The sequence below is a fragment of the Seriola dumerili genome, unplaced genomic scaffold, assembly GCF_002260705.1.
Source record: "Seriola dumerili isolate Sdu_G_001 unplaced genomic scaffold, Sdu_1.0 BDQW01000052.1, whole genome shotgun sequence".
Lineage (NCBI taxonomy): Eukaryota > Metazoa > Chordata > Actinopteri > Carangiformes > Carangidae > Seriola > Seriola dumerili.
Window position 1 is genome coordinate 7415513 of NW_019174307.1, and position 144179 is coordinate 7559691.

Below are 144179 nucleotides of genomic sequence, written 5' to 3' on the forward strand. Positions count from 1 at the left end.
TGCAACATTAAACGGATCTGCAAATCCCCTCAGAAACTCCAGCGGGCCAACTCTTCACACATTAGAGCAGCAGACATCATGCCTGCCGCATCAGCCATCACGGTCTGTTATAGTTATACAGCTTTGATTATCAAGTACAGTATAAACAGCTCCGTCCGTACAGCGGACCATCTGAAATGCAACAGTTGCTTTGACCAATCTTTAATAAGCATACTCAGCCCTAAGGCACGCATTAAACATTAACACTGGGTCTATACAGGCCTGTAATCCAGCACTCTATTCCTTCATGTGAGCCAAGAGGACGATTCATTCAGCCCCAAACAGAGAGATCAGCAACACACATCTGAGTACGTCAGCCCCACAATGTGCCCTTCAGTGAAAATACAAAAGGCATCTGTTCATTTTGAACATTTTTGTCGACTGCTCTAACAAAGTGTTTGCTGATAAAGTAGAGGTTAGTTCAAGATAATGCATTTACTAAACAAAAACTAACAAATGGCTGCTCTTTGTCTGGTTGGAGAAGGTGAAAATTCCACATTGAGCTTATACTCGGCTTCTATTGCTGCTCTGAAGCAGCACATTTAGTCTGTGTGTCTGATACACTGCAACCTACTGAGCATATGGATGAACATACGGACACTTTTTTCATACTATCCTGATCCGTTTTGACAAGCTGAAATTAAAAATCAAGACCAAAATATGTACAGTATGTCACATGTAAACATAAACAGGAATGTCAAGTACTTTGTTCAAGTTGTGATCGCTGCTTCATCGTTTAAATGGTGCCTTCATTTCCATTCATTTGTCTCCGTTATATTTTGTAGAAGGGGGTGTATTCGATGATGTTTTCATTTTAAACCCATTAATCACGCCATTTCCACTTCAATACAGTGTCTTTCAGTGATGTATTTGGAAATGACTGGTTGGCAAGACGCTGTGACACAACTCGTGGTGCTGAATGCTACTGAGATCATGGGATTCATCAGTTAACCACACTTCCCCTGCCTTTTCAACAGACAATGATTGCGATGTAACCTCTGCTGTGGAAGCTTCCTGGAGACGGGTGATGATTAGCCTATCCTTTCAGTGTGCGATGAGTATATGTGTGTGTGTGTGTGTGTGTGTGTGTGTGTGTGTGTGTGTGAGAGAGTGACAGTGACACAGAGAGAGAGTGTGTGTCGCTGTGTGTCTGTGCATCTCCTGATGAGTGTGCCGACTGTTTGGGTCTGGATTCAGGATATTATGACTTTTATACTATTCTACCCTGACGACAGAATTTCAACATGGCAGCAAAAGAAAGACTTTCAACAAACCCAAAACACACACACACACACACACACACACACACACACACACGCACGCACACACACACACACACACACACGCACACACACACACACACACACACTCCATGCCTGGTCCTGTTTAGAGTAAGGAATTAGGCTGAACTGCTCAGTGGTTTGCAGTTCAACTCTGGCATTAATTGAAAGCTGGATAATCTGCTTTATCAGGAGCAGATTGCAGAGTTCATGTGATGTAAACTTTCTTTTATACGCTTCCAAACTGGCCTTCGACTGACTCTGTAAAAAGAAGTACAGGATGTTGTTACAATCTTGTGAGTTTTTCAGACTTTAAATTAAGGTGTTGACTCTGCAGTCCTGTGTGTGGCTTGCACTGCTTACCAGTAGCATGAAGTTCTTTTATTGTCACATAATATCTCAGACCGGAAGTCAGAGTGAATGATTGGGTCAAGGCTTTGGCTTTGACACTGGAGACAGTGTTTCACGTCTGGTCTCACACTCACAGTCAACAGTAGATTCTTTTAACCTTTAACGATGATGTTTTCCTTTACCCATAACCGGCCTAACCTTAAGTATGTATTAGTCGCCTCAACTTCACCACACTTTCACTTAGAAGCGCTCAGAAAATATTTCTACTGCATGACTTGTTTTTGTAATGATTCCTTCCTTCAATCCTTCTGCCTCCCTTCCCACACTGCCCTCTTCTCTTTTTGTCTATGGTAGCAGTTTGTGTGAGACAAATAAACCAAAAAGTCCTCCAACGAGTGGTCATATCCGTCGTTTAATCCCTACTCTCAAATATGACTCATAACAGCGTCCCAGCGGCAGCCGTACCAGACCTTCATCGTCATGGTTACAATAATAAACGTGTTTTGTCGACTCCTAGTGTGAAATTGTCTCTCTTTATACTGCATCACCTGACTTCCTCCTTTGCTCCCGTAATAATCACTATGGCCGCTGCTTGCACAGGCGACTATGGACTGAACAGTCTCATATTAACTGCAAAATGCTGACCTATTTGGTTCTGGGTTATGTATCTTTTCTAATCTGAATTCTATTAAAATACCACATTATGCTTTCAATTTAATGCTTGTGTATAACAACACCACTGGAAGTACTTACACTGTTACGCCCTCAGGCCAGTGTCAAACTTGAGACAGTCACTCTGAAGGGAACCAGACATGCCACTGCAGCTGGTCGGCAGTTCTTTGGGTTCAAGATGAATAGCATAAAAAAAAATATTAAAAAAACAAAGTTGTCCACAGCTTCGCCTGGAAAAGCTTTAAGTACTGAAAGATACAGTATACAACAATAAAAAGTGGGATTATGAAAAATAAATAATGCCTGAAAGCGAGTATACAAAGGCATGCAAACAAATGAGGGTAGGTAAAGTTAAAACAAAAGGAACCAATTTATCTCACTTCAGAACACAATTAAAACAGTATGTTAATCAATACCCAAACCCCAAGAGGTCAAGAACGACACAGTTTAAATAATGAATTGAGTCAAAATAATAATGGAAAAACAGTAGCAGTAAGACGTCAATAATTTACAAGGGTATCAATCAATTTTTTAAACTAAAAGTTATTAATATTATTATTACATAATTATTAATACTATTGATATTAATAAAATTTTATATAGATATAAATTATATTATATATAAATTTGTTATAAAAAAAAGAAGTTTGTTAAAAAAAAGTAAATTTAAGAGGTGACCGTGAAAATGCCGGGGGGTATGGACGTGGGGACATTTCTGTTGCAGTTGAAAGTCATTCTAAAAATTGTACAGTATTGAATAAGGATAGATTACTTCAAGTTCATCTTTTTAATTTTAAACAACATGACACCTAATCTGACTAAGAGAAACCAACACTTAATTTATCACATATTTGCAATATCTTGAAAAGAAAAGCATGTGGATTTTCTTGGTTTGGTGTTGGAGAAGGTGATGCTTTAGGATCGATATTTAGTCAGGTTGTAAATATAGTTGAGATAAAGATAAAATTTGAAGAGTTCTTTTTTTTGTTTTGCTAACAACTTAGTTAAAGGAGGAAAACACATGCAGTCAGAAAGGGAATATACACAAGTAAATATACCGATAATTAAATAACAACCACTCATCTCCTAATTTGTAAAGGTAATATAAGTTGATTAAAATGTAATAAGTTGTTATGTAGGCCAAAGCAAACATCCAGTCTACATGTGACTGAGGAAGTGGGGATGTTTAGGACAGATGCTGCTGAAATGTACCACATTTGTCACTGAATTCGTCGTAAAATTAACTGACAATGAAACCGAACATTTGGTGACGGTTAATCCACCAGAAAATCCACTGAACTGTAACACCCAAATGACCAGTACACAGTGAAAGCTTGACTGGAAATATAGTAGATATAGGGATGGATTTTTATTTTCCATAAAGTGTGCGGTTTAAAAAAAAAATATCTATCTGAGAGTGGAGAAAGAGTGATAGAGCACAAGCCTGCCTCTGATTGTAATTCAAGCCCACATTATGTGTGATACATTGGGAGGCCAAATATGCTTGATGGCATAGTAATTAGGAGCCATATATTTTCCCGAGCAATGTGACGCCAGAATCATTACCGCCTATCGCAGTGATGAATGTTTCATGAGACTTAGTGGTTATGAATATATTTGTTCACATTTTGTATGTACATATTAAAATTATGGAAAGTTCCACTGAGAGGTTGTTTGAGAGCATTTAAATTTGTCTGTCTGTCCGGCCATTGCTAACAGCTGTAGCTTGGATGCAGCCAAAACAAACAAAGAAACAAGGAAATTAATAAATAGATCAATTAAGGTATCTTTTTCAAATAATATGTTTTCGATTATATGATTTACCATTACTATTATTTTTGCTCTTGCTTTTTCATTCTGTCAGGAGTGAAGTTATGGAAACTACACTGAATTCCTGAGTCATTTTCTAGTATTAATAATATTGGCACACAGTGTGAACTATTGGCAGGGCCATTCCCAACATTCCCTTGTTTGTATGGGCCTTCAATATACGAGCCTATATCAGTGTTTAGATCAGTGAAAGCAGCGTGGAAACAGCGTCTTCAGGCCGAGTGGGAGGAAATTTAAAGTACAATAATCCTCATGCAACAGATGTAAACTCAGCACAAAGAAATATAAATACAGGCTACTCCAAGAGTGTGTTTCCAAAAGTGTAACTTATCTCACACACAAATGTGTCCACACACACTTAAACAGTGACACATGCCAGCGTATGTACAGTACATGTCTCACTCTCACAGTCACACACAAACGCTGGTGCAGGTGCAGCTCTTTTGACTGATGAGTCTCTAAGTGTTTCCAAGGAGCGAGCTGCTCTCTGACAGCTGTCTCACTGTTAGCATGAAACTCTCCATCCTGCTCTCCGTTCCCTTTGTTCTTCCCCTCTTCTCTCCAACCCACGTTTGCTGGCATTTCTGTCTCTCTCTGTCCATGTCTCTCTCTCTCTCTCTCTCTCTCTCTTTCCACTGTGGCTGAGCCACGCTGGAGTCAGTCTTTCATCCCGGGGAGTGAAGTGCCAACTCTCAAGGTACGGTAACACGAATAAAACTCCAAGTCATCTAGAAGAACTTAACTCTGCTCCATAGTCCAGTGCAGGGCAGAGTGAAAAGCAATCTGTAGTGGTTTGGGGGGTTCAGACCAGAAAAGGGAAGCAGCTGCAGCTATGCCAGTGCCAGGATTGCATTTCTATCTCCACACATTGACAGAAAGTTCAACAATTACCCCAGAGCACAGCCTCAAAATATGATTAGCATGGACCCAGATGATAATGGCTTTTACATGCAATTACGCCAAAGGGGGAATTACCCAGTGTATGGGAATAATGTAGCTGGGGAATGAGACAATTGCTTGCTAATGTCTGTTGTTGTTGGCTGACCCACTGGAAATTTGTTTAATATAAGGTTTTCTATTCAGACAGGCAGCATCTGCAGTAAATGATGTGTTGGATATTCATGAACAAAGTTATGTCTTTTAACTCAATTAGTAACATGGAAGGTCTGAAGTTTTTTTTGGAGAGGAGGAATACAGACGAGAGATGACAGACGTGTGCTGCACTCAACCAAGAGCTTTTCATAAGTGTAAATATAAAAGCAAGTTAATGCTGGGATCTATACATTTCCACACGTTGTTTTCATCTCCAACGGTGAGGGATAGATGAAGTTTGGTTGATATCTCGCGGAGACGGCAGAGCGGTTGTGGAAGGTTGATTTCTGAGCCTGTTGTTTATTTTAGATCAGCCTCTTGGAAGACGCACCGGCTAGTGAAGTGTGATACTGCTGCTGTTGCGTCTGCTGTTGATTTCGGTGCATCAGGATGTAAACATGGTCTCAAACTCATCACTTTCAGTTGCTCTGCTTGAAGTAAATTTATACGGAAAAAAAATAATCCAGGATACAGATACTGAGCGCAGCAGGTGCATTCACTAATTGAGAAAAACAATTCAACATAAACTGCAAACTTTTGAAACAAGCACCGTCAATGCATGTGCAATCCGACAAACTGAGCAACTTTACTTTGTTTCAGCGTCACAGCATATAATGAGAAATAATACTTCTTAAAAACTAACAAAAATAAATTACAGATACCATCTTCTGAAGCCGTGTTATCTGCCACTTGGTAATTAGAAATTGATAGGAGAAACACATATTTTCATGTTATGACAATAAAATCTGATCAGAGATAAGCACAAATAAAGACAAATATATTTATTTCATCAGCCAGTTTCAGTGACCTTCCTTTAATTAGGATTTTTTAAAGCAGATAAAACTTGTCAACTGAGAAAGTTTAAAAAAAAAAAAAAAGAAAAAAAAAAGAAAAAGAGAGACACTGTTATTTGGTGGTGCCAAGACAAAAAAAAGAACTGCTATTTCAAACAATACACTCCAGGAACATCTTTCTTTGTGACTTAACTCGATTTCCAGAATTTCCTGAAGCACCTTTGGGTGAGACCCAACAACAAAGAGAACAATAACTCTTTCTACCAGACATAAATGTTTGACTGTGGCGATATTTCCAGCTGAGTTGCACACAGTTACAATATCGTAGCTATAAGAGCTTTCCTACTGGGTGTTCTACACACCCTCCTACAACAAGACACACACAAACTAAAAAAAAAAAATGTCCTGTGCTCACAAGCTCTCTTGATTTATTCTCATCTCATCTCTTGTACTCCTGTCATATGGATATTTATATATATTTTTAAAGTATATTATTAATATGGTGTATCGTCTAAAAAGCTGTAGCGTTAGATTTTCATAAAAATTTATTACAGCTATAAAATGGAAACTGCTGAGTGAGTGAGATCTGATTTTGGCAGTTTAACCTTATTCATTCCAAGGTACTCCGGTCCATTCCTATTGTTTAGACTATCACAGATCAGAACGGTCATGAAGAGCCGAGGCTGCTACCCCACAAGGCCTGCTTTTTCACTGGGAGTCAGCTGCCTCGTCTGGCGGTGTTGGGTAACCCTGAGTCAGAGCTCTGCGGCTTGTCTTGGTGTAAACAGATGGTCTCGGCTCTGATGACTAGTTCCTGATCTCACCCAGATAGGGATCCAGACTGTCAGATGGGATTTCCAAGCTCTGCGGAGGTGAGACCACTGAAATGGTTTGAAATATGTGGAGTGTAAATAAAGGGCCAGGTCCGATTTCCTGGGAGAACTTCTATTTAGATAATCACAATTGAACTGTGTAAAGAGTGACAAGCTCTAATGCAGAGAACCAGACTGCGCATGTGTCGTGGACTATGTATGCTGACACTTTGTATCTACTATGTATCTTCAGATTAAAGATATCCAACTTGACAAACAACAGGAAGACGGATCACAGAGAAAAGAGTCTGAAAGCTTTTTTGGTTGGTCATTGGCTCTTCATAAAACAATAACTGTTCAAAGAATTGCTCAATTTTTTTTTTTTTTTTTTTTTTAAACCAAAACTGGAAATTGTGAACAGAAATCACTGGTGGGTTTAATGGAGTAAAAGAAATCATATGATATTAAAACAAACTGTACAGTCAACATTACACTGACAAAATAATTCAGTCCCCCCCAATAAAAGCCACAAAAAGATGCAATATCAAATATAAATAATAAATATAGAGGGTATATAATACATAATACAACCTTTTATGTTTAAGTGTGCTTTTTTGTCTTCACATTTTTGGATATTGCTTTCTAATGTGTTAACAACTAACTATTATATAGACAATTAATTTCACGTCTAGCTTTAAACACCAAGTGAAAATTTTGAGCCTGCACTAACATGTGGATGTCTGGTTTATATAAAAATATATTTTATTTTGTTTCAAGTATCCCAATCTTTATGCTAGCCGATATTAGCCACTGGGGCTTAGTTATCCCTCATTTTACTAACATCACATATTACTGAATTTTTAACAGACCTGGCTACTTAGCTATTTGTCAGAAGTCGACCGAACTGTAACTCCCCAGGTTATAAACGGGGCTCAGTTTTGGCCTGAATGTCTTTTCTGTGTCTCTGTGTCTTTATTTAATATATCATTTCAAAGCAGCCAGCTTTGTCATCACTATTTGAATATTAGGTCATTACTGATTTATATTCAACCTATAAAACTTTCAAATAAATCATATTTTAAGTTAAAGCATTTCCAAGCATTCTCCTCTTTGTAGCTACTGTGAGCTGACACAGAGAGCAGGGCCTGGTCTCAATGAGAACCAAATATCCTTGACCTTTACTCACGCTGTCCACCATCCCTCACATTCCTCACACACTGACGATATTCTTCCATCTCATGATGTCAGTTTGAGAACAGTCATATTCTCTGGACAAGGGATGAGGGAGGAAGAAGACTTTCCAAGTGGGATGAAGTGATCATCCCTTTAGATATTTTGCTCTTAGAGCTTACCAGCTTGACGAGGACCAGGGCATCCTAATGAAGCTGCTTAATACAATGAAAATATTCCTCCCGATCGCTCCACCTTGCTATTCAGAAGGGAGACGGGAAGGAGGGGTGGGGTGGGGGGCTGGAAGGTTGGTGTGGATTGTATTTGATCAAACTGGACCTTTACTAGGATCTCTCCTCACATTTTCCATCCAAAGAGGCTGAGGCGCTAGCAGACCATCACATCATTACAAGGGCTTTGATAGCCATACCTCTGTTATAAGGGAAAGTAGGCAAGGTGCCCTGTGTGTGTGTGTGTGTGTGTGTGTGTGTGTGTGTGTGTGTGTGTGTGTGTGTGTGTGTGTGTGTCTGTCTGTGTGAGTGCGTCTGTCTGGGTTTCATCGGCCAGTTTGTAGCATTTCAGTTTGCCAAGTTGTGGTCCAAGCTGAAATATAAGATTTTGTCATCATCTAACATTTGTCTTGCATTTATGTTTTCATGCTGCTCTCTTGCTCCCTCACTTAAACACTTTCTCTGGCTCTTCCTCAGTGGAATAATCCAAAGCACACCGTTTGTATTTTGTGTGTTTTGTTTGAACTCTAAATTTATTCTATTTCGTCACCTTGACACTATTCTTACTGTTTAATATCTTGGTTGGTCATTTCTAAATTCTAATCCACAAAGTCCAATTAAATGAAAAAAAATGCTGAATCTTTGCACAGCAACAAGTGTGTTAAAACAAAATTAAATTAGACAAAAAATATACACACTTATATTGAAAGCTACTTTTCAGTAAAATGAACTCAGACAGACACTAGCTCCCAATAAGTGTTGCTCTATATAACTCCAAAAATGTTTTGGTTATACAAAAATACTGAATATGAGCATAACTCATAGGGGATAAGGTGAATTCAAGTTGTGCGCGATTGTTCCCACATTTTACATGTTTTCTCACTTTTACTCAACACTATTCTTCACTACTTTCACCTCAGTTTTCACATGATCATCTGTGATGTCACTGTCGCTTTCTTTCCTGTGGCGTCTCTTTGAAGGAGGGGTGGTGATATTACATTAGGTAGAATGTGCTAACAGAAAGTTGCCACTTTGAATCCTTTTCCTGATGAAATCCTTAAACACTGCTGTGAATCCTCAAGATACGTCTTCTCAAGCAAAACCTCTGGAGTTGCTCATCGACTGATAGTAAAATTGTGGTTATGCATAAATGTTAAACAAAGCTGGATGTACCTCACTATAAAAAGCAATGGTAACACTGTGTGGGATTCCAGATCTGATTTTCATTATCATCATCTGTTTCATCCAGGCCACAGTGTTTTTTTTGTTTTTTGTATTTGTCAGTTCCAAAACCTCCCTATATTTTAAATCACTGCAAAACATATTTCATAACTTCAATACTCCCTACATACAGAATGTATGTATGTATACATGTAGTCAGACGTGATCAATAAAGCAAAAAGGCTTTTATTGCCTCTAAATGTTCGTTCCTCCAGTGGCCTGCCATGATATTGTATTAACAGCATAATGCCTCCATTAGGACAAAGTGTCATCTTACGAAATCAATACCGACATGTCTGACAGTCCCCACAAGTCTGTCTGTCTGTCCGTCTGTCCCCTGCTAACTGTTCATGTCATTAGTGAATTACTGCAGCCACTTCCCTGAACTGTTTGGACGGCTGTAACTGGAGAGGAAGTCAGAATCAGAGAGCATGAAAACCCAGCTGATACTGCCTGGCTTGTTAATGTCGTTTTCCCTCTTATGACAATCATCGGAAGTGGAAAGGTTTTATCATTTCTCATTGTAGCAATAAGCTCCATCCGGTTCCTGAAGGCCCTCACTGGGCCCGCAAAAGTCTCTCTCTAGATGTACACAGGTGCACATGTTGACGCGAACAGAGGCAGTCCCACAGAAACGTCCCATTCATGCCAGCCCGAGCTTTGGCACGCTCACCTTTGCACACGCTCACATTAATTTTGAAATGTACAAAAGAAAAGGCACATGTGGGAGCAAGGATTTCCACACACATGCTGTACCTCCCCTCCTCAGCACACACTTACACATTCACACACAAACAATAAGGTCCCCATGAAAGCAGGGCTGAGATCTAAAGAGACTTAACCGAGTTTGACAGTCAACAGCCCCATTAAAGCAGGCCCCGCTGCAACCAAACACAGCGGTAATTGTAAATGTCAGGCAGAATTAACACAAAAATAAATAGCTTAACTTTCCTTATGTGTATATACGAGAAAGAAGAAACATTACAGCAGAGGCCTAAGACACAGCCTTACACAAGTCAGTCATCAGCTAGCTACATAGCAAGTATTCTATATAATTTTGATCTTAAAGGGAATACGATCCATGCTCAAAAGCATCAAATTATACATTCTGACTATATAAACAGATTACACATATGTGAACCATGTAACATTTATGGCTTTTCAACAGGACACATTAACCATGCCATTACATTCATATGCATTTTTCCACATTCTCCTCTTCAGCGCGATCACATTGCAAATGAAACGACTGACGATGAAAGGACGAACCCGGCGCTGGACTCTTCCTCTACATTCCTGCAGGACTAGTGTGGTATGACTGACTGACTGGTTGGATGTCTGACAGACGGACTGTGGTAAAAATCTGAACTGGAATACTTGGGGGGAAAGGCCGGAAAGAACTTGTCATGTCTCCTCGGCTGACATGGAAACACACAAGAGGACAGAGGAACAAAGGAAGGGAGAGAGAGACAGAGCGAGAGAGAGAGAGAGAGAAAGAGAGAGAGAGAGAGAGAAAAAAACAGACAGAAAATGTGAGAGAGATAGAAATCTAGCTTTATGCACTATGTGGAGCCGTTCATGCATGTATGCCTTATGGCTTCAGCAGTACGTCGGCTTGTGTCATTTGCTGTGTTTTGTCCCAGTTGCCCAGTGCTCTGTATTTATGTGTGCAAGCGCAGATCTGTTGTTGTGTTCACTAGTTATGTCATGGTTCCTGGCCTGAGTCCTCCTGGAGTGGGTATGGATTATGATTGTTCTGGGAAGAGCTGCCCACACAGCAGCTCCATCTGCGACATTCAGAAAACAAGAATTTCTACACACTGCGCTCGGAGCCTTGTCATCAGTTCAGTTTGAGAACAAAAATATCAACCATGAACTGAAAAATATCAACTGAAGATTAGCATGAAACTCAGGATGAGATTAAAGGAGATCACTCGGCCCTACACGACCTCTTTGACCTCATTAAGCTAACGTGGTCAGGAATGTATTTAAGATTATCCATCCACCAAGTTTGATTTTACTCCAGAAGCCTTTAGACTTTTGAACAGACATAGTATAAGAAATGGTCGGCTTGCCTTGTGTATTGGCTTCAATTTTAACTGCTGCTTTTTAACATATGTGCCTTATGGTATTGGACATTGTTGGCCAGCTGTGCACTGGCTGCTGTTATAAATCATTGTATATGTAAATACTTCCTCCCTTTCTAATATTTATAGGAGAGTAAATGACTACGTATACTTTTCTTTGCAAACTCACTTGCCTCATATTACCCCTTGAGAGACGAAAGAAGTATTTTGAATTGAACTGAACTGAATTACACTGTATTGGTGTACAACTGAAATGGGGGGGAATGAGGCTAGAGCAGAAGGACCTGAAGATACAATACAAAAAAAATCCTCTGCAGAAAACTTACTTTAAAACATCCATTAAAGAGTTTAACCAAACATGTTTTATATAAGGCTGGAGATATATGGCTCATAATATGTCTTGTAAATACTCCTCTTACAAGTTCTAATGTTATGTAAGAAGCAATATGAAAGAAATTCTTCTTGAATGTTGAGAGTTGCTAGTTCTCGGAAGAATTGCAGAGGCAGTGTGATGAATCAAATCTCTTTAATCCATGCAGCATGGAGAGAAGGCCCTAACATGGCTGCTCTCTACAGACTTCCAGGGTGTCTTGATTTATATACTGTGAGGCAAACGAATGAACAACAGTTGCTGACTCATGACAAGGTGGGCTCAGTAAGTCAAATGTTCAGGTGTTAATCATGCCTTTCTCAATGAGTACAATGAGCCTTTGGTGTTAACTTCTCAGCTGTGACACCCCCACATTCAAACCCATAAAACGACACCAAATCAAAACATTAATTCCTCAATTCAAAATGTTCTGAAATTTCCCACAGCAACCACATTCGTTTTTACGCGTCATTGCCGTGAGGTGCGGCATTTTTTTCTTTTTAAAAGAGTACACTCTGATTTCAGTCACACCATACATCACTCAGTCACCAGTGATTTTAGATGAAGTTGGCCACTCCAGCCAAAAAGTGGTGCAGACCTTTTCGCAAAAAATATGTCAACCCACCCGAGAATAAATACGGCCGCTCCTTAACCACTGCAGCAGCTGCTGAGCGCTGGCTGCGACATCTTCTGGAACTCAGCTGTTTAAGTCAAAAGTGGCATTAACATGTGGCCTTGCAATTCACAGAGGTCAAGCTGAGCGAGGAGGCTTGAAAAAAAAGCAAGAAACACCAGTAGTCAAAGAGAGACCTTGTCAGAAATGTATCCCTGTGCCCATGGCCCTCGACCCCAATCATAAAACTCACAGACACAGAGGAAACCCACCAGTAAATCAGCTTGTCACTGGCTCTGACACACTGGGTTTGATCCTGGTGATATATGACTTTAATATGTGGATGGAAAGATGGGGCAATGGAGAGAGAGAGAGAGAGAGAGAGAGAAAGACAAAAAGAGAGGGAGAGAGAAGGAGAGGGATAAAAGAGAGAGAGAGAGAGAGAGAGAGAGAGAGAGAGAGAGAGAGAGAGAGAGAGAGAGAGAGAGGAGAGTAACTTTTTGGGTGTGTGAAAATTAGTTTCATGAAATAACAGTAACAAAAGAATTCTATGGGATGATATGTTTGATTATAAATCAAATTATCAGCGGTGTAGACTGGGTGGAAATGATCAAAACAATGTGAGCAATATGAGATTAAAACTTAAAAGATCTGTGAGGATTTTTTTTTCCCCAACAGAAAACGGTAATGAGATACAGCAAATACAGATAAAATACAAAAAAGTTAAAATTAAGTAAAGCATGTGTAGAGAAAACAGAGGTATTTCGATCTTCAGGAGACCACAGTGAGTTTAAATGTAAGTGTACATACATGTATATATAGTACATACTACTGTACTACTAGAGCATTGTGAGAGGTTGTATCAATCTGGTGATGACAGCTACAATAAATAATAAAAATGTTTCATGGTGTCATACAATAATCCTTCAGCTGATCAGCACTAGTCATAGTTTTTTGACCATTACATTATTGTTTATTTGTTAGAGCTAATTTTGTGTGGAACTTTACATGATTAAAGACAATTGTGTTGTGGTGAATTGCAATTTACAGAAAAGATGTAACAAAGTCCTGCATGTGAATCAAGTCAGCTTTAAGAGGGTCTTTAAAGTCATTGCATTAAACATCAATTTGAGTATTTCATATGTAATCTTGAACACATTTACCTGACTGTAGTAGGCTATCAGGAAAAAGAAATGTCATTATTAATACTTTGACCACACTATATCAGTATTAGAAATTTCCCATGAGTCATCCTAATTAATGTAAAGTATCTTTGAAGACCCTGAAAAGGAGCTCTACAAATAAATTGTCTTACTATTGTTATTATTACTATTATTATGATCTGCATATCAAGAAACTGACACAAAATCACAAATGCTGATGTTCCACTGCAACAACAAATGCATTTCCTATTGCCATCAGTGTGTCAGCGCACACACAACAGGCCTTTTCCTGTTTACATATATTAGTTGAGAAATACGACACGAACAGGAGAGGGTCTGTAGATTTACTTGCTGTAATTCCCACACTCATCTCCAAATCCCATCCTACATCCGCAAAATTCTGTAAGAGCTGGATATGAAGTAAACAAAAGCCATGTTGTTCCAAAATAAAGATTATCACACTCAACTGTGTGAAATTCACTCATGCGAATGATGCAAAGAGTGTGACAGCAGTGGAAATCTCTTAGCTCTTATTTAGCATCATGACCTCATCATGCGATCATCGTGCCTGCTGCTTGTAGAAGGAGAGAGACAGGGAGAAGGAGAGCAAGGAATGCATATTTACCTCTGTTTGATTAATACTAATAAGCTGCAAATGAATATAAAATTATCTTAATGAATATGTGTTGCCAATGAAGCAGAGCTGACTTGAAGGAGGGAGACAAGAAGATGAGAGAAGGAGGAGCTTGAAAGAGAAGAGAGAGGGCAGAAAGGTGAGGAGCAAGGGAAAAATCAAGAAGTAAAAAGAAAGTGAGGAAGAAAATGAAAATGAGGAAAGAGGAGGAGGAGGAAGAGAAAAAAAAACTAGAGACAAAAGAGAATGGAGAGTGAGAGAGATGATGTAGGCAGAAAAAGACAGAGAGAGAGGACAGAGTGCTGCATCAGAGGGCCAGCAGTCCCTCCACATCACTTTGCTTTCATGGAAAATCAATTCTCTCTGGTATGTCCATGGTATGGACGACGGTGTCAACAGCAAGGCAGAACCAGCAGCTCTATAGCCTCGCCTCAGGCATTAACATTAAGAGACAGAGCAGTAATAGCGCTGCCTCTTCAGGTATCATTACAGTCACTCTCATCTTCATACAGTGTTCTGGGCTGTGCGCCAAGCTGGGTTTTTATAGGGTTCGTGGCAACTTAGAATGAAATGAACTTTTTAGAGGTGGGTCTTACACATTTAATGGAAAAAACAAAATGCAATCAAATTTACTATAAGTGAATATAACAAAAATACCATCAGGTGTTTTAGTTAAAGCATTAAAGCTATATTTGTTGCATGGCCAGAAACAATGTATGTGAAACTTACTGTACTAATGTGTTTAATGCACAATAAATAAGATTTGGCAGAGTTATATTTGGCAACTGTGGAGGTTCTGTATGTAAAATTCTTTTGTTTTATAGGAAATGTGAGGGGACCAACTCATGAAATCCATTTTTTTTAGGATTTCCCACAACTGTATCAACCATCCCAGTGTTTACAACCACAACAAGTTTGGCTAAATACTGTAATTATAATGCCTTAGAATCAGGGCTGCTGGAAGATGTTTTAAGTTGGAGGTTCTGTAGTGGGAGGACCATTTAACCCCAACCCATACAATACAACCCATACAAATACAACATAGGCCTACAACTTTAACAATACACACACACCAAAACAGCAGCAGCAGTAACAACAACATTGCGCACGGCACACAAGAACATATCCAAATACGCACATTTTTCTCAACAAAAGGTATATCAGTGTGGTGTTAAAAGTAATTGAGAGCTCAATACTAAACTGCTCGGCGACAGCTTACAATACCACACCATCAAATGTAAACCTCTATTGTAACCAACAGGTCCAAAAGCTCATTGCGCACGGCACACAAGAACATATCCAAATACGCACATTTTTCTCAACAAAAGGTATATCAGTGTGATGTTAAAAGTAATTGACAATTGAATATTGAACTGCTCGGCGGCAGCTTAAACCAAATAACTTACCTTGAGCTGCAGGCCAGGTGCTCCAGTAGTTATAATAATCCAAATATGGCATCGCGCTCAGGTGTTGTGGAAAGTCTCTCATCAGGGCATGGATGTCCAATGAGTTCAAAATGTCAGTGTGGACATGCATGCAGGGAGAGGTGAGTTTGTCTCTTCTGGGTCGTGGTATTGCGTAGCCATGTTTTCACCAGATGCAAGGTGGACAAGGTCCAAGGTCACAGAGATGAGCATGCACAGACATAACTGAGTTTTTCAGCTTCTGTAAACAGAGAGCTTGTGTGTGGATGGAGCTTCTCGCTCCTCGGGAAGGTGTCCTAGCCGGACAACAGAAGCAGCAGGCTCCTCAACGGTGGCGGTGTGAACGCTGATACTCTGAGGAAAAAAATACATCCAAAAGGAAACGATAGAGTGCTGGTGGAGCTGCTCTCCTGGAAAGGCTGAACTCCACCTGTGCTCTCTTTAGCTGGTGGTTTGTCCAAAAAAAATATGCAACACGTTTTTCCTCCATTGTGATTTTATCCTTCCATTAGCTATCAATGCTACCGCAGCAGGAAGTAAACTTACGAATTCAAACTTATATGACCTGCCCTGCGCTGCCTCTGATTGGCTAATGGTGATTGCCTTCGCTGGTTGGATTGGTTAGTTTTAGGCATGAGGAGTGAGAACGGTAAGGGACAAGGTAAGAAGTCATTCTGAGGGAGAGTAGAAGTGGTTATATTTACACTACGAAAACATGGTTAGAATCCCTCCTCTAACATCCCCATCAAATTAAAGGCAAAACCTGCCCAAATAAAATAACTTAAAAAAAAAAAACACTACGAAAACATTATGCTCTTGCCACTAGGGGGTGCACCCTAATTCCTGCAGCCATGATTTGGTTGGGATGTTGTCAACTTGCTTGTCTTGTTTAGCTTCAAAGAACCTTATACACCCTTGTAAGATTTTTGTTTCCATGTTCCCACATGGTTCAAACTTTAACGAAAAAAAACAAAAACTAATCCAACATGTGAAACTGCTACTGTGAACCAACTATTTAAAAAATAAAATAAAAAGTGACTCAGAGAAATATACTGCTAATCTACTGCAGATATGAAAAGACCCTCAGGGAGATTTTACTCTTCTGATGAACTTGTGGCACAAACAGTAACAACACAGTTTTCTTTGCACGTTCATCTCACTTGAGACACCTGAGTGACAGCGATTTCATCTGGCCTCTATAGCTTGATCAACCCTGTTCCTCTTAAAAGAAATAAATCCTCTGTTTGTCTCTTCAGCATATCACCACTGGTGAGGAGGAGGCAGCAGTGTTAGCTTCACTTCCCTTTGTGATGGCATCATTTGTCAAAGTGACAGAAGTGGTCTGAGCACTCGCAGTCCTGGGACCTGTGTGTGTGTGTGTGTGTGTGTGTGTGTGTGTGTGTGTGTGTGTGTGTGTGTGTGTGTGTGTGTGTGTGTGTGTGTGTGCCGTGATGATAACATTGCATGTTACTTTGGTAATAAAATGATTGAAGAGTCAGTGTGTGCTTAGGTTCCATAGAGAGCACAGACAGTACAAAGCCAACAACTAACATCCATCTATCTTTTTCTGTGTACATGTGTGTGGTAGAGACAGTACTCTGACATAGTGCTGTTTAAGTGTTACTTTCCCTCTGTGTATACTGGGTGCAGACCTTTCCACTTTTCTGGTGGTGCACACTTTTGATGCCACAAAAGTGAAGGAACACACTAACACGATTTGCCGTCATCCAGTGCAAGTCAAACCATATGCTTCATTATCCTCCCCAAATATTAAGCTGCAGGCGACATAAAACGGAAAAGTTGTGATAATGTGATAATTATGTTGATGGGACGTGTATTTTTACATTTGATAAATAAAACTCCACCAACTTGTATCATAGTTGCAGAAATAAGAAGTGACCTGAAGATGCAAAGCAATTTTTAACCCTAACAGGTGCAAAAAGTTGTGTAACTTAACCAAACTGCAGCAGGAATCAGGAGTAATATCCACAGGCTACGCAGCACTGAGTCTACTGTCTGACTGAGGTACATGAATGAATCTGATCCCAGACGGTCTCCATGGCGTTTTTTTTTGGCATATGGGCTGTAGTTTGTCATGTACGGGAATCGTCGTGGGAGAGCCAGTATGTACAAGAGCTGGTATCAGCCGTAGCCACGTTGAACATATGGGGTGGTTTGTAATAATGAACAGTCTCAGCGGAGGGAAAACATGTCAGTCACAACTTGCACTGCTTAAAGCTACAAAATTTGTCACACAGTACTCAAGTGAGTTTGAAACACTATTTAAGATTGCAGTGCTGCCATTTACATAACTGACAGTTAAGTAACATAAAAGTCAAACACATGCGAGAAGGCAAAAGCTTATGTCACGTCAGACTTTAGAGTGAGGGCATATGCTACTTCCTGAAGGCAGTGCACACCAGTGTTAACTCACTTTTGGCCGGTGCTGTTGTGACAGCTTAGTGCTCCCTGCAATGTAATGCAATGTGTACATACAACATCCTCTTACTGTCAGCACTGCCTTGCTTTATGTGTGTTCATGCACATTCTGTACACTGGACACACTGGAGGGGTAATGCCTTAATTCCTCCACAGTCTACTGCTGCACACAGATAAACATGGTGCGCAACAAAGATAATTAACACATGACATCCTGGTCTTTTGTCAGTGAACTATGAACCCGGTAAGTGGGCTTACGAGTATAACATCCTCACAACAGACCGCAGGAGTGGGGCTGAACAGAGCATTATGAGTTTGCAACATGGCGTCGGGTCCTTCACAGCAGCTGCACACAGCTGGAGGCCAGTTTTTTTTAGCAAGAACCGAGAGAGAGATGAGGCTACAGGACTGGCATCAAAGGGAGGAGATACAAGGGGGAGGGTGAGATATGGGCCGTAGTCCATCAGGTGCATTTCCATCAGTTCTATTTAAGTGACTAGACATGCTTTTGAAAATACAGACAGCAGAAAACATAAAGTGTTTTTCAAGAACTGAGGAATTCTGAGAGTTCTTTGGTGAGCACCAATGATGACTCCATTTCCTGCTGTCGAACCATGAAAACAAATGAACGCGCAGGTCAAAATACAAATATGCCAACTATGGATGTACAATCATCGTAGAGGGAATGGTTGACACACAATTCAAAGGAAAACACAAAATGAAGAAAAAACAATATCAAACAAAACACTGGTTAATTAGCATAAAATGTTTACGTGTGAATACTTTAAACGTGTGCTTGTGTCTTTTCTTTTGTGTGTACACATACAGGGGATTAAGGCGATGGTTCGGCCCGTGAGGAAAAGGACGTTAAGCACGCAAATAAAATTAAAGTTGAAGTCCAACGTCAGCGATGGTTCTGTGACATCCAAGCCCACACAGAAACAGTGTTGGTTGTCAGAAATCTGGCAAAAGGAGCAATGTCTTACTGCAGAGCTGTATTTTTCATGATTGCACATTACCAATGTTCAAAGTGGGAAATCAATTTTACACATGGAGACTTTGTTTTCTCATTATCATTACTCTCCAAGTGGAACTGTGCCTTCTTTATCTGCAGCAGCTAGGGGAGCGCATTTCACCAGCGCGCTGACAAGCAGGATGATGAATGGTGCTGGTTAATCTTCTCCTGCGTTATTGTGTTATCGTATGCCATTGTTGGCAAAGTTCTTATCTACTTGGACAGAACTGACAGGCTTCGCACTTCCACCTGCCTTCTACCCTCCTCTATATAGTTTCATCTCCCCCCAACTTTCTGTCACTTTCCCTCCCCCACTTCCACCCTCCCTGCTGTCTTTCCCATCACCCCATTGGGTTCAGGACCCTGGAGGTTTTATAGACAAAAGAAACAAGGCTGAATTGGTGGCGTTGTCAAGCATACTGTGTTCATTGTTTCCTGACTTGGGGAGGGCAATGTCCTGTTTTCTCTCTGTGCACATCTGCCTCGGAGCATCTGGATAGTGTCAGCCTTTCAATGTTGAGCAGAGCGACCATCACTCTTTCCCCTCTCTGACACATCCCATCTCCTCCCAGTCAGCAAATAGAGAGAAAAAGCAGAACTTCCACGTTAAAATCATACAACAAATCGGGTCTAACCATGCGTGATCGGAAACAAGATGCTTTATTAGATGTGGCCAAGGAAATTCGGAGCTGGCAGCATGGTGGACAGGATTAGAAACAGAGGTGAGGTGGATAAGTTGGAGGCTGGTTAACAGATGTGGGAGCGTTTGTGGACAGAGTGTAGCACATCCAAACATATGGAGTGAAAGGTGGTGAAGAATGCATCATGTGATAATCCAATAACCTGACTGAACGTTGGGGGGGCAGTAATGCACAACCCCAAATTGCATTGATAATGTTTTTAAATGTGTAAATACCAATATTTCAAATTAGTTGTATTGTAGTGGGCACAAATAGCAACTATGGGTACGGTACGTTAATAGTTAGAAAAAGATTGGGGCTATGGCAAATAGAATATATTATACTAAAGTGGCTAGGGAAATTAAGAACTGGAGTAAATATGCACACCTAATTATATCAAAATAAAATAATTTTGTCGAATTATAATTTCCTTTCCATCTTCCATTTGTGTGTGCATGACATATACTTTAAATCCAGGCTTAAATATCCACTTTTCATTTTCTTGTTGTCTAATGACCTCTGAATATGAATTTGAAGCATGTACACATTTTTATGCTATTTCTAAAAATAAGACATAAATGTCATGTTACCTTTCATGTTTTTTTTTCCCATAAGGGAAGGACTCTCCCAGGCCTCGAAGCCATCCATCAAAACCACTGTTCAGGGTTGAAGTATCCAAGTAGTGAAAGTTGCTTGAAAATTAAGATGCAGTAGTCTAGATAGTACAATAGTCTATTCAAATTTGACCACACTAAACGTTATTGGGTAATTTTGGTGTGTAACATTTGATATTATACAGGTATTTTTGCACTGGGTTAAGAGATGTCGAGAATATCGTATACATTGTTCTCTAGACTTAACTTTAGTTTGTATTCGCTGTTTCTTAGAGTGCATTGATGGAGAAGACCTTTCTTGGCAATAAATGACCTTTCTATGGACTCCTCAGTTATTTAAAACACCTGTCCTGTACACTCTACATGTCCGTTTTTTTCTTCCTCTTTTATCCTGAAGGCAAGATGTGCCAACAGGCTGATCTATGGAATTTAAAATAAAAAAGATGACATCTGAGTTATGAGTGTTTCACTTCCACTTGTGATCTCATAAACATATGGGAATACGGTTACAGTTAAAAGAAAAGCCAAAATTTTGTGTTGGGTCTGTGACATCATCGGGTGATAAAATAAAAACACAGGAGCAGGTCTATCATCATCCATTTTTTGGAAAATATTTTGCGAATATTTATTATAAAAATATAAATGTTTCCACTACAAATCATTTTACAATTAGTAGACAAGGCCATCTACATTTGCACACGTAAACTCTCACACAGACACACGGGTCAGTCTTGAGACAGAAAATGAGGGATCTGGATATAGGGTGCATAACAGTATTGCTCTCTCAGATGTCCCAGGTTTATAAAGTAAGTCAAAAACCAAAACACAGATAGCACTGACACATAATTTACTGTATGCTACAAAAAAGACATCAACATTGCGCTGTATAATGTTAACAAATAAATAATAACGTAATCATAATTGTCTTTTTATTGTAGAAAAAAAACAAACAAAGCTGACAATTATAATTCAAAATAAGATAAAATATAATACAGATGATTTTTGTCTCTTTTTTTTTTAATTAAAATGTTGCACAATTTTTTTTATTTGTTCTTTTATACATACAAACATTTTTACAAAGAGGGATGGCCATGTACATATAGTGGGATCTGTAGCGCTAGTTGCTATCATTACGATGGTTTACATTATGTACATGCTAACTAGAACACATAGCAGCAACAGCAGCATCCACAGGTAGACCAAGTAACAGAGGACCAACTGATACACTGAACAGGGCTGGGTTTCCCAAAAGCACCAAGAATCGCCCCTGTCCATTAGTCTATAGCCAAGGCAATAACATTTCCATTCAAAGTGCTCAAATACTGTGTACTAAGTGCTGAGAACAAGCTTTAAGATAAGCATCCTCGTGGTTAAATATTACCCATCCAACAGCACAAAGTACCAAAGTGCCAGTTTAGAAATACTGGGTATGTGTTGCACTGAGGGATTGACTGGGTGACATCAAAGCAGAAGAGTGGCATCTGTCTATCTCAAGTATGTACTTCATTGTACAAAGGTCATCTAAGTTCTAAGGTGCCTTTAGGAAATCCCATCCTGGACACATGATGTATTAGGATACTATCTCGGAAAGCAATTATCTCTTGGAAGTGTTGCATCTCTCTCAGGGCATTTCCACACCTTTCTAGTTTAGGGCGGTGATGGTAAACCCCATCCCCCTATGAGAACATGGAGAAAAAAAAAAAAAAAAAAAGACCAAGGTTGCATTGAAAACAAATTAAAACTTGAGCGTTTTGCTTGATGATCCCACCATGAACCAACCCGACACACAGTTACAGGAGGCACTCTACGTTTTGCATTTAACACACCAGGATTCATGGATTAAGAGCTCATTTTAAACTAGATCAAAGTCCTTTTTTTTTTTTTTTTTTTTTTTTTTTTTTACAGCAAATTTCTGATCAAAGAAGAACATGACAGATCCCAGGTGGCTTTTGTTAATAAGTTATGGATTCAGACCAAAAGCAAACAGATTATAGGTTTACAAAACTTTTCAGAGAAGCAGTGTGATCTAAACTGGCTGAACGGAGAATATATCTCACAGCTTGGAAAAGGAAATTATACCTGTTGTTGTGTGGGTTTGATGATGCTAACCTGTTTTAACTGAAGAAGAAACTCAAGTACAAACTCACTTCTGGTTGAAAACACTTCCGCAACACAACATCTGAAGCTGAGGCCTGGATGACACTGCTTCATCTTATTTAAGTTCTCTTTCCCCTCTCATAAATTCCCCCCCCCCCCCGTTTCTCTCTCCTGTCTATCTTAACGTGCACTCTCAGTTCCTGGCTCTGCTCCATCTCTCAATCTGTTTCCCCTTGTTAGAGAAAATAGAACGAAGAACGTATACATCCTGAGATTTCACACGGAGGGCATTGGGTTGAGGGAACAGCACTACAACTGTACAATATCTGCTCATATGCACATAGAAACATAGATTTCACCGTAAAAGAAAACTCTGTGTGTGTGAAGTGCGTTATGGCCCCTGTACCTTCAAAGCACAGCGTTCAATACATTATACATGTGACAGACTCATGGCTTCCATACTACAGACTATTGAACTGATTATCATAATTATTGCTTTTATGTGACATGTCTACTGAATGCAAATGCTATAGGTTAGAGCTACAGAGTAAAATGGCTCGGTTATTGTCTCGGTGTGTCCATACCAGCTCAGCTCTCTCATGGATAGAGACAGGAAATGCAGGTAGTTACAAGAAAATCTCACGCCTCAGACTTCATTAGTCCAGGAAGGGTCCACATCCAGGTGAGCTGCTGTTGTCTGCCATGTTCGTCTACACAAGGCATCTCAGCCGTTTCACCGCCTCGTTCCACAGGCAGGTGGGAGGAGACTGTGAGCATGCCCGTCCCCTCTTGGCTGTAAAGGGAAGGCTATGCTATCCAGCTTAGCCAATGTTGGAGAGCTCCGGCTTTTATGTTAGTCCAGTCCAGTCCTTGCCCCGTATCCCAGTCCAGTCCCAGTTTGAATCGCTGACCAGGTCTCACTGACCTCATTGGCTCTCCTCTGCTCTCTCTACCCTCCTATTAGTCTGTAAGGCATCTCAACTTGGGCATGGAGGGATGGAGGTTTGAAGAGTCAGCCAGTCAACCGGCTTGGCAGATCTGCACTGAACTCTTCCTGTTTCACTCTCTCAGGACTTGATATCGTCTTTCAACGAAACAATGAAAGCCCTCATCTGAATCATATATACCCCCCTCCCCCCCATTTCCATCTGTTTCTAGCTTGGATACGCAGCCACTGTGTTAGAGTGCAATTAGCAACCACAGTCTGTTAACACAGACGGAAAGACAGGTTCATTTTTTTAAACAGGTACTGGGCCATTCTTGGTGTGGGAATCTAGGGCTTTGAGGCTGCTCACGATCTTCTTCTGCGGTCCTACGATAGTCACTCCAACCTTTTTCAGATCCCTAGTTGGTGAAAGAGAGAGAGCAGGAGAGAGAGAGATGAAGAGGAGAGGATTGAAAATGAGACGCAGTCGGAGAGAGAGGGAGAGAGAGAGAGAGAGAGAGAGAGAGAGAGAGAAAGACATGACAAAGGGGAAAATGGGAAGAGAAAAAATGTGCATTAGTGATGGAGGACGTGACACCCACGTGGCATTTAATGACGCGCTTCTAGTGCTGCTCCTTTCACATTCCCATGCAGCTGTCATTCACACAGGACTGCATTTCCCAGAAGGCCACTGGGCTGCCACATCTCGGAAGGAGACGTGTGTGTGTGTGTGTGTGTGTGTGTGTGTGTGTGTGTGGGAAGTGTATTGCCTCCAATCTCCATCACTAACAAACATGGAGGTGGGCCTGTGGGGCTACACTGACAGCTGCTATTATGACCCTGTCAGTGGAGGAAACAATTGCATGCAAGGGCCACAGTGGCACAAAAGACCTAGTTTCCTGCATTGAACTGGATTTCTTTGACAGGGCAGGTATATGTGGAGAGGAGCAGCACTGGATCCGGTGCAGAATATAACGCTGTATATAGAACTCTGATTCAGATGAACTTGTTAATAGTCTGAAAAAGCTCTTAAAAGATTAGTTACTGTACATGCATTCAGGTGTAAGAAAAGACCATTTGTGTATAAGACTAGTTTAAATCATTTAGAGCTACAGTGTCAGTTCCACACGTTAAGTATCATACACATCAAATACACAGAGTAGTTAGTCAACTTAATTCAAATATCAAGCCACATTTGCAACATACAGGAACAACAACCTTAAATACATAGTATATCCAGAGCAATACACACAGCATCGTTGATATTAGAGTACACAAGAAGTCAAAGCACATGTAAAGATTCGTCTCTTTTGCTCATCTAGTGATAATATTGCATTAGTAGAGGCAGTGGAGTTGCAGTTGGAGTGGTGGCATTTCTACAACAAACACTTTCAAGATATTATACGTGTTATTGAAAAATATCACAGTTAGGTTTTTATTATTTGCAAGCGTAAGATTAAGTTTGCCAGAGCAGCCAAAGTACATGTAGAAAAGACATTTAGAAACTTTTCAAGCACCCAGATAATCACAGACTTTCACTTTGTGTTACAATATAAAGGGATAGTTCACTCAAATCAAGTAATGCGTTTTTAATGTAAACTGTTGAATTTATTGTGTATTTCCCTAAAGTTTAAAATGTACAAAATAAAGAGCAACAGCTCAGTTTGCATCCACACATTAACAATGCTAATTTGTATGTACAATAAGTGTACAATAATAGTAAAAAGAAAATTTTTCTTAATAATTTGACAGACATCATAATACATGCAAATGCCACTCATCAGCAGTATTCCTAGGAATATATACTGGTAATACTCTGTCATGCTAGGTTGTAAATCAGAAAATTTCCAAATATTCAAAATGTTCTTTTGTATTTTGGCAGCATGAAATATTAGGACTTGTAGTATTTTGTTTTACTTTTGTTTATCTACAGCTCATGGTGGCATGGAAACATAGATGTCGAGTTGTCTATTGACGTAACTATCCCTTTACAAGCCAAGTGAAAGCCCATCAGTGGTTCTGGAGGTAGGTTACTGCTCCCGGGTGTGGGGCCTTGGCCCTCACCCTCCACCCACCATCCAGAGCCTGAGGAGGCGGAGAGGAGCTGGGCGTTAGAGAGTGGTGATCCCCATGGACGGCTCCCATTCTGGGCAAGTGGCGGGTGTGACGTGGACCTCCGTCAGAACCACTCTACTGAGACACAGCCAGGCCCGGCAACATTAGCACATGAAACTGGAAATCACCAAAGCTCCTTTTCTCTAGGAGGGTATCTAAAGCACATTTGTAGTTATAATAAATCAGGCTAAATCATGTGGATTTACTTATACAGTATAAATTCATCATTTAGGAAGGAAGATACTCATAACTCATTAAAAAAAGTAAAAACTGTTATGACCTTGAAATATACAGAAAATCCTTGTAGACAGTCCTTTGCAGAAAAACCAAACCAAACTCTCAGCCAAAATCTACCATAAATCTGACAATGATATATAATAAATAAAGTAATAAAACTCATAAGATTGCAAAGATGATCCTACGCTTTTTGGGATATAATCATTAATCACTCAGAGACAAAATATGACACACCACAACATCAGTGTTGAGGTGAGAAGCAATATAATATAATAGGAACTTGAGGTCACATTTAGTGAGGATGTTCTTTAACTCAGCCAAAAAGCGTGCAACACACTGTTCTAGCTTCATTTTAGCTACATTTATAGCATTGAAGCTACATCTGAAACACTGACATACAAATAATTCATCTCTGTTGAGCCGTAGCGCTGCTCTACTGAGAGTCACAGCAGTTGTGATGTCATCTTTTCAATATATATATCATATACAATTTTAAAGCCACTAAACTCTCCTCATGACATGGGTAGTGATGAGTGTAGATGAGTGTTTTCCACATCTTAATCAGACGGGACTTTTTTATGTCAGGAGAGCTTCAAGAATCATCTCAAAAACAGACAGTGAAGATGAAATAACAACAGGCTACAATAAACGACTACAACACGGAACACATGAGACGTGATTATAAATCACAACCAGAGATAGGTATTCAGCATATAGAAATACACACACATCATCGCATGAGACAGATTAGCAGTTGAAAGTTTCCTTCCACAGTATGTCACAGTATTGACTCAACAATTCCCATCATCCCACAGCAATACCTCTGCTGGGTATTCTTTTTATGCAGTTTGGTTTGCAGTGAACCCTCCTGTAAATCAGTTTGCCATGGACAGAAACCCAACAAACATAACCACTGTATCAGCTTACGAATACACACGGGCACAAGTAATTGTCTCATTTGTGGTGTCACTTTTTGAGTTGCTGAGAGGAAGTGGATGCTGGGTAATGTTTGGGTATGACAGTGCTTTCGCAGCCTGTACCACAGAAGGGTTGATGGTCTCGCCCCCTGATTTGCAGAGGAGCGCAAATCCCTTGTATAGACTGAATACGTACATACCACCCGCTTCAAATTTTATCACCCCATTAAATGGCTGTTATCAGTTGCCATCGGTAGCATAAACATGTGAGTTATTAGGGCCCTAGTGCACCTCCTAGTCGGCTCAGTGGGCTGTTATGTGCCAAACCATCGTCATCATGGTTACAATAATAAATGTGGAGCGGACCAGGTTTAAGCACAAAATAAATTAAAATAGCTCCTTAGTATTACGAGCTGTTTGCCATTTTTTTAAAGTCAGATGATGTCACCAACAGCAGCTTGTATGGACAACCTGAAAAGTCCCTTTTTACTGGAGAACAGGGGCAATGCTTGTATGCACCCTCTGGGCGTCTGAGCATAATTATGGGAGTGGTGACAACTGATATCAGCCATTTGATAACATTTGATGTGGGTGTACTGCAGCGTATTTGGTAATGCTAGAAATTGTTTGGTCACTTGTTGTTGGTGTCACAGATTGCTTTCCTTTGTCCAGCAGATTAGGTCAAGTTCATCACTTCCTCAATCATATACATGGAGTGAACTTTGCATGCACTATATCCAGATGAAGAAAATAGTCCAAATGATGGGGTATTTCCTCGTCAGTCTATCCTGTCCTGTCTTGAAAAAGAACTTCAATTACTCCAGCAGATGAGTCAGCACACTGCAGCCAAGTATGATTACTGTTCCTCAGAGGTCACAGCATTGCCAAGCCTTGTGCTGAATATCAAGAACTAGATTAAGACTGTACAAATCAATAGAGCAATCTATATTGAGGAATGCATAGACTCAGCCAAGGCTGCTAGCGTCGTAGCTGAGTTAGCTTTGGATGCCTGAGTCTTCAGTGGATTAATACTGCAGTGATCCAATTTAGCACCTAACCATAGAAAAAGCATTGTAGACCAATATGATTTCTTCAGTACGAGCTTAGACTGCTGCACTTACTGCATGTACTGTGATGTAATTTGCAAATACACAATGTGGATTTCCACCTGATCTGCAGTGTGAGCTTTTTTGTTTTGTAACATGTTGACTGAAGAGAGCTTTTCATTGATTACAGGTATTTGTTGATTAAATTGCATGAGAAATGCCTGGAGAAAAAGTATGCAGCTCTTGTGCTGTACCCCGGAGAGAAGAGACAGAGATGTAGAATGGAACGAGAAGAGGGAAAATAAGCCGAGGAAGAATGAGAAAGAAATGAACACTTTAAAGCCTGGAATCCAAACAATGTGTCCTCCACAGAGCTACATTCTTTCAAACACCTTCAGCCCGACGCTGTTAATGACTGCTGCTTTGATAAGTTATAGACAGCAGTTAGAGCTATGGCTGCGGCAGCACTGACCACCCTTTCCCAACTGCCCCAGCTGCTGCCATCACCACAGTGAATGGCTGCCTTTGATCACATTAATTAGAAATGTCCAATTATTTACCCGGTCACATTCCACATCAATTAAAACAGCAGCGGGCCAACAGTGCAAGAGAGGCATGAAGAGACAGAGAGAGGGACAGAGAGAGAGAGAGAGAGAGAGAGAGAGAGATTGAGAGAGAGAGACAGAGAGAGGGAGACTGAGAGAGAGAGCATTTCTTCACTTTAAATTGACAAAAAAGAAAAACAACAAAAAGATTAAAAAAAAAAAACTTGTCAGTTGTCTTTGATTTTCTCAGGTAGCTGCACTCTGAACTGTATGTCTGAAGGATTGTTCATCGTTGTAATCTCTCAGTCTATTACAACTGTGCTTGGGATTCATAATTCCTTTCAGCCTGCCAGTACAGGACTCCGGCCAGAACCTGATCCACTATGTCGGAACCTTTTTTTTTTTTTTTCAGTCTGAGGATCGTGTCAGCAGGGTCAGACATATCTCTGTCTCTGCTACTATCTCTCCTTCACTGAGGGACATTCATTCACTAAACCCTATGCTGTGACAAATACCCTGCATATATATTATCTCCCACCACAACATTTATGCCCAACCTCTAACAAAAAAAAAAAGTATTTGTATAGAAATAATTTGCTTTACAAAATATGCTTTGGAAGTATACATACATTGTCAACAATTATGCCATCCAGGATGTGTGAACAAGCCTCACCTCGTGCTTAAAATCGGTGTTGACATGACACAAAAACCATCACATTGTTATGTTTAGGAAACCAGAGTTGCTTAAATCTTAAGCATGAAAATATCAACCATGCTTTAGCTGACAGGAGCAGATGTTCTAGGGAGAACAGTGGACACGGCAGATATCTTAAGTATCTGTAATGCCTCATATTATGTAAAAAAAAAAAAAACGTGGTGTATGAACATATATTTTAGAAGATATTCTAAAGTGAGCACACATCAGTGTGACCCAGGTCAATATACTCATCCTGGAGAGAACATAAGGTAGGTCTTGCAGTGTGAGCTCTCCAAATGTGATTTCTGGAGAGTGACATATCTTTGCATACCTGTTTGACAGCTCTGCCCTTATTTTTCTCTCAAAGGTCTCTCTCTCTCTCTCTCCACTCTTTTATCTTGTCAAACCTTGCCTCTCATTCCCACCCTCAATAGTTTCTCCCTTGTTCTCTCACGGAACTCACAGCTCACTCTCTCCCTCTATTTCTGTTTTCTGTCTCTCTATTTATCTCTCTTTCTTTTCATGCTCTCACCTTCTCCCACTGTGGTCATACTTGCAACACTGAGAGCGTGGCGAAAGGCCTGTCATTATGAGTTACCATGAGTCTCATCTGGACACTTTTAGCAATGGCTCTATAGCTTTCTTTACTTGCTGAGAACAAGAGTATATGTGTGTGTGTGTGTGTGTGTGCGCTTCACCAAGAGCCTCTTCAAATTCCTGGGCCTTGCCACGAGTACTGGGTCCCTGTAGTGACATGAATAGGCAGAGAAACCTAATGTGTGCGTCTGCGCGTGTTGTTGCCTTACTCTGTGGAGGTCTTGGCCAGGGTGTCACAGGAGCTGTAGCTGACCCCGGAGAAGGCCTCCTTGCAGGGTAAGGTCCTCATTCCATCCATCCAGTCACCCATCGTGCCCATGGAGGGAGCCTCTGAACTGCTCCTGTCCAGCAACAAGTTGGCCGGCCTGAAGAAGAGAGAGAGAGAGAGAGAGAGAGAGGGAGGAGTAACATCAATTAATGGTAAAGGAAGAGACTAATTTCTTTGAGTAATGACCTGTAACGTTGTCGTGTAGTAAAACAACGTACGCATAGTTTTCAGGAACACAAGGCCATTAGCGCCACCCAGATCTCCAGCTGACAGTTTAATCTTATTGCTACTGCAGCTGCCATCTGCTCTTCAGTCAACCACAACTTGTGGAGGGGAAACATTGCTACGGCTACGTGAATCAAGAGTATGTACAGAGTTGATATTTAGTGTCAGGGCACTGACCTCGTGCCCTCAAGCATACACCAATTGAGCACAGAGCAGAATGGGGAGTGACAAAAATAACCCCCCCCCCCTCCACCCCCCCAGTGTGATTCAGAGCCTACAGGTGGACACTAGGATGGAAACAGGGTTTATGTAATGCAATGTGAGTAGTAGTAGCAGCAGCAGCAACAGCGTTACACTTGATAAAAATTACCTTGGCAGAGGACGTAGCAGTGAAAGTAAAGAAACTGTGGCAATGGGAATGAGGAGTAATTATATTTGCTTCTATTCTAATGATGAATGATAATGGTCTGTGCATTTTAATAAACATAGTGTGCTATGAGCTAAGTGAAAAAAACATCTGACAGAGCAGCACTCAGACACACACACACACAAACACACACACACACACACACACACACACACACACACACACACACACACACACACACACACTGGCCTTCTGTGTCTGTTGCATAACAGTAAACCTGCACAGTGCCTTTGGGCTTTGAGTCCAGGGGGGGGATCAAACCGTCACACAAAACATTTCCATAATATTTTTAACATATTCAAGAACAAGATTACCAACAAAAGCGGCATCAGTTTCTGTCTAATTTCATTACTGTTTCCTGCAGTACATGTACCATGCGGCAAAATGCTATATTAGATTTGATTAGACTTGATGGTTTCAATTGGATCAAATCAAATTAAATGCACTGCGTTGGGCTTCAGAGTGCTCAGTCAACAGTAGAGGGTGAAGGAAAGGCTGCAGGCACCGCTCTGACTAGCTCTGATTGATGTTTGCCGAAAAGGGGGGTGGGGGGCGAGAGTCAGAAAGACATACACAGAGCAAGAGAGGAACATTAGAGTTGTAGGAGAGTGCAGGCCTACGGGAAGCAGAAGACTATTTTATGTGTCTTATCTCTGATGTCACCGCTGATGCTGCGTTTTACACATATGTGGTTGATTCTCTTGTTGGGAAACCTGATCACATCAAGGCAGGAAATGGAAAACTAGGTCAAAGCACATTAGGTCAAACTGGAACTCAAAACACAATGATCAATCAAACAATACCCAAATAACGGGATGGCTAGATCACTTTGTGTGTTTATTGCTTTGTGAGTTTGTGAGCGGCATTCAAAACTGGGTTGCAAAGACACTCTGGTTTTTATAAGGACACGCTGCACCTGTCTTGCAGATTAGACAAAGGCACCTGCGTCAAGAGAAGCACAAACACACATGCATATACACAGGGGAATAGAGCCTTGAGAAGAAGGCAGGACAGGACAGGACAGGACAGAAAAAAGCGTAGTTCTCCCCTGAGGGAATACTATTCATAGCTTTGTAAATAAATTCGCAAGAGTACCAGGAAGTCCACCTCCGCCTGACTGATTTAGATTGGCAGGGAGATTTGGAGCCACTGTGTGTGTTTGTGTGTGTGAAAATCTGGGAAATATTACCTTGGGTTAGGATACCTTCAGGGACTAAGGGATGTGTAATTCCATAAGGCGGGTGAAAAAACGAAAAAAGTTTTGCATATATCTGGAATCTTGTTATATTTTCTTTAAGAAGCCTTTGGTAAAAGTGTTTTCTTTCCTAAATTTTTTAATGATGATCATCTGTGAAGCCGGAGATGGGATGCACGTTGTTGCACTGGTACACTACAATTATTCTCTTTTCATGCTGATATGATTTATTTTGATTTAAAGAAGCAAAATACAATCAAAAGAAGCTTCAATAGATCGTCAAGCTTCCGTCAAGCAACAATGTCAAAAACAGCACACTGAGCCAACAAAAGTGAGATGACATCTCCAACAGAGACAGGAAAAAAGGAAGAAAAAATGGGAAGAAAAAAGATGCATTTGAGGCGGTGGAGTGGGTGTTGTTACAAAGATTGAGTCTTTTCCTGCCAGATCAGAGGCCTGTCAAAATGCTGAGGGTCCCCCAGGACCCCCTGGAGAGACTGGCTTGTAGGAAAAGGAGGGGAAGTGAGGGCTTGACGGTGGGGGTGGTTTGCATGAGGGGAAAAGAAGGAAGTCTGTAAATCTCCCTTAGAGGACATTAATATTATTTTAATGAGAAACAAAATGCAGAAATTCTAGTTACTATTATATTCTGTTAATGTAGCGTAAAAGAGTGATTATGAAGGGTGTGACTGATTTACATTTGCTGCAAATCAAATTTAGATATGTCCAAAAGTCTGAGATTTTAACTTCTGGGCTGTCAGGATACGGATGTTCAGATTTTTTTAGGATTATTGATCCTCTCCTCTTCTCTACCCCTTCTCTTCTTTTTCTTCTCTGATCTCCTCTCCCTCTTCATCCTCTTATTTCTTTCCCCTTCTCCTGTCTCCTCCGAGAGGTAAACTGCAAATGACCTTGTTTCCCCTCCCTTATCATTTTTCTTTGCTTCCTTTGTTGTTACATTTTCAGCAACATCTCACGGCAGCTCAGGAGACAAGATGATTGGAGAGGAAACAGAGAAACAGAGGGATGTGATGAAGGGGAAAATAAAGAGAAAAGAAAGCATCTGTCTGACGGCAGAAGAGGGGGTTTCAAAACCCCTCGTGGACTTAACACCGTATAGCATCGCAGAAAAGACCCGCTCGAACAGAAGGAAGCAGAAGCACACCGGAGAGAGAGAGAGAGTAAAGTCCCTCCCCCCCACGTTTTCATTTCCCTTCCCCTCTTTTGCTCAATCTCTCATTCTTTTGACCTCTAAATAACCAGGGCTGTGTAGTCTCTTGTTTTAGAGCTCTCAAGGGAGGAGCGAGGTGGATGAGGAGTCGAGCATGAACAGATTCATGTGGGTAGGACAGTGTGGGAGGAATTCACCTTTCACTGTGTTACTGGGACAATTCCCAGGGTGTCGCTAGGAGAGGTTAGACCAATGCACAGGGTCAGTGTCAGCCCTTTTAATTGAAATTTTGATACGTGGTCATGAGGTTTCTTCTGTCTCTGCTGGATATGATGAATACGATGTAGTTTTAATCAATGCTTCACAGGTGGGCCACTTGATTTATATCATAGCCAGAGTTTCACTGTAGAGTGTTAGTGTTGTTCAAGAGAGTATCTGACTTTGTGTAATGGGAGCGTTACTTGAATATAAAACGCAGAGAACATATATGGCTAATTTAATTCAGAAGTACATGTCTTCAATGCGCTGTATGTGCAATGCCTGGTGTCAACCTTGTGTCCCCCACCCAGTTTCCAATACTGCACAACTTACCCAGCAAATATTTCCTTATAATGTGCCTTTTTATATCCTCATATCTTTGCATAAATATCTGTGCTCTTTAGTACCCTTAACTGGTTTCCTTTCACTAACAGAAACCTTGTTTCCATTTCCAGTCCCAACCTTACCTACAGGCCAAGATACATAGATTTAAGCTTAGTTCCATGTGCAGCCATGGCCCCCGCCCCAGTCCCTGTTACTGTCTCCCAAGCCCTTTACCAGGAAGCTGGTTAGCTCTTATTTCAGCTGCAACCTCATTTCCCGCCCTGCCCTAACTACTAAAAATGAACCAAAGCTCCTTTTTCCCTGGACAGAGGTTGTTTAAAAATAAGGTACAATGAGGAGTAATATTATAAATTTGATTTGTTGTTACATGTTTATAGAGGCTTGTCATCATTCATTTTATCTTGCATGGAGCGAAAGTTAATTATGTAAGAGGCCCAAACCAGCTACATCTGTAGCAGTGCATTACTGACCACTGCACATTAATGATGGTTGACATATATTTAGAATGAGCACTAGGCCTAGTTGTATTTTAGCACTGTGATTGCCACCATGTCTGTGCTTTGTTGAACATAAAGGAAGACACCTTTTCAGTCTGAAGACAGCTTTACCTTTGATCTTATATGTTTTAGACACACTGTAAAGCCAATGGGATAGACGGTGGCCTCTAACCCTGACTTGACTCCTGTTGGCCCCATAATTAGTCTCTGGTGACCAACCTTGGTCCACTGACTCCAGTCCCTCTTCATCCACATGCAGGGACACTAAACTCTGACCAGGTCCCACCCCCAAAGTCTCTAGATGCTCTACTCCAATCCCAGGCTTTGGTCTGGGCTTTGTGGAGGAGGGGGTGCTCCATTAGCCAGCCAGGGCAGCCCCGAGACAAACGAGGTGTGTGGAGCTGAGAGCAGCTGCTCCCGCTGTGCAACTGCCGCCGCCACCACACACACACACACACGCAGATACACACATGCACACACCGTTCTCATAAATCACTACAGCCGCCTCCGTCGGCCAGCCTGTGCTCGCCCAGTGTTAAAAGCCAATCAGGAAAATTACATGCAAACTCCAAGGGACCTATTTTCACTTTCTTAAGAAATCATTAGTCAATGTTATGAGCTTTGACGTCTCCATAATGCCACGACTGTCTGCTACAGACCCAGCGCCTGCCCCTCCCTGCCCAGAATTGACGACTGTACATGGGCTGCCCTGGTCCCCCGTGGTTGCCTGGGATATAATGATGGTCCCAACAAAGGACAGGAGCGCAAGGGAGGGGAAAAAGGAGGGAAAAAGTAAACAAAAAAGTAGGGGGGAATATGTCATTAGACTGCACGGGAAAGATAAATATTCATTGAAGTTGTTTAAGGTAAATAGAAGCAGAGGAGGGTGGTGATAAGTGGAGCTAATTTTCGCATAACACCCTGCAAACACAAGAAGCAGGAAGGTAATGTTTATGTCGAGCTCCTGTGCTGACTGGTTCCAAAAACAAACAGCCGCGCACCAAGGGAGAGAGAAATGTAAATGTAATATCCCTTTTCTGTATCCCTTTGTCTTTTTAGTGTCCATTACATTAATTATGGGTGCTCCATTTTTGGAAATTAAAACTGCAACAGTCATTACTATCCCTTTGCATTATGATGACAGGGCAGAGAGTGCTATGTACTGCAATAACACTGTGCGTGAAAGGTATAATAATGCAAACTTTTTCTAGTACTGGGTTTCCTGGAGCCAGGTGTCTGTTAGCCAGGTACACGGGAGCCCAAGCAGAGAAAGGCAGCCAGGAAAACAGTAAAGATTCGAAAAATACCGAACATCACAAACACCAGAGGGCAAACCAAATAAAAGTCAGAGTATATGCGTGAGGTTTACCTGGATGTGGTGTTGGCCGTGATTTTGAGGCTACCGGGGTTGCGGATGAGTTTATCCAGGATGCTGACTATCTGTTCAAACTTAGGTCGGTTGTTCCTCTCCTTCTGCCAGCAGTCCAACATCAGCTGGTAGAGCGTAGCTGGGCAGTCCATGGGCGGGGGCAGGCGGTAACCCTCATCTACAGCTTTTATTACCTGGAATTATCAAGGAAATAATAATAATAATACAGATGAGATATATTCAGAATCAAAACGACACCTAACATAGTCTATTAGAGCAGTTGCTGTTTTTTTTTGTCATCAAGTTTTTACATATAATGAAGTACTCTGGAAATGCCATTCTTATCAATCATTATGCTCTTGGTAGTGGTGCATTACACATATTGAACATCTATGATAGCTGATACTTAAGATACTGTATTTTTGAATGTATAACTGACTTAACTGACTTACTAGTGCTGACAGTATTTTCTGTCTAGAGAGTCTAGTGTGCTCGACTTCACCTGTGAGCATGGGGTTCCCACTTATGTGCCGTAAGTCCATTGACACGACTCTGAACTAAACATCTCATCTGAGGCAGTGGGAGCTGCTGGTGCCTTCACTTACGTCCCAAGAAGGAAGCTTTGTCACATGTGCCAAGCTGGCAGCATTGTTGCAGCGGTGGGTGCGCCACACAAACGTCCCTACTGAAAGAAGTTAACTTGGCAACTTGGCAGTACTTACATCCTGATTGGACATCTCCCAGTATGGCCGTTCCCCATATGACATCACTTCCCAGAGCACAATGCCATAACTCCAGGCATCACTGGCTGATGTAAACTTCCTGTAGGCAATAGCCTCTGGCGCTGTCCACCGAATAGGGATCTTACCTCCCTAAGAGACGGTAAGAGAAAAATGAATCAATCAGTCAGTTAGTTAGTCAATTAGTCAATCAAAAAAATCAATATTCTTGAGCAGGACAGTCTTGCTACCTGATTTTTACTATGATCAGGTTAACTTTTGTACATGAAATTCGTGAAAGACCACAGATATGAGACAACACAATCATATACTCTAATATACTAACTCTCAGCACACTGGCTGACAACAATGTGCTAAAATCAGTTTTGTGGTATTGATGGTATAAATATTACAGTAGGGGCTGCGAGTGTACACTGCGTGATGCATATATGTAATATTGGGTGTAGCTGTATTCCAGCATAATGAAATATAAAGGCAGATGTTCGTGTCACATGCAAAGCGTCCTGAAAGATTCAGTGAAAATGTACGAGCTGTTCTGAAAGCTGACAACTCTTAGGGGCTCTGTGGTTTGGACTGAGCGCGGTGATCTTAACCTCACATCCAGAACTGAAACAGTTATCTGAAGGATTATTGTTATTATTTCCAGTGCGGTGTGGAGGACCTGCAGTGAAACTTGCTTCACGTTGCCTACAGGAGCCTCAGTGAAGTATTTGTTGAGTTTGACTTGCAGTTGAAAACTTTAGTGTCCCATTCATTAATGTTCTTTCCCACACTGTCAAATACAAACATTTCAACAAAAATATATGTCACTGAAATATTTTCATTCATTTCATTTTGTCATATAAAGGAACACTAACCTTACTGTAACAAAAATATTAGTCATGCTCATTGTTAATCAAAAAGCATTGATATCAACCTTTTAGAAAACACTATTAATCAAACAGTAATCCAACATTTCCTGCATAACCTCTACCTGTAGTGTCGGCTGCATTTGTCATTCTAACAGAGGAGCGGGACAAGTGAAGAAAATGGACCTGAGGAAAGGAGGCCGATGGCAGCCAAAGCTAACACAGACATCGGCCAAGTCACTCGGCTCTTGCCTGGTGCTGTGCAGTCATAGACACACACAGTGATCCCCAAAAAAACACATGCATAGAAGCCTATTGCCTGTCCCCTAACACCCATGCTGTGCCCACCTGCTCCACTAAGAGGTTAAAGTGTTAAGATGTGTGAACACGGCTCACACAGGGGACACACATGCACATCGACACACAGACATGACCCGCAATTATTTTGCCTGAAAAGGAAGTGAGAAATAGAAAAAAAAGAAAGAGAGATGAGAATCTGCGAGCATGTGTCAGTTACTGTAACATGCCAGAGTTTATTATTCTTCCTTATTATTTTAGATTATGTATTTCTGGGAGAAAGGCAAAAGGCCCACTGACTGTTTATTTGACAAGCAATTCTCAGCCAGCAAATTATACTGTGTTTAAAGGGGCTGCACGCATGGTCTAGACCATGGCGTCCTATGATGAAAATGACCACACACACACACACACACACACACATGAGTGGCGTGGCGTGCCTGCTGGGTGTGTTTCATTTTGTGACATGAGCATCAAGATGTGAAAAAAAAAAAAAACTGAATGATATAATTTAAAGTATTTACATTAAAAATCTCTTTAACTCACATGTCAACTGTCACCTTACATCATCTCACATCACTAGCTGACAATCTCTGAGGTATTTTTTGTTTGTTTGTTTCTTGTCTATTGTGTTGTAAGCGTTGTAAAAGTTGTTGTAACCTTTAACAAATTCTACAGAGCCTCAAAATGCAATGTGGAATAAAATCTAAGTATTGATGCAGATGTCGCGGGTCAACAAAGCACTTGACTTCACCAGACACACACAACTTCTTATCGATGTAATGCATTCCTTCAGGGCAGATGGTGCTCGGATTGGTCCTCTCCACAACCTCCCAGTCGGTGTATGTTGTCGTATCTGTGCAGTGATCCAGGGAGGCGAAGCTTTTCCTTTCATGTTTGTCTTATCACAACTCTTAATCATGACTCTTGCCATGGCAGAGTGAGTGTGCTTTGATTACTTCAGTTTACAATATGTGTGTGTGTGTGTGTGTGTGTGTGTGTGTGTGTGTGTGTGAGTGTGTGAGAGAGAGGAGGAGACAATGGAGGTGAAATGTGCCGTCCATTTTTGTCCACATTATATGAAGCCAGTTTTCATAATGGCAGTAAAATTAGACAGTGTTGATTGGTTTTCTGATTTTGCTGGTGAGAAAAACTATTTATTCTGATTTAAAGAGGAAACAGAAGATGCTGTAATCAGTTTTAGTGCTGCGGTAAAGGGAAAAGTTATGTATTGAGTACCACATTGCATTTTTCCTAGTACATTCCTGAAAAAAAAAAAAAAAAAGCAAACAAAAAAAAAAACTGCGACCTCCAGGACTTTACCACACATCTTTGTTCATGCTGTCATTTATGTATTAAGTGTGTGTTTGTGCGCCAGCTCACCCTGGTGGTGTAAGCAGCCTCCGGGTCGTCCTCCAGCACTCGCGACAGGCCGAAGTCTGACACTTTACACACCAAGTTGCTGTTGACCAGGATGTTTCGAGCCGCCAGGTCTCGGTGAACGTAGCCCATGTCTGACAGGTACTTCATGCCCGAGGCGATGCCACGCAGCATGCCCACCAGCTGGATTCCTGTGAACTGGGCGTCGTGTTTCTATAAGAAAGAGAGGAAGGAAAGATGAAATGAAGGAGGACATGGACTATTAATGCCACACTTTTTTTTTAATGTACAGTACATTCTGTAGAGCACAAAGGGAGTCTGACCTTTCTCACTATTTGCATAAAATGAAACCTTTCCACATTAGTATCCACAGCATTTTCATTAACCTTTAAAAACCACCTCTGACATTCTGCACTTCATCTTCAGCTCAACTGTGAAATCCCAAAGAGAGACACATTAATGTATGGAAATTAGGATCAGACCAATACATAACTGAACAGGTCTTTCTTTTACAATGAGTACGGTTACTGCTTTGCACTATGACCCTATCTTATTACATAATTATTGTGTAATGGTCAACGTGATGACCAATGACAGCCCTTTTATCTTGAGTTTACTGACCTGATTTCTGTGACATTTTGTTTGGATTCTTCCCAAGTATCCATGAATTGATATGTCTTTACTATAATTTTAGATTTTAAAGTCTTAGAGTTTTTCAATGCTACTCACAGGGGATACACCTACTGAAGGTGCTTAAATTAATACATGTAACACATAATACATACATCAAAACTGTTACATGCAAAGGTATAAAGTATGAGCACAATGGCATTTAAAAGCTTACATTTCATTTTTCATTAAAACTTGAAATACAATGCCACTCGGTATTGATGTTTTGTCTTTCCATGATACTGTATCAAATTGCTGAGAAATCTGTTTATGCTTCAAATCCTGACGACCTCATTTACATTATCCGTTGTATTTTGATAACTCTACACAGTGTTTGCAAAGTGGTAAGATGATTCTGGACGAGATATAAACATAAAACACTTTTCTTTTTTTTTTCTGTTTGTAATGGGGAGCAGTAGTGTTTACACTGCTGTACACTGGGAAGTGTTTATGAGTATGAGCCTATATGCTCTGTGATGCTCTGCTGATGTCTGGATGTTGAAGAAATATAAACAGAGGAGCTGAGCAGGAGCTTAGGATGATGAAATACTTGTTCCTGTCTATATCTACCATAGATATTTTTTGCTCAGGGTTCGCGCTAGGCATTTAGCATGTGGATGAGTACAGTTTGTCTGCAGCTATTTGCATTTACCTTTGCTGTTCACATGCCACGTCGTTTGCTAGACGATTTTAAGATGAGTGTTTTTTTCCTTTGAAAACCGACCGAGTCCACCTCACCTCCCATTTCGTTCCGAGCAATTAGTGTCCAGACCACCTGGCTTAGTCACTTCAAAGCTTTGCAGATTCAGAACACGGACGCAGGCTACAATGCATATGCTATGAATTTGCTCAAGTGTGTTTGCACATATCACACATTCTCAATGATAAAGTGCAGGCCTCTGGGAAAATGTCAGGAAACAAGAGCTACTCCTCCTGTATGTGTCTGGATGCTGTGCAGACACGTGGAAAAGGGCTAAAACAGGCATCAGTACACATGCTTTCATGCTAGTGTTGCGGCTTGGCTGTTCTGGTGCTTTGGCTAAATTCAGTGAGGCAGGTCTTTTCCTCTTTAAGAGACAGAGGCATGGTAAGAATCAAATTCACCCCTGGCTGGAAGAGGAGTGAGGATACAGTTCATAAAATGTTATAATTTGATAAGTCCTGTATGGAGAGCACAGAAACAGTCAGAATCAGCCCCTCTCAGGTACAAGGTATTATTACTATTACTGTTATTTTTGGCCATGTCTGCTATTTGATAGAACGCAGAGAGATACATAGGTTTATTTGATGATGTGACAGAGACAGTCTGAAAGCAGGAGACGGCATTTAAATATCTTAAATCTACATTCATCGGTAGAGCTATTTCATTCCCACTCTCCTCCTCCGACTTTCTTCCCCCATGTTTTCATAGACTACTGCACTTTCATGGTGAATAGTTGGACTTTCCAGCCATTTGAACCAAATGTCACTGCTGAACATTTGACAAATGAAATCTTCACAGACAGATGACATTTTTAAAATGTGAAAGCAAAGATTTACTGTACTGCTCTACGGACAGAGTGACCTGATGTGTGATGTTTGAACTCAACAATGGACTGAGTGTTGCACAGGTGCAAGACATTTTCTTTGCCACACGAAGGTGGTTCCCTTGTGTGTGTTCCCTAATCCTCAGATAGCCATCAAGTGTGTGCTCCCCCAGCTGCCTCAGGGTGTGTACTTGTATGATGCATTATAATCCATTATAAAAGTTTGTGTGTGTGTGTGTGTGTGTTTGTCTGTGCTATTACATACTCTCAAGAAGCTGTCCAGGGATCCATTCTCCATGTATTCTGTGACGATCATAACGGGTTTACCTGTGACAGAACAGAATATTTTTAATATATGGTCACGTTATATCAGTAGTTTTACTCACAGATGATTGTAATGACTTCTATTTGCTGTACAACAGAACTATAGCGCAAAGATTCTCATGCCCACATATCACAATGATCCTCTGAAAGTCTGAGGGAGTAAACAGGGAGGGCTGGAAATTGACTTAAAGCAGATCTACACGTTCATGGGCCCTGATGGGGACCAGGTTGAACTTATTCTCTTTTCTGTCTGTCACACACACACACACACACACACACACACACACACACACACACACACACACACATGCGCACAGAAGAATGAAATGATCTTAGTCATAGTTTAAGGCCCCAGCAGGTCAGCTGTCAAAGTGTGACATCTTTATTTCTGTGGAAGATCTGGCTGTAAATCCACGCTGCCTGCTATCATCTGTACCTGATCAGACTCTGGCCAACACAAGGTTTATTACTGGGGAAGAAAAGAAAAAAAATATCTCTTTAAGAAACCTTTAAATCAGCCATTGTTAAATGAACAGCGCCGGTGTCATGGCTTGTTTGTGTCCCAGATGGGTTTGTTCTCCCTGCCTCACTCTTGACTTACCCCCGGCCGTATGCTTCTTCTCCGTTTTATTCTGATTAATGTGTCCTCCCATCTCCTCCCTACCTCCCCCTGCCTACTTTCATTCTCTACCTACCTTTTCTCTATCACCCTTACCTCTCTTTCCCCATCACCCCACCCGTCCCTTTTCCTTTTATTCCGCTTGCATGCACTGTGAACCCTCCCCACATCTGGTGAGAGAGACTTTTTTTTTTTTTCAGGGAATGAGTGGAGAGGGTGATGGGATTGGTTGTTAAAAGAAACAAGTCTATTACTCTCATCGGAAAAAAAATAAACTTTCCATTAACAATGATGGAAGTTGGCTGACTCAGTATCGTTGATGAAAGCAGATCTGGTGTGAATTACGATTCAAAATGTCCTTATGAGACAATCAGACAAACAGCTTAAAGTAAATGAGTCAAAACAGAAGGCATGTTTAAGTTAAGTCAGGGTTAAAAAAATAAACGATCAACAAAAACTGAATTTTTTTTCCTTTTCAATTTTCGCCTGAAAAATGTTTCTAATGAAGGTTTTTCTGCTTTTCATCACTGTCAAAAGAGAGATTTCACTCATTTCCAGGAGCATAGATTGTCTTAATACTTTCTCTGACAATTACAATATAAATTCCCTCATCATTTAAACACAGTCACAGATCCAGTTGGCTGTGATGGATCACCCCGTTTACCAGCGGACGGCTTTTATAGTCGCAGACGGAAACTCACACACACACGGTCCTCCCTGCTGTCCTCTGTCCACTTCCCTTCCCTCTTTCTCTCTATTCCCAACATTGGCAGCAAAGATAAAGGCCCCCAAGCCCCTTTATTCTGTGAACGCGAACGTGTGTGTGTGTGTGTGTGTGTGTGTGTATGGGTGTGAGAGAAAAGAGTACATGCCTATTTGTGTGTGTGTGAGTGTGTATGCTCACAAATATGCAGCCTGTGGATCAGCCAAAAGCAGCAGCAAGGTAAATGGGGTGTGAAAGTCTCAGGATTATTAAGAATTAACAGGAGCAGCTTAATAAATCACCCTACAGCAGTGTGTGCGTGTGTGTGTGTGTGTGTGTGTGTGTGAGAGAGCATATCAAATGGTGCTCCTAAAATTATGTCCTGCACTTATACTACTGCAACTCACGCACATGTGTTCAGGGTATCCCTCCAAATGTCATGTACACACGCACACATGCACACACGCACGCACACACACACACACACACACACACACACACACACACACTCAAAGTACAGAATACAGAGCTTCGCCTATTAGTCTAAAAGCAGCAGTCCTGTGTTATTGCCGCATTTCTCACTGGCTGGACATTAATAGGAAGAGTGGTGTAAGATGTATTAGACAAACAGTCTTGTGGATGAAGGATTACATACACATACAAACAGCTCTTTCACTTTCAAGATGTACTGGTGTTCAAGGCTGAATAACAAAGAGCTCGGCACAAGGCTCAGACCTGCGACTGAATTTGCTTTCTTTACAAAATCTTTTTAAAAGGGATTTTTACTTCTTGTGTCCTTTGCAAAGGTTTTGGTTTATTTATATAAAAAGTGGTTCATTAGCAAATTAAAAAATTTAACTTTCTAATGCAAAAGCTCTGCTAAAGAAGACTCAACTGAGGACCAGTAGCTATGTATTTCACTGTATTCACTTTTACCATTCGCTAAGAAAAAGTAGGAAATACATTCAAAAAATTCCATTGCATGTTGGGTGACTTTTTTTATGATAAAAGTACCATAATACAATGTTTTACCTTTACAAATTAGAGGGTAGATAAATAAATTGCTCTTACACAACTACACAACAGTGAAAGAAAGACTATTGATTAATTAAAACAATATGGTTGGAATCTCCATCTGTGGCCACTTGGACAGCATACTTTGAAATCTTACTTTGGCAATAGTGTTTGTGATTAAAAGAAGTCATGCCAATAAGTCAGTGAATGTGAATTTAAGAGGCAGGAAGCAATTTAGTCTCCGAGATTAAACTAGAGAAGGGCAGATGAAAAAAAACAACAAATGAAACAAAATAAGAGGAACCAAAAATCGAGGACAATCAAATGAGGCAAAGTTCTCCAGGTATTTTATTCTACTCTTTAGAATAACCATACTGGCAGAACTACTTAACAAGCCTGGTGCCGCAGGGAGAGATAGAGGCCAGGCCCGTTTCTCAGCGACAAAGTTCAGACTCATTATTTCCCTTTTTTCTGCAGTCATTCCTTTTTAAAGAGGCCTTCTGTGTGCTAATGATAGTCTTATAAAGAGGCCCGGAGGGGAGAGAGTCAGAGATATGGATTTATGGATTTATGCCCGCTTTGGACACAGGCTTTGATCAGAGCACATTGATCTGCAGAGATTTACACCACGGCAACTCAATAAAACTCCTGCGCTCTTTCACAGAAGTGTCAGCCACTTTAGAGCCATTTGTCAAAGACAATAGCAAATCCGGAATCGGTAAAAAGAACCTCTCGAGAGATGTTGGATCTGTGATGGAATGTGAATACAAATTATTGCTGCGTTCATATCGCCTTGACTTTTTCCCTGCGAAGTGGATGGCACAGGGTGCTCAGCTATGTCAAGTAAGAAACTGTAGGGAATAATTGAGTAACAGGTCATCAGTTCGCCAGAAGTTGATAAGCAAGATTACCCATGAGTCACTGCGCCTTACTGGAGCACCAAAAACAAAAATAAAACCGAGTTTGCAAAGGAATTACATCTGTAAGTATTCTTGTTGTAACTGACGTTATCATTATCATTTATGACAACTGAAGTGTTCAAGTTACCTGAAAAAACAATGCTCATATAATCGATAAATCAATTACTCTAATATCTCTAGGGAAACAAGCTATTGTTGACCTTATAACTAGCCAACTAGCCAGCTAAACGTTTGGCTAGCATAGTTGTGTAACTTCAATATTACAACAAACGTTAACGTTAGTAGTCAGTGCCACAGTGAATTAAATCAGTTCACAAGTTACATACATTTAAATAATATTCCTTCTGTAATGGTATCAGTTTTTGTTTGAATATATATTCAGTATTTCATTTCAGTAGTGTACAATTTCCACAGTAGCAGCAACGGGTATCCGAGGTGTTTATGTTACCAAGATAATGTCTGCATGATGTGGTTGGTGACCAACTGTCTCCTCAAATTTGTAACGCATTTTTTTCCATACCAAAAAATATCTAGTTTTTTAATAAAATCTAAATATGAAATATCACTTTGATTGAGTTAGTGATAAAATTTCATTTCACTAAGTAAATCCATTCAGTGTGCCTTTACGTCCTGCACTTACTGCGTGTCACCACCCCCTCCAGCCTGATGATGTTGGGGTGGTCAAATTGTCCCATGATTGACGCCTCAGCGAGGAAGTCCCGCCTCTGTTTATCTGTGTATCCTCCTTTGAGAGTCTTGATGGCCACGCAGATCTCCTTCTTACTGGGCAGCTTCAGGCGACCGCTGCACACCTCGCCAAACTCACCTAAAGATGAGATGAATAAAGATAAAGAGAAAATCAAGGAAGGTGCAATAAAACAGAAAGAAGAGAAAAAAAAAAATCTTGATGATACTGTATACAAGTGGATTTCAGCTCTCTGACTAATGACTAATATCAGACACACTATAGTTAAAGCTACTGTATCACCATGGAAGCCTAGGGGTAAAAAATGGTCCAAATGTTCATCCATGTGTAAATCCATGAGAAATTAATTTGCATATGCTTAACAGAGAGCTGTCGTGAGAAGCTAATATATTAAGATTCATATTTTAACTCGGCATAGAACTTTTCCCTCTTCAATTAATTATTTATGGTTCAACAAGGACCTGACTGAATTGATAGAAAAGAAAATGCTTTACACTGTAAGGAAACCCTCCCAACCTGAGTCTTATTCTCATAACTGTGTACACTCTGACTATGGGTTGTGCTAACTATACACTTGTCACCTCTGTTGCAGAGATTCAGGAAACAAGGAATGTTTAGTGCCAGAGTTGAAGCTGCAGATCAAAAAGGAACTTAAAAGTCATTACTTAACTCTCGTTAATCAGGAAATGTTATTTATTGGTTTTGGAAAGAAATCACTGCATAATTAAGTGTTATGACCGCTAACCATAGTAATGACACCATGTGTAGCAATAAACTTTGAAATCGATCCGCCCGAATCCACAGTCGACAACAACAACTCCAAACTGAGCAGACAGCATGGTGACCTTTCAACTTTCTTTCTATGTTAAATTAAAACACTGCATGACTCCACATCCACTCTGGGAGAGATCAATTAGCATTCCTTGCTAGTGAGGGGGATGTGTGTGTTTATGTCAGCCCCCATGTGTGTGTGTGTGTGTGTGTGTGTGTGTGTATGTGTGTGTGTGTGTGTGTGTGTGTGTGTGTGTGTGTGTGTGTGTGTGTGTGTGTGTGTGTGTGTGTGTGTTCACAAGGTATGGTAAGCTGTGTAGGCAGGCTGGCCACTTCAAAGGCAGCCGGCCATGTTACAGCTGGTGACAGGGATTTGGCTGGACTGTAGAAGATGAGTGGAGTGTGTATAGCTGTGCCTATGAGTTTGTGTGTGTGTGTGTTACTCCATAATGTATATGCATATTGAGTGTGCTCGCGCGTGGTGATGTCAGTGCTAAGACATGTGCAGATCCCTCTCTTGTCTTGTACAATCATTTCCCATAGCAACTCCGGATCAGAGAGCATGGGTCAAACCTTGGACTTGAAGCAATGGGGTCTGGAAAAACTTAGCCAGAATAATTACAACCAAATCCAAATACCAAAAGCATGCCTGTCCTTTCCTGCTCTGCTCTGTTCTTCTGGCCCTCAGCAGTGGACAGACGTGCCAGGCCAACACAACTTTTTATGTGGTCACTCCCGGGAAGAAGATCTCGGTCTAATAAGGCTTGATTAGGGACGCTCACTCCTTTCCTGTTGTGAGCAGAGCTAGGTATCCCACTTTGATGTTAAAGTCTGACCCATGTAAGCAGAGTGGAGCATGTGTTCTGTCTTTTAACACACAATCACCGATTGGCAAGAAGATCAAAGGCTTGTTAACATGTTTAATGAAGACAGATGGGGATTGCGGCAGGGTCGGGGAAAAAAGAGGCATGTTGTATATTGTTCAGCGTGCTTATATGTGCTTCATAAAAATCACACAGATGGGTGGTACCCTGCATTCAAGCTGACGGATATTATGTTTACATCATTGCTTGAGCTTTAATGTTCACCTCTGGTGTTTAAGTCAAATTTTCTTGTGTTAAAATAGATTGAAAGAGCTCAAGCCCCACTCCCTTTCCGGGCTGATCTCTTTCCCACTAGCATCTGTAACTCCTGGGGTTTTCCCATTCTTTCCATATGTACATAATGTAAGTCGGTACCTACTGGTTACTAAAATTTGATCGCTGTGTTATTTTAACCACGTAAGAAAAAACAATTATTTCATTAGCACTCACATGCAACAACGCATTATATTCCAGGAGTCTTAGCAATTAGTGCCATAGCCTCTAGGGAGAACAAAATTATCATCATTTTGTCTTTGCTGAAGTGAAAAGGTGTAATTCTTAAAATGAGTGTCAGTACTGGACAATTTAAAAAGTTTGCCCCAAGTGGCTCCAATCATCTAACATAAAGTTTGTTTGTAGAATGAAAACAAGGCAATTATTTCTTACTGAGTAAGATATAACGTGATTTCACCGTTGCTTTCCAGCATATATAAAAATAGACTTACTACAAAATGTATAGCCATACTACTTGAAGGTATGGAGAGATACTAAAAGAAATACACTTTGTCTCAGCTCTGCACTGTGTGCATTAAAAAATACATGGGAACCTTATTCAGTCTGAGCTCAAGTGTGTGTGAGGGTTCAGCTGCTATGGGTTTTAGAAAGATGATACAGATACTTTTCAACTGAGGGTGTCAACAGTGTATCAAATATATAACATTTGCATTAATCACATTCCATTTTTTCCTCTGGCATTTTCCCGTATTGTTAAAAAAAAACAACTCTGTTTCTACTGTGTCTTTTTTAACCTGCAACACTGCACTAAATGTAACCATTCTAGATGTCGTGTGTGTTAGTTTATGAACATTTCCTTGTAACTTGTCTGGCAGATTTAATGCTGTGTGAGATCCATCAAGGAATTCCCACAGAAAACCAGTGTAGTGTAGTATTGACAGATTCTACAGTGAATAAAAATTGAACACAAATACTTCATAACATAATACTTCTGAAGTGGACAACGTTGACTTGTCCATATCTGATTTCTAATAAAAAAAAAGCCAATATCTACCCACGTATCGCTCCTAGAGATAAATATGCTTTGTCTCTTATATATACTATGAAATATGCATTGTGGAGTGTAGTGTAGTGTAGTCCAGTGTGGAGTCAGGTATTAAACTCTCAGGCCGTCCTGACAGCTTTACAGTGTGGAGAGCTGGTGGGACTCTGGAGACCGGCCTGCTGTTATGCGCTGTGTGCTTTAGTCTCCATCTATTCTGCCTGCACTCGACATGAATCACAATGCTTTACCCTCCCGTCTGCACTCCTGCTCAACTTATCAGGGAGTACATGAGGAGAGGTGAGGAGAAGAGAAGAGAAGAGAAGAGAAGAGAAGAGAAGAGAAGAGAAGAGAAGAGAAGAGAAGAGAAGAGAAGAGAAGAGGCTTGTTTTACTCTTGCGATCATTAGACTTAGTTAAGGATTAGAGCATCAGGCAAAAAAAGGGATTGAAGGGAGGAAAAGGAAGAAAGGAAAGAGGAAAGGGAGAAATGAACTCCTCATTTCACGATCTCTCCCTCCATTACAGAGGAGGACTGGAAAGAAGGGACTTCCAGCTGGGGCATTAAATGCTTTCTCTTTCCCAGCTGTGCAGTATATGACACACAGTTAAACTAGCCTGCTGCTATGAAAATGAGGATATATAAGAGCACTACATGCACGTCATTTTTTCTGTGCGTCCTTATGCACTTGGTGTGTCTTTGTCATTTAAATAGAGCATGAAAGAGTGAGAAAGTAAAGGGAAGGCTCTGAGGTGAGGGTAGGAAAGAGGAGGTCAGGGAAAGGAAGAAATCATTTATTTCCCTTAATCTATTTTCTATTTTTAAACTTTTTTTTTAACTGGACCGACTCCTCAGTGCCTGTTTTCTGCACTGATACACTTTTGGATTGATGACCCCAGCAAATTGATGACCTGCTCTCGCCCTGAGCCGATGGATTATAATTCATGTCCCCATTTTATTCACTTAAGTGATAGTTAATTGCTAAAAATTCAGATAATTCAGAGAGAATTCATAAAACACAATTAAGTTCAAAGCATTCAAAATGACTGGCTGAAACTTATTTCCCAAAAACACTGCATTTGACATTTTGCTTGCCTGGAATTATCTACAGGTTGTCTTGTGCATGAAGCAAAGTCTGGTCAGAGATTTGCATTGTCCATTCTTACCTGCTCCCACCACTTTATCAATGGCGATACAGGAGGCATCCAGCTCTTTGGCAAACTCGTGCACAGCCTGGCTCGGGTCCTCGTATGTGTGGGGGTCCACGTAGGTCCTGATACCCGGCAGACGCACTGCAGTAGCAGAGAGCAAGTTCAATTAATGACCGTTTAAAAACTCTGTCCCTCTGTGTAGGTGTGTGTGTGTGTGTGTGTGTGTGTGTGTGTGTGGGTGTGGGTGTGTGTGTGTGTGTGTTCACATCCATATGGCCTCTATACATGTTGATGATTTTAAACTTTGTAAGGACATATCACCTTAGTAGTGTTCAGCTATACAATGAAAATTAGGAGTCAAAACATATTAGTGCTAAGTGTCTACTAAACAAAACTTTGAGGATGGCCTAGTCTAGTAGTAGAGTTCTGGTGAACAGGAACAGGTCAGGATGAGCTTTCAACAGGAAGCAGTTAAACAGTAAATTGTGTGTTAGAATAACAGTGGTTCTCAGATGCCGCTAAGTTGAACAATATGGCACGTCTCCAAGTAACACTGTTTTTATGTGTTCAAGTAAATCTCACTTAGGAAAGTCATGCACACAGTCGTAGAGCTGATCTGTGATACAAACACATACAGTAATTAAGAATGAATGTCTCCACCTCCTTGACTTGTTGAAGTCAGGCTTACCTTGAGGCTAAACTTGAGAATGTATCCCTGCACAAAAGGAAGACTCATGCTTCATGAACAGTATGTAGAGGAAGAACAATCTCCTAGTGACCAAGAACTGTTTAAATGTACTTATGGGCTTGTGAGTATTGTTTTAAGACAGACTTGAAAAATGTGAACCTGTTTTTTTAGTAATAAAATTGTATTTTATTGCTCACTGTGGGGTCTTTTTTATGCTCTGCATCTGACCCATCCTAACTATTCATCAAGGAGTGGACAGATGCTGTTCAATCCAGCTGTGGGGCCAATGCCTGGGTTAAGGTTAAAGATGGGAGTATTCCTAATTAAGAACACATCTTATATGAATGAAGCAGAACAAGAAAAAGAAGGTGCAGGGGTGATATAAAGAAAATGAGAGTTAAGCGTGACTAACTTTTTTAATAAGCTGTTGTCCTGTTGTGTTGGCCGATCAGGGGGACAAACTGTCACCTTGGCTCTTTTACACACTGCTCTAATTTTACATGGAAAGGTTTAACTTTACATAATCACATGGGTGAGGCGTTTTCATCACTGGTCAAAAATGTATCAATGGAAAGGCCTTTTCTCGGGAGTAAACCCTATAATTAGAGATCGTTCAAAGCTTAATTCTCAGTACTTGCCGTAGCTGGCTACAGGAACAGTCTGAACTTGTTCCCTTTCCGAATAAAGCCTCCGGGATTGGTTTGCAAATGGACCAAGAAACCTCCTTCTCAATATGGTCTCGGTCCGATTACTGTCTTCTCATATGACCAAACGAACCGAAGTAAAGGGGAAACCACTTCAAGCATGGAAGTATCTGCTCTAAAACAACCGCCACTGGTTTAGTGGTGTGAAAATTCTGTGAGAAAGACGTCTCCCTGAATGTAACTATGACACTACCGCTAATGTAGCTACCTCTTCTTCCATAAGCCAAGTGAATAGTAACGAGCAGCGAGGATAGATCGAAACAGGCTTGGGGGAAACTGAGTCCAGTACTTACAGTGGCCGTTGCCAAAGTGCAGTCTTTTCTCATCAGGATGTTTGGATTTGCTGCGGCAACAAAACCTGCCAATCCAAACAGAGAAAGGTCAGAAATAGTGCCACATCTTCCAATAAGATGTGGCCCAGCCTGGAGGCTAGTGAGAGCCGTGCGTGTGAGTGTGTGAGTGTGTATGTGTGTATGAGTGTAATCCCAGCTCTTATAAGCCAAGAGAGGATCAGTAAGTCTTATAATGAGCCGTGGATTTATACTCTCTCTGAACAGTACTGACTGCCAACTTCAGCCACACACAAAGGCATGCACATGCACGCGCGCACACACACGCACGCACGCACGCACGCACGCACGCACGCACACACACACACACACACACACACAAACACACACAGACATATTTCTTAGCTTTCTCGTATGAACATACTCACACCCCTAAATACAACCGTTACAATGTGTTTTACAGCAACTACAGACGAGACATATAGAGGAAAAATTGGGGAAACATCAGCATTTGTAGCGGGTTGTGTTAACAGGTAAATGATTTCAGTGAGAGGGCAACAGGATTGGTGTGATTGGAGGAGACGACACTCAAATTGAGAATCGAGTCACGTGAGTGGTGGACAGACCTGCCAATCAGGACGTAGAGCAGCACAGTGAGCAGGATGATGGCCACGGCAGAGGAGATGGCGATCAGGACAACCTGGCTGCTCTCACTGGAGATAGAGAAGGCAGCTGAAAGATGGAGAGCAAAAAGTAATGAGCCAAAAAAAAAAAAAAAAAAAAATCATTAACATATCAATTACCTTCCAGTCCAGTTTCACCATATATGGTACATTGTCAATAACAAATATTCATTTAATGCATCTTCAGTTCAGTTTCATTAAGAGCATATAAAAGTATTTCTCAGGACACAGCAACAGTATAGATTTGAAATGAATATGCTGATAGGCTTCGACAGCCCTCATCTCACACTACAGTAATCAATAAACAAGTGCACATAAAAAAAACTCTTAAAATGTATAAATAAATCTATAAATGCCCTTAATAGTATCTAATTAAAAAGGGCACGAGAGGTTTATTAAACTCTTTAATTGACCTTTCCAACAAAGTTCAAATACTATAGGTTTTGTTATGTTGCCACTAAGTTTGAAAGTTTGATATTTTGTGCCAATAAATTCCCAGATATTTAAATTTGGTCAGTTTCATGGAAAAGTTCCCTCATAATGAAAGACTGTTCTGTTCTTCTCACAACATTAGACTACTGGACACAAAGACTTTGAAACCCTGCAGCACAAAATAAACAAAAAGAACCCAAAAAAAAACAAAACATGCCTGATTATGTGGTTTCCGATCAGAACGGTAATATAATCTCACTATTCTTTATCACTTATTTTATATGAAGGGACAGTATTGGCCTTGTGCCTGATCCGTCAAACCCAACATATCAGTCAAACCATATTTTCAGCTACAGCAGTAAATGAATGACTGTAAGGCTTCCACTGGGCGCTGAGCTTACAGTCTGGGCTGGTCTCAAACTGGAAGCTGGGGCTGCTGGCTCCGTATCCAGCAGCGGTGCGAGCTCTGATCTGCAGCAGGTAGGCAGTGTTGGGCTTCAAACCATTCAGAGTCACATTACAACCCCGAGCACGGAGGATGGTGTAGCTGGTCTCCTGCTCCTCCTGTGAGACATGAAGGACAGAGGAAAAGGAGGAAAGAGAGAGGAATGAAATATTTGTGAGACAGCTGGCACTGCTTGAGAAAAAAAAAACAAAAAAAAAACTGCAATTCAGTCCAAGTTGGAACAATTAATGAATACAGCATACATAATACAATAGATGCAGTACAACGCAATATACATGTATATACACCGACACACACACACCGACACACACACACACACCGACACCGACACACACACACACACACACACACACACACACACACACACACACACACACATCCCAGACAGTTTGGCAGCTTTCTTCCCAATCTGATGAATTATGCCCTTTATATTTTATGACTTCTCTCCTACTGATCTCCACTGATAAAACAACAGGAGGATTTACACACCAGGTCTGCACTCGGCACATTGTTTCCAGATGTGGAAGGAAAGAAAAAGTGATGGCGGGAAGACGAGAGGGCCGCAGGTAGATGCAGAAGAGAAAAGACATGAAGTAGCCCTTTGAATTACCCCCCCGGCAATGACATTGTCACCGGTAGAATAATGAGAGGAGTTAATCCAGGAATGTGCCAGAATTTTCAAACATTTTTTTTTTGTGTATATACTCCATAGTTGTTAGGTGTTAGGTGAAACACAGGCATCAAGAGAGAGACAGATCCAGCAAATTAAACTAGAATCAAATGAAAAAGAAGATTAAGTAATTATGATAATAAATTACTACTAATTATAACAATAATGAGTCATTAAAATGCACTTTCCAATACCACTTTGACATCTGCTTTTAACAAAGATGACATGAAATCAATACATGTGATATATGCAGCATTACGGCAACATCACATTACAGTAGGCCGGTCTGTCACTACGAGGGAGACGCGTAGGACACGAGGCAGCACGAAACATATTGTAGCACCAGTATGAAAACTCTGACGCTAAGCACAAAAAATAAAATGATAAATAAATAAGATTGTTAAATAATAAAAGGTGGTGACATTGTTACTGTGGAGGTTGCGTTTGAGACCGTTTGAGACTGACGGGCATGAAAATCTGCAGGAGGGCAAAACTAGCCATTTAAGGAGGCTAAATTATGCCTTGAACAAAAAAGGTTGTCAACAAATGTCATGTTTCTCTGCCCGTTCCTCGGAGCCCATTTGAATTGTCCAGGGTGAAAATTGCTGAGCTCGTCGATGCCCTGACAGGCCTGTAATCATATTATTACATTATTACTATGCTCAATATGAAACAAAAATGTTAAATGGGAAAGAAATAGGACAAAGCTGATCCTAAATCTTAATGACAACCTATTAGGGATGACTTCAACAATCCTAAAAATGAGCTAGATGTTTTGCAACATAGCCAAGCTCATAAAACTCATTCAAGGCCAAACCATGTCCAGGTAGAGTCAAATCCTCACTTTATAGACCCCGTTATTAACAGGCACTCAACGACATAAACGCTCACAGACACGCACACATGCACAAGCAGCGTCCAAAAGAAACTTCACGCCCATTAATGGAGTGGATCAGAGTTTTATGGTGCACAAAGCTTTTTAAACTGGTATGTGTGGGAGGAGGTAACTGATACACCAGACCTGCACTGAGACAGCTCTTCATGGCAACTATAAATCTACTCGCAGCTTGTCATCGGTCAGCGTTCAGGACGGCACGTGATCCCCTGAAAAATCATACACAGGTGTGGCACAAGCACCTACGTGTGTGTGTGTGTGTGTGTGTGTGTGTGACAGATACAGAGAGACAGAGAAGGACACTAAGGTCAGACACCTCTCCTCTATGCACACTGCAAGCCAAACAAGTGGTGTGATTGTGGACCTTCCACTTGTGTGTGCGTGTGTCTACGTGTGTGTCTCACCAGAATGGCCTCTGTGCTGCGTTCTGCTTTGATAGTGTAAACAAAGCTGCTGCAAATTATAGATTGTACAACACACATGCACACACACGCACACACACACACGCGCACACAAACATACACACAGAGTCAGAGATGCAAACGCGTACAGACCCCAACACAGGAGATGTACAGCAGGAGTCTTGTAAATAGTGTTTCAGCCTTCCAGCATTCCTTCCATCTAAGACTAAATAAACAGCGCCCAAATTAAAGTGGATCTGAAGCTCTATCTCTGCTCTTTAGATTATGGTGATAATACATGCAAAAACAATCAGCAAAGTGTATTCCCACAAATTCTATTTTCACAAAGTGCACTTGGAAATGCCTTATCGGCTGCAGAGCACCCTCTAGCCGGTTAAAGTGACAGATCATACAGTTCGCCTGGGATTTCCAAAGATGAAACACCTCTCTTCTTCTGGGAAGCTGTCTGGTTGGGAATTCCCAAGAATATCACCAAACGTTCCCTAAGAATTCCCATATATAGGACACATAGGAAGTGCACAGCCCCAACTCTTTAGACAGTCTTGGGCCTTTGGTTTCATGATCGTGTGACATGGTGGTATGTGCTGGTGGAAAGAGCTGTGTGGGCAAAGCCAGAGGCGAGAGACTGGTTAGGTGGCTTTGATTAAAAATAATGAGCTACAAGGGTTTTTCTGGCATGTCTCATGCCGGCTACTGATGTCACAAACCTCTTCAAAGTTTATCTGCAGAATTTCACTTCACCACGTACATCCATCAACCTCCTGAGAAAAAAATACAGTCAAATTACTGTTTCTTAGGTGGATATTTTAACAACTAGCCTAAATGTCAAATTTGCTGTTGACTATGCTTGTTATATTTGTGTAATGAAAACGGCAGATTTGCATTCCTAACAAGGCATGAAAAAATATAGTTTGGAGAAGTGGTGTTATCAGCAAACACTGAATTATTAAAATAGAGAAGTAATATTTTACTATTGACTTAGTTTTATATAATTTATCCATTTACAGAACAGGTTTGCAGGGGGTTTAGTGTCTATACAGTGAGTTTAATATAACATCCATCTAAATAAGTCACTATAATATTTAAAATATTCCTACAATAACTCATTTTTCTCTGTCATTAGGTCTGTATATATATTGAATGTATCCAATTTTACCTCAGTTTCATTTCATCACAGTTTGTCAGTAGATACTCAACAGTGAGTTTATGATATCATCATCCGGGATCAGTATAATGTTATTGGGACTGTCAGTTTGTCGGTTCCAAGCACTTCTCCTTTTAATTTGTTACAAATCTGATGATGGTAATGTGATTGGTAGTATTTATTTCATGTGCATTCACTAAGAGTTCTGTGGCAATTTAACCAACTTCCTACTTTCAACAGAAACTTTAAAAGCTTTTCAGTGTTTGAAGCACTCTGCAGGTTTTGAGAGTGTAGAATTAACAATCTTGGAAACAATAGCTGCCATGTATTACTGAGGCTTATTTATGATACTGGCTTGTTAATGCTTCAGTGGCTCAGGCATTGTCAGTTGGTCTCCAATAACCCGAAACATTAAGGTGAAATGATCTATTGGATACACATGGGTGAGTTTGAGGTCTACGTTTTCATCAGCTGGCAGGAAACTAAGCATGAAAAGTCCAATCAGCATGTAGGATTTATAATACTTTTGTTCTGCCTCATGCTTGAGCTCACAGTAGAAAAGCCACTTGTTGATTTACATTTCGCTAATGAAACATCTCAACTTTTAAACCGCCTCTAAAGCTTTCGCTTCTCCTGCTTCTTACACTAAACAGAGCTGTAACTGCGTGACTTCCCTTGTCGACCAACCTCAAAAACTATTAGTCCACTGAGTTTTCCATCTACTATATAAAAGCACTTTGCTTTGAGTGATGTTGTGTGGTTGTTGGCAAAACGTTCACTTCTCTACTATGAGAGAAGCTCGAGTCATTGGTAAATTGCTATTGGATTACACGATAATGTACACTGTGTATGTCTGTTTTAAACTTGTGTAAATACAGACAGAGAAAACCACAAACACAGAAAAGCAGAGAGTCTGTCTGATGCTGCAGATCTGAACATCTTCTACTTCTTGCTAAAAGCTCTCTCTCTTTTAATCTCTGTCCGTCTGTTTTTGTCTTCTGTTTCACCATCCTGTTTATGTGTGTATGCAATTATGTCTGCGTGTGTGCGTGTGTGTGTGTGTGTGTGTGTGTGTGTGAGCCTCTGTCTGTCTCATAAGTGAGTCATGGTGTGGTCTCAGTGTGGGTACTTTGTGCTCCAACTCTTGTCCTCCTACGGCCTTGATCCTTGGCATGCTAGAGGTTGTCAGCGTCCCTCACCAAGAGGCCTCTGTCCTGGGTTGTAATGGGGGTCTCCCCTGGTTGTCCCAGTTTATTCTTCTGCATGGAAGAGCCTTTTGTCTGGGGTTTGAAATGCCTGGGTATGTATGGCTGCTGTGGAGAATCTTCTGGGAACTCGGTTTGTGTGTATGCGTGTGTGTGTTTGTGTGTCTGTCCCCGTGGTGTCTCCGGCAATTCCTGGGAGACGATGTGATTAACGGGGATCAGTGCAAATGCCCAGAGAGTTTGTCACAGAGACTCTTCCTTGGAGTCCCCCCCTTTTACATTTTCCCTGCCCTCTTTCTATGAATATGCATTTGTGATGAGTGAGCATGTGTTTGCGTTTGGAAAAACCACAGTTGAGAATTAGACCTGCAGTGAGCTCTGACCCAGCATCAGTCATTAACTTTTCCTCTCGCTGTTTTCAGGCCTTGTTTTAACATCTTAGGTAAGGATGGCTGAGCAGGGAACAGAGTTTAGAGAGGAAGCAGCTTCTGTCGGCCTACTAATCAAGAGATTAGGGGCCACTGTTGGCATTCAAGCAAACTGTGATCTGGGACACACACATACACACACACACACAGACACACACTGAATCTGCCAGAGTGATTAAACTTGCATCCACGGTTAATTTCACCATCAAATGTCAGCCATAGCACAGCACTGGCGCTGAAAGCCAGTGTAATTCGTTCTGCACTAATTTCCCTCACAGAGGAATGAGCGACCCCACAGACGCATTTACTGTCTGCCATAAAACTTGTCTCCATTAAGGAGAGGAGGGGAGAGGAGGACAGGATGAGAGATAGAAGGAGAGATGGAAAGGGGAGATGCGAGGTAAAAACAAAGGAAGGGAGGGGGGGGGGGGGGGGGGGGGGGGAGCAGAGGAACGGACACAGAAAAACAAACAAGAAGAAAAATAAGAGAGGATGGAGGTGAAGAACAAGAGGAGAGAGGAGGAGTCGTGAGAATAGGAGATGAAATTAGAGAAGGGAGGAGAGATACAGGATAACAAAAAAAACAAACAAAAAAAACCCCCCAAAAAAAACATGAGAATGTTTTTGGCTTGTCGTACTTGTTATGCTTTTGTATCATGAACACTCAGTTGAAAAAAACAAACAAACAGACTTTTAGAACAAACACAACCAGGATATTTAAAATTGCGGATAAGACTTTGTATTCAACTGGTTTCATTTAATCTCATCCCCACGTTAAAAAAAAAAAAAAAAGCCTCCATGATTTAAGTGTGAGAAACCACATCCTCAGTCAAATGTTTTGAACCTAAACCTCAAACTTTTCACTGTGTACAAGAGGAGCAGGGTTTTAAAAGATCAGATCCAATCAAAATGATGTGTATCAATATGAATTTTTGTAGTGCGACTTTTGGCTTCAAACACATAACAACACATGGAGAACAAAAACAATCCAGCGAGCTTTTCAACACAGTAGTTTGTCATTTTGGAAATTTGCTTTTTCTATCTTTTTTTTTCTTTTGCCAAGACTTAGATGAAAAAAATGTAAATCGTGTGTGGGGAGCCGACAGGAAGTCAGCCTGCTCAGCCAGAGGAAGCTGTGGATGTGCACGCTCTCAACCGGCTCAGCTGGAGACGGACTCGCGCTCTGTGGGCCCAAAAATGCAGAGTTGCATGGAAGCCTGCAGAGACTTTTCCGGCTTCTGTGCCCAGTGAGAAACTTTCACAGGAATGAACGGGGCACCATCTTTGAAAGCGGTATTCACTTCTCCTTAATGCATCTATGGATGAGGAGGCTCACCTAGCTCTGTCTGAAGGTAACAAAATCCATCCAATAGTAACACTAACACTCACTAATTGACATATCATATGTGGTTACATGCCGGGTGCAGGCTTATATTTACCAGATATAATGGTCTCCTCATCAAATTCTCAGCAACATTGTGAATAAGTGTATTTTCCAAAATGTCGCTATTCAAGAACTATTCCTTTAAGAAGTGCAGTTTATGATGCTGCCTTGCTCAAAGGCGCGTATGGTAAAGCTTTAACAGTGATATGTGGCGCACTGACCTTTTCGTAGTACTTGATCTCATAGTCCAGGATAATGCCGTTGGGTCTCTCTGGTTCCTGCCAGGACAGTGAGACGCTGTTTCGAGACGTCTTCTCCTTTTTGATCACTGTTACCGGAGAGGGAGCTGGACGGGAGACATAGAGACACACAGTGAAAAAAGAGAGCGAGAGAGCGAGCTCCTTCATACTGAGGTTCAGTGGAAGTTCAGTCCCCGGTGTTGCATCCTGGCAATTGTCTATGGTTCCTGTTAGCCTAATTCAGTTTGCTGGAGCCCAGTGGGGCCACATTAAAGGCTGTGGCCCAGGGTTGCTGGTTGGAATGAGACGATGTACACTAACGCAAACACTGGATTGTGCCTATACACACACACAGGCTTAAAACACATAATATTCACACAGTCAGAGACATCTGCATTTAACCGCTGTCAGAGCAATACAGCAAAAAGTGCTGCGGCCAGATGATTCTGCTTTAATTCAACAAAACAAAATCTCTTTCATTCGTCTATTTAAATTAAACTGCCATGAGTGAATCCAGTAGTTTTATATGGTTTTATAATGTTTCTCATATTGGATGTGGCAGCACAAAACTGTGTCAGCTGTAGTAACGCTGCTGCCTCCACTCTCTCCCATCTTTTTCCTGTTATAGACTAATACTAACATTTATCCACGTCTGGCTCCTGAGAGACCTTCCCAGATTAAAGCTTACCTAACCTAAGTATTCACATTTTCTTCTTACATCAAGTTACATCAACAAATATCCATTTTGCAACACCAGATTACTCCTGATATATCTCAAGTAAGTATTAAGTGAAAGGTTTGAAATTTCTGATTCTAAAAATGTCATCCGCCTGGATCTTTATGAAGAGAAATCCTCTGAAGCAAAAAAGATAATGATGCTTTTCTGGAGAGGAGATACAGGAAAATAGACTAGTTACTGTAAGCAGCAATAACCACCATTGCTGAGCGGACAGAAAAGTCTGCCAGTTTAAATTTGAGAAGCAATCTCTGGGAGGAATCCCTGGCCAATTTCATCAAAATAAAGAAAAACAAGGCTATGCTTGGTTACCATGTTAACTCGCCTCTGGAGCTGGTGAGAATATGAAACTCTTGTTCAGTCATTTATTAGGTTTCACACGAAAACATTACATTAGTTCCCGCTTAGATTGCTTAAGGAGCAATTTCTCACCAGAGTTCAGTTGTCCTTTACTGAAGTGTCTACTGTTCCACTGCATTTTGAGAGAGTGTTGTATTTTTCGATTTGAAACTCTTTAAACCGTCTCTTTCCTTTTCCCTCTCTCTGCTTGTCCCCGTCCCTTTCGGTTTGGTGCTTTCTCCCTCGCCAATCTTCCTCGCCAATCCTTCATCCATGCATCGCCTAGCCCCGGGGAGTTCACATGGTCCCAATCTAGTAATTCAGCACATCCCTCCCTCTATCAAACCCTGCACCCCTCCCTCGTTCTCTCTCCCTCTCCCTCCCTCTCTCTCTCTCTTCACTCTTTTTCTCATTTCCCTTTTTTACTGCTCTCTAATTGCCAGGCAGCTCCGGGGCCAGCCCGGCATCTGAGGCATCGACTTTTAATTTTATTAGACCACAGGAAAAAACATGTTTGTCTTTGAAATGTTCGAGCCTTTCTTGATTGTGATTATATGGCTGCATAGTGCGTCTGTGTGAGTGTGCGTGTGCGTGTGTGTGTGTTTGTGTCTTTTTGTGCATATACGCGTGTGTATTTCCGCGGGAAGTTATTTTTTCTCCTGTAATGAATCCAGATGGGGAGAATCTGTTTCTATACCCCCTGCTCCTCCTCTCCTCCTCTCCCTCTGGTTCTTATAGCCGGGTGAGGCTATGTTTTTTATTGGCTCTGTGGTTTATGGTGGTAATGATTTACTGTGTCTGGGCTGCTAGGAGGCAGCTTCAAGTTCCTCTCCTCCTCCCTTTCCCTTTTCTTGCCTCCCTCTCTCCCTCTCTCTCTCTGTCTCTCTCTCTCTCTCTCTCTTTCTCTGCATGTCTATTGCCAGGCACTTAATTTTCTGTCACTCTCTCTTTCTATCTGTGGTGTAAAACTGATACAGCGTACCAGGCCCATAATGGCCTTAAAAACTGGCCTTCAGCATCATTCACCTGTGATGTCAGGGACATGATACAGCTGTTGGAACACATCTATTTATTCAGCACAACCCTGGTGGATTATTGGAAGTGATCGTAGTTTATTGCTCAAAGAAATTTACACCCTGTGAAAAAAATGTTTAAGCAATATTAATACATAATCCATTTATGATGCGGAGTGAATCACAGACTAGTCTCTACTCTGCGAAGAAACACATTAGTTATAGCCTCCATTTCTACGTAGTCTCCTCTCTTTCTCCTTTTTCCATTCTTAAAATTTTGTTTGTACATTCTCTTGTACAGCACAGGTATTGACCATCGCCGCCTCCAGACTTTGTAGGAATATATTATTGATATGTGAACACATTCTGAGATAAAATATTGATAAGGTGGCAGAGACTGGAAGAATGTTTCTCTCTGTCGATATGTGGTGGGCAAAGCCCTACAATCGCATCGCTAAGCAGGTAAAAACGGAGGGCTTTGCCCCTGCATGTACTTTATGTGCCTGTTTCCTCCTACCAAACCCACTGTGCCAAGTTCAGCTGCAGTTCAGACTGGTAATATTAGAATACTCTACATGTGGATCACAGTTCCTCTGCTGTTAGCATAGTTATGACAATGAGTGGAGGGCAAAGGAGGAGAGAGGAGAAGCGCTATCTGACAGCACCTTGACAGCACAGCCAGGACACACTGCTCCTTCCCAGGGAAACACTTAATCCAGCTTTTAACAGCTTTGGCATCTGTACGTGTGTGTGTGTGTGTGTGTGCGTGTGTGTGTGTGTGTGTGTGTGAGAGAGAAAGTGCCTAGACGGGTGGAGCTAGTGCACTGACATACCTAATCCTTGTAAACTCTCAAGGCTGATGGAGAGTGTGCAGCTGCAGGCTAAGATATATGTCAGACGGAGAGAGAGAGGACTGCGAGTGTGTGTGGTGACGAAGGTGGGTGGGTATAGTGTCAAGGTGTGTGTTTTTGTGTTTTTGTGCGCGCGTGTAAATGTGCTTGCATGTGTGTACTTGATCTGCTATATGGAAAGACCAAGATCCATCCCTTGTGATGATCACGCCAGCATCTAAGATGGATTTCAATATTCCGAGCACAAGCCGGCCTCTTAGTGTGGATTAGCCCTCCTCAAATATAATATATATTCAGATCGCAGAGACTAACCACACACAGATTACAATGCTTACTAGGAGGAGACTCCACGGCTTTGTTAAACTCTGTTGTCTTTTACATTTGGATTGTCTTTGCTTAAAATGTGTAGCTTTTAATCCCCCTCCACATAACAAAAAGTTACTTGAGTCCTTATTTTCCTTCAGCCTAGACATGTGTGTACATACAGTATGTGTACAAACACACACACACACACACACACACACACACACACACACACACACACACTCACACACACTCACACAAAATCCATATTGACTACTCATTCCCATCTTGTCACTTTAAACAGGTCATGTCTGGCCCCTGTCACTTATAATACAGGCCAGCTGTGACAACACAGACCAAACACAGCTGTATGTATTGTGTGTATACACAGCCTTTCACATTTACATCACACTGACTGTGTTCTTCTTTAGAGAGTTTACACATATATATGATGGAGTCCATTTATCCTTCCACTGCATGTGTACTGCATGTGTGTGTGTTTGCCCTTGAGTCTCTCTCCCGCAGCACTCTAAAGTTAAAGCTTTATGGTTGTACGGTCACTGTGATCCGTGAGCAAAGAAAAACCGTGAGCCGTCTTTCACTAAATTAGTGCAACATGACAACTCACAGATGCAGTGTAAAACACAATGCCAAACTGCTTTGTATGCAGCAACGTGTCTCTGAATGAATAGATGTTGCAGTAACAGTAACACTACCAGTCAAACACAATACAGCATTGCTCTGTAGCAGAGGAAGGAACTGCAGATCAACAGGTATCAGAACTCTGCTGCTGCAGCTGCTGTTGGTTTTCACAGTATAAAACCCTTCCCCTTAGAAATCCCAGCACAGAGGAGAGAATTCAACTCAGGAAAGCTGTTCGTTCAACTCGCCCCACCCCAGCAAACACCCCCCCCACCCCTACCCCCTCACCCCCCTCGCCACACTCGTTGCGTTCAGCACACCCTGTGAAGGTGTGAGGTTATTCTTACGGCTGAGTACTTTTGTGACAGTGTTTTAATATTCAATATCTTAAGTTAAACTGAAGTCAACTTGATTTTTTTTTTTTTCTACTGATCAATTGTCTTGATATGCCTCTGTTGACGTCTGAAAATCTATTATCCTGCCTTGCTGATTCTACCTGAAAAGAGCCAATACACTCACAGTAACCTGTAAACTAAAGCAAACATAAGTCCCATTCAAGGTATCCCCACTCTGAGCTCTCTGTTTAAATTCACACTCCTGCCGCCTGCCCATCATCGTTGATATGATGGATTGTGTAAGTCTGACCTTGCTGTATGACAACTCATGAGAGAAAACTCCCATCTGTTCACTCTGCTCAAAAACCACCTTCCAAGTGCTAAATCACCTTCCAGGATTTGGATCAAAACGTCCCACAGAGAAATGTGGAAACACATAAAGAAGAAATGGCTGGGCGTTGGTTTGGTATTGGACAGAGACAGGTAGAAATAATGGGTCTTGTGTGCGTGTGAAGATAGAAATGGAAAAGAAGGCCAAAGAGAGGAGATAATGATTGAGAAGAAAACAAGAAGAAAATGCTGAGCTGCCGACACAAAAACAGGAACAAAGGCAAACTGTGTTAGAGAACATGAAGGGAGAGGGAATAAACTGATGAACTACAGACAGACGTTTGTGCATTCCTTGCTAGAGTCAGGGATTTCTGAGGTTTGGCTCTTTCTACTGCAGCTAGATTTATTTTACTCTTGGAATTTCACAGCACTACTTCCCCTTGCCTTCTTATTCTTCTAAGGCCTGGATGTGTGGAGTGATATTTGTAGAGAAGATTGATGGGAGTTTTAGGAGCCCATCCTTACGGTAAGAGTGTCTGTTAAAAGGATGAGTTTTTTTTTTTTTTTGTTAAGGAGGAAGATATTCGATCCTGGTCGTTAAACAGGAGAATAGTGGTCTGGGATCGCCTTGTAAATGTCCTGGGCTGATGGTTGGAGTGCATATGTTTGCAACACATAAACTATAGGCCAGTGTATTATATGAAAAGGATATTTAGAGGTGGGGAGTGGGAGAAAGAAGTTTTCTTCATGCATGAGTATCATTCATCCATTCATATGGTGTCTGGACTCCAATCAGTGAATTTTAGAGGAGGGGTTTAATTGAGATGTTGATGCGACTCATCAAGTCTTGAAAACTCCTGAAACTCTACTTTAAACCAGGAAATGCAGAGATAGAAAAAAAAAAAAACATGTTGGGAAGCACTGTCAATCATTTGCTATATACCCTACTTGAACTTAAGAAGCTAAGCTAAATCTGTGGCCGTCTATAATCAACTTCATCTGTTTTCTGATTTCGATTTCCTGTAAGTCAAGTAAGATCACTCCCTCGTTTGGGTCTTGGTCATCAAAGTCATCGTGTATCTAGAACGTCAGAGACAGCTGGGCTTGCTGATTGGTTTTGAAAGGGATTCTCTACACATCCAAGGCTTATCATACATACAGTAATGCTCTTATCACTACCAGGCTCTTTCCTAACAATTATGTGATATCAATATGTTAATGTCCAACACAAAATAAAGAGCCTGGAACTCTTTATCAGACAGTGATGATGCCTGAAGACCAAACAGTTCAGAGGCCTTTGACATTTTATTAATTACTTTTTGGGACATTTTATGCCTTCATCAGAAAGCAATAGTGGAGAGATGACAGATAACAAAAGATAGGTTTAGTTTCTCCTGATAGAGTCGTTCCAGATACCCTGCAGTGGTTTTAGTAGTATATAAGTTTTTACATCAATGAACCAGCAAATTTCAGTGATTTCTACACAGTCAAACCCAGTAAGTGCCACTACTCGGTTAAACGTGATGCAGGAAAAAATGAAGGATAATAATTTGATAATATGTGGTATAATGTGTGGTATATGTGGGATGCATGCCTTCATCCATGTACCCATCTGCCCTGACATCTTACCAGCTTGGTTGGTGGTGATGGTGACGGCGGCGTACTGCCTCATCTTGGGTGCTAGCGCTGACACGCCGTTCTGCGCTTCGATCTCAAATGTGTAGTTAGTGTGAGCGAGCAGGTCGCCCACCGTCACCGTGGTGTTGTGGAGGCCCGTGGCTCTCGGCAGAAAGCGAACATTGCTCCGGCAAGGCTCACAACGCTGGCCGCCGCCGCCGTTGCTACCGTTGGCGGCAACGCCACGGCAGCGTTTGCAGAGCACGGTGAAGGTGATGTCCCTGCGCCCGCCGGTGTCCTCCGGCCAGCTCCAGTCCAGGATGACTGAAGTCTCGTTGATGGAAGAGATCACGTTTCGAGGAGCTGTAGGAGGACCTGGTAGACACAAAGAGGAGAGGGAGATGAGGGGAGGCGGAGGTGAGAAAATGAGAAGGAGGTCAAAGGAGGGGAGAGGAGAAGATGGAAGGGAAGGTGAACAGTAGAACAGTAGAAAGGAAGTAACTGTCCGTTTAATGGGGTCTTTAGAATGAATGATGAAAATGCACACACAAACTCTATCATAGTTTTATTACAGTGATATCAGGGTTGAGTTAATGTGAGTCTGTATGAACAGTATTATAAAATATGTCTGTTTCCTGTCTGTGTGTTTGGATCAGTAAGAGAGGAGGTCATGACACAGCCTCTTTAAGAAAAGAAAAAGACTCCGTCGAAGTTAGCCCAACATATAAAAGCACAAACGTCTTATTACAAACAGATCACTCTGAATATTTCCAGATTTTTATATCAAAGCTATGACTGTAATTACATGGAGGACAAAACAAAACTGCCAAATAACTCCGCCGAGAACTCGGGCAGGAGCAGGAGGGAGAGAGGGTGAAATGGGCTTAGTGGATTGTGCCTCGAGACACAGTGCTTTGTTTGGTTTGTTTGACTTGACAAGAATTTACTTCACTCTCAAACTATCCTAAGCTCCTATCTTGAGTAATCAGCATGACAGTTTTTGATTGTGCTCAAAAGAAAGATACACAGACGATTAGAGAAGTCTCAAATCTCACAAATCCTTATTGAAGACTTCTATAGACAAATTTAATGTTGTAAGAAATCTAACAGGACTATGGCATCTAAGAGGAATTGTTCTAACTCTAAGGCAGTGCACCTACTGTACACACAACCTGTGTCGAAACGTGACGATCACCACTAGAAATCTCAAATCTAGAAGTGATGAAAAAAGTAGGCTCCAGAAGCCAGTTAAGAAATTGATGCTCAGAAACTGCTACAGTTCAATGAAGCATAAAGTTGCAATGAAAGTAATTTGGCAAATTCCATTATATATGCATAAGTACGTGGATCAAACATATTGCGACATGCAGGAGATGAAAATAGTGTAATCACAAGACAATCTCTACACAATGTGCGTTTTGCCTAATTTTATTTCAATTTTCCTCTCTCAGCCACAACAGGTGATGAAGAGGAAGAATCCAACATCCTGAAATTTGATTGAGGTCGTTTGATTTGCAGTGCACATGGACAAGACAACTCCTGGTGATAATAACGTCTTTCTTAACCATTTCCTCAACCTCAGTATTCCAGATCAGCAATGAACATTAAATAATTACAGATCGACAGTATCGCCACTCATTACTCATCACTACTCATTTTTCTACCTTGGGTAGACACACACACACACAGAGGGACGCCCTTTTCTATTATTTGAAAAAAATGTATACGTCATTAAAGCATTTTCTTTTATAGCAATCTCACCCTGACAGTCCTCTGGCTCGCAGATATACGTCTACCTCCCACCTGCACCTGCACAGGCATGCACATGTACACTACGCAGGCAAGCTTACACTAATTCCAAATGTCAAAATAATACATGACATAGAGATGAGCACATCACATGAGTTATGGTGTCTAAGAAAATGAGGATGCATCTGTAATCTCAATTTCAGGCTCTTTCCAGCCTCCTGCTTATCACGGCAGATGTCAGCAGCCGCTAAAAATTTTAATTTTGTAAAAAAGTGATGTGTGCAGGATCTTCCAGCAGTAATGGTGATGACGAGCGAGGCGGACCAGGACTTTTTGTGCTCATTTGTAGGTGGTGCTGTGGGATGCAGGGGGGGGGGCATTAATGCAGTTTTAATTGCTGGAACTGAATTCTTGGGAGTAGACAAACTCTACTTCATCCACTGTTAAGACAGCTGTTGCAGAAACGCCTCACGATGAATACAGCTGGAAATAGCTTACGCTTGAAAGCCAACGTTTCTGCCAACATCTTCAAATATCCAGAGTCAACTCTAAACAACCTCTGTCACACCGCTAACAGTAAACCATCCTCTTCTGAGATAATCATGATCATTATCTTCCAACAACTTATCTATTCATTTGCAGCCCTTGCGTCGCTCAATCTGTCCCAATGAGGTGAAATTTGCCTCGTTGACAAGATGCCGTTGAGATAATCACAACAGGGTCCTGTCGTGACTGTCTTTCTAATTAGGATTCGGTCTATGGCTGTGGGCGTCGATTTGTATTTTCTCCTGTTCTACCCACTGTGAAAGACTTTTTTTTTTTTTCTCTCCCTATCCCCTTTAGTAACGGATGTATCCATAATCTGACATCAGGGAATGCAGTGATTTATAGTTTTATGGGGGAATGCATTTTAGAAGGCTTGCAGGAGGCATCTACATCTGCAGTCCATTTGCATCAGATGGAGACAAAAGAGGACCATGTAAAAAAAGGTGATAAAGAGTTGTTGGGTTGCTGTGGCTTCAGTGACCTTTAAATAAATGAGGAATCTTAACCCTCTTTGTCAAATAGTAAGCTATTTTACTGGTGGATGGGGAAATTGCACACTATAATAAGAATCTTCATTTTTTATGTGTAGGAATCCAACTGTAAATGAGATCCTGCACAACAGGAATAAACATCGTAAACACTGTTAGACTGTTTTCATTAGATCCAGTACCAAAGCATTTTAGATACAGATCTAAAGCTTCCGGATTACATTGCAGGTATATTGTGTATCTTTACTGTCAAACTGCATTTTCTGGACATATGTCTGCTACACAGTAATGTTGTGTTTTGTTAGACTTTGCAAGGACAATATTTACCAAAAGGATGGAGTATAAAAAAAAAAAAAGCATCTGAAAGCATTTAGAGCATAAGTGGATAAGCAGCTCTTCGAGGTTAAGACAGGTTTCACTGCTTCTTTTATTGGCTAATGAGAAAAATCCTCCCTCACCACAGTGAAGGGCTTCTCTCGTCAGATATCTGATAGAGAAAAATAACATGAGCGGCTGAGGTCATCGTACGAGGGCGCCACCGACGTTGAGACGATGGCACATGCACCACACACTTACGGGTACACGCCATGGAGGCGGGGTCTCCCTCAGCACGGAAGTAGTTCTTCTCACAGCCGCAGTGCAACGACCCCTCATGGTGGGAGAAGCTGTGAGGCGGACACTTTGAACACTCCATGTTCCCGAGCGTAGATTTGTAGAAGCCCGCCCTGCACACTGGAGACAAAAGAACACAGACGGATACATGAGCGTCCTGCTGAACCAGCACATCGACAGCTATCTAATAGCTGCATTTTTCTTCACAGCACCTACAACGAGAGCAAGTGAGAAATGAAAGATGGGGAGTATTTAATGCAGTCACACACACATACACACACACACACACACACACACACACACACACACACACACACACACACACACACACACACACACACACAAACAGTGGGAAGGGGACTGAATATAAATCCCCTGCTCATGTAACAAGAATCCATTGACTGCCGGTAAAAAACAATAATTCTCTGAAATGTCTTTGTCTCTATTTCTCTCTCTCTTCATCTCTCAGAAGGCACGACATTAATAATGCAAATTGTCCCCTCAGATAAAAGGGCTGTTCTCTTTAAATATCTGTGGTACTAAATCAGCACTCAGCAGCTCTTTTAACTCCTACTCACCACAAATCTGTTGCAATCTGTGCAAGTAGGGTGACACTCCACCTGTGTAAAGTTTAATGCATGTGTGTTTGTGTGTGTGGGAAGGAAGATCAAGGAGACAGGATCAGGGAAATAAAACACTTTCATTTTAGTTGTTTTTTTTTTCCTCTCCTTTCTTTATCCATTTAGTTCCAACTCGCTCGTTTATTCTCAACTCTTTTCTTCTGCTCTATCACAGGTTGAAACCCATGTCATCTTTATAATTGGGATACAAAGCATTTAAGCCTCTCTAACAACACTAACGTCCATTTTTACTGGCCATAGACAGTTAACATCAGCTAAACACTAGATGTATTTAACAGTGACAGCAAATTCAAATAACACAGGCCACCGGATTAAAGCTGCATTCAGACAGTATTTTACTAATATGGCAGAAATTCAGTATCTTTAAACCATGACTGTTTTAGCGCCTGAAGCAGCATTTAAAGCCACATGGGTAAACTGTGTGGGCAAAATATTGCATTTCGTTCACTTCAAATTAAATGCTTCCCACAGACACAACCAGGCTAGTGTTGATTAATTATACAATATACAAGTAATTAACCAATTAACTAAAACTGAATCATATTTAGTACTGCAAATAGGATGTGGATTACACTGATTGGACCAGACCTTATTTTTTATTAAAATGCAAACACAGAACTTTACACGAATCTGACACTGTTGCACGCATACTCAAACAGGCTTTTCTCTCTCTCTCTCTCTCTCTCTCTCTCTCTCTCTCTCACACACACACACACCACACACCACACACCAGATTTAAAAAATGGCTAGCAGCAACAGCAGCAAGCCAGCAGAATGTGTGGGCTCAGCAGAACAGGTCTGACAGATCCCAGTGGTGGACAACACGCTCCTGCAAAAGCCAACACTGCTGATACTACTGCCATATCCATCACTGACACTGGCACACCAAGGTCCCCACGCTACACTAAATACTCCACTACCTCCCCTCTACAGTGTGTATGTATGTGTGTGTGTGCATGTGTGCGTGCGTGTGTGAGAGTAACAGAATGTGAAGCGGGTTTAAACAGCCCAATATGATCCCGCTGATGGAATGACAACCACAACACTTGCTGACACACACAAAACAGACCACCCTGATTGGAGGACGCACCAGGAAATTAAACCTGACAGCCAGCTCCCCCAGCCAATCAGGTAACAGAGGCTGCAAGATAACTGCTAAGGTCGGCAGAAATGCACCGGGTACATAAGAAACAGAAGTGCGGACAAACAGATGAACGTTTAAGTGATTTAATCTCATAACGGAGGCGGAACCTTTGACAGAGCGCACAAAAGGTCGCCCCTGCATAACGCCAAACAAAGATGCTGTCGCTGTATTCACTGGGTTCATTGAGCCACTGGGCTCGAGTCCAAATGTTTCCATTTAGCTACCATATGCATTGACTCCTGGCATCGTTCTCATTGTAGATTAGAAACTAATCAATTACGGAGATATGTATTCACGGGAGAAGTTAAGAATTATTTTTGGTTTCATATTCTGTTTTTTTTTTTTTTTTTAAACTTGTTCCCTTAAAACAATGAATTTCTCTAAAAAGGAACAGTTGTAACATTTATAAGTCTGGACTTCCCAAATATGCCTGCACCTCTCAGCCCCAAAATACTGTAAATGAGTCACAAATATATATTTTCATTTGTTAGTCTTTAGCAAACATTACTTGCATAGGAAGAAATTTATTGGAGACTATTTTCAGATGCAGATTACCTCACAGTTAGTGCAGAAGTGTGTATTTATGATACTAAGAGTGTGTGTGTGATCGGCTAAAATTAAATTACACTGCACGTGTTCATTGTAATGAAGGAACATGTCGTGCAACAGTATGGCCAACTGATGTGTTTTTAATAGTTTCTGAGCTCTAAGGCTCAGAGGAATGAGCTGTATCAGGGTTTAGCTGCATTAGAAACATTTGTTAGCACGATCAATTTGTTAATATGAGGAAAACCCCCTTCAACTGCCGGTTGGATGAACGAAACATCTCACTACGCTCGGATGAATGACTCTGGCAAATCAACACTCCACGAACGTAAGAAAAACAGCCACATTTCCCCTTGGAAGTTATAAATATACGGGGACTTTTCAGTGCATAACACAGCCGTGAAACTTATTAGGCACAGAGTGGATCTCATAAACTTTCAATGTAAAAATTAATAACCAAAGCTGCACTTACGGTATGAGCTTTTCATATGACAGTTAGTGATATGTTGTATTTTCATGACCACAACCCTAAAAATATTTTTATAACAGCTGGAAATGGATAATAAAGGTCCAGTTTCTTCCCCGTGTGTCTGCCAGGATAGAAAGCAGCTCTGACAGGGGCTGATGGTAAAATCAGATTCGGCTCGCAGGAGGTTAACTCCTCATCTAGAGGAGAACCGGGGGATGTGTTACACTGACATTCACCAGCAGTGTGTGTGCAGGGGCATGAGTGGATAGCATGATACCTTGTGTGTGTGTGTGTGTGTGTGTGTGTGTGTGTGTGTTCCCCATGAGAGGAAACACAGCACTTCTTCGGATGACAGAGTATGTGTGATTAATTAAAAGGTGTTTGTGTGTGAAAAATACACAAAGAGAGAGAGACACACGTTCACAAGAGCATCACTGCCTTGACAAATAGAGAGAAAATCTAATATTTGTGGAAGAGAAAAAAATATATAGAGGTTATCCTTCATGAATTATCTTTTATTTATTTTATAAACCAATAACAGCAGCAGGAACACCATGTAAGGACTGTATCGTTGTCGCACACACACACACACACACACACACACACACACACAAACATACATTCAACTTGAAATTCTTGCAAACACTCTCACACTCACCGGGCTATAACACCATGTTCTTGCAACTTTCTCCACAGCGACGGCTGAAACACAATCTGGTCATTCACTTTTAAAGAGCATTACACACCAACATGTACACACACACGCACACAAAGACACATGTGCGCACATACGACTGCGACTCGCCACATGATACGGTGGTTGTAAAATAACTGGGGCTGCAATTTGCTCAATCAATAGTCTAGGTCACAGGACACCCTCATCAATAATTAAGGTGACGGCTGAATGGTAGTGGTCACAGGCAGTCCCTCTTTTTTTTTTTTTTTTACCACATGTTAGTGGAAAACTTGACCTGACCTTCGTGAGACCAGATTTCGTTACCGTGCATCTTTAAAAAAGAAGCTAGTTTCAAAGAATCTTAAGACAACAAGGAGAATTTATTGTGCAAGTGGGCGATTTTAAAGCAAAGATATTTCACTTTTATTTTTAAAATGGATTGTGATTGGTAGCTCAATGCTTTCAATTCTTAAAGTCTAGCAACACATCCATGGTCACTGTGCGAGGAAATGACAGCAACTTTAGAATCGCCAATCTATTACATGATTAAAATCTCATTAGAGGCACAGATAAGCTTTTATTAGGATATTCTACTCATCATCAGAAAAATGTGACCCAAGATTAAACTCGGCAACATTACTTCTCACATGACCCGCGTCCTCTTGACCCCTGACCTCACTCGTAACTTGCAAATTGATTGGTGTCACATAGGGGAAGCGGGAAAGTACCTCTGCCCTTGACCCGTCTTTGCGTCAGCCTAATCCGAATCTCCTTTCTTGGTGTTTTACTCTCTCTCAGTCACATAAACACACACACACACACACACACACACACACACACACACACACACACACACACTTCCAAGGCTCAGTCTTGCTACAAACACAGCCAAAGCAGAACGACCCAACAATTGATTTCCTGTTTCCATACCACCTCCGCCTCTTTTCTTTCTAAATCCGACAAGATCGCAATGACTTTCACTCCCTCTCTCCTCCCCCTCCATCTCCCTCCGTCTCCACCTCCGCTTCATCCTGCCCTCCCTCCTCCAGTTCTTTTCTGTGGCTTTCCCCTTCTCTTTCTGTTGCTCCATCCTTCTTTCTTTAATTGGAATAGCTCTCTTTGAAATGGAAAAGTTATTTACTTTGACAGCTTAGGCATTTGGCTGGCGGTCTTATCCGGAGCCACTTGTAATGTTACTGGAAACATGGCAACAGTAAACATCTTGCCCCCTGCCATGAAATCTCCCTTTGGGCCGACCAGTAACAAGTTACAAACATTTGAAAAAGGTCAAAGTCTTTCACGAAACCATGGTATACTTTGGTGAGAGATTTTCACAGCCTAATAACCACATCATTGTATAAATATATTGCACACATTGACACATTGTTGACTAAAGAAAATACATAAAAAAAAAATCAAAGCATACCTACATTTTCAACAATTTAATTATAATGATCTTAGTTTGTGTTGACATCTTTCAAACTGACATTTACACTCAATTTTGGCACAAAAATACTGGATCCCAGCAGCGACAGTGCACACACATTGTCATCTGTATTACCATCCAAAAACCTGTAAGAATTAACAACCACAACTACAGGCCCACATGTCCTGGATAGAGACACGCTGAGAAACAGAATTCATGACTATATTACTCTTACACACAAAGTGACACAGACATCCATTACGCAGAATTACAATCACTTTGTTGAAGCTAATATGTCTTAACCTGATAAAACGAACTCATTTTTGTCAGAAATACAAATGAAAGTAATCATCAGAATTGATAGGTTGCGTCTAGGGGCAAATTGCTTCACATTCCATCTTTCTTATGTCCAATTATTGTGTCATTTTGCCATGATAATCACATTGGCAACATACTGGAGTTTATACATGTGTCAGCATGGCGAACCGATGTGCTTTTGTCTGCCTGTCTGAGCAGAGAAGTCATTCTGTACATCAATAAGCCTCCAGAGCTTAAAGAGCCAGTATCCATCAACTGGATGACACATTAACTGTCCAAACTAAACCTTTAAAGTAATTCAGTTTAGGCCAGTGTGATGAGAGCTGCCAAAGCCAATCAGAATATAACAAAGGCCTGTAATAGGCCCTTAGCTCTTAAGGTCGTAATTGCTGATGGTTATATATCGTGGTTGTTTCGGTCCTGCGCTGGCACTGTGTAAGTTAGAAGGATCAGGTGGGATATAGCGGCAAATTTGGCAGTATTTAGTGGTTTCTGTGTTGATTTCTCAGAGATATGTTCTGTATGTCTGTGCAGTTCCCATTGACGACTTAAATTCATCACTTCTGGCTGGAATTTGGTGGAATGGGCGCAGTCTGCAGATCAAGGGTAAATGACAAAGGAGAGAAAAGGCACCGTTTCACAGAATGAGCTCATCACTGACACATTTGAAAATGGAATTGCCTATTAAATTTCTTGCTTGCTTCTGTGAAAATGCAATAGTTTCTTTTTTCATGATCATCTAAGAAATAAAAATCTCTATAATGACATGGCTAAAAGTGAAACAATGTGCCACTACTGTGATTCCAGATGTTTCGTTTCAAGCCTGCTGTTTTATTTGAACTTTGTCTTAGTTTATATTTATCAAAAAAACAAAATCAAAAAACAAAAACGAACCAAAATACCAACTTGGTGGAAAACAAGCAACTGTGCTCATCAAGCTTTCACTGAACACCTAAAAATGGGCCACTTGATCAATTTCTGACCCCAATGTTGTTTAATCACCCCCATGACTTTATAAGCTGCATTTCAGCAGCCATGGAAATGAAGCACTTGGCTTTATAAGTTGAGCAGTGGAGGCCAGATTGGAGTTTGTGATGCTAACTGCAGGCTAATGGCCTGGAGAGACCCCGCTATTCAAGTCTGTTTATCTATACACACTTAAAGAGACTCTTCTGCTGCCTAGATGCACTGTGTGTGTGCGTGCATGTGTGTGTGTGTGTGTGTGTGTGTGTGTGAGTCAGGAATACTAATCATTAAACCCCACAACCACCAGCAGTTTCTGTCTGTGTGAAAGAAAGTTGCTGCACCCGTGCGTGTGTGTGTGTGTGTGTGTGTGAGTGTGAGAGAGTGCATGTACAAACTGGCACAGTAAAGCTTAATTAAGTGATTTGATCCAACACTGATTTGCATAATAAAGCAGCCTGATGAGGAGGATAAGAGGAGGACAAGAGGAAGCTGAGGAAGATGAGGGGAGGTAGAGGAGGAGGACGGGGTCAAGTGAAAGAGAAGGAGGAGGAGGAAGTGGCGCTAGGTGAGGAAGGTGTACAATACTGTTGTGGCAGAAAGGAAACACATGTACACAAGCACTATATCATACTATCAAACCAAATACTGTGTGTGTGTGTGTGTGTGTGTGTGTGTGTGTGTGTGTGTGTGTGTTTCAACTTATTACACCGTAAGCAACTTGACACTGGGTTTGTAAACTGTGAAATGATACATCTTTCCTGCTGTGTTTCCCAAAAACAACCTACTTCACCTTAATTTCTGTTCAAAATTATGTCCAGTCAATTAGTGATAATGTTATGTAATTACAGCAGCAGCATAGCCAAAGTATGCTGACTGCACTAAATTAGATTTTAATAGCAGCAAATATTGGCCTTCATACATCAGTCTAACCTTGATGATTGAAACAACAAGAGATTTAACTCTTCCCTTGTTTTTTTAAAATCCCTCTCTCTTTCATGTTCACAGAAGCCCTCCTCAGTTCAAGGGGAAGTTACCACCATCAACACGTCAGATGCTTATTAAAAAACATTTGTTTTCTGAGCTTCTGTAGTGTGGTGGAAGAGCCTGAGACCCTTTATATCTAATACAAACACTGAGGGGCACAGACATGACTCAGCCTTGAGATATTTTTAAATTGTTCACCAATACTAGTGTAGAGAATGATTTGAAATGATGCTTTTTCACATTGTTATCATGAATAACAAACTCAGTGAAAGTCACTTTAAAAAGCACACACACGTCTCTATTAAAAACCAATCAGCCACAACATTATAAAACTTAATTATGACAGTATGGAAGTACACCACATGTGGTGCCCTTTCTTAATTCTAAATAAATGGAGCATGGGAGAGCAATAGTAGCTCTGTTGCAATAGTGTGTGTGTGTGTGTGTGTGTGTGTGTGTGTGTGTGTGTGTGTGTGTGTGTGTGTGTGTGTGTGTGCAAAGCGAAGCTGCTGTTATGTGAAGGACAATAAAGTGGGGCAAAACAGGGCAAGTACTGTACAAGCCCCACACACGCAGAGGCATGGATCAACTCCCTGCTGTATCTATCAAGGATAACGGTTTCCTACACCCTCCACACTCCAGAGATTAGCCAGGTCAGTACGAAAATCCAGGACGAGCAACATGCCAACACATTCTCTGGACACACACTCACACACACACACACACACATACTTCAGCGCACACATAAACACCTGTAAAAAATTCATTCGTCCTTATTATGTTATTATGTGTGTGTATTAGAGAGAGAGAGAGAGATGAATGAAAGGAGAAAGAGAGAGTGGGATAAGTTGAGAGGAAAGGGGGGAGAGAACAGAGAAAGACGGACAGAAAGACAGAGAGAGAGAGAGAGAGAGAGAGAGAGAGAGCAGGGAATCACAGTCAAAAGCATGAGAACATTTATAGGAAAATAATGAGTTGTCTGTTTCTCTCTGTGTGTGTGTGTTTGTGTCTGTCTCTCTCACAAACATGCACACACAGTCCTCAGTCATATGAGCACATTCCCACACACCAACAATAACCATGCACACACAAACAGACACACACACCAACAATAAATCTATTTGCCTTGACCCATCACACACAGTACCACCACTACTGTTTACATTTTCACAACCCCAACACACTCGTATGTGTGTGTATCTGTGTGTGTATGCCTGGCATTGTGTTGTGTTTGAAGATGACGCTGACCTCCCAGTGCCCTCTCACTTGCCCACACACACACACACACACACACACACACACACACACACACACACACACACACATACCACTGTTACATTCCCTGGAAACACACTGCACAACATCCTAACTGGGGTTTAAACCAATTTGCCTCTACTCATCCTTTACAGGACTATTGTGCTGCTTTGAATACCACTGATAACCAGCCATGTACACCAAACACACATTCACACAGACACACTGGCTGTCGTCATCTTGGTGATTTAGCTGGCCACACCATTGTACCATAATCCCGTGTGTGACAATAGTAGTCAGCGGCAACCACGTTGCCATGTCCTTCCTGATATGGGAAAATTTAGGGAAGTGGAACTCACACAGATTCCCATCCTTTGACCAAATTACAGGTGGCAAGTAGCGGATTCAGACGGGTTTTATTACTAAAAGGAAAGTAATGTCTTTATATATAAATAATCTGTTATTCTGTATGTACTTTCTGTTACTTGTCCCATGACCTCATCTTGTTACAGGAAAATCGATGTACGGTTGTATGCTCTACTTTTTTCCAACACAACTAAACCTCAGCTAAGCCAAGGATTCAGTGTTGCAGCAGAAATATTTCAAAGACATCATTTGCAGTGGCTCACTGTGTGAGAATATTGATTAATTACACACCTGTGGGAAATGGTTATTGATGGGACAACATATTTTTTGATGGGTAGGTTTAGAGTATTAAGGTGTTGTTGCTAGGAAAAATGGATGTTACTGACATTCCCAAGTGTTGCAAACAATGGCAGCAGGATGTGACTGAGGAATGGACAGATGGATAGCTATATAATTGATGGATGAAAAGGTACAGGGTAAAAGAGAGAAGGTGAGGAAAGACTGAGGGAAGAAAAGGGGGAGAGGTGAAAGAAAAAAAGGGAGGGTACAGCAAAAAAGTACAAGAGCTATAGGTAGTTATTCCAATTCCATATGTGTGTGTGTGTGTGTGTGTGTGTGTGTGTGGGTGTGTGTGTGTGTGTGTGTGTGTGTGTGTCTGAGACAAGCAACACCAGAGTAGTTTTATTGACCAGTGCCAGACAGGACACACTCTCTACTTTAAGAGAAAATAGGTCATCTACAATGCTACTGGACACGAACACACACACACACACACGCACACGCTCACGCACACGCACGCACACATACGCCCACACACACACACACACACACACACACACACAATGATGGTGACCCACTTCACTCAACGTTCTCAATTGGTAAGACTTACACAAAGAAATTTATGTGAGGTATTTTTATAATCCCACTGACACAAGACAGTATACATACACAAACCACTGCACTATTCTAACCCTCTAATATTACTGATACTATTAAATATGTGTTAATACGTACAGAATATATTATAAAAACTGATAAATGCTACAATGCTAGTCTATCAGAGACTTTGAACAGAAATTGGGTATAAAGCAACATTTCTGATGAGATCCAAATTAATTTCAATTCATCATAATTTTTTGTTTTATTAAGTTTTACTGATCATGTCAATTCTATTTCAGAAGGTTTTCCACTATTATATCAATATATTTCTACATGTTTTCAATTTGGTTTTAATTACATTACATGTAAACATAAGCTACGTTTCACTTAGTAAACAGCAAATCTTTATTTTCCATCTGTTGTGAATAAATGGAATGATTTTATCTCTTATAAATGTGGCTTCTTTGTTCGAACTCCAGTTTGAGGTCCCTGAGTGTTTATTGTAATTCAAATGAATAGGCGTCCATATGGTTGCTGACATTGAGCCCCAGTCAGGGAGAAGCTACTCAGCCTGCTGAGCTCTGGGTGGAGATTTGTAGTAAAGCCCACTAGGGAAGACCACTTTCACTGGTGGAGCACCTGAGGACGGCTGAAGGACACACACACATACACGCACACGCACACAAACACACACGGATATGCATATGCTGACAGACACCTGCACACAAGCCTCAGAACGTGGCTGCTGCCATATGCTAAAGAGCCCCCGGGCTCCTCTCACTTCAGACAGCATGACATTCCGGTTTTCATATTGCCCACAGTGTTACTCTCACTGGGATCTGCACAACCCAGACTGGGGAATGGAGCTGGGATGAACTGGCTACTGAAAGAAAGCAGAACTTATAACTCCTGGCTGTTTATTGCTACTCCTTCTTCAGCATCATCATCAGGGGATTATCGCAAGATGAAATTTGAATCATACATATATGTCTATTGCGTGGTTTCATTTGGTCCCAAATAACAGTATCACTGATGTTCTGCAGCCTGACATTACATACAGTATGTTATGGATATGATCCAGAACAGTTTTATCCACTTTTACTTTCCACTATATGAAGCCAAGACTGTTTTTAAAGACTTTTTCACTTTATGCTCTCTAAAGGTGTATTTGCCTTTTCTTACATTAAAATAATGGATTCATGTGTTTGAAATTCAATGGAAACAGTGCTGTTGGCAGCAGTAATCAGAAGGTCAAAGGTGCAATGATAAAATATAAAGCACATAAAACAGGTTCCATAGCTAGAGGTGCAATGTTCCTCAGAAAATGCATCGAAGACCACTTCATTTAAGAATCCTATTATACCATTTTGCAACACACATTACCTCATTAAATCCGAAATAACCAAATATTTCACTTGTATCTCATTAGTTCTCACCTTGAAAGTGAGCATCACTGCATGAATCTCTGACTGAGGTGGGAAGGTCACAATGTACTTGTTAAGGTCTAAGAATTCCTCTGTGTAGTCCACGCCCAAGGCGGCTAATAAGATTCTCCTGCATGCCGCAGGGGATAAAATGAGAGGCAATTTGATCAAGGTTTCGTATAACAAAATAATAATCACATTCACAGCTCCATGCCAGTGTTACAGCCCCTTCTATTTGCAGTGTTGTGCATTCAAATGAGTCCCATCTCATTTGATGCTCCGTTATGTTCCCCGGTGACATTCTTAACCTGCGACATTCTTTTGTGAGAGCAAATAAATAAAAAAAGAAAGAGAAGAATTTGAAACAAAAACCAGACACAGAAAGTCACAGACGGGTGCCTTATCCTAGGTATGTCCAAACTCAATCTTGTACAGCGGGGTTTTATATGTATAGTGGGGTCCAAAGGTCTGACCGCTTTCCCATCCAAGTGAATGAAAGTGGTCTCAGACTTTTGGACTCCACTGTACATGTGTATATGTATACATCTCTGTTTTCTGTTTCAGAAAAATTTCATTCATTAAAAAAAAAACAAGCTACCAAAAAAAACCATTTTCATCCAAATGAACTTTGTTTTGTTCTTTGGAACAGCAGCCATTAACTGTTTTCTATAGTTGTCATGGAAAGACACATCTGCTGGATGGAAAATGTGTTACCATAGAAGAGATGGTATTTGGCTGCATATCTGAACTTTATTCCTCCTCTGTACTGTCCACACATGGAAAAAATATCAGTTGCCTCCCTGTGGAAGTCGTCCAACCTGAACGACCACATAGCTCGTTCATCCCTACCCTCTGATACGACCCACAGGAGCGTCTCCAGAAATAGCGCCCCTACGGCTGCAGGCGTACCAGACATTCATTGTCATGGTTACAATAATAAACACGCAGAGTGCACCGGACATTTGTTTGCTGTAATTTGCTATCCCTTCCCTGAGGTTCTGGCCTTTGCTTTGGCCAGAGTGTGATGCTGATTGTGTCTATACTGGCTGATAAGATCAGCTCTTCTATTTTTGGTTTGATTCTTGTAAAAATGTGGTCATTTGTGTATGGGTGTTGGTGGTGGTGAGCTATTAAGAGTGTTTCCCCTCCCTTGAACCCAGTGCATGCTGGGACAGTGTCCAGTCACAGATCCCTCTGGAAAAGATTAAGTGGTTAGAGAAAATTCAGGAATTCATAACTGAACTTCTTATTTCACAATCCACTGAGAGCTGGTATGCAATGCTTTGCGGAAATAGCAAAATGGGGTCTCCTCAGGCAACAGGAACTATTTGTACATTAGGAGGTTCTGGTAGAGCTAAACTACTGTGTATCTGTGTCCGTCATGTGCATGCATCTGTGTGTATCCATAGAAATATGTCTGTGTGTGTGTGCAGTAGGATTCCTGGGGCAGGTGTCTCAGCAGTGGTTGGGGCAGAGCAGCACTAAATCACTCCTCAACTGACACACCTCACCACGGGGTGTCCCGCCATGTGTTACTGCTGAGACAGAGAAAGAGGGAGCAAGAGAGACCCAGGGGTAGCGGTTACTGGGTCAGAGAGAGAGAGAGAGAGAAAAAAAAACCTCTCTATAAATCAGCATCTTGTGATTTAGGTGTTATGCATGTGAGAGAATGTACGTGGTATACATGCTGTGCCCTTGAAAGCGTGTGTTTGTGTGTGTTACAGCATGTGTATCCCTTCCAGTGTGTGTGTGTGTGTGTGTGTGACAGACCAGCGCAGGTGAGCTACAGACAGGGCCAGACATCCTGGCACGATCCAAGTGCACATCAAGACTCTCGCCTTACCCCCCCTCCTCCCCAGCTCTCCTCTGGCTCCTTCACTCCCTACTCCCATCATCCTCAGCTGCTGCAGTTTATGTGATAGACACACGCACATACAATCACACACACACATAGAAGGGTGCAAACTACTAATTATTTACTGGTAAAGAGTATTTTTGTTGACATGCATATTTTTATGATAAAAAAGTCACTTGTGTTTCACAAGTTTGGGTGTGTGTTGTTGTATGTTACTTGTGCATTGCACACACATGAAAAATACTATGTACAGATAGAGATGTTAATTGTGTAAACAACATGTTGAGTGTATAGTGTGTGTACAATGATGAGTCATCACTGATGACACAAGCTATGATTATATTCACATGGGTCCATTCAACACAAACTTCCTGTACTAATCTTAGAACACACACACACACACTCACACATAACACACACATACACACAACAAAGGATGCTGTGGAGATCCATTAGAGCTCTGTGAGGCAACACACTAGAGACCAATTAGAAATAAGAAAAATGACTACAAGAAACATTGTTAAATATATGAAGACTACTTATGATGTGAGACACACTGAGCAATTCATATAGATGAAGGAAAAGCTGCAATGTAAATATAGCTGCTATATATCTGCAAACAAGCACCGTGGGAACTGTGCATCAACTCAGCATTGTAGATGCAAGAGATAAAGAGAGAAAATAATAAAGAGAAGAGAAAGATCATTTCCTTTAACATCTGAGATACCTACAAATCCATACAAAACACAACAAATGTGAAAGCTATCACCTTCATGTGTTACCTTTGTTCAGGTATGACTCAGTCACGACTTTCTAAACTCTCATTTCTGTGACTTTGTGCCCTCGGGGTGTTTGGTAGTGGTGGGGTTGAGACACTTGAAAAAGTGCAGGTTCAGCAGAAGTGTAATTCCAGCGTGGCACCCTGCTGAGCTGACGTTAGTGGGAGTCTGCGCAGCCCCAGCTCATCGCAGTGGGAAGTAAAAGTTAAATAACCAGATTCTGGTTGTCGTCTCCCCAAAACACCTCTTACAGGTTTCACTGGAGCTGCTGTTCTGCACAAACACAGTACACTCTGCTCTCAGGCTGACATGTTCTCACACACACACACACACACACACACACACACACACACACACACACACACACACACAACTGTGCCAAAACGGATATACTCAAGTGCACATATTGACAACTATTCACCTCACACACTGCCTCGTCTATTATCATCATTCTTTATTTGTTATCATAGAGTCATACTGATGGAGCTACTTCCTGAGGACTGAGGCAGCATAACAAGCTGAGTTAAAAACAAAGCCTTCAGAGTGCCTCTATGCCATGTCAACATCGGTACACACACACACACGCACGCACGCACGCACGCACGCACGCACACACACGACACACACACACACACACACACACACAAGCAAAAATATCTGACCATCAATCAAAAAGAACTTCTTTGGCCAGCAGAATCCAAAGCTGACGCACATTGTCAAGTGGATATAGGTCTTTTATTAGAAATCAGATACTGACCAGTGTGTGTCATCCACATCTCCCTCCCCAACCACAGCTAGTGAAACTGAACTCAACACTCTGTAAAACCTGCAATGAAACCCGCCTCACCCCCATCTTAAAATGCTAGAGTTATAGTGGCCCATGATGGTCTAAATGCTGTTTCAGAAGCTTTAATCGCGCCGGGTAAAAGCCAGATTCAGTGGAAATACTGGATTTCTATCTTGCTTTTTACTAAAAATAATAAGCTATCAGGCAGTAGAAGCTTTAAAAAAAACATATTAGTCAACGCTTCTTTTCCCACAGTCCACAATTTGATGAAAGGCTGAGTATCTAGCTGCCCACAAGAACAGGACACCAGCAAAACCAATCAATTAACTCTCGCTCAAGAGAACTCTCCGTTCTTTTTTAGCATCATCGGTTAGCATTACTGTTGGTTAATGTTATGAGAAATGGCAAGAGGAAAGAAAGGCTCTCGCTGCTGTCATTCGTCAAGGGAGAAAGTGGACATTCATCATAGGGTTACTAAAGAATCCTGTAATGAATGGCCCCGCCACGGCCCATTTAAGCTCAAGCCACAATTTTAATGCTTTTGTGTATTATTCTAGTATTAAGCGGCATTATTAAGAAGCCAAGTATATTGTTTCTTTCTATTTGAGAAATTATTCGCAATTAGTGTAATGGCGACTATTTGGAAAAACACAAAGCTGGCTGGACAGTCTTTCTCTCCCTCACACACACACACACACACACACAGAGACACATACACACATACATACACTGGTGTCCCCCTTAATGCTGGGGCCAGTGACAGGTTGAAAGGCGAGAGTGATGGATGGGCAGGGCTTAATCACCTTTAATCAGCTCCGTCCTTGAATAATGATGAACAGCCCATTTTACTCACACAGAGAATTCAGCGAGAGGGAGAAGCTCGGAGAAAAGATGTCTGTCGCATACTCTTTGTTGCATTCATAAGTAGTGGCAGATGCCGTCCCTCCCTCCTCTGCTTTCATTCCATACATCCACTTGGTCAATGCAGCACGGTCGCCTCTTACAAGCAACACGCCACTGTGTTTTTCTGCTTGGCTCACACATCCTCATCCGCGTGTGTTTACCACATAACGAAATAAAGTGACAACAGGCGATGTCCTCATTTAGCTCAGCAAATGCTAGAAAGAGGTATTGGTTTGTGCTGCGACTGCCACTTTAGTATAGGAACTGCACGGAAAGCAGAGACAGAAATATACTGCAGCCCTCAGTAGCAGGCGCTGTGAATGCTAAAACGTGCTCTCGGCTCTCCAGGAGTGGAAAAACATGCTGCTATTCAAAAGCGAAGCTCCTGTTGAACACACAAAGTTAAAAATTTCAATTCGGCTACGTCTACATTCATTTTTCATCTCCTGCATCTATTGAAAATAAAGCACACAACTTGAATGGATTATACAGCACACTCCCTATACATGAAAGGGAACCCAAAATGTAAAAACAGCTTTGAATAAGAAATCCAGCTTTCATCAGCCACTTTTGACGGCAATAGTTCTAAGGCATAGATGAACATTTTTATCATTCACACCATCATTTTCATGTAACCTCAAAACAGAGTGAGCCCCAGCCGCGGCCTCATCCTCTTAAAAACCTCCCACTGTCCAATCAACCACCCCAGGCGCGGCGTGGTTGACAGGCAGCTAAGGGGCAGTGCTGTCAGGGAGGCCAAAGGCTGAAACGTGGGGGGCCTGGTGGGGCAGCTGAGTCCCAGGACAATGCCATTACAGTGGGGATGAGGACTGCATGAATGACCTAAGGAAATCATGGGGCCAGCAGGAATGTTCTCCCGCTGGGCGCACACATGGTATTTCACTCTGCAGCAGGGTGATAACCCCCTCTCTCACCAATAACAGCCACCCAGAGCAGTCCATCATTAAAAAGAAACCTGGACAAGAGTTCTCATTGCATGAAATTGCAGACCATTGCATTATGCAAAAAGACGAATGCTGCGCAGAGTTCACGATCCTTACAGACTCCCACCAAGCATCGACGTGCAAACATTTCAGATGCCTGACTTCTTCTATTGTATAAAATGTTTCTTTGTCAAAATGACGCTCCCAGGCTTCCCTTTAAAATCACAAAGAAATGAAATGCAGCATTTTGAAACACTAACACACACTATAGTAGCTAAAAACCTTTGACGCTTTTACTAAACACCTGTACAAAACAACTAATTTATCTCCATTTCCCCACACAGAGTAGCCAGCCTTCCATCCCATTTGACAACAGTACATATGTGTGAGTGGCCTCCCATTGAAGGGGGCCCTGAGCTTCATGCAGCCTCATGTGGCCCCATGATTTAAGCCTCAAAGGAGCCAACAGGAGCATGTTACAACCCCATATAGACTAACCTATAGTGTGTGTTACATACTCTTCATTGACAGCAGCCACAGGTTACTATAGTTCATCGGCTGACAATAGTCTGGAGGGTCGAAAATCCTTGAACCTCAAACTTTTCTTTGTGGGATAATCCAAAGACACCGATACCTGCATAGTCACACACAGAAACGTCCTGAGTGGCCTTGCTAATCCATTTGATTGAATATAGCTAACTGACAATGAAACCCCACAAAAAAATTTTGATTTTAGTAGAATAAATTCTGCTTCATCTGCTTCTCACCGATTCTACATAAAGGCCACAGTCACAGTGGATGCCTTAAAATGTCTTTATTTTCTTCCTGGAGCACTGATTCCGATCACGCTGCTTTTTTTCTAGTGAAAGGCATCTCGTTGTTGCTGCTAGGCAACAGGATGTCAATCAGCGGTGTCCTGGAGAGCTACATGTCGATCAGGTCACAATAACACAAACAAACTAACCGATCGAGACCAGAAATTCCTGTGTTCTGCGAGGTAAAATCACTGTTTTTGTCAATGGAGTCTGGTAGGGATATAACGGCTGTCTCTAGTTAAACAGCTCATTAACAACAAGGTCTATTTCTATGGGAATCATATCCATAATGTTGTCAGACACTTATAGCAACCATCCCAGACTGTTGGTGGCAAAAACAAGCACTTCGGTTGATGTACTTTGATGCGGACAGCTGTCTCGTTGTTTACTCTGCTGCAGCTGTTTGGCGGTTGCTGGGTATTGTTCTTGTTCAATACTGCACCAATTCCAAGGATTTTTGTCCCCATCAACCATTTAAACCCCAAAAACACTGGAAAATAGTTTTATAGCCAAGGCTCAAAAATCCCAAAGCTATCCTTTAACCCTTGACTGTTCACCCTAAATTTGGTCATAACATTTTAAAGGATTGAACATGGACTGCCAGGCTGCTTTGAAGGTAGGGAGACACCATATTTTTTTAGTTTTAGTTTTACACTGTGCCTTAACTGAAGTACCTTTTTCAAATGAACACACTAACCACAAGATAAGACTTGTATATCAGTAAATTCTAATCTCTAATTATTGCATTGCGTCTGGGTACCCAGACACAATCTGGTCTCTCCCATTCCTAACAGAGAGTCTGTATAGATAGACTCAGTGTTTTACTTCCAAAATATCAAACAGACTAGTTGTAATATTTCAAAAAAACATACTTCATTTGTGAAAACATTGTCCAATGTTAACCAGATGTTAAGAATCTAGTGCAATTAAGTGAAAGTGATGTGGTATGCTCCATCGAACTCAACAGGCTTCCCCATCTTTCCCATGCACTGGAAGCGTCTGTCGTGCCAGTAAAACCCTTCTTCTCTTTCCTTATTGTTTTTATAGGCCCATAAATAGTGCAGGCTAAATTAATGAGGCCACTGAGACGGTGATGGAGGAGTTAGGGGATAAAGGAATGGAAAGATGAAGGGAGTGATAGATGGCATCATTATAACTCAGCACATCTCACTTAACAGAACTGTTGGCTTTGGAAGTTGCGTGTTTTACCATGCGCCAATTCCAGCCTCGCCTTCCTTGAATGCACAAACGTACACAGACACATGTACACACATAGAAAAACAATGTAAAGAGGCGATCAAAGATCTTTGAAGCACCACATCAACATGTGCACGTGCTCTAAATAGATACGCATGGGCATTTACGCAGACGTACACACAAACATACCATATGGAAGCTGAACCAATGAACTTATGTTAAGCACCAGCACAGCTCATACACCGAAGTGGCTAATAAACTCTCACACTCACATACACACACACACACACACACACACACACACACACAAAAACCTTTTCAAGCACAATTCACTTACACACACACCCACACACCCACACACACCATCATAATTAGCTCAACTGCAGCTATGAGAAATGAAGATAGAGCCTATTCTTTCCGCACCTGGGGACAATTTACTGAGTATCTCAGTTAAGCTGAGCGCACTGGTAATTAACACCGAGTCCCAGTCAGTTAGCTGGCTGATAGCACAACTCTGCATTACTGCATTGTTTTAAGTGAAAAGACTTTACAGGGCCCATTTTCTACAAACCAGAATGAGCCATTATTCTTCACTGCAGCATCCTCACATCAGAAGGAGAACTTAAAATTCACATGGAGTGAAAGAGTCATTACTGTAAAACTAGAAGGCACTTATGGAGCGCTGTGCTGAACAACTCTTCAACTCCCTGTTGGACCCAAAGACACAATTCCTATTGATTGCTGAAATAATGTAAACGGCCCTTCAAATAGGCTAATTACTTAAGATTTGAAATCAAGTCACTAACTCTGTTGGTTTCAGAATCGTTATACAGTCGCTTCCATATGTGAAAACATATTTTTGTAATATCATTGACAAATTTGATCCCAAATATGTAATTGTTTCTCAACTGCAGGCCTGTGTCCTAAAGTTTTCATTAACATCTTTTGTGTCTGAGATATAATGCTGGCAGACAAATGCATAAACAAAATAACTGACAGGGATAAAAAATGCTTTACTTCCATACACACTGATGTGCAGAGACGTGGGGGGATATTGACAGACTAGACTAAAGATGTTAGCTTCATTATTGCTTAATGTATGACACTGTAATTAACACCTTATTTTGCTGATAATGGGATGCAGTGCAATCTATCAGCCACCACGTCCTCATGTCTCTCTCTCCTACACTTTCTGTCTCTCAGCCTTTAAATATCTGCAGGCGTGTTGAGGGTGTATGTGTCACTCAGCACGACATTAGCATGGCAAATACATGCAGATGTCAGTCACAGCCAGTAACCTTTCAGCAGCCATTTACATATAAATCAATGGATTAATTGGCTAAAGCTCATTAGAGTTGGGGTCTCATCAATACCACACACCTCAATTACCCCTGGCACTGAGCTGTCATCTCCAACCCACACACACGAGTCAGTCACAAAACATGAGGCCTCTTGATCGAGAAGTTGGGATTCCACCAAAGCCTCAATTTGTGTAATTTTATCATAGAGATTCTTCATTTTCTACAATTGAATCAATAATTAAACGTGATCTGACCCTTTTAAAGTAACTATTAACTGTCACTTTGTCAAGAATCTTGCTGTATTTCACACAACAACACCTGACACCTGTGCTGAATGCTGATATCCATTTACTAATAATTATTCAATAAATGTTTATAGCAGCATTTAACAGTTCCTCGCTTAGATTGGCAAGTTTGTGGAGTTGAGGTAGCAATATCCCACACTTCAAGTAAATCAGATTAAACGCAGCTGCTTTCCTGTGTATGTATTTTGTTGTGACTAAATTAAAAAAAAAAAAAACATATATCAATCAGATGTGTAGGTCAGAAATTGATATTCAGGTTGCAGTGGAAGGTCAGCATCTGCCCCCACACATCGATATAGCTGTTTTCAGCAACAGCAATATACAAAGCCGGCCAGGAAGGCAGGGAATCATGCAGGAGTCAGTGAGGAGGTCTTGCATTAATCAGTTAGATTTCTCTAACATTCCTTGAGGCTTTGCACTTTGGCATCGCCTCCAGGTGCTGAAATTGAACATTTAATAGCAAAAGACTAGCAGAGCGTAAGAAATGGAAAAATTGGTCGGTTGTATCGCGGGGCGTGGGCTGTGCTACCTTCACCTTGACAAATGCTCGGTGCCATCTATTTGAACAGGCAGAGATGAAGGGAAATGAATCGGCGGAGGTGGGAAATCTGTGGATGATGAGTACAGTAATCTTGTTGGACACTGCTGTCTGCCATTTTTCTCTGCTCATCTTCACACTGCGTCCAACGTTCCATGCATATTTGTGTGTGAGTGTGTGTGTTTGAGAGAGAGAGAGAGAGAGAGTGAGAGAGACGGGATTTGTGAGTGAGTGTGTGTAATTTGTAAGAAAGGTCAGTGCTCATCTCCGCAGTATCCCTCAACCTTTAAAGGTTGGATCCTTTGTCCTAGAATAAGTGACACTTTATTCCAGCCTCTACAAGAGGAGAGAGAGGCTTCTGGTTTGAGAAGAGTAGCATTAAACATTTTGGCAGAACAACTTGTTGACACGCAGCAGTGGTATTAGTAACGACAGTGCTACGGGAGAGAGATGAAGGGGGGCTGAGTAAAAATACTGTGCTGCAACTGTCACAACTTAATCAGCTGTAAGTACTAATATCACTGACTATTATCACAGCTTAACACTACAAACAATGGTACATTATTTCATACCCATTAACTTTAATTTCACTACTGAGACCGAACAGACTCCAAACAAAACAAACCATTTACAGGCAAGTAGCAACAGATTTAAAAGACAGGCACAATAAAAAGGGAAACGTCTCTCTTTTACAATATGAACAATACATTCTCCATGTAACGTGCATGTTAATTAAACATGTAGTGAACAAGGGAGGTGTTCATATAACTCATGGTAAAGTATAATAAAAGATTTACAAGAAACAAACTCACAAGAATTCGTATGTGAGAGAAAGACAGACAATGCAACCATAAATACAGTTTGTGTATATATTTATTTAGAAATATGATTATAGATGAACTGATTGTAAATTAATAAAGAATTGTTGAATTATTTGATATTTTTCTCTCAAATATTTCAGCCCTTTGTCTGTTTGCCTCTCGCTTCCTCTCTGTGCTCACATGTACACTATTTTAATCCAACTGAATTGCCAATAAAGCTGTTCTCATTTACATCTTTTTCTGTTTATGTTGTCAGACAACTCAACGGAAGTATGAAATAGTGACTGAAACGCAGCCCATTAAGACAACATGCTACCAGCAGTCATTTCCAAGCCATTTCCAAGCTGCTGCTAAAATCACCTGTAAAAGTAAAGACGGAGTGCGCTGTGGTTTGGGCTGTCGCTCAGAGCGAGCTGCCGTGCAGTCAGCATAGAGATTCCTGCCACACTGAAAATATTTTTTTGCATTGCTACACATTCTCTACATTGTTTCTGAATATCCCGCCACATGATATCTAATCATCTAAATATGATTCATTGCTTTATTGCTGTTGTAGATAGTGTGGATGAGCAATTGATTTAAATAAAACTGACTGGTACTTAATGGTGAAAGCATTTTAAGCAATACAATCAATTTCACTCCTGGAGTCAGTATGGTGTTGAGTTTAGATGCTGGAAATTGGCAGTGGGAGATAAAAACAAAGGTATTCAGTAAGAATGTTTTTTATTTAGATTGCTTGGCATGGTCAATAAAGAACATAAAGACACACACACAAACACACACACATGTATACACAGCTGCAGGCCTTTAAGGTTGTCCAGTGCGGTTTAGCGTCGTAGTCTCCATGCTTGGTTGCTCTGGGCATGCTCTGTTGTGTTTGGCATTCAGTGTGCAGGGACGGCTAAAGGCCTGGTCACTGAGGCCTGACCGTCTTTAATCAGCACACCCAAACTGACACACACTCATATGCATACACGACACTAGTGCACATTCACGCAAATGACCCGCATCCCTCCCCTCTCACTGATGCACACACACACACACACACACACACACACACACACACACACACACACACACACACACACACACACACACACACACACACACACACACACCGAGGGAGTATGTCATTTTCCATCTGACACCATTTCTAAGTCAACCGCCATGGCTGGAGGTAAAATGTCACCACTCGTCTTGCTGCTTGTGCGTGGATAGGGATGGATAGAGTGTGCAATAAGTGAGTGCAGGGACCTTTTCCTCTATCTCTATCAAATGTGGAAGTAGGGGGAGTCAGGGATGCATGGAGCCTTGACTATGGATCATTTGAAAAAGACAGGACTGTCTGGAACATCAGTGACTCTTCAACAGTTGAGCACAAGCTGAGAAATAACTTGTGGAGTCTCTCTCTTTTTTTTTCAGCGTGTTCACGTCCGGTTGAGCCGAGTCCACTTACACTGGATTGATCAATTCCTTTGCAGCCAAAGAGGATAAAAGTTCTGCATCATTCAGGGAAAATTCATGTTTTTGTTCTCATCTGCCCTGGACTGCCACCCAGTTAATTCTGCCCTGTGCCCATGAGAGATCTTTACCAGGTTTACCACCTCCTAAACCACCTCTTCTCAGTCTTACTCTAGAATTCTCTACACTGACCTCTGTCACTGAGAGTGAGGCCGACATCCATTAAAAGAAAGGTCACTCCAGCTGCTTGTCTCCACAGAGTCATTTTTCCAAGCACCCACTCAAGCTTATTCTAGAGGCTGAGGTCGTATTTGAGGGTCACAACAAAAATTGACTTGTAACTCAAAGAGCTTTTGCGGCTTTGCGGCTCAACTCTCTCTTTACCATGGCTGCCCAATATAGCCTCAGGTTATCCCTTTAACCAACCCTTGTTGGAAGAAAATTCGGACATAAGTAATCTTCGGCTATAGCAGGTGCTTTACCAGAGTGGAGCAGTCCAGCTTTGAGAGAACCATGGCCACAGACTTGAAGACGTCTACCTTTGTGACATCCTTAACTACAGCAAGGTACAAAGGTATTCCCAGCTTAAACAAACCTGACTCAAGGCCAGCTACTTTACTGTATAAAGCATAAATAGATTGAGAAAGCTCAGTCATAGTGAGCATAAAGAGAGTTCAATAGAATGTGAACCTGAAAACTCGAACAACGCCTTTTCAAACCCTTTCATTCTAAACCTGGAAATGCAAGACTTTTTAAAACTCGCCTCTGACCAGGTTCCTTTGATCCGTTCCAGCATGCTCTGAGCCAAAAGCAGAGAAACACTTTTGACAGGCAGCCAGTCCATTTCTAGGCTGTGCCATGGGGAAATGTAGCCTATATACATTTTTGAAAACTCTGGAAATTGATGTCTTCATCTATAAATATAAACAGAGGGATGTTTGAATGCGTGATATTAAAAAGAAAAAAAAAAATCAATGAAGCGGTGGTTTGAAAAACATAAATGCATGGAGCAAGTTAAAGCATATTTTGAATTCACTTTCCGAGTATGTGTGTGTGTGTGTGTGTGTCAGTTAGAAGCGGTTCCTGCTGTGGTAAGCACTTTGTCTTCCTCTCCCCACCTCTGCTCACTTTTGGTTTACTAATGACCTGTTTATATTGACTGACGTGTCTCTCACACTTATGCCGTGCACTCATTCCCCCTCTCTCTCTCCTTTTCTCTCTCTCTCTCACACAAACACACACACAGACAGACACACAGATCCCAGAGGAGCTGTGATGCCTCACTTCCTGCAGACCTGATTAAGATGGAAGACACAAACAATAAAAACACCAAGGTTACCATAGCAAGGTCAACAACACACAGGTAGACACAGGTACGAGGAAATAAACACATTCAAAAATACACAGCAGGTGTGGGTACGGATTAGCTTTTTTATTTACTTATTCATTTGTTGTTCAAGCCTCCTGAAGCTCACTGTGACCAATATATATTATTATATATTATCAACATATACATATTTCTCTCCACAGTTACTCTACATATATTTACTGTATATCCACAGTTTAGAGTGGCTGTGCCACAAAAATAAGAAACTGATAGATGGGTATGAAGGTAAATTGCAGATGGGTAGTCAGTTGTATACAATTTAACCATTATTGCTAACTTAATTTTCACTCTGCATTAGCAGGCTGCTAGCTGGTCAAGCTGTGGTGCCTTAGAATCACCAACAGTACATTGATCAGTGACAACCCCCCCCCCCCCCCCCCCAAAAAAAAAGTGTGATTGTTAGTTTTCTGTGGAGACAAAGCTGTTGGACAGTTGAGTGCAGCAGTTCTAACATGTCATTACATCAGTGGTAACTGTCTATATGGCTAAGACATGACTGCAGGATTGCCACTAGATCTGCATGCTGTGCCCTGACTCTCCCAAGTGTTAAAAGAGACTTTGCCATCTTTGCTTGGCTGTTATTAAAGAGTTCAGTGTTTGCTGGAATGGAAAGGTTGTTACGCTGACATCTGTGATGTAGCAACACAGCGAGATCAGACAGCTGCTGGAAGACAGACATTTATTCGGTGACGCTTGGGTGTTTCAAACTGAAATGACACTGAGAGGCCTCTCTTCACTGAACGCATCACAGCTGTACAATGAGATGATGTGTCTGACAACTACTCACGGGCTCACTATGCATGCCTACAGGATGTGTTTAGATAAGTGGGACACTTGACAGCCACAGCCCCAAATCCGAGTGAGGATGCAGCTGAGGGCACCGCCACATCTTCAGCACCAAGGACAGCAGACATCGCACACAATAGGTTTCCAGTAATAGGTCTATTTTATTCATGAATATCAAAATACGATATACGCTTACACTGAATACTGTAGTAGTCATATCATGAAGAGTGGTAGAGTGGTATTATGATTAGGCTCTTTGACAGGCTATGATTGCTGACCGCTGAAGATGGACATCAGGACAATGCACATGAGAAAAGGTTTGAGATTTGTGAAGTGAAACGCTAATAACTGTGATGGATAGTGGTAATAGAATGAAAAAGAAAATGCAAATGAGCTGCTGATTATGTTGTAGATCAGCCAGAGTCCCAACTTTCCTGAACATTTGAAAGCAATGCACAAGAAAACGATTAGTGGAGCGATACTGGAAAAAAAAAAAAATGAACACGTCAGCCTCTGAGGATGTTGAATTGATAGCGACAACGTCACAAATGACAAAACAGGCATTCTGCGACAAAAAAATTTCCATCGGGGGGTCTATATCCCGGTGACAGCTTGCTTTTCTTCCTCTCTTGCCTTCAACCCCCCGCCTCCACTTTCCTCCCTCCTCCACTCCACTCTCTCCAGCTCGCTCCCTCTCATCCATCAGGAATGATGGAGTGACTCTCCTGTTCAACTCCTCCATTTCCCTCCCCTGTGTTACATTACATGTGTATCCAAACATCCACGGTGTCTGTCAAACAGGATGTTTCCCACCGTGTCCATTCCCTCTGTCCTTGTCTGTCCACTGACACACACACAACTAACACAGAAAACACATGCACAACAACACATCACACAACACGCACACACACACACACACGCACGCACACACACACGCACGCACGCACACACACACGCACGCACACACACACACACACATACCAGTAACGTCACTAGCTCCACAGTCATCATCCGTCAGCTTTAAGCTACACCCATAGGCTGAATCTGAATATGAACAGATGTGCACATGTACACACATGTATGCACACATTTACATATACAGATAAATTATGTGTGCTCTTTTCTTTTGCTTATCTTCTGAATGCAGAACGAGTCTCTGTGTACAGTACACACACAAACCCACACATGTACCCACACGCACACACATACTCTCACAGAAAGACTGACCACTGTGAAGTGGTCGGGGGCCTCTCTAACAAATAAACACCCCATCTATTTATCCCTCCATTTCTGTTTTTGTACACACACACACACACACACACATACACACACAACCGGGCCTTGTCTCTGTGTGTGTTAAGTTGAATTCCTGAGCCTGTGGTTACCAACAGCTTTGAAGTCCCAACAGCACCAGGGCCCCGGGGTGACAGGCTTACCCGCCACCCCCAGCCCGCTCTGGATGGCCCATAAAGAGAAAAGCAAACAGGCAATAATACCCCAAATGAACAAACCTTTCCTCCATCCTTGGCTACACCCTCCTCCTTGGCCTTGCACTCCAGAAACATACACACACACAGACACACACACAAACAGAAACCGTGTCAGTATACTATATAAGTGCACACAGAGATAAAGAAGTAGACACTGATTTAAGGGGTTCTTATGTACTGAGACACAAACCTACAGTATGCTCACGCAATATTTCAGTTTCCTTGTATAGTGATGGATGAGCATATGAATGTGCACTTTGTCTCTCTCGCTCTCTTGTGCATACAGGCATTCTCTTTCTCACACACACACACACACGCACACACAAACAGATGTGTACACACCATACACTATATGAGCATATACAAGATCCTCCCTGCATTTCCTTGCTTAGTGAGTAATTCCTGCCTTTGGACTACAGCTAAATGGTGTCTCTAATTAACGCTATGCTCATCATCTCCTCTCTCTCTCTCTCTCTCTCTCTCTCTCTCTCTCTCTCTCACACTCTCTCGCTCCCTCCCTCCAGTCAGATTTCCCTCCTGGCTGCTGTGTTGTGGAGTGGGAGTCAGTATGATTGCTGTGGGCTTCTCAGCATGCTTTAATTAGCTCTGTTTTATTTTGCACATCAAGGTTATGGAAGTTCCTGAAAAAGTCAAACAGTACTGGAGGAGCTCAGAATTTGGGCAGCAATGGAAACAGTAAGAAGCTAAATGTAATAACACAAACGCATCTATTTGAACTGGGGATGCACCTCTGAACACGGTAAGTCACACATTACTGTATGGATTTAGTTTTTCCCTGTCTTCAGCCACAACACAGATGCTTGCAAGTCAATAAAAGAAGGTAAACAGAGCAAGAACCAACACGACTTGGCATAGAGGAAGTGATGTCTGAAGTGTGGACTCATGTCACATGAAATCCATCAAATCTCTCTGGAGAGAGCGCTCCGGTGCCGATTGTCTGCTAGCTGGGATGTGACTTCAGGAATAGGAAAAGAACATATGTGTATTTTTTTTTTAGATTTAGCAAATTTTGTATAGCGTTGAATCAAGACCTTTCTCACTGGAGCACTCAATCCAGGCCTTGTCCTCCCTTCCAGCCTCTCCGCTCCTTTTTCAGAACCAAAATGGCTAAATACCAGGCAGCACTCAGCCAAAAGGCTGCAGCAGAGAAAACCTCCACACTAAGTTAAACTGACAAGAGAGGAGGAGACTGACGCAATGGAACGGCAGCATCAGAGCAGAGCCATGTACAGTATAACACTTCATTCACCCAAACAAACACACACTCTCACACACACTCACACACACAGGTTAGCATGGACTCATTTGATTCCCAGGATTGGTTTTGAAAATGTGTGTGTGGGCAGAAGTATATGACTAACACCTGCTCTCAGAAACAAGCATGAAGGTGCCCAACAGTAACAGGCTATTGTTACACTCTGCTGGACTGTGCAGCTCCCATTGTGAATGTGTGCAACTATATGATGTGCAGCAGGGTGCAGCTGTAACAAGGAACAATGGCTCGGAGGATGCAGTGAACTGGATAAATAAAGCCTACAACAAAGAGATGCACACACAGATAAACACACAAACACACGCGCGCGCGCACACACACACACAAACACAAACACAAACACATATTTGACAACCAAAGAAGACAACAACGGAAGCAGTGGAGAATATTAGCCTGTTGCTGGATTAGAAATATTGTTTTTGGGGATGTGTCATTGTGTGTGTGTGTGTGTGTGTGTGTGTGTGTGTTTGTGTGTGTGTGTGTGTGTGTGTATTTCTATGTGTCTGTGCGCGTGCGCGTGTGTCTAGAACTGACATGTTCTTGTGGAAAGCCGGGCAGTTATATAATGGCCAACACAAACAAACAGAGTTCTTCCAAGGGGACCGGAGGGGAGCCAATAGCCCCATGAATTCACAGCACTCAACCTCAACAGTCTGGCAGACAAATATACAAAAAAACACAGCACAAAAAAACAATATGGATGATGAGAAAAAAAGAAGGAAAATGTCAGCACAACTGTGGGACTGAAACGCTTACGTTCTTATCGGTATTTGATCAATAAATATTTGAAGCAGACACACAAAACTGTTGAGCACTGACGCTGATAATGTTTTAATCTTATCAGGAAAGAAGACTGATGCAAAAACACCACTGACATGCTCATATGTTTAACATCCGAGGTTTGCACTGGTATCTTTTGTGATAAACATCAAGCTGCACACTAGACACAGAGCAACACTCGCAGCCCTCAGTCCTCAGTGTTCAAGGACCACTCCTGAGGAAAGTATGTGTGCTTCTTTTGGCGAGCTAAATGGGTTTCTTCACCGGCCATGTTGGGTCTCCACCATTTCACGTCAACCCCCGGGGACCAGCGAACCAAAACAACGCGATGGCATAGAGATAGAGGTTCAGCAGGGATTGGCAGCGCCAGCGACTCTAATGACATTATAGTGACTCACTGTTTAAGCCGAGCAGAGCTTTGTTTCAAATCAAATGACGGCGAGTCTTTCTCTGAGAGCTACGCTTGAGTGTTTGATTGGTCAGGTTGATGTATGCTCGCGTGACAAAGTCAATGAAAGACGTATAATCTGAGTCCAGCATGTCTGCTTGAAAGCAAAGCATGTCTGTGCATGAGGGCAGCAGCTAAATCACTTAAGCGAGAGTGGAGAGTGATATAAAACATTTGACGTGAAATGGACGGCGGGCTTTGAACCAGCAGCCAAGACCATCAGCCACGGGGGTGAGCGGAAGGGGAGGAGAAGAAGTGAAAGAAGTAAACAAGGAGAAAAAAGGCAGTGTTACGTGGAAACGCCGAGGTCGATGCGGTCGTCAAAAGTAAATAATTTTAGAACAAGATCATTAGAAATAATTTGAATTCCAATTTATTTTGCACTGCTTTAAAGTTTTATGTTATTTTCAAAAGTGCGTTTCTCTTCTTCTCTTCTTCCACTGAATTAAAACATGTTAAAGAATCCAAGCCAAACCAACAACTCAGGTTTGAGCATGTGTGTATGTGTGTGTGTGTGTCTGCATCTTTGTGTACAGATTTACTGCATATGTGCAACTGTAATAAGCATTATGGTGCTGGCAAGTTTGAGGATCGTCTGTCCTGATAAATCCAGCGAGAATGTAAACCTGGGTCTCTCCTTGAACATACAACAGAACAGCTGCTTGCATTTGCAAAACACACACGTGCACACACGCACACATGCATGCATGCACACGCACGCACATGCACACACACACACACACACACACACACACACACACACACACACACAAAGAAAGCCCACAGACAGACATCCGTTTGCTGTTTTAGGATCAAATTAGAGTTGCAGGAATTTCACACTGATGGTAGATAGGAGTTAGTTCACCTGCTCCAGTCTGTTCTAATGACAGATGAAAGACTGACTTAGCGAGATTAGATCTGGCCTCACATTCTCTGTGGAAAGGCCGAAGCCTGCTCACAAAACATACAGTAATCCGGACGATGACTGACGCGTGAATTCACGCCGTACAGTGTGAAAAACCTCGCCGCTCTCTCCCTGACAAAAGATCCGATGACATCTCCTGCTCTGATATGGATGATGAAATATCAAAATATGTTCACAGCAATACACGCTGCATCCTGTGAAATATGTCAGGACACATATACACTGCAGCCATCGGCCACAGACAGACACACACACACACGTCATAACGGCAGCTCACACATGGTGACCCATTGCTGAAGCCAGACGGAATTCATGCGCTCGTTTGAAGGCGCCACTGAAAAAACATCCTTCCTTTCACAAACATTTCTCACTATACACACACACACACACACGCACTCACACACACACACACACACACACACACACACACACACATACAAGTACACACACATACACAACCCAGCAAGATAATGACAGTCTAATACTGGAGTGTACTCTACTAAAGCCCTTAAACACACTTTGGAGTCTGTATAAACAAAGACAACTGCTCTTATGCTCGCTCACTCTCTCTCCCTTTCTCTCTCTCACACACACACACACACACACATAGAAAAGAAACTAAGCTAAGTGGAAAATGCTGCATCAAGGCGTCTTGTTAAAGAAAACAAAGTATGAAATATTCAGCGAAGGTGCTCCTTCCACATCTTGACTCAGAGCTCAGAGTCAAAGCCAACAACACTCAGTCCAAACACCTCTCTCACCGCACTCTGCATCTTAAATCTAACTGTGTGTTTCATCACTTCAATAATCATTTGTGGTTTTAGCTGAATTTCGACATGTTTGTTTGTTTTAGGGAAACAGCAACATGGACAATTATTCCATTTTCAGGACACTAAGGGGTCACTGAATCAGCTCCCAGAATAACAGTTTTATTTCACTACAGCTCATTTAAATAAAAATCTACACTCCATTTAATAAGAAATCAACAACAACCAAACTCCTTGTGTATGAAGTCATCAGATAAAATCTTACCAAATGGGTTTTTGGGCCCAGTATGTGTGTGTGTGTGTGTGTGTGTGTGTGTGTGTGTGTGTGTGTGTGTGTGTGTGTGTGTGTGTGTGTGTGTGACATGTAACCACTTGAGAAACAAGTTTAGACATCTGCATCTATCTGTTTTAGCTGGCTGCAGCACTGTAAATATGTTTTCATCTTTTCTCGCTATCTGTCTGTACGGTGACCTAACCCCATGCAGTCATCTATCTGTTAACACAGAGGGCCTGCAGAGCGAGCTGCGCGCTGGGGCCCCCGACGGCTGCACGCGGGGACTGAGGGGGCCTGTTGGTGCAGCTGTCCCACTCCAGGGTAACATAAGACCTTATTAGAGTCCATTAGACCTCTCTGAAACTAATAAGAGATTGTCAAATACATCCAAACATTCACACAATTCACAGAGGGACAGGAAGTGAAAGGAGGGCGGTAGGAAGGGGGACAGGGGTCTGCCATTTGTCTACATAATGTCGCATTCTTGGATCTACAACTTTTCTCCTTTCAAAGTAGGGAGGTGAAGGAAATATTTGTGGATTGAAGCTGCTATTCGTGTAGACTATTAAATGCTATGCAATTAATTTATTTGTGTCTTAAATTTATTAATATAATTTGGATTCAGATTGTTAAATGTAGACATATAACGCATATTTACAGTGATAAATTATTCTAATGACTTTTAAGGCTCTTTAGGACCCCTTTTCACAAAAAAAAAACAAGCTTCAGAAGTAGATGATTGACGCCCAGTGTCTGTTTTTAAAAAGAATATTTATATCTCATTCTAATCCTTGTTTTTGCTGTCATTGTTTTGTCTAGGATTTTACATCATCTCCCCTAACCTGTTTACATTTTGCACATATGAGGTTTTCATCTGACAGCTGCGACAAAGTTTCTGCTCGCATCTGGACAGTGAGGCAGGCTCATCTGGAGTCCACAGCCCCAGAAAAAGAGCTTCCCTCTGCCCTGACAGCAGGGGCTTGACCTGGGAGACAGCCTTTGATCTTTAATTAACACTGGGTCTGACTCTGTGGAGGAGCGAGCTGATGAACATGGAAGCATTTGGGAGCAGCTACAATAGCTAGGACTACTTGAGCTAAAGACAGCCCGCATTTTTTTTTTTTTTTTTTTTCTTTAAACCTCCACAACACAGTTTTAACTTTAAGTCATCGTGGAGCGGCCGCAGTGCAGAGGTGGCTGCTTTCAAACAGATGCTGTGTCTGGCTTCTTACACAGAGCGAGGAGCTCTGTGAAACTGAGAAAAGAGGAGCACATATAGAAAGGACATGGACCACAGCATCCTGCCACAACAAAGACAAAGTGAGGTTTCATGGCACATGCAGCTGGTGCTTCTGTCTCCTTTGCCCAAGCCGCTGGGAGCAGTTTTCTCTTGGTCAAACAGAACATGCAGAAATGCAAACCAGAAGAGAATGAAGTAAGCAAATATACATACTGCATCGATTATAATTTTATGTAACATACCATATGCATTGTGGCTTTTAAATATAAAAATGAATGTAAAGCAATGTAGGCTGTTAATGTTTCTGTGAAAAGCTGTTGCGTGGGACAAGCTACTGTGCAGATGCAAAAATTCTTGTTGCAGAGAAACACTAATGAAATAGTGGAAAGTGTAACTGACATAAAGCTGTGACATAGAAACCACACACAGGAAATATAACTTTTCCTGAAATGGTCTAGCTGTGTTTTGTCTGTGTTCACACATATATGAATCCCTTTATAAAGAAAAGGTTTAAAATGGGTTGGAAAATACTCTTTTGTCAAGTTTATAACCAACTATACAGTTACTTTAAAAGCAGACTGGGAAGCTCCTTTATACTGTATCCTGAGCTGAAAGCTTCATTATGATATTTAACCTCTGAACCGGATGGTTGCTTGATCCCAAAGGGGATATAACAGTTGTCATAGGGCTATCATTTACTTACTGTTTAAGCTCTTAGGTGAAATGCTGTGAGGAGAAACAAGGACAAAGGACAATAGCAATAAACAAATTGTCCGTATCTGCAGGTAAAGCCCTTGGGTAAGGGATGTTTCACAGACATCAGTCGGATAGATCTGCAGCACCAGGAGCCATGCAGAGAATTCTCCAGTGACTTCACTCATTGTGACATTTTGATTCTCTCCAACAACCAACCGGCAAAACCTCAAATCCCCAGAAAACCATGTGTGATGATGATGATGTAGCACATGGAAAGAAAGTCAACAGTCAGGATGGACTGAAAATTAAAGGCAGCCAGACATATACTGTACTTTCTGACTTTTTCAACCACCTCCAAGGCGACAACAGACTTTGGGGCGGGTATCGAGTATCTCCAGACTCCAGTGTCTACCCACTCATGCCTCCACCAACACCCACAACCATCACCACAGCTATTCCATTATTCACCATCCACTCCGGCCCACTCCTTTCTTCTGCATTATCAGTCCCATCCTCGCTTCTCTGGTTAAGATCTTCCCATAGCTAATGATGTGTCACAGAGAAGATTACTGTTGAACTACTGAACACGGCGACCTGCGGCTCAAAGACCTGGATAACGCAGCACACACATGCGTGGAAATAGAAGTGAACAACTGCAGACTTATCCACCAACACTCTTGGGATTTTTGAATTTGTTTGAAGGCATCATGCATACGGAAAAAGCTCAGACGCACACAAACATACACACACACACACACACACGCATACATCAAGGTAGGCCATTTGACATCAAAGGTTCTGGGCTGACAGATATGAAGTGTCAGAGTCTTCACATCAAACACTTCACTTCTGCAGCCCTGCCAAACTTTGCATTGTATCAGACACAGTATTATAAATAAGGATAGGAATTCAAGCTGTAGCTTCCACTAAGAAATAAATACAAAGGAGAAATGAGATATCACACAAGAAGAAAGGAAGCTGATGACAAGGAAAGCGTGAGATAAAATGATAGAGGATGTTTCTTACTTTGGCAGGTGTTGCTTCTCTCCTCGTACCCCGAGTTACATAGACACTTCCCAATAGGCACCAGCCACTCCCCCTCTGTGCTGCAGTACATTCGTGGCGGCTCCTCCTCTTTGGAGTGATTGACACATGAGCCTTTGACCTCCACCAGCGACTGGGAGTCCATGGGCACAGTATCAGGGAAGGAGGCCAGATTCCTCACAGTGTACGGGCACTTCTTGAAGTAAACCCTCACTGAAACTAAAGCTACGCAGGCGCCCACGTCCTGGAACGCTAGGTAGAAGCCCTTCTTGGTCATAGGACCCACTTCGCGCACCTCAGTGTTGAGCTTGAGGATGCGATCGCCGAGGTCCATTTGGGTGAAACTCTCATCGGCGGCAATGGTGTCGATCTTAGAGAACTGGTGCTCTCTGAAGTGGCTGCCCTGGTCGTCGTCTGTCTCCAGGTAGAGGAGGTTGAACGTCTCCTTGCAGGTGCCCAGGACCAACGGGATGGAGTTGCAGTCCCTCAGGGTGAACTTCAGCTCCACGTAGATCTTCTGGGCTGACTGGCGAGGGATCCAGTTGGTGCGAAGCCAGTTGTTCTGGCTGTACTCCATCACGTTGCAGACCTGGAAGGTCCTGATGGGAGTGTAGTGCTCATCCACCCCACTGATCTCTTCCCACTGAAAAAGAAGGAGAGTCGGAAGAGAGAGGCAGAGGGCAGGAGAGCGAGAGAACCAAATACAGGAGAAATAAAGAGGGCAGATTAAAGGGGAAAAACAGAGAGGAAAAGAGAGAGAGAAGCACAGCGAGGGGTTGTCAAAGAAGCAGGCAGAGTTGTAAGAGCAAAACAGGAAATTTAAGAAATGATAGGAGGGTGAAGGCAAAGGAAGAATGGAAGGGTAGGAAAAAGAAAGATATTTAAAAGAGATGAAGAGAAAGTATAGAGAGGAAGAGATAAGGAAGGCAGAGAACAAGAGAATGAAAAAGAAGAATGTTTTGGGTGACAAGAAAGGCGAGCAAAGAAATTTGAGGAAAGTGGAAGAGGAAGGAATAGGAAGGAGGGAATACGAGGAAAAGAGGGGAAGATAACAGAGAGAAAAATAAAGTTATATCCACCCTGTAAGCATTTACTGATGAATTATTTAGATTCAGAGTCACTCTTGCTGAATACTAAGCATCTAATAAACACTTAAGGGTGAAAAATCACACTACCAGATCTCTTGTAAATTACTCAAATTAATTAAAAGCAAACTTGCTGCCTTAGCCAAATTTCCTAGATTAGGGCTCTGTGAAAATATCTCAGAGAAAAAAACCACGAAGTGTGATTTCCCGTCTCAATACTCCTAAATTTGTGGGAAGCTGTTTAATTGCTGTTAAATATTAACAAAATCTCATAGCGTTTTTTTTCCACCCTTATACTAACATGTTTTTCTCTACAAGTGAGGACTTTCAAGCTGCAGTCTTGGTTATTTGCATCACAGTACTACTGCTACGAAAGGAAACGTGCTCAATCCACTATGAAACAAAAGAAACTACGAAGTACAGACAGATGTGAGTGTATACCAGGAACGTTCGTGTCTATCTTACATTTTCCCTCCACTGGGAGAAAGCAATGAGAGAGGAGAGGAGAAAAAGAAAGCGGGGGTCATTCCTTTTTGAATTCAACACAGCGGGAAGACTCATTGATCATACGCTTTGGCTTCGCTGTCCAGGCAGATCAACAGTGAATCAGAGCAATGATGAATGGGCAAACACCTGAAACACTGGGCTCATTGTGGTTAAAATGACAGTCATTAGAAGGAATGGGCGTAAATGTGTAAATGGATGCTTATCCTATTTATTTATTTTTCTCTCCGTGAAATTCAGAATGGATGTATGCCTGAATGAGCAGAGCTTTCTTCAGACAGAGAGAGAGAGAGAGAGGACGAGAGGGAGGGAGATAGAGAGAAAGAGAGAAACTTTGTGGGTAAGAGGAGACTGAATTAACGCTCCTTTCACACAAGAACTGATGGAAACATAAACCCTCACACACATATACACTCACATAAGGCTCATGTGAAGTGTTTAAAGTCCCATAGCAGGCGGACACAGCAGGTGCTTTCAGCCTGAACACAGAAATTAATGACGAGCTAAGAAAGTCTAGGTTCTCTATTACATGTTTTTGTGTGCCTGTGTGTGTGTGTGTGTGTGTGTGTGTGTGTGTGTGTGTGTGTGTGTGTGTGTGTGTGTGTGTGTGTGTGTGGGAGTAAAGCACATCTATGAGCGCCCGGTGTTCAAGGAGCTCTCAGGCTGAAGGATGGCCACTTGTTTTTCATCTCACAGTAAAGTTAATGAAACACCCCTGAGAGGGAGAGAAAACAGCAAAAAGAAGAAGAAGAAGAAGAAGAAGAAGAAGAAGAAGAAGAAAAAGAAGAAGAGGAATAAGAAGAAGAAGAAGGGAGAGGAAAAGGGAGAGAAAATTCGAGAGGAGAGATTCCGTTGGTGTTTAGTCTCCCCCGTCATGCTTTCCTTGGCGTCACCTCATTCATCAGAATGTAGTCCGAGCTCTCTATAGGCCTAACAATAACACGGGTAAGTAGACAGAAGTGAGTGGGACTAAATATAGAGAGGTAAAGCTGAACTTAACATTTCACCCCACTTTACTAACAAGTGTAATAGCTTGACTTTAAATGTAAGAGTAAAAATGAAGTGATGACATGCAAAAAGGTACGCTGACAGACTGCGACACAACAGAAAGCCACTGAGGCACTAAGATTAGTGGATCTGTTGACATTACGTTTGATAAGACAACATCCTCGCTTGAACATAATGAAAAAGACTGTAACCCGCTCAGCTTCAGATTGATATATATATGTCATAGTTAAACAGTGTCTTTCTTCCAGGATTAAAAGCAGCACAACCGGGGATGTAACTTTTTGAGCAGATGTGATCTGTCACTGCAGTTTGCTTAAAAATACTCAATGAAAATGTAACCCACTAAAAATACTCTGCACAGAAATAGAAAGGTTCACATTTGGTCCAAAAATACATGAAAATAAGCCACTCGTGTCAGTGAAGGTGCTGATACTGAAAACCTTAACACACAAAGCTGAAATGTGTGTAAAAAACAATGTTAGTACATTACAGCTTATCTTTGGTTGCAACTCTGTCTCACAGAAATGACATTTTCCATCAACATGATGAGAAACATACTGAACTCTTTAAATGAATGTCTCCGTAAAGTCGCAAAATGTTTGTATTTCATTTGTTTTCCCTACAATAAATTCTTGTGGCACTGCGCCACTAATATGTTTATGGTTATTTTGGGGAACTTAGAGAAGATGAGGGAAACGTCTTAGTCTTTTTTTGAGATGCTGAAAAAACCTCACTGACACTTTTTCTATATTTGAGCAAAACCACAATCTTTTCCTGAACCTTAACCAAACTTTTTTTTTAGGAGGCTTAACATGTGCAAGCTCGGATTGTCTTTGCACTTTGTTGTTCTAGACAAGGATGTGGTACATCCTCGTACAATTACATTACTGTTATTTTAGAATGAACTTAGAAAAATCATATTAGTAAATGTAACTTCTGAGAGACATGGTGGTTTGTCAGCACACCTTTTGGTTTCCTGAGAAAATGTACAATAATGTTACAGGTTACTGCTCCTCCTCGCCGTACCACGCATTCGGAGCAAATAGTAGTTTGGTCATGTAAAAAAAAAAACAAAGATTACAGCTGCTTGTGAAGCTGCTTGTCTTTGTGGATTTCTATTTACCTCTCTGTGATCTAGGATCTAATGAAAAACCTAAGAGGATGGAGTAAATGCAAGTGGAGCAGACGTCTTCTCTGTCTCATTGGTTCAAGAGCTTCTCTACTTACTGAGCAAATGATTGTTTCATTTCATTGTGGCACATTTAAAAAAAAAAAAGTGGCCTTGATAGGTGGAGGGCATGCATGTGTGTGTCTGGTTGTTTGCTAAGTATGTGTGCTGTACATATACTTACATACAGTAAACTGAGCAAGCAAATGTGTGTGTGTGTGTGTGTGAATACGGACGATGTTCCACTCACTTTCCCGTTTCTATGAACATGTTGTGCGTTTGCGTTTGTGTTTGTGAATGTGTGTGTTTGTGTACTACTCAGCGGTTGTATGCCGATGTCTGTGTGAGCTGCGGCCTTTATGTCGTATTCTTTTATGTCCTTTCATGTCACGCACAATGATACAAACTGGGCTGAAGCGGCTGCGAGTGATGGCTCTCTGCTTTTAAGCTGTCTGATGGGGAGGGGCCTGAAGTTTGCCAAACACAAACACGCACAGGGTTCAGAATCAAACCCAGGTGTGCATGTGTCTGCATGTGTGTGTGTGTGTGTGTGTGTGTGTGTGTGTGTGTGTATGTGTGTTGGGTATGCTATATCCTCTTCCAGAGTAGATGACTCGATTTGAACGAGTCTCTGCCAAAGTAAATGAGACCTCCGCTATGATGTGAGGATCCCACTCTGGAGGATAGCATCTATTACACAGAGTTACCCTCCTCATCCCCTTCCCCGAAGATTACATCATATGAATGAAGTCCTCCAACCTTGAATCACTCTCCCGGGTTTGTTAGCCAAGGCTTGTTTTATCTGTCCTTCACTTGACAAGGAGCAAGAGCGAGTGAGGAAATAAAGAGAGAATGCCTTAACATCTATCTCCAGATCTGGCAGTGGATTAGTGAGGGGAGTGTGACACGCTCTGTGGATCTCTGGAAGTGTGTATAAGTCTTAGCAGCCACCTCTTGGAAGCTGTGACCGACTACAGACACAAGATCAGAGCTCTAGTGTGATCTGGGCACTTTTTCCATGGGGAAAGCATATTGCCAGACAAGAGCAACAGCGTCGAACAATTCTGCAAAACTCCGGATTACATTAATTGACAATAAAAAAAACGACCACCTCTTCCTTTCTGCAACTCCCACTGAGAATGAGTGGAACTGTTTGTGTGTCAACCAGGATAAATAAAGGTCTAAAATGAGCCGCCACCCCCTTGTTTCTCTGCAGGGGGGCGTAACTCACCTCTCCCTGCCCTCTAATTGATATATAACAACACTAGGACCCTACAGCAGTCCCTGTGACCTCTGACCCCCCACAACCCCTGGTGGTCACAGCCGGGGCACAGTTTGGTGTGATCTAGCCCCTGGTTTCTCTGATCTGTGCTGTAGGTAGGTGTGGCAGCTAAAGGGACAGTAAAATGGAGTGTAGTAACTTGATCCTCTCAAGACATTAAAACTACTGCAACAGGCACGTCTCAGAATCACACAGTCAGCATGCCAGTTCACCCACTTCAAAGACATGGAGGTCAATGGGAGTTAATGGACCAGTAAATGGAACAGTGTAGGGTAACAATGCATTTAGCCCAAGACTAGTTGTGTTGTAGGAAACAAGATTGAGAGAGAGTATCCTCTATTCCTATTTCTATGTGTAACAATAATGGCTTTATTTTATTTTACTTTAATTTTATTTTTATTCTATTTTATTTGTCAACAAGGTCAATGATAGGGTTTTTTTTCTGCCCTACTGAACTCTATTTTAGTGATGTCCCTCCATCAGCAATTCATATAACAACAATAATTGAGAGTAACTAGATCCAGGTTGCAAAAATAAAATAAAATAAAATAATATGAAATAAAATAAAATAATAAAAAGGACATGAAATTAATTAATGAGGCTTTATAATAAAAATCATGGGAAAAGCAAAACTCATATATTGCGTATTTACAATTGTCTGTTATACCTCTACAACTAAAAACTGGGGCGTCCACAACAAGTGTGGAGCCAGCTTACGTTTTGGGCTCCATAGAGGTCGCAGGGGTCACAGACACGACAACTGCAGCATATCAGTCAGAGGACATTTCATCAGCCGGTCTTACCAAAGGGAAACCTGAATACACTCTTCATACCTCCACATCTTCCTCAATCCCCCTGTTTTTGAACAAGCCCCAAGCCTCGCCGTGTTAATCCTCGTCTATGCTTTGCTCAAGGACACATCAACAGCAATTGCTGAAGTATAATGGAAATAAGAGGGCCTACGATAGTCAACCAATGCTGGATTAGGGGGATAATATTGAGGTCTAATATTTTTAATTGTTTTGGGTATCATTAGTGTATAATTGGGGTGTATTCCTTGTACTGAAGGGATATTTGATATAGTTATAGATAAATATGTTTTCATGGTGTACATTTTGCACTGGCTTGTCTCACCAAGAAGAAAGCAACTATAACACACTTTATACTTCCTCCTCCTCTTCCTCCTCTCTGGTCCCTTGCCTCGCCCTGTTAATCCTCGTTTATGGATGGACTTTTCTCTGTACTCTCTCACTTTCTGTGGGTTGGGGTGGGGTGGGTTGGGGTGGGGTGGGGGCAGTGTGTGCTGGTAAGGCTGATTTCACAGATGGGATGGCAGCAGAGCACGGGGGGCTTTAAGAGCCCTTGGGTGACTGAAGAAGTTGAAACAGCAGTCTCTACTCTAAGAGCAAAAAAAAAAAAAAAAAAGGCTGGCTGACTGAAGTGGTGGACCTCGTCCAAAATATAAAAAGCCATGCCATTACACATGCCCCCACCCCCTCTCCTTTTCCAGACCTGAGAATTGGAATGTGAGATGTGAGATGTGCATGTGTGTGGGTGTGTGTAAATATTTCTCATTATTCCTGACAGTAAATGCAGAGTGCACTCACTGTGACCACTGGCTTTTTTCTATAGATGTCAAGCTTCTTCATTGTGACACAAAAGTTCAGTCAGTGCCCATTGTTACTTAGCTTATAAAAGACTCCTGTGGAGGGCAGAAGCCGTAACATGGAAAAAACAATTGCAGGGAAGACATTTCACTGCATATGCAATTGTACATTTTCTTTTTGTTTTTCCTCTGAATGCTGATTGAGCAGTCCCATTCATTCCATCTAATACAATTTCTTCCTGTAAAATAAGCCTTTGTTTTATCAAATCTGACATAAACTTATTTTAATTCAATCATCAAAAAAGCTGCTGTTGAAAATGTTGCAAAATAAGTGACAGCATTTGCTGAACTGCAGGAAATGTGTGATTTTCATTGACTAACTGTCAACATTTTAAATATTTTAATATTTCAGCATTTCAGTCGAACATATCAATTTGCTGGTTTTTCCTGTGTGTTGGCAAAAACTTTTTTTCTTTAAAACAATCAAGTCAATACACAACAGCCCTGGCGAAAATAGGAATGCTGTTGTATCCCCTGTTGGGTCCTATGAAAAATGGACTTCACTTTGAATGTGCCCATTAATTCTATTTTGTATGCAGAGCCAGCGTCTGGGGTGTTGGTTTGTTACTGAAGAATGCTTTCAAAGCACGCAAGAATGTAATCTTTAACACTCTTTAGTCTTGTGAAGGGCTAAGCCCCCTGGACACTGCTCAGCAATCAGCCTGCCTCCCAGACAGATAAAAGTATATCTGGATCACATACACACACACACACACACACACACACACACACACACACACACACACACAGACACAGACACACACGCAGACACAGACACACACAGACACAGACACACACGCAGACACACACACACACAAACTCGTTGGTCGGTATAGCTCCAGAGAGAACATCCTGGGGAGGCTAAGCTCTTAATTTGTTCTGACCGGAGCACGTTGTGTCTCGGTAGGCCAGTAGCAGCGGCCTCTCCATCAATGTGAATGACTGTTTGTGTGTGTGTGTGTGTGTGTGTGTGTGTGTGTGTGAGGGCTCAGTGCCACTGCCACATTATGAGAAATCATTTGTGAGCAGCAGTCTCCCAGGGCAGGCTGCTTATCGGAGCGCAGTCAGTGGATGACGTGAGTAATTACAGATGATTCACCTTGAGGACTTGATCATCAGCAATCTCTCTCTCTCTCTCTCTCTCTGTCTCTCATCCTTTCCTGTCCTTCCCTCTCTCCTCCTCCTCATCCTCCTCTCTTTCTTTCTTCCTCTCCCTCTCTCTCTTCATCCCTTTTGCCTATCTCTCCCTCTGTGTCTTCCTCTTTTTGATCTTCTTTTTCTATCCTCTCTCTTTCTCTCTGGAGTCATTTTCATTTAAAAGTGACATTGGCTCCCATTCCTGCAGCATTTACTGTACAATCGCATGCTTTTCCTCTGAACTTGTTCAAAGCAAATAACTTGAAATAAAGCAGACCTCGCTGCACACACTGCACAACCTCCAACACACATTCCAATGTCCAGCGCTGGATCAAGTCCCCGATACCGGTGCACATTTTCCTACTTGCTCACACGTGAATAACTTCTATCAGCACAACATAAATCTCTCCCTTCAAATGGTCACGCAATTGTCCTGTAGCTTGCAATTGTCTTTGGACTAAATGCATTCTTAAACAGCCTCCAGTTTTTTCCTTTGAGCCATTTTTTCGTTGTGGTTCAACCTCATGAAGAAACTCCGAGCATTTTGACAGTGCCAGCGCTTTACATGGCCGAGGGAAACAAGGTTTGGCAGCTCCACGGAACAAATGACTGGATTACCTTAAGCCACTGCCAAGGAGTAATTCTAACACTTAATAAAGGAAAAACGAGGAAGTGTGCTGTGTGTGCATGTATGTGTGTGCGCATGCGTGTGTGTCTGTGTGTGTGTGTGTGTGTGTGTGTGTGTGTGTGTGTGTGTGTGTCAGTGGGCCAGCCCCGAGGCACAGTAGTCTAACTAGTTAAGCAAATAAACACTGAGTGAGAGCTCACTGGAGGGACATTGGTAGCAGAGAGAAGCTGATAAATGGGGCTGCAGAGAGAAGTATGGCACGATGCTGCTGCAACATTGCTGGTTTGTTTTTATTAAAGCGGTGTAATTCTCATGGTTGGAAAACGTTAGAAAGTGCAGCACGAATAATTGATACACGTAGAACTACAGGAAGGGTATGGAGGTAAAAGTTGAAGGGGTTTGTGTTAAAAGACTAATAACTAATAACTGTAGTTATGTGTATGTGACAGACGGAATGAGGCGCACACTGTCAATTAGGAAAGAATGGATTAACGAGTGAAAAATCAAAAAATGGAATTACAATGTTTACATGCAACAGCAGTAAAATGATGTCTAGTGTTGATGCGATATTTACTAAAAAAGGGGCTCGGCCTATCGACATTCTTATGTGGATGCTTTTGTGCCTACAACATAAAATCCTTTAATGCCTTAATCTTTCTTTAAACACACGCACACTCAAATACTCCAACTCCCGCACACGCATGCAGTACATTTTCCTTTAAGTGTCTTGACCATATGGCAAGCTCCAAATGCTTAACCTTTAACCTGCGAGAGGGAGAATGGACAAAAAAAATGTCTAAAGAAAAGTGGGTTAATCTGCACTTGGCTCATTGAGTCAACATGACACAGTGGGAACCACAGGAGTTTGAAAATCCTGATTTCATGTGGTGCGGGGCTGAAGCCCGCGTCCAGTTCATTTCGGCGTGTCCGTCTCCCAAATGTAATGCAAATGAAAACATGATGTGGGTAAATATAGAGATAGAAAATACTCACCCCATGCGATGGGTAGGAAATCCATCCTAACTCCCCCTGGCTTGCTTTAGAGTCTAACAGGTTGACTGTGGTGAGGAAGAGAAAGAGAGAGGGAAAACAAAGAGAACATATGAGTGTCTAGTTCTTGTTAGCCCCAATTAGCCCTTATCTAATCCCACAGAAGGGATCACCAACCTCAAGCACTGATCATGACTCTATTTACTCAGCTGCCACACACACACACATACACACACACACACACACACCACATATCCTATGTACACCAACAGAGCGAGCTGGCTGTCTTGTCTTGCCGTGTAAAGCTTCAAAGCAGAAGTTGGCTGGTCAAACTGGCTACACCACACAGATATCCTGAAGAGGTACGGATCTAAAGTAGAGCCAACAGTTCAAAAACCAACCACAACAGGAAGTGTTTGTTTTCTAAGGCTCATCCTTTTGACCCATCTGAACCCCCCCACCCCCGTTCCATGTAGCAACACATCCACCCATGGTGATTGGACTGTACCCAGGTGAAACAAAAAAAAAAAAAGCATCAAATCTAAATTCAGATACAACTGCCAGATTCAGAGGTGGTCAGAAATTCAATTGGCCACTCTGAGAACAAACTCTAAATCCATTTATAATGAACGGAAATACAATTTTATGTGTGTGTCCTGCCAAGAATTCACTCTTCTCAAACAGAAAACCAAGCAGCCGAGAGGGAGATTCATGTCTAATAGAAGGAGTTTGACAGAGAACAAATAAGACAAGGAACTCCATTAGCATGATGGTGCAATTTGAGGCTTTGAGTTAGCGATGGGAGTTTCAAATGGTGAATATTTGGTGCCAAATGGGACTTTTGTGCACACGTGAACGGATTCTTTTCACCGACCCGTGATGTGAACATGTCAGCGAGATCAACTCTGACGTACAGCATCTTCCTCAAGCGCAGAAAAATAAGATACAACGTTTTCTATTCTTAGTACATACACATGGCTCTGGTGTGAATTATTGTCATCGAGTACACCTGTCAGTACGGGCCATGACATACTGACAGATGGGCCATGACTGGGGAATGTGGAGGCTGCCTTATGCTCTATAGATTCCCCACTAGTTCTGTAGTGGTTAGTAACACTAGTGCCAGAACATGGAGGACAACAAGACTTGTTGTCCCTCCGCTCTCAGGGTCTATGGTAATAAAGTGATAACGTCTAAGTCAGGTATAACGTTGGCGATAATGTCCTTTTAATCCAATCATAATCAACCACTGTGTCATTCAAATGAAATCTAAGTGATGAGTATGAATTGAGTGTCTGACTATTTGTTCGCCTGACTGCACATCCCGAGTGCAACAGCTGTCCTAGTGAAAAACATAAAGGTCTGTAAAAGTCGCCACCCATTTGTCCTTCATTTCAAATGTAAGAACAAGCACAAAATGTTCTTCATAAGAGCGCCGCGCACTGGTGTTTGCACTTGTTGGTGGACCACTGTGCTGACAAAAAAAAAAAAAAAAAAAAAAAGGATTGAAAAGCTGCTACCATTTTGATCTGGAAGTACCGCGACAGTCAGGAATGTATCTTACTGTATTTCAGTTGTGCAACAACAGTAGGCTAGGCTCAGGTGACATGACATGAAAAACATTCCATCAGCCAAAGCTGATTAGTAACACAAATCAGAGACAAAATATGCTACAACAGCTTGTGAGTATGTTCACGTCGAGTAAAACAATAGAAAGTAATGGCTTATGTAGCTACAATAAACTAATGGAAATAACTTGAAAATATTTATTACTTAAATTAATTAAATTTTAAGATCAATAATTAATCTTTTTTTTTCAGAGGAACCAAGAAAACTAATATGATGTATTACTTGTTGTGTGAATGAGAAGCTACTAAGAGGAAACAAACAGATAAAACCAGTGTGCTCGAGTGTGAGAAATGGTGATACAACCCTGGTAAATATGTGTTGTTCCTTCTTTGTTGTTCATTGTTTATTTATTCATTCATTTTTTGCTTTGTTTTTTTTTCAATATATCTCTTTTGGTATTGAGCAAAAAAAAAAAAAAAAAAAAAAAGACTAAACTTTCTAAAACAGCCTTTTTACAAAGCCTCTTTTTTGGGTTGATATATTTAAAATGATTTTAGAGAGAATTATTAATTAATTTATGTTCATGGTGACCTATTTCGACTTTGTTATGACCAACAACAAAAAAAAGGAAACGAGAAAAAAAAAATATGAATTTACATGCTGTGAGTACAAACATGCACACTGAGTGACCTGCATGAACAAATCAGGGGATAAATCAGTGAATACAAATTGGATAAGGAGCAATAACGTCTCACTGTTTCCCTTTAAGTTAGAACCTGAGCCTGACTCAGCCTCTTTCTCCTCATCCTGCTGAGAGCAAATCAGTCCACAGCTCAAGACTCACACAGACAAGTGTACTTACACACACACACACTTACCCAAGAAAGCACACACACACACACACATACACAGCAAAATGGAGCAGCAGTGCAGTAAGGCCCTGCAGCTGTAACTCTATTCACTGTGCAAATATGAAGAATACAATCCCCCTGTATTCTCCCATTCAAAGCTTCAGCAGGCAGGAGTGTACACATGTCCGACGACAGCCACAAAGAGAACTTGCGGGTCACGAAGGACTGATGCGGCTCTGTGAAAACTATTTCAGTCACGATATTTTACTCCTCACAAGCAGCGTAAACTGAATCTGCAGAGAGAAGTGATTTCACTGCTCTGTGAACTCATTGTTGTTTCACACTAGAATAAAGGTTGAGATGGAAATCACCATTTTCTTCAGGCAAGTCTGATAACTATCAGCCAGCATGGCAAAAAAAAAAAAAGGCTGAAAGGAAAGCAAAGAAAGGAAGACACACACACACACACACACACACACAGAGAGATTTATTATCAAATCCCAGCCTCAAAAAGCGACTAAATTGAGGCTCACCTGCGCTGTATCCATGCTAAGCCACTCAGCCAGTTGAGTGGCAGTAGACACATTCCTATTAGAGTCTAATGAAGCTATCTGTTCATGTCAGATAATAGCAGCTCAGCATCCAGGGCCATTGCTTCCAATTTACATTTCTCAACGAGCCGAGCCCACCACTCAAATTGAGCCGAGCGGGGGAATTTGAGAGCAGAAAATTAGATGGCTCTCATATCGCAGGAGGAAAAAGCCCCCTCCAGCTGCAGTTGGCTGGGGAAATCAGCACCCACACACGCACACACACACACACACCATTACAGAACATGCATAAACACTCAGGCTGTGCGCTGCTTCAAAAAAAAAAAAAAAAAAAGAAAACCCACAGAATCGCACCAAAGGATGTAGCCCGGTCCAAGAAACAAAGAGGAGTAAACACACAAATATATGCACCAAAAATGATGCACGCACATTCACACTTACACACATACAGTATATGCACGTACCCACACACACCACATACTGTATGCATACACTCTTGAGATGCTCACAAAAACATGCACATATTCCCGCACATGCGCACAGAAGCAGGCACAAAATAAGAGCAAACACAAACATTTGCTGACAGTCTTTCTTACTCTCGCTCTCTCTCTCTCTCTCTCGCTGGCTCTCTCCCTCACACACACACACACACACACACACACACACACACACACACACACACACACAGTCAGTTAGCAAGCTAGCGTCAGCCAAGCATATAGCCCCTGCCCCATCAGGGAGTGTCTCTAAACGGGAACTAGGAGTATTAATAGCAAACTGAGCCAGCCTGTCTGGGAGGGAGCAAAACATCACAGAGGTAGAAACAGGTGAATCAATATATAACACATACGTGGGCCACCATCCCACACACATAAACCAACCCTGGCTAAACGGTGGAAGACACAGCGCCACAGGCAACCATGAGTCCTGCAGTTTTCTATGATAAACTGATGGGAATACTGCACCATCCAGCCAGTGAACCCAATGAGCACCTTGCAAATGCAGTTTAAGACCACGGCCATGTGGCATTAATTCTCATTTTGTCATTTGCTAGTGACCTAGTATCGCTTGGCACAGCATATGTTGAAATATTAACATGAAACACTGGAGCACAGACCACGGGGTGCCTATTTTGATGTCTATGTTCTCATAATTTAACAGCTAAGTTAACCATTATGACTGTCTGGGCAAACTTTAAATCAATACTCCCATAATTTTCCCTCACTGCCTGGCACTCAGCAACACGCCCCCAGTAAAACACGATGAAAGAAACTGGTTCCCAGCAGATATACAAGGAAATTTAATCCTCAGCCAGAGACACAATTAAAATGTCTTTCACTCGATGAGTGGAAGGAAAAGCTGTCAGTCAGAGATGCTGGCATAGAATAGAATAGAATAGAATAGAATAGCTGGACATGGGCATGCTCTTCTAACATCTCCCATCTAACACAGTGGATGGGGCTTCGTGTTTGCAGCCTGGCTGTGAGCATGTGAAGGCTGGCAGGCCGCAGTGCAGGCAAAGCAAGGCGACTTGTGTCTGTGTTAAAGGGTGAAGTGTTCACCTCCCATTATGAATTATTCAAGTGCAGAGTCGCTCTGTCTGATGTTGCTGCTGCTTGCCCAACCCCTCTGCCCCCATTCTTCTTTCTTTCTTTTCTTTTCTTTTCTTTCTTCTTATACCTTATACTTATATGCCTTGTATATACACACTTCAACACTTTAACACTCACAGAAAGGCAAACAGTACTCCTGCACAGAGAGGCTACTCTATAATCTTATATCTCTACATATAAACCTAAACGTGCTATCACAGACACAGACACACAAAACACCTTGATCAGAACTCTGAGGCCTGGGCCGCCTGCTGTTACACTGAGGATGCCACTGATCCTTGGCTCAATGTTTGGCCAAGACACACAAATAAATATAGGCCTACAGTATATGTAGAGAAAGGGGTTGGGGTTGGGGTGGGGTGGTGTTTTTAAAGGAGGGTCATGTGAAAGCACATTTCCAGCACCTTGAGAGGTACCATCGCTCACAAACGCCCATTCCTCCCAGTGGGACTGCTGCGCCGGGCTCTCCGGGCCAAGCCTCCCGACCGCCGGCTAAAAATATCAGAGGCCTCCCGATGCCCCGCAGCGGGCCAACGTCACACCACGCCGCGAGACACACTCACCACAGCAAAAAAAAAAAAAAAACAGCTAACAACTTTTTTTTTCTTTTTTTTTCGATTAAATGTGTAAAAAAACAAAAAAAACTAACAATATCTCATATCGCATACTTGCCCAAAGTTGAAATGAATCATCGCCTCTAAATGATATTCTCGGGGATTTTTCTCTGTATTTCCATCAACTCTTCCCAAAAGTTTTAAACAGGGTCATTGCGACCTAATGAAAGCCACACAGTAGAAATGCTATTATTAAAAAAAAATGATGGTGGAGGCACAGAGCCGAGAGGGGGGTATTAGACTGAAGGAGCTATAACTAGACTTCTGGTCTCCTTATAAATGTGGAGGGAGATTATAAAATAGGAACATACGTTTTCTATCGTCCCGTTCAAGTTGAGGTTTTGTTTTCCCTGAAAAAAAAAAATTCTCTACAATCAGTAAGTAGTTGATGCATTTATTAGCCTACTCTATGAGTCTGTGATTAATGAGGCCTTTGATTCATTTCCTAATTTACTAATAGCTTTCATGTAATCTCTCTTCGCGAATTTGCAGCAGATCATTTTATATGACCATCGATTTGAAAGTTCACACAGAGCCACTGACCAGCTCTCGATCTTCTTTCATAATCTGCTGCGCGCCTGCAGGCTAGATCTGACCCCCGGCAGCCTGTTCATATGAAAATAAAAATAAAAAACTTTATTTGATTTGGCTTATTCTTCACTCATGTGAACTCTGACCTACAGTGGAGCAAAATGACCTGAAGAGTGAGGCTTTGTGATTTGTTTGCCACTGTGTCTAATTCTAAACATGAATATAATTTTCAAGGAGAACACAAGATTCATATAGTTAATCAATCCAAGATCTGGTACTTTCCCATCGTCAAAGTCTGCTGGCTGCAATTTTACTCTATTTAAAGAGCCGCGCACACACAACTAGTCTATAGACACAGCCACAGGTCACAGTGTCCGTTTCTTTACTTTGATCCATAAGGACAGAAACTCATCTGAGTTTGTACCCACTTCATGTTCCGCTCCAGTGCTTTTCTCTAACACATATATCTCGACCTGATCTTTCTGACTGTGGCCGGACACTGGAGCCTGAACCGACTGTTGCACGTTTGACTCGGAGAGAATCAGCGCCCTGCAGTCCAAAGTGTGATCTGTGCTCCTATAGATCCATATTCTTTCTGTGTGTGTGTGTGTGTGTGTGTGTGTGTGTGTGTGTGTGTGTGTGTGTGTGTGTGTGTGTGTGTGTGTGTGTGTGTGAGGTGTGTATGAATTCGTGTATAATGTAGACACGCAGCGGCTCGATACTGACACTCTCTGGTAGATTTATGTCTCAGGAAAGGTGAACTGTCTGATTGTCTTTTTCTTATTGACACGTCGCACTTGTACTGTTCCTCCTTGTGAAAGCGGGTTTGAGGATTTCTCTCTCTCTCTGTCTCACACACACACATACACACACACACACACACACACACACACACGCTGAGTTCCTCTCTCCCTCCCTGACACACTCTCCAACACACACACACACACACACACACACACACACACACACACACGCGCACACACACACACACACACACACTCGTACCGGTGGACTACTGTGTGTTTTGTTAGGGTGATGTGTATTTTCTTTGGTCTTGTTTCTTTTCCAGAGCTGAGCGCGCGGATGCTCTGCGTCCATCAGACTTATATTCCAATAAACGACTTTAATCTTCAAGCTGTTACACAATCAGAAAGTTTCTCAGGGTAAAATAAAGATTTGCAGCACAGGCCTGGTTGACCTTGACTCTGCTTCTCACGGAATGGCACATTTCTCCCGATTTCCGATTCATGCGTTCATATAGCTTACCACAAATTAAACCTACTGATCTCTGGTACAGCAGGAAACAGTCTACGTGGCGCACAAAAAGAAGAAAATGCAAACAGGGTATTTAAAAAAAAAAAAAAAAAAAAAAAATCTGATTATTGTTCTACATTCAACAAACCTTTTCGTTCAAAAGAAATAAGCTTTTACATTTTAACTTTTCAATGGAACTTTTTAGGCAAAGTAACTTATGAGTTGGGGAGGAAATCCGGTCCAGGTTCACACACTAAACAGAAAAGAAGCCAGGCTTCAGAGGTGCGGTTGTTGGTCATTTCAGTTACAGGAGTCCTCGTCTGTGTAGATAACAGATAAAATGAAGGGAAGCAGCACAACCACGGTTTGTATAATGTCGCCATTAGATTAGGGCTGATCCTTTGACCTGGCCCTATACACCCAAACTTTCCTAACTCGTCCCATATCAGGATGAGTGACTTGTGACATACTACTTTTTTTTCTTTTTTTTTTTCTTTTTTACAGTCACCGGCTGCAGAAGGATCAGAAACATGCGTTTGTGCATTTAGCACTTAACTTGTCTGCAAACATTTAATTACTGTAGAGTAGATTACAGTCGCCACGAAGGATCGCTAAGATCCGTTTAATCACTTTATAAGCATTAAGGTTTAAATCACTCTAATTCAACGACATTAGGGAACTATCAGTGTATCCATACACTGTACTCTGACTAGTATTTTATTTGTTCGTTACATTTTTTTTTTTACACGGGATATTGTGATCTCTCAAACCATGTCCCTTTGGACAGTGTGACCCAAATCTTCACTCAAATGTATTTTAACCCTGTGTCAGCTACAAAACACTTCAACCTCAACACGTATTTATAGGGCGTAAAAAGTGGCAATATTTTGGAAAAAATAAAAATAAAAATAAGGAAGTTAAACAAATCTTAAAGTAAAAAGGAGGAGAGAGCTGAACTTGTTTCCAGCGCTGTTTCACATGTTTGGAGAAGTGACTGTGCTGCTGAGAGTGAACCGCTCTGTCTCATTCTGCCGATTTTCAAAATAAAGAAGTGAGCGAAACTTGCAGTGGAAATAAGTGAATTTCTCTCGTCTGCACCGCCGTCATTTATTTCATCCGTTTAACGAAACATCGCATTTAAATATATGTCCCTATAAAAACACAACCATGAAACCATGACACGACTCGTGAGATGGACAGTTTACGACATCTCCACTGTGGCATACAAGTCAACTGCTTTGGTTTTATTCAGGTCATCTTCTATTGTGCTCATCTTCTATTTATCGCCTTTAAGTCGGTGCGACTGTGAGCACTAGAACTGGGGCGTCTACCCCAAACGGATTCTTGGATTAAACAGATCGACGCGAGCCCCTCATGGAAACACAGACAGCGGAGTTTCTTTACATCTTTTCGCCGCGTAATAACTCCGCAATATGCGCTTTGGGAGCTGCCGCCATCGCTCAGTTCATTCCAATTTAAACAACTATTAACCGCCCGTTCGTGACATCCGAAACGAGGCTACCTTGTCTGGACCTATTTTCCAAGTTCACTATCTAATTACTGCGTGTTGGTGATCAGACCTCGGCGCTCAGTGATCCTCAGTGTCACCTTCATGCGCTTTGGATCATCTTGTTATTGTTATCACTGGAATTTGGACAGTAGCAAGTCCGCGGCGAGCGCACAGCGCTGGCCCCGATGTGTGCCGTAGCGCACCGTTCACAAAAACACACACAGATGAGAGCGCGCGCACACACACACACACATACACACACACACATACACATACACATACACATAAACACACACATGTCCTGAGCCTGAGAGTTCCCTTACCTTCATTGGGAGGGTAGATGATGGCAAACGCAGGAATAACGCAGGACAATAAAAGAGGTAAAATGAAAAGGAGTGATCGCGGATTGCAATCCATGGCGGCGGATCAGAGGTACATAACTCCATGAAGCCACTGACTGATCTGAGAGCGTCTTCTCCCCACTCAGCTTTCTCCCTCTCTCTTGCTCCGTCTCCCTCCGGTTGGAGCAGTTTTCCGCTGGGTCCTACAGAGTCTGACAGACAGCAAAACACAGCCCGCAAGTTCACCACAGGTCAGTTTAGTTCCTCTACCACGGGCGTCTTCTTGACGTGAGTGACAAACTCAGCTATTCAGCATATTTTACTGCCTGGGTCAATTCAAAAGTGTAATTTGAATCACTGAAATAGAAAGCAGAGGCTGAGAGAAATATTAGAAATCTATCTGGGAACAAAGGGTAATACCATATGCTCCTGTGACCTCCTACTGTAATAATTCAATCACATTTACCAACTTTCTTTCCACTTACTGCATTTCTCTGCTTTATTCTCCCAGGAAGTTAGTTAAATAATAAAGTGATATGGTTTGGTTATTAAAAGGAAATATGTGACCTGCTGGTATATCAGAGTATGACTTGGGCTTTATTTGGCCCAGTAAAAGTAGCCTCCAGCAGCTGAATCCAGCATCTACAGACCTTTGTTCCAACAAGCCAGTGTAAATCAAATGTACTTTCTTTAATTTATTTTTTCAAACAACACTGTAGAACAGCCAAGCAGAACCCGGTGTTTTTAATAAAACAGCCAAAGGTGGCCTGTGATTTTGGTTCATGCATAAGGAACGACTTGGTTTTATCTGGAACAACCAACATTGCCCACTTGCTTTAAATCTAAAAACTGGACCAGCCAACAGGATCCTGTCATGTTTAATGCGGACTTTGGAAGAGCCGGGAGCGACATGTTTATAACCTTTTTTTTGGATTCAATAGAACTGCGTTGTTTGTTTTATTTTACAATGAGTTTCTGAAAGGCATACAGGAAAATATAACGTATGAAAACAATTGTTTTTGTTTTTTTTCCCCCTATTAGCTGTTCCACTTCATGGCTTATTAAAAGCACAGACTGAACTCATATTTAAACTTGTTTTTATGTTTTTCTTTTCTTTTTTGTTCATTTTTATAACTACTTCACATATTATTCACATTAAAGTACAAGATACAATCAATAACCTACCTATCAAAAAAACAAAAAACAAAAAAAAACCAACATTTTGTTCCTGTTTTCTGTGTTATAATGATTGCCAACCAAAAGACAAAGTTTTATTTATTGGTGTGTGACTGGACGTATGATGTGTTTGTATTTGGGCTCACTGTGTGCATTTTTCTGTGAGGGCCATTAGGGGCCCCTGATACCACAATACTTGATCCACGCTGAAAGGCTGGGGTGGCAGAGTAACGCCAGGGCCCTCTCTGAGATGCCAGCTGTTGTGGTGGGGGGTTGGGGGCTGGAGGTTGGGAAGGCATCTGACGTATGTGAAAAAGTTAAACAACACAGCACACACATAGAGGCCAACAGCCCAGCTACACGTGCATTCGTAGAAACTGTAACGAAATTGAAATCACTTTAGAATTTCCTGAATGTAGTCTATAATAAGTCGCAGCAGAGGGTCTCGCTCTGAGAGTAATTTCTGTTGCAATAAAAAATAGCTTTTTTTGTGATTAAAAAAAAAAAAAAAAAAACTTATTTACTAAGCATATTTTAATGTTTGGCATATTTCCACATCTTTTAAAAACTGAAGGTGATGCCAAAAGTCAAAATGGAACATTGTTTGTTTAACTAATGCTAATGTTATGCTCTCACTGAATGAACTTAATGACCTATTTCTTTTTTTCTCTTTTTTTTTTTTTATAGAGGAAGAACAATTATTCAGACCATTAGAACATGGTAGGAAGCATGGCTAAACTTGTGGCAATGTGTCTACGACTATGCAAATTACATACTACATTTTGAAAAATTGCTACATGTGTGGAGCTTTGCTTTCACACGCTACTGCATTTTCAGGAGAAATTCTTTTATTTTATTTTATTATTTGTCATGCTCAGTATATTATGCAGCTGGCAGTGCACTCAGAAGTCCTTTAAAATTAACTGAGGTGTTTTTTTTTGTTTTTTTTTTACAGTGCATTTAATGTAGCTATTTCAGAACAAATGACTGAACAGCAAACTCAGAGCCGTGTCTTAACTCTGAGAGATTTACGAGTTTCAGGTTGTCAATGGATACGGTGAATAATGATGCCAGGAGGTCTCCGGCCACATTATTAAGTGACTGTGGCATGTGGATTTACAGCAGATTTTAGACGTGCCAGCCTCCATCATACATCATCTTCTACATCCCACTAATTCACTTATTACACAGTGAAATAGATTGCCCCACAGCTAACAATCAATCCAAAGGCTGCTTGTTCTGGACTCGCAGTTTACATGTATGAGGATTTAGTTTCAATGAGGAACTTTCTGAACAAACGACTGGATTTATTTTTACATACTGTGCAACATATTCATGGGACAATGATAGAATTGTGCATGAACCGGATTTTGAAATGAAAATCAGGCATTCAGGAATTATCTGCTTCATTTAATCTTAATTTGAATAATATTACGCTTTACTTACACTTTTACTTGAAAACTAAACAATTAAAAGATGCAAATTGAAGTTGAAATGAGACTGAATGTCCCCAGATTAAAATATTTGCAGCAATACAGTAAAGAAGAATGACAGCCAACGAAGAAAAAAAAAAAGAGATTACAAGCATTGTGGATAAGACAGATATAGTGAATGTAAATTATTATATGGCATATTTAGGAACTTCATGCTGACAATCAAACATAATCAGTAGTAATTGTTTTCATTTGGTTGTCTGAGAAGCACTGTCACTGTGTTTTTAGACAATAAACCTGCAAGTTAGTTCAGACTAATTGCTGAAAATCTGTTTCTGATTGTGGTGAATTGGAAAAATGCGATGGGTCCCTCCCGTCTATCCACTCCAACATTTTTCCCCTCTTCTCAATGAGCGCTTGTCCATTCTTGAACTCAGGCCAGTGGAACAATCCAGTATGAGATGGAGGAAAATATTGATTTAGAGCTGCAATTGTAAGTCATGATGTGTCCTGACATGGCTGTATGGCGCTCCAAACTCACAGAGCAGATGTTGTTTAGGAGCAGCTTTGAAACTGCCAGGGCCTGGCCTCTTTACACTATAACACACAAACAAACAAACAAACAGATAGGCTGACTGTGTTTACTGCTTGCTGTCAGTACCCTCTTCCTCCCTGTGGTTCTGAAACGGCACATTCCTCCATACTCGCAGCATACAGAAGGAGGAGAAGCCAGCGGGCTGCTGGCATGTAACTCTATCCCCCCACACCAAACATCATACCAGAGACGCTTTCTTACCATTGCCAGCACCACCGCTCTTCAGCCTTTTCCCTTGTCCTTTTATTTTCTTACAGCACTACAGGGGATTCTAAAACTGAAGAAAACTGCACCGGCCTGCTTACTGTTTTCATTATGGCACAATTATAGGACTATTTTTTTTTTATACCCATGTGTATCATAACAAAACTACAACCTTTTTTTTGTGTTTATTCAGGAAGAATAATAATAATTCTTATAATACTAATATTTCAGTCATACAGTACCATTTGTTCCTTTTGTTCCAAGGAACTGAATAAACACATGGTGTTTATTTGGGTCTACTGAAAGCACCACGCTGCTGCACACAATATATTCAGTGCCATTTAGTAGAGACAGTTCTGTTTATCTTCCTTCAAGGAATTCAGAGATATTGTCAAATAGATTAAAAGCAGTGAAAGTTGGTGCCTTTTTTTTTTCCCCCACACATTTGCAACCGATTTCAGGTCCAAGTTTGTGATTTATCGTCAGGCAGAGGGAGCGGGTTTGAAACAGACGCTAACATCATCGTCACACAAGAAGTGTTTATTCTTATCTTATGAGGAATGTGTCTAGTTGAGCCAGTCTGTTTACACAGAGAAATCAAGTGCCTCTCTATATCCTGTATTTGCACCAATGATTAATTGGGTTATGGTCCATGTGGCGAAGTCTCCCTCTCATCCTCAGAGAGGCAAGTGGGAGGCTGCTCTGATAGGATGGACTGACCTGCCATACCAGGGTCCTGTGAGACAGAGCTGGGCCTCCTTCCCACTACGAACAACTCTCTCTCCCTCTCTCTCTCCCTTTTTTCCACATTCAGCCACGATCATGTCCCATCATGCTGCTGGTGCAGTGGGAAGAGGCTGGCAGGGAGGAGAGTATGAAGCAGGCTGGGAGTAGATTTTTGTGTTTGCTATGGCCTTTTTTTTTTTTAATACAAAAGATGGGATCATTGCCCACTGTTAAAAGAATGGACTACACCCCTCTATTTAAATGATTTTACTCAATAAAACCTGGAAAAAACAACATGCCCTTAACTTACTTCTTAGTTTCCTGTGAAATGTGGTTTAAGATACTTTTTTTTTTTTTTCTGAAAGTTTTTTTTCCGCCTTGGCAAGAGCATTGGTCAAAACTATGGTCACACACGTGTCGGTGTGAGTGACAGCAGTGTAAGCAGATGGTTGTGTTATTCCCTGAGAAAAGCAGCAACATGGCAGAACGAAACCTAGCGCCAGAAACACTATTGAAATGTTTTACTTAAACAGATGTACAAGTACTACAGCAAAATAAATCATTACTGTATTCAAAATGCTGCTCAAGTAGAAGTAGAGCAGAGTCCAGTATCATGACATGAAAGTTTTTTTTTTTTGGAGTGGTCTCTGCCTGAAAATGGTAAACCTCACATACCTCCATCTTGGTGCTCTGCATTTATTGCTGTAGTGTTTTTGTGTTACACATTATCAAGATCACTCCTTAGTTAAACAGCGCTTTTCTTTGTCTGCTCGGCCGGGGCGGACATTGTTGCTCATGGGCACCAACCAGTTCAAACTAGTTAACCAGCAAAATGCCAGACACGTAACTTCCCCACATCCCAAAGAGGCTTTTCCTGGGAAAGACTGACGAGAAGAACAAAGCCTTCATGAGGTTGTTAAAGGTTCCACCACGACTTCCTTACATCTACAGTTAGTGACAGAACGGAACAAAAGATATTTTAAGATATGTGAATATGTTTCTGATTATCCCTCTAAAAAAAAATAAATAAAAATATGTACAACCCCGTCCTACCTGGGAACACATTTAGCCACTGAGGCCACAAGCTGGGGAAAGTCCTGAAACAAAACAGTCTGACATGAGGGTTTATTTACTGGAGGACAACTAAACAAGGCTAAACCATAAGAGCTGGTAATTAGAGAGGGAGGAAACAACATTTGGTCTCCTTGATGGCTGGCACTGAGGTTTTGTCACAAGGAGACGCACAAAAATGCAAACAAGCAGAAGGGAACTCTCTCACTCTTTCAACTCTCTCTCTCTCTCTCTCTCACTCTCTCTCTCTCTGGAGTTGAAATCAGCAGAAATTTTCTGTCTTTGAATGTGAAAGATGAATTATTTTAATTGTGAAAAACAACTGTTGGGAGCAGAATACTTCATCTCTAATTTGACTGTAATAATAAACTTATTTCATAGTATTGCAACATCAGAGTCACAGCCAAGTACAGCCTGAGGTAATAAGCTAAAGTGAATGAATGTACTGTGTTTTCTGCGAAGGAATTCTGTCCTAATACAGGAAGACGTCCATCATAGAATCAGCTCTCATCAATCTTTGAAGGACAGTGTCTTAACCCCCATTTCACTGCCTCTGCTATTCCTTCTGCCAGTGTTGTCTTGGATACTATTCCTCCTCCATCTGCTATAGGATTAGATTCACACGCACACACGCACACACACACACATGCACGCATGCACACACGCACGCACGCAAGTACGCACGCACGCGCGCACGCACACACGCATGCACACACACTCTAACTCGGGTTTTAAAACAATGTCTGCCAAATAAGAACTTGGCAGAAATGCACTTGACTTCCATAACAAATGTAGTTTTTCCATTTTTATTCATAAACTTTCATATGAGAATAGGCCGACATCTCCACTAGTTTGTTAAAAAAAAAAAAAAAGCAAATATATATAATATAAATATTGTGTGTTCACAATCACATATGGAGAGGTTTTTATTCATTTAAAGTGTATTCAGAGTATGTTTAAATTGTATCATTGGGTCTAAAACATATTATTAAGTAATAATAGCACTAAATGTGAGAACATTAGGTACATGGCATAAGGGATATCAGACACTGTAATACTGTGTGTGTGTGTGTATGTGTGTGTGTGTGTGTGTGTGTGTGTGTGAGCAGCAGTGTTCATAGGAAAGACGGTCAGGTCTGTTGCTGCGCTGTTGCAGAGACATTTAACTAAAATATTCAGTAGAAAAGCACCTTAATTATACAGATGATGGAGTACAGGCCCCGAAGTCGTGTGTGTTTGTGTGTGTGTGTGACAGTATCACACAGCTTCCATAATAGCGTCTAATTGGCCCGTGGTTCCACAGATCTCTCACTCTCATTGGGTACATCTGTGTGTGACTGTTACCGCACTTTTTTCTGATGATACACATTTATATGTACAGATACACGCACACATTTGTATGCACTTTCGCACGACAGACATAAGCAACACACACGTATGAATACATGCAAACACATACACACACACACACACACACACACACACACACACACACACACACACACACACACACACACACGCACAGAAAAAAGTGCACAAACATTCCCTCACCATGCTGTGACAGACTTGTGTTTACTTCTGGTGCTGCGGGACAGGAAGACGAGACAAAATGGAAGACACTGTGGAATCAGAAGCACAAACACACACACACACACACACACATATATATACACACTTGTTGCCTGCTGCCTGCCAAAGCTACTAAATGAGGTGTTCCTTTTTCATTAATCATGGCTGTTACCTAAGGTTACCTGAGCGACAGTCGAGCAGTTGGGCAGAAAAAAAGCTGGAGCGCTGAGTGACACTTAACAGCCGAGCGTACGTACTAATTATATTACATTAATATGATTATTTCAGCACCTACTCATTTAATTACACTTTCTGGGCCTACACACAGCATTGTCATTAGGGGTATATGGCTGATTTATTTGCGCAAGAAAAAAGGTATGGGGCTTTGACACAGAATGACATGAGGATTGATGCGCTCTGCAGATGGATGACGTAAAATGTGCTTTGAGATTGACCCGTTTTAAGCTAAAGCTAAAACAGAACAGGATGTAATGCAAACATCGTAATAGTAATGTCTTTGTCTACCGCTGTAAACCACCCCTTATGTGGATTTCTGTGTTTCTGTCATCTGCTTCTAGTCTCGCCTGTTGAGGCCGAACAATTTGGCAAGCTTGGTGAAAACCAAGGCTACGGGTGTGGCACACATCTACAAACCTAATCCCGACTGTGTTTGTAAGACCTTCTGTTGAAACATCAGACTGTGCTGGCTAAATCCTCACTGGAAGCCTCAGTGGAATGTCGTTTTGTTTGTGGCAACACTCTTAAGTGTGCTACGATGCATAATATGCAGATTACCAGCCAACTGGAAACATATCTAAACATTTCTTACAATATAGCTATTCATTAGTCAAACATCACGAGACAAACGTCTCAACCACAAGGCATTTTAACCGCTGTGTCAAGAAATGCTTCCGTCAATGTGTAATGTGTTTGAAAAAGGCCCATTAGAAGCAGAGATAAACTTTTGTCATAACAACTGCAGCATGACTTTATTTTAGATGTACTATCATCCTTAACCATAGCGGCCAAAAAAGTATTGAACCCATATTTTTTACAGTACGTGCCGGGTTACTGCCTCGAGTGCAGTAATAAACAAGTATTTACAAGGAGCTTATGGAGCATTAAAAAGCTTTATAGAAACTGTTAGAGTTCACTTGACTGTGTTCACGGGTAAGAAAACCAAATGTTACAGGAAAGTGATGTTGAGCTGCTGATGTGAGCAAGTGAACAATTATGTGTGCTTCTTAGACTGGGAATGATTATGTTTGCTCAGTTGAAAATAATCACATCAACTCATAATAAGAGGTTGTCACATTAGTGATTACACATTGCCGACGATGCTCGAATCGCTTGTTCATCAAATAAACTTGCACACCAAGACAAAAACCATCACGTATGAAAATAAGACACTGTGTCAACTTTTTATCACCCACAGAGAGTCTGCCGCGCGTGTCCACGCATTTCCAGCCTCACTATAACACCTCATAGCTGTACAGTGCTATCCGAGTCTGTCAAACGTGCTTTACAGTAACTGCAGCTCTTGAAGGCAACACTCGTCGGCTTTACTTTCCCAGTCTGGGAGTTCAAACCAGTTCGGTTGCTAGATGGAGTGTTTTGACTCATGCTCAGTGAGAACGTACACAAAAAAACAACTATAGCTAAGCTAACTAATATAAAGCTGTATTCTACATCGCAGTTTATTAATTAATGAAAGCAACGGTACCGGTCAAAACCACAGTGACTCTATCATTGCTCATCACAACCAACCCTGTTCCCGTAAAAACCAAACAGCACTTCATCATGGATCAGGTATGTTGGCATCCATTATCCCATTATTTGTCAGCGCAGTCTAAGTATGTGTATCCTCCGCCACACATGGTTACCATCAACACGACTCCGACCACAAAACCACAGTGTTAGTCTAATCTCTAAATACCGTGTGTAATGGGCCCGTGTCATTATGTTGCTTCGCTTTATGACACACACACACACGCGGTGCTCAAAACGGCTCCGTGTTTGTACCACATCCGACTGAAACACTGTAATACTGAACGCTAAAACACTCATCAGTCGTCGGAGAGGCTGTCTTTCATGTGAAGAGTGTCTCACGCGCTTCCTGCCTTGTTTCAGACACTGCATTCTGGAGACGGCTTAACATGCTTTTACTGACAAGCAGGCACAGGGCCTGAACGGTGTGAGGCTTGGTGCTTTTGTGTCGGGGCTTTTATCTATGTGGGTTGATGGGGAGGGTGGGGTTATGACGTGGCTGAAAAGCAAAGACATTCTGGGTAAACCGATATCATCCTCTGTCATGTCTTTAACTGTCACCACCTCTCTCTTTTTCATTCCAACTTTCTTCCTCTGCAACCAAGACTCATCCTGAGAACAGAGAGATCACCTCCATTTGTCTTCATTAGCATATTAGCTAACAGACCCTTTGCTGGAGCCCGTGGGAAACTGCTGTAATTGCTAAGATAGCTGTAGACTAAACCACTGAAGGAATCTATAGAGCAGTGTGTACGCGTGTTCCAGTAATGGGGGGGATTTCAGAGATGAACTTCACCTTGACTCTCATGCCTCTTGCTCCCCTCCTCTGTCTTCTATCTCTGTGTGTGTACACCGAGAGTGCAGAGAGCATCGAGGAAACAACAGCCCAGAAAATTACTCTGAGCAGCCAGCTGTTTCTGAATCTCATCATAGGAATTTATCAACAAGCATAATTCTGGCACCAACCTCCTATGGCGCTGCGAACATTTCCATGAAAAGAATCATCACACAACGTTCCCATCCTCGCTTTTAGAGAGCTATAGCTGCGTATGAAGGGGTATTTTTGACTTTTCAGTTCATCCAGATGAATGCAGAAATGAGCTATCCTCGCATATGTGAAATACTAGGGAGGAGAGGTTGTTTGATCCATTCTAATATATGGATGATTGCGATACACTGTGATTCAAATTATGAAGCTTGCACTCATTCTCAAAAAAAACCCATACAGTCCAACTGGCAGCTGAAATGCTCCTAATTGCAAGGCACAAACAAACATGAAAATTACAGCAACTGTGCCCAATTAGGGGATATTTTTGCGTTGCTTTCTGTAGTTTCTGTGGTTCTATGGCTGATTAGCTTCCTGTTCAGGTAAGCAGTTAGCATTGAACACATCTGAAGTTCGGGAAGTTCAGGTCAGAAGTGCGATTCCAAATTTTGCTGTGAATTTGAAAGAATTTGTGGGAGTATTTTCAGTATAAACATGAAGGCTCGGAGCATTGATCATATGAATTCAAAGTTAACTGAAAGTTGAAAGTTACCCTTTCTGTGTGCACCAGAGTGCTGTCTCTTTGCAGTTGATATCCTTCTTTCTCTTGTCCAACTGTCTCATTATTGTTTAAAGAAGAGCAGGGATAGGAAGCCCACAATGGGAGATGACTAAGAACCTTGCTTGCAAATACTATACATGGCTTGCATTAGTCAACATACAGTATGAACGCTACTGTAATCTCAAAGTGCAACATTACATCATTGTTGACAAACAGCAGAGAATGTCAAGCAGAAAACACACACGATGCTTATAATTATTATGCATACCTATGGAAGCACACAGTATGCCAATTTGGCCTGGGGGTGCATGGCTTGCGTGTACAATCCAGCCAACATACACACGCATGCTTGTTAGCCAGTCTAAAGTGTTGTGACACAGGCCCAGTGGCACAATTTCACTGACACACACACTTAGTATCACGCTACTCCTTACCTTCACATGACCATTTGTTTTCCCGATCTCTACTGTTACAGCGGACAGCAGTACTCTGTGCAGCGGAGAAGCCTTGCGTTGTCCAGTCGAGTGAAACGCTTTAAGAGACGCAGTATGATTCATAACTTGGGAAAAAACCTAATTTATTTTAAGTCTTGCTGTCACCAATTGAGGTTGGCCTTGAGCCAAACGTGCAAATGCTTTTCACAATCTGTACAACAATGCACATAACTATTGTTCCCCTTCTCAGACGATTATCTCAGGTCAGTGGAGTGTCTAACCAAGGGTGGCACTCACAAATAAGGACACTTACAGTTTCTTTCATCTCAGCTGATCTGTCACAGCAGAGAGAGAGAGGCTGTGTTACAAAGTTGCCAGAGCGAAAAACGGTTTCTTAGCATGAGATAGACTTCTCATTTGCAAAACACCATTCATAATTGCCTGCGTTTAAGCAGGAAATTAACTGAATGATGACAAAACCTTGAACACATTACAAAATGGTATTCTACAAAATGAGGAGGTTATACTGTCTGTCTGGAGTGAGTGGTGGAGGTTGTGGTGGACATATCATCTTGTTTCAGTTGAGGATGCTGGTATTCATATTGTATATACCAGGATATATAGCATAAACCAGGACTTGTATTAGTTTTGTTTTTGTTTTTTTAAAATCCCATCAATTAATCAATTTTATCATTATAGCCTATGAATAAAAGTTAAAAACTTGAGCCTATGTTTGGATTGCTGGTTTGGGTTGTTGTTTGTGTGTTAAGTCCTTCCTAAGTTCTTAGCAGCTACTAGCAAGTTTCAGACTAGTGATTTCCACACTTTCAAACTTAAGGAATGTCAAAGCTAGACAAGACTTAAATTGGTTGCTACAAAACATCTGTGGTGGTAGGCACTCAGAAGCATCATCTGTTACACAGAAAGTCATTGTAGCTTCACAAGCTGTAACAAAACTTCCAAAAACTACTGTTTACAGGCTTAAATGATATAAATGTAGTTACTATATTGCTTTATTCATGAATACATGGAGGAGTAACTGTTTTTCAGAGCTAGAATGTTAGGTTACTTGTTAAGCTAACCTAACCAATGTGATTTGATATGTTGTATTTTTGTAATAATACATATATATATATATATATATATATATATTTCACCAGCTTAAACTATCATCAAACAGCAAGTAACAGGGCAAATATGTCAACTGTAGCACCTGCTTTTACTTACAAGTAAAATAGCAGCAGTCTAGCGGTAGTTCTGAGAGCTAGCTTGTTCACGATACAGTAGCTACACCTGGCAGTTAATGGGTGTANAATAATACATATATATATATATATATATATATATTTCACCAGCTTAAACTATCATCAAACAGCAAGTAACAGGGCAAATATGTCAACTGTAGCACCTGCTTTTACTTACAAGTAAAATAGCAGCAGTCTAGCGGTAGTTCTGAGAGCTAGCTTGTTCACGATACAGTAGCTACACCTGGCAGTTAATGGGTGTAAATGCTTAGTAACAACTAACCTGAAGCCGATGTAAGAACTAGGTTATGTGGCACAATCTGTTTTTACTTTTGTGATGTATTTATCCAATTAGTCACATTGCCAATTAGACGACATTTGAATTTAAGAACAGCTGGGGCAGCTGGTGGTGTGGCATGTCTGCTCCTGTTAGGTATAGGCCTACAGAGTGGTTGGCATTGAGAGTGGAGAGCTGAGTGAACTGCAGAAATAGATGAAAAAGGTGAGAGACTGATGGAGTTTGGTATTCAGGTTGGCCTGGGACTTCTACACAGGATTGATTGAATGTGATTAGAGGTGCCATGCTGTCTGCCAGGGTACTCCTGCACCACTTAGATTCTGCTCACTTTGCCAACCCACCCAGGCTTACACTTCCACTACTCTCCCATCTCTCCTCTGCTCCTCTTCATCCATCTATCCAACCATAGTAGAGTGTGTGCCAGGGGCAGAACCACATGGGCAATTCCAGAGAGAACAGCACTGTAATTGCACTGACTGAAAAAAAAAAGGAAAAAGTTCTCTATTGACCTGTCTGGTTAAATGAAGAAGGGCGATACCATCCTCCTTTTTCCACACATGATCTCTCCTGTCTTCCTTTCCACCCCTCCCTTGCTGCTGTCTGTACTTCAGAGCCAAGGCCATTCCAGGCCCTGCCAGGGCGAAGAACTCAGCCGCATGTCAGACATCTCACTCTGACACACTATCCCTCCCTTTCTTCTTTCTCTGCCAAACCCCCATCTCATCCTCCCATAGGCTTTTATGGAAAGTTGTCTTTTTTTGTTGTGCCAGAAGCTGCATCCTAACACTCCTTCATCCCCAACCAGAGGTAGCAGAGGTTTTCAAGATGGATTATTTCACTTCTTAGAAAGGCAATAAATCCTGTGTTGGACCATGCAGGCAGGGCAGTACAGTTATTTCCTGTGTAATAACTATCAGCAATCAGAGCAGTTTTGACAGTTGGGATGCCTGTCCAAGGATTCAGAGGATACTGAGTTACTATGCTATCCTCTGCTGGCCTCACACAAATACGGAGTCAGTAAGTCAGAGTAAACACAACCTCGCTTGTAGTTGTGCATTTGTAAATTAGATCAACCGAGTTCTTTCTTCCAAGGTTACTGTCATTATTATGTTGGAGTAGAAATATATGAAAAACTGAAGATATTTCTACATATTACTACTACCTGTAATAATGACAGTAATAATTGTGATAATAATAATTTTACGTATGCACATAGAATCTGTTTGTAAAACAATTCCGGTTAAACTCATCAAACAACCACTTTAAATGGTAAACAGTCTGCACTTATGTAGCACTTTTTTAGTCTTATCGGCCACTCATTCACACACAAATTCATACATCACATCCATACACTGATGGAACAGTCATCAGAGGCATTTCAAGGTTCAATATCTTGCCCAAGGACACTTCAACATGTGGCGAAGGAGCCTGGGATTGAACCACCAACCTTCTGGTTTGTGGACAAACCGCTCTACCTCCTGAGCCACAGCTGCCACTGTAATATCTAGCAGTTATAAACTCACAGGTACATGACAGTATACAGGACTGGTGTTGTTTTTATTAAAAGGTAAATTTAGTTTGATGTATTGGCAAACTGATATGCCAGCCTAAACCAGCTACACAAACACACACAGGAGGACTGCCAGAACAGTGGGCCAAGAGTTAGACAGCTTTACACAAGATACATCCAGACTCCCACCTTCACACCTCATGGCCATTTATGTTCTGTTTGTTTCTGTCTGATCATCTATAGATTTACAGCAGACCACCTGTGAGGCTCACAAACCAAGCAGACAGACATTCTCAAACACACACACGCATACATGCACACGCACACGCACGCACACACACACACACACACACACACACACACACACACACACACACACACACACAAAATAGAACCAGCTGGGAGACAGCAGAGATCCAGTAAAGGAAGGCAATGATTGATGTCTAAACACAGGAACAAATGAAACCAATCAAAACTAATCAGAAACGGCAGCTCAATACAGCGGAGGCTGGGCAAGCATAAGGAATATGTCCGCAGGTTGACAAGGATGCAGCTACATCCTCCGATTACAATAGCTGACTGACATACTGTATACAATCTGTTTCACTGTTAGTCTCAGCTCAGTGTACAAATGTTTACCTTGAGCAGCCTGTGATGAACAATGACTTTCATGGGAAAGAGATGAACAATGTTTTACTGACATTGAAAACATTCACTGGAAATACTCAAGACAGTGTTTTGGCTGGAGCTTGTGCAGGAGCAGCCAGACTGATCTTCGTTTTGTCCACACAGTGCAAAACACACCAGGCATGTCCAAACTGCAACATGTGGATACTGACCACTGATGTTTTCAGAGATAATATCATCTTTAGAGTATCATGTCTATGCACTTTGGTCACTGGCCGAAAATAAATGTAATAAATGGCCTTAATATTAAATGTTGTATTATACTGTCGCAATACCTCAGAGGAAGTAATTAAGGGATTATGTGGTAGCAGTGGAGAGGAAACACTGTCAAGGGACTTAAAGCTTTTATAAGAGCTTTTCTATTATACCATAAAGTAAGTCTAATTCAGTATAAGGTCTATCTCAGAAGTCCTATTTAAAGTGGTTATAATCAATATTCTAATAAAAAACTGTGTATCAAATGAAAAGCCAAATATAGTGATGAGCTTACAGAAAATTCTCAGCCCAAATCTTTAGCTCTCCTCGCCTATATGAAGCTTTTTGTTCACTTTCAGCTCATTATTTACCTGTCCCCACAATGTCACTGTATTGGTTCATCGTCGCTGTTCCCACAGTGTTAAGTTTTCAGTAAAAAAAAAAAAAAAAGCTCTTATATCCCACCTGCTCAGCACCAAACAGCAGAAAGAAACAATTAGCGACTAGCTGATGAACACAGTGAAGCATTTAGCAGCTAAAGAGCCAGATTTCCCTCAGGAGTTGGGGAGAAACCAAAGTGGAGCTGAAAGACAGTAAAAACTGGAATTCATCAGCTGGCCAGATACTGTATATGACTCTGTAAATTAATGCTTATGTTGCTCCATAGCTACTGTAGATGTTTGCTAACAAGTTCACCATATCAACTTAAAAGGTGATAGTATATTAATGTTGCGTATACAACTTGTTTCTGTTGCCCCCAAGTGGCCCAAAAAAATCTACTAATGAAGTACAATTTGATTGTGCACAGCAAACAGAGTACACTATACAGTATGTACTGTATACTGTATTTTTTTCTAATTAATTAAAAGAATGAAAAAGAATAGAAAATATGCCACAGCAGGTAAAATGGGACCTTTAAGTGTTACCAGAGCTACATTATATATGGGTGTATACTTTCCTCTGGAAATCTGCGGTTGGCTGTATCCTGTGGAGCTGGAGGTGTTGTTAAGACATGATTTAAGCAGGACCAGTGAATTGCAGCAGTATGAATGTCTTTCTCTAAAACTTAAGGTTATTCATTAAGCCTCTTTCATTGTTAGTGAGCTCCAAACATGTTGACGACAGATGTCCTCCGTCTCAGCCTGTTACTGGCATCACAAACTGCTGGTAATAAAATATAGTCACAGTAACTGTACCATTAACTCTGCGGTGAATGTACTCTCTCACACACACACACACACACACACACACACACACACACACACACACACACACACACACACACACACACACATACACATACACATTAACACATCACGGTGGTGCAGCTACTCACTCTTCATAAAGCAGCAATGTTTACTTAAGCAACCACACAAAGGAAATTAACTTAAATTCCCCTGTGTGTTACTCTCTCTCTCACACACACACACACACCCATAACGCACACATTCAAAATCATAAATCACTTCAGGGGATATATCTACAGATTATTCTCTTCTAAAATTACAACAAAGCATCCCAAGGAGAAGACATGAAAACAAGATTCAGCAGCAGGCTGAAATGAGCGTAGACAGTCTCACCTGGCTGAGCTACTGCCAAGGAACCGAAGTAACTTGGCCTGTTCAGCAGGCTGTTTGTTGATGGTTCACATATTCACATATTACATCATGTAATTCAGTGTAATTAGTAATACACACTGCACAATGAAAGCTCCCAGTTAAAAAATGTTCTTTATCACAACACATGATCTGGTGACACAATAAATTGGCTGAGCCAGATTTCTTTCAGTGTTGTAATCACTGTATTACTGCTATAGCAACAATAGCATTACTGGCTAATGTGTGGCTTCTTTACTCTGGTTTTCATACAGAGAAATGATAATGAAGCTTTTTTCATTTTAGACTATTTAAGACTTTATATCATGATCACCCTTTAGAGGTCAACAATGTTATTGTGGATATCTTCCCCGATACATCCGAATCTCATCTGAGGTGTGTTGTGCTTGTGTTCTACTCTTTGCATTTTGGCATTTCATCAAATGTGACAACATGGTGACAAGATGGCAACAAAGAGGAAACAATGTGGCAATAAGGTGATAACAAGTTGGCAGAAAAGTGGTGACTATGCTCCCCTGTTGTATGATGGTACAAATTGCCTCACCTGATAACTGTCTTTGGCCATGTCTCAAGCAGCAATGGCACTGTTTCAATTAACTACAAAGGCTGCATGGGTGCGTGCATTTTGCTACAAACCTCAATGCTCGCAAAAATAAACAAAACTAGCATGATGCTACAACTTGACATGCACAAGAGCAAATCCAGAACTCCACCATGGGCGAGCTTTGTCAAAGAAGTAATCATTGTTTGTTATTATAGCTGTGCTTTCTGCATCATTACATATGCAGTTATTACAAGAGAAGGTAAGTCACAAAAGGACACCCACTAAGATCTGGAATCTCCCACACATGATTGAGTGTCATGTGGGCAAACACGCACTGAAAACGATATAGTAAAACATAAATTAATAGGAAACATCTGATTGAGGTGTTTAATATTGACGAGGCAGATAATCAAATCATGTGATGGCCAATCCTGCCGTTTTCTTGCCAACTTTTTGAGGTATAGGCCTAAAGAATGCCATAGTTTACTTGCTGACCTTCATGAGAAGTTCATCAGTCTGGCTTTCACTGGAGAGGTGGCATCCCATGATGTTGTAAATGGTGTCTCAGCCCGCCAAGAGTAAAAGACAGTGAAAAGTATTTTTTGAAATAATCCACACTTGTTTAACTCCAAACCCAACCAGAAAAATGTTGGATGAAATGTAATGAAAGGTAGAGCTATACTCTCTTTAGTTTTAAAGGTACGGTCCAGCTGGAGGCGTTGAGGCCACGTGCCATCAGTGAACCAACTTGGAACGGAGTACATCCTGTTTTCCAGACAATCACAGTATTGAGTTGTTCCCCCAACAGGCCTTTCCTCTGCTGCGGCTAGCTTAAGTCATTACACAGTGTGAGGACGCTGATGTCTCCCCCGGAGGTGGTAAAGAGGTAAATTGGAACTGAAGTGAGGGGTTCTGTGTCCACTGTGCAGAGCAAGGCCCGGACGAACCCCGGGGTCTCCAGGCCCCTCGTTAGCAGACTGGCCTACATGTTTTCATTCGCTGGCAAACTGCAGGAGGTCAATTGCTACTAAATTACCAGCTTTGGCTGGGAAAACAGCGTGCAGATAATTAGTTCACTCTGCCTGTCCACACGATTAAGTTTTCTGAAAAACAGTCTAAGAGATGATTCAGGGCTCCACTGCTGCAATTAGACCAACATTAGTCCAGCATTTGTGTCTGTATGTGTATCTGTGTTTGAAGTGGGAAGCAGAGGAAAATGCTGATCTTTGTTTAGCAGACAAAAACATCTTGTGACTCATGCAACAGTAAAGCTGAGACACAACATCCATATTATTTATTAGCTACTCATAAAGTGCCCTCAGCTTCTGCTTTCATTAAAAAAATCTGTTGAATTTAGACATAAAATTGGAGAAAAAGAAAAAACTGATGATTCTCATAATAATAAATACCATAAGGGTTTTATTAACATGTTACACGCCACTCAATGGTCACTTACTATATATAGCATCACTCAAAGCTGCTCTGAAGTTGTACACACATTAAAAAAAAGTGGAGACTCTTTACTAAGCGAGACAAAATATTTTGGAGACTGGCTGGGGCCTCCCTGTGTGTTCCTCCTCATGTCAGTGAGAGTTTTCTTCCTGGTGCTTTCCTTCTCAAGTTCAACAACATGCATGTTAGGTGAAATGATACCTTTCCATAACTGGAAATGTGAGAGTAAATGGTTATCCACCTGCCACTGTGTGTTGGGACAGGCTCCAGCCTTACCATGATGAGGTGTATACAGCATGTATAAGTATAGAAAAATTGAAGGATGAAGAAAAAGATAACAAGATAATCCAAGACAATTGGACAAACTGTGGAGGTGAAGACTTCTTGAGACAGAAAGACAAGAGTAATGGCATCCAAACGGTCTCACAAATGGTTTTACAGAAGATAAATGTTGCTGAATGATTGTAATCGAAGAATAAATACGAGTCAGAATCAAAGGCAGACTGTGAATCTGTTACAGTTATTGTGATTTTTAAAACTTAATCTGTTGATACATCTATCTTTCCATTTTCTGTTTGTCAAGAGGCACAGAGGTGGACTTTGTCGCGGCATGCATCCTGTGAAAGCCAAGGAAACACAGAGGACAGGATTCCAGTCAAACACGTTATGCTCATGTGTTTTTTTTCCTAATTGCACTGCCCAGTTAGCCACTGGTTATGGGGAGCATTTCAGGCTTTCCACTGTGAAATGATATTGCTGTATTAGGCACTTTGTGCTGTGTTAACACACAGTTGTTATTATTACACAATTTGTCAAAGTGCACATTTGCATACTGGAGACATGGAACAGTGCTGTGCAACATCTTAACTTTAGGCTTCCCTTCTGTCCGAATAGAGACTAGAGTTTTAGGCGATGGGGCCCACAGTGAGCCCTGCAGACCAGAGAGGGCTGAGCTCTGGGTCCTCAGGTTTCATACGCAACCTGAGGAATTCTGAGGCAAAGAGATCCTTAGAGTTTGGCCTATTTCTGCAGTTATTGCAGGAAACAATAAGCAAAATCTATGCAATCTTCTGTTCTGCTAACACCGCTTTGAAAAAAATTATAAATGCAGGGTTAGGATCTTGTGAAAGTCTCCTTAAAAGTGAATTCGATAGCTCAAAATTCTTACTTTAATTAATACTTAAGACAACAGCACTGACTGAGAACAACAGAATGAAGCTCTAAATAAAATTGGATATTTTCTGTAGCGCAGTATCTCAAACTTGATAGGTAGTTTGTCTTGTTGTTGTTTTTTGAGAAACTTAATGGAATTAAATGAGGTTCATTTTTCTACAACTGTTTTTCATTTACTCCCATCTCCTCTCCACTTATCATAATTACCCTGTTTCAGTTCACTTTCACAGTCTTCACTTACACACTGATTTTCTTTTTTGTGTTTTTCGACATTTCTCAGTTATTTCAAGCCACTCACTCTACCCTGTATATGAGTGTGTCTGTCTGGACTGTCTGCCTCTATAGACGCTACATTTATCTCACTGTTCAGTACATAAATTATGTATCATATCCGGCGTCTGTAGCAGGTCAAACCAAAGAGAAAACTGAAGAACATAATGTAAGTAAGTAAAACTGTTTCTTTTTACTGAGTACATTTGCATTACATTTACAGACTTGAGCACAAACACTGTGCCTAAAATTGAAAATAAATACTTAAAATAATCTGTTTACAATTTCGTTGGTTGTTTCCAAATCTGCTAAGTCTTTCATGAGGTCTTTTTGTATAAGTCAAAAAACAAATGTTGACATTTAAAATGGAATAGATAATGGAATAACGGCCAGTTGGAAGCAACACTGACAGGCGCTCTGAGCAACCCTGTTATCTCCAATTATCTGTAGTATATAATCCATGGGGTAAATAGAAAGTAATATTTGGGCTGTGGACACAAGGATTTCCTCTTGCATGTGTGGAGACAGAGATGCAAACACAGTTATCTGCTGCACATTCACCTCGCCGCAGGCAAACTACTCAGCTTTTAATACTGGACTGACCATTACCCATGCTGCACACACGGGCCAACAGACAGCACAGACACACCAGCACACGCACTCGTGCACAAAATGCTTGCATGCATGCTCCGAGAGTGCAAGCAAGTTGAATGGGGAGACTCATGCATGTATGCAGGACAGGCGCAGAGGCACATAACACACAACACAGATATTGCCATCCTATTATCTGACCCTGTCTAGCTATCTCCATCATACAGACCTCATCTGACCCCTAGGGTCAAAGCAGGGTGTGTGTCCTCCCCCACAATGACCTTTGTTGAGGTTAGCAGGGGAGACCCCCAGGGAGGACGTCCAGTAGGGATAGAGCCACACACACACACACACAAATACATACTATACGTAACTAACTCTAAAATAACTATGATATGAAAGAACAAGTTAAACTTGGTTGTAAATAAGTGAGTAATTATAATTCTATGAAATCAGTAAGTCTCTGTACATGTATTCCTATATATACACTTTACTTGGCAACTTAGACACATATTTCCTCACACTTATGTCAGTATATATGCAGTTATACATACACATGTAAAGGCATGTACTTTATATACACATTCTCAGAGTCAATTTAAAAGGTTGTTTCAATCTGAATCCATTTATTTAGTTGTTATAAGCTGAATTTAAAAACCTTAGCCCTGGACGAGGGTTTATTAGTTCTGTTTAACAAAAAAGTAAAACAATAAAATGAAACAGGTTAACCCTAGTTTCAAAGAGTAAACGTGACCATAAAATACACACATAGTGAAGAAAATCTGCTGTGGCCTTTTGTCTGGGGTGAACTTTTTTTTGATGATGTTCAAGGACAAAACAACTGACCACACAGTGACTTGGTTATCATTTTTGAAATATGTCACTGTTACTTATAGTAATGTCTGGACAATTTTGAAGACACAGACACAGCTTTCCCCTCAAGAGCCAAATTAAATAGTTTTGTCAGGCTGAGACACTTAACTCCTCTGCACCTGCATCCTATTAAACTGAATCACCCCTGAAGAAATGAACATTATCAGACTGCTTCTATGCCATTATCAGAAATAATGTCTACTCTTTGGTTACCTGGGTAACCAAAGACATGTCGCATTGTCATTTCTTTTTAAATGGACAACACAGAACGGCCCATTCAGTCATCCACTACTGCTTATATAATAAATACCTATCAATTCAGTTTATTTAGTATTGAGCAATAAACTGACATTTGAGGTACATATGAATCATATCTTTTATGTCATTATGGCACAGTGTAGTATGAATTTGTAAATGACTGATTTTGTGATATCTGCAAAATGATTATCACTTAAACAGTTGCAATTATTTAAATACTTATTTTCCAAAATACCTTTCAACTGTGAAATTATGTTGAAAGCTCCAAACAGTAGAAGTGAACCTGTGAGAATATTTTGTGACACAAACTCCAAAATAAGATCTTTGTCCAGTTTGCAGAACACAATGACTTCCATTCTCACTGTGCAAATCTGTGGGACATTATTGGCCAAATCCCTATCCCTATCAGGGATTGGCTTCCCGTTAATCCACCTATTGTTATTCATTAGGCCTGTCTCTTATCACGGCTTCATCTGTGACCTTTGACTCTTCTGTCGAGATAGATTAGCTCATTGACTCTTATTAGCACATCATCTGTCCCACCTCGAGGGTCAAGTTCATTATGCACCGTCCTAATTACACATTTCCCTTGTTTAATTGGATGTGTTTGTTTGAGCTTACATGGGTCATCTGGAGATGGATTAACAGTTAAAGATTCAGGTAAGGAAATCAAATCTTAACAAATTAATGGGAATTCATGAAAAAAAAAACAGTCAGTATGGCTCTGCTGATATCAGTGACATTGTGCTGAGAGGACGAGGATGACATTTCAGCTTGCAATAAGTAAGTCTCCACACAGCTCCATTGGGACTAAATAAGTCATAGTGAGACATTTCCTGAGACCAATCATCAAAATAATTGAAGCTTTCATCCAAGTGCTTCACCTGGTTCTGTCATCTATTTCCAATTCCAGTTGCAAAGGCCCCCTTTATCTGGAGCTGGTAGATGTGAGTGGTGGCTATAACTCAGGCAGATCGAGTGAGAGGAGAAGAAGAGGAAAGGAGAGAGAGAGAGAGAGAGAGAGAGAGAGAGAGAGAGAGAGGCCCAGGCCCTCATATGAACAGTAAAATGAAATATACACCTGACGTTCAGAAAGAACCATTGCTTTTTTTCTTTCTTTTTTTCTTTTTTTTTTTGAATTTGGCTGGTAGAAATGGAATATATAATGAGGCTATATTTAGGGCTTGATAACATGAAGGCACAGAGTAATGAAACAGCGAAGGTGGAGATTCATTACCTGCCGCATTATGATTTAATCAAACTGCACAAAAGTATATTAATTTTTTCCAACAAAGGACCCCTTCATATCTGGCCTTTTCCCCCTTGAGCCTGCACAAGGATAGTGGTGAAACTACTGCACCGATGGATAAAGGTCCGCTGAAGGGAAAATAGGATCTGTACATGGATGCGAAAGAAAAAATGGTGAAAAAAAGAGAAGAGAATTTTAATATCCAACGTGTTGTTAAACCAATATTAGTTTGCCTAATCATTGGGATGTGTCAGCCTTTCATTAAAAATCAGACATCAGCCATTTGATACCATCAACTTGAGGCTTTACATAATTGAATAGAACAGTATTTAATTATTGAATGAATAAAAAAAAAGCGCTGTATAGGAAATCCTAAACCTGAAATTTGATTCCTCACAAGCATGTAAGAGAGAAACACCCCATCCAGCCTTCTATTATTACTACCATGTTTCAAAACCCAGTATCTGTCAGAAATGAGATTTTTCTCAGCCTACACTGTTTAAGTTACATACGTCTGCTTTGTTTTAAATCACCTACGCAGACATAGGGTACATTAGATATGTACAGACATGAACATGAACCTAGCAAGCTAGTAGCTCCGTACTCAGGTCAGCAGGGCAAACAAAGGGAAATAGCTGGAAAATGGGTCTCACCTGTTAATGTGCTTTGTCCCAGTGCAGTTTCTGCAACTGCTTGGTTTTACTTTAATTTGGCCGTAGACTTTGTGGATGTCAGCGACAAGCAGTAGATTACAATTAGCCCGATAATTACACTTAATTAATGTTTAGTTTTACTTCATTCATTCAGACTGACACTGTGTTTTGTTTGGCCCTAACCAATCAGTAGAGAGTGACATTTCAAACCTGTCATTGTAAGAGTTGGTATTTTCTGTAAGTCAACTTACAATTATTTGTGGCAGCAAGTCCCCCAAACTAAATGAGGGAATACGTAGAATACAACCTTTTTTTTTGGATCTGGCTTTGGAT

At 41.4% G+C, this 144179-nt stretch overlaps 1 protein-coding gene across 2 annotated transcripts; it reads right to left on the reverse strand.

Annotated features, from left to right (window-relative positions):
• Window positions 1-22762: 22762 nt before the first annotated feature.
• On the reverse strand, window positions 22763-120811 carry epha3 (EPH receptor A3). 2 transcript variants are annotated; one of them, XM_022740255.1, is made up of 18 exons: window positions 120694-120811; window positions 111881-111945; window positions 102392-103052; window positions 68444-68599; window positions 65097-65459; window positions 58901-59025; window positions 52467-52629; window positions 51577-51682; window positions 50954-51018; window positions 49284-49409; window positions 45142-45327; window positions 41187-41248; window positions 38730-38939; window positions 36184-36333; window positions 35462-35655; window positions 29916-30071; window positions 25628-25745; window positions 23887-23971 (listed from the first exon to the last, which is right to left on the reverse strand). In XM_022740255.1, exons 1-17 carry the CDS (start codon window positions 120785-120787, stop codon window positions 25664-25666), a joined length of 2964 nt encoding a protein of 987 aa, XP_022595976.1. In that variant the 5' UTR covers window positions 120788-120811; the 3' UTR covers window positions 23887-23971; window positions 25628-25663. The 2 variants fall into 2 exon arrangements, with proteins under 2 accessions (XP_022595975.1, XP_022595976.1); XM_022740254.1 differs by lacking the exon at window positions 25628-25745 and having other exon boundaries at window positions 22763-23971.
• Between the last annotated feature and the right edge of the window lie 23368 nt (window positions 120812-144179).

Bases quoted from the DNA above. Each gene is read 5' to 3' on its own strand.
- epha3 (XM_022740254.1), bottom strand. From the start codon at position 120,787: ATGGATTGCAATCCGCGATCACTCCTTTTCATTTTACCTCTTTTATTG. The intron at 68,600-102,391 runs GTAAGAAACATC...TTTTGTCTCCAG, and splicing joins GAGAAGCAACACCTGCCAAA to TGTGCAGGGCGGGCTTCTAC. The intron at 51,019-51,576 runs GTCTGTCCACCA...TTGGATTGGCAG, and splicing joins CTCTACGTCCTGATTGGCAG to GTTTTGTTGCCGCAGCAAAT.